The sequence below is a fragment of the Tasmannia lanceolata genome, unplaced genomic scaffold (genome assembly GCF_043159265.1).
Source record: "Tasmannia lanceolata isolate RefF3 unplaced genomic scaffold, GAP_Taslan_0.1 ptg000044l, whole genome shotgun sequence".
Taxonomy (NCBI): Eukaryota; Viridiplantae; Streptophyta; class Magnoliopsida; order Canellales; family Winteraceae; genus Tasmannia; species Tasmannia lanceolata.
The window spans coordinates 12,079,035-12,223,213 of record NW_027518721.1 but is presented as its reverse complement, the minus strand read 5'-3'; positions in this window follow the sequence as shown (position 1 = coordinate 12,223,213).

Here is a 144,179-nt window from a genome sequence, read left to right as displayed (position 1 = left end):
TGGAGTTTTTCATCTCCGTTTCTTTCGTTTTAAACTACACTTCGATTCATTTGAAATGAAATTAATTTCAATGACTTAAGAGTTAAATTGAGAGAGTTATGGTCAATCAATCGTAGGTAGGTCAGTAAATTGCTAAACCAAAGCGCGAGTCTAACTATTTCCATCATAACTCTCAAAATACTTGGAGTTTTTCATCTCCGTTTCTTTCGTTTTAAACTACACTTCGATTCATTCGAAATGAAACGAATTTAAATGAATTACGAGTTAAATTGAGTGAGTTATGGTCAATCAATCGTAGGGAGGTCAGTAAATTGCTAAACCAAAGCGCGAGTCTAACTATTTCCATCATAACTCTCAAAATACTTGGAGTTTTTCATCTCTGTTTCTTTCGTTTTAAACTACACTTCGATTCCTTCGAAATGAAACTAATTTAAATGAATTACGAGTTAAATTGACAGAGTTATTGTCAATCAATCGGAGGTAGGTCAGTAAATTGCTAAACCAAAGCGCGAGCCTAACTATTTCCATCATAATTCTCAAAATACTTGGAGTTTTTCATCTCCGTTTCTTTCGTTTTAAACTACACTTTGATTCCTTCGAAATGAAACTAATTTCAATGACTTAAGAGTTAAATTGGGAGAGTTATGGTCAATCAATCGGAGGTAGGTCAGTAAATTGCTAAACCAAAGCGCGAGTCTAACTATTTCCATCATAACTCTCAAAATACTTGGAGTTTTTCATCTCCGTTTCTTTCGTTATAAACTACACTTCGATTCCTTCGAAATGAAACTAATTTCAATGAATTACGAGTTAAATTGAGTGAGTTATGGTCAATCAATCGTAGGGAGGTCAGTAAATTGCTAAACCAAAGCGCGAGTCTAACTATTTCCATCATAACTCCCAAAATACTTGGAGTTTTTAATCTCCGTTTCCTTCGTTTTAAACTACACTTCGATTCCTTCAAAATGAAACTAATTTAAATGAATTACGAGTTAAATTGACAGAGTTATGGTCAATCAATCGGAGGTAGGTCAGTAAATTGCTAAACCAAAGCGCGAGTCTAACTATTTCCATCATAACTCTCAAAATACTTGGAGTTTTTCATCTCCGTTTCTTTCGTTATAAACTACACTTCGATTCCTTCGAAATGAAACTAATTTCAATGAATTACGAGTTAAATTGAGTGAGTTATGGTCAATCAATCGTAGGGAGGTCAGTAAATTGCTAAACCAAAGCGCGAGTCTAACTATTTCCATCATAACTCTCAAAATACTTGGAGTTTTTCATCTCCGTTTCTTTCGTTTTAAACTACACTTCGATTCCTTCGAAATGAAACTAATTTAAATGAATTACGAGTTAAATTGACAGAGTTATTGTCAATCAATCGGAGGTAGGTCAGTAAATTGCTAAACCAAAGCGCGAGTCTAACTATTTCCATCATAACTCTCAAAATACTTGGAGTTTTTCATCTCCGTTTCTTTCGTTTTAAACAACACTTCGATTCATTCGAAATTAAACGAATTTAAATGAATTACGAGTTAAATTGAGAGAGTTATGTTCAATCAATCGGAGGTAGGTCAGTAAATTGCTAAACCAAAGCGCGAGTCTAACTATTTCCATCATAACTCTCAAAATACTTGGAGTTTTTCATCTCCGTTTCTTTCGTTTTAAACTTTACTTCGATTCCTTCGAAATGAAACTAATTTAAATGAATTACGAGTTAAATTGAGTGAGTTATGGTCAATCAATCGGAGGTAGGTCAGTAAATTGCTAAACCAAAGCGCGAGTCTAACTATTTCCATCATAACTCTCAAAATACTTGGAGTTTTTCATCTCCGTTTATTTCGTTATAAACTACACTTCGATTCCTTCGAAATGAAACTAATTTCAATGAATTACGAGTTAAATTGAGTGAGTTATGGTCAATCAATCGTAGGGAGGTCATTAAATTGCTAAACCAAAGCGCGAGTCTAACTACCGTTTATTTCGTTATAAACTACACTTCGATTCCTTCGAAATGAAACTAATTTCAATGAATTACGAGTTAAATTGAGTGAGTTATGGTCAATCAATCGTAGGGAGGTCATTAAATTGCTAAACCAAAGCGCGAGTCTAACTATTTCCATCATAACTCCCAAAATACTTGGAGTTTTTAATCTCCGTTTCTTTCGTTTTAAACTACACTTCGATTCCTTCGAAATGAAACTAATTTAAATGAATTACGAGTTAAATTGACAGAGTTATGGTCAATCAATCGGAGGTAGGTCAGTAAATTGCTAAACCAAAGCGCGAGTCTAACTATTTCCATCATAACTCTCAAAATACTTGGAGTTTTTCATCTCCGTTTCTTTCGTTTTAAACTACACTTCGATTCATTTCAAATGAAATTAATTTCAATGACTTAAGAGTTAAATTGAGAGAGTTATAGTCAATCAATCGTAGGTAGGTCAGTAAATTGCTAAACCAAAGCGCGAGTCTAACTATTTCCATCATAACTCTCAAAATACTTGGAGTTTTTCATCTCTGTTTCTTTCGTTTTAAACTACACTTCGATTCCTTCGAAATAAAACTAATTTAAATGAATTACGAGTTAAATTGACAGAGTTATTGTCAATCAATCGGAGGTAGGTCAGTAAATTGCTAAACCAAAGCGCGAGTCTAACTATTTCCATCATAATTCTCAAAATACTTGGAGTTTTTCATCTCCGTTTCTTTCGTTTTAAACTACACTTTGATTCCTTCGAAATGAAACTAATTTCAATGACTTAAGAGTTAAATTGGGAGAGTTATGGTCAATCAATCGGAGGTAGGTCAGTAAATTGCTAAACCAAAGCGCGAGTCTAACTATTTCCATCATAACTCTCAAAATACTTGGAGTTTTTCATCTCCGTTTCTTTCGTTATAAACTACACTTCGATTCCTTCGAAATGAAACTAATTTCAATGAATTACGAGTTAAATTGAGTGAGTTATGGTCAATCAATCGTAGGGAGGTCAGTAAATTGCTAAACCAAAGCGCGAGTCTAACTATTTCCATCATAACTCCCAAAATACTTGGAGTTTTTAATCTCCGTTTCTTTCGTTTTAAACTACACTTCGATTCATTCGAAATGAAACTAATTTAAATGAATTACGAGTTAAATTGACAGAGTTATGGTCAATCAATCGGAGGTAGGTCAGTAAATTGCTAAACCAAAGCGCGAGTCTAACTATTTCCATCATAACTCTCAAAATACTTGGAGTTTTTCATCTCCGTTTCTTTCGTTATAAACTACACTTCGATTCCTTCGAAATGAAACTAATTTCAATGAATTACGAGTTAAATTGAGTGAGTTATGGTCAATCAATCGTAGGGAGGTCAGTAAATTGCTAAACCAAAGCGCGAGTCTAACTATTTCCATCATAACTCCCAAAATACTTGGAGTTTTTAATCTCCGTTTCTTTCGTTTTAAACTACACTTCGATTCCTTCGAAATGAAACTAATTTAAATGAATTACGAGTTAAATTGACAGAGTTATGGTCAATCAACCGGAGGTAGGTCAGTAAATTGCTAAACCAAAGAGCGAGTCTAACTATTTCCATCATAACTCTCAAAATACTTAGAGTTTTTCATCTCCGTTTCTTTCGTTTTAAACTACACTTCGATTCATTCGAAATGAAACGAATTTAAATGAATTACGAGTTAAATTGAGTGAGTTATGGTCAATCAATCGGAGGTAGGTCAGTAAATTGCTAAACCAAAGCGCGAGTCTAACTATTTCCATCATAACTCTCAAAATACTTGGAGTTTTTCATCTCCGTTTCTTTCGTTTTAAACTACACTTCGATTCCTTCGAAATGAAACTAATTTAAATGAATTACGAGTTAAATTGACAGAGTTATGGTCAATCAATCGGAGGTAGGTCAGTAAATTGCTAAACCAAAGCGCGAGTCTAACTATTTCCATCATAACTCTCAAAATACTTGGAGTTTTTCATCTCCGTTTCTTTCGTTATAAACTACACTTCGATTCCTTCGAAATGAAACTAATTTCAATGAATTACGAGTTAAATTGAGTGAGTTATGGTCAATCAATCGTAGGGAGGTCAGTAAATTGCTAAACCAAAGCGCGAGTCTAACTATTTCCATCATAACTCCCAAAATACTTGGAGTTTTTAATCTCCGTTTCTTTCGTTTTAAACTACACTTCGATTCCTTCGAAATGAAACTAATTTAAATAAATTACGAGTTAAATTGACAGAGTTATGGTCAATCAATCGGAGGTAGGCCAGTAAATTGCTAAACCAAAGAGCGAGTCTAACTATTTCCATCATAACTCTCAAAATACTTGGAGTTTTTCATCTCCGTTTCTTTCGTTTTAAACTATACTTCGATTCATTCGAAATGAAACGAATTTAAATGAATTACGAGTTAAATTGAGTGAGTTATGGTCAATCAATCGGAGGTAGGTCAGTAAATTGCTAAACCAAAGTGCGAGTCTAACTATTTCCATCATAACTCTCAAAATACTTGGAGTTTTTCATATCCGTGTCTTTCGTTTTAAACTACACATCGATTCCTTCGAAATGAAACTAATTTAAATGAATTACGAGTTAAATTGACAGAGTTATTGTCAATCAATCGGAGGTAGGTCAGTAAATTGCTAAACCAAAGCGCGAGTCTAACTATTTCCATCATAACTCTCAAAATACTTGGAGTTTTTCATCTCCGTTTCTTTCGTTTTAAACTACACTTTGATTCCTTCGAAATGAAACTAATTTCAATGAATTACGAGTTAAATTGAGTGAGTTATGGTCAATCAATCGTAGGGAGGTCATTAAATTGCTAAACCAAAGCGCGAGTCTAACTACCGTTTATTTCGTTATAAACTACACTTCGATTCCTTCGAAATGAAACTAATTTCAATGAATTACGAGTTAAATTGAGTGAGTTATGGTCAATCAATCGTAGGGAGGTCATTAAATTGCTAAACCAAAGCGCGAGTCTAACTATTTCCATCATAACTCCCAAAATACTTGGAGTTTTTAATCTCCGTTTCTTTCGTTTTAAACTACACTTCGATTCCTTCGAAATGAAACTAATTTAAATGAATTACGAGTTAAATTGACAGAGTTATGGTCAATCAATCGGAGGTAGGTCAGTAAATTGCTAAACCAAAGCGCGAGTCTAACTATTTCCATCATAACTCTCAAAATACTTGGAGTTTTTCATCTCCGTTTCTTTCGTTTTAAACTACACTTCGATTCATTTCAAATGAAATTAATTTCAATGACTTAAGAGTTAAATTGAGAGAGTTATGGTCAATCAATCGTAGGTAGGTCAGTAAATTGCTAAACCAAAGCGCGAGTCTAACTATTTCCATCATAACTCTCAAAATACTTGGAGTTTTTCATCTCTGTTTCTTTCGTTTTAAACTACACTTCGATTCCTTCGAAATAAAACTAATTTAAATGAATTACGAGTTAAATTGACAGAGTTATTGTCAATCAATCGGAGGTAGGTCAGTAAATTGCTAAACCAAAGCGCGAGTCTAACTATTTCCATCATAATTCTCAAAATACTTGGAGTTTTTCATCTCCGTTTCTTTCGTTTTAAACTACACTTTGATTCCTTCGAAATGAAACTAATTTCAATGACTTAAGAGTTAAATTGGGAGAGTTATGGTCAATCAATCGGAGGTAGGTCAGTAAATTGCTAAACCAAAGCGCGAGTCTAACTATTTCCATCATAACTCTCAAAATACTTGGAGTTTTTCATCTCCGTTTCTTTCGTTATAAACTACACTTCGATTCCTTCGAAATGAAACTAATTTCAATGAATTACGAGTTAAATTGAGTGAGTTATGGTCAATCAATCGTAGGGAGGTCAGTAAATTGCTAAACCAAAGCGCGAGTCTAACTATTTCCATCATAACTCCCAAAATACTTGGAGTTTTTAATCTCCGTTTCTTTCGTTTTAAACTACACTTCGATTCATTCGAAATGAAACTAATTTAAATGAATTACGAGTTAAATTGACAGAGTTATGGTCAATCAATCGGAGGTAGGTCAGTAAATTGCTAAACCAAAGCGCGAGTCTAACTATTTCCATCATAACTCTCAAAATACTTGGAGTTTTTCATCTCCGTTTCTTTCGTTATAAACTACACTTCGATTCCTTCGAAATGAAACTAATTTCAATGAATTACGAGTTAAATTGAGTGAGTTATGGTCAATCAATCGTAGGGAGGTCAGTAAATTGCTAAACCAAAGCGCGAGTCTAACTATTTCCATCATAACTCCCAAAATACTTGGAGTTTTTAATCTCCGTTTCTTTCGTTTTAAACTACACTTCGATTCCTTCGAAATGAAACTAATTTAAATGAATTACGAGTTAAATTGACAGAGTTATGGTCAATCAACCGGAGGTAGGTCAGTAAATTGCTAAACCAAAGAGCGAGTCTAACTATTTCCATCATAACTCTCAAAATACTTAGAGTTTTTCATCTCCGTTTCTTTCGTTTTAAACTACACTTCGATTCATTCGAAATGAAACGAATTTAAATGAATTACGAGTTAAATTGAGTGAGTTATGGTCAATCAATCGGAGGTAGGTCAGTAAATTGCTAAACCAAAGCGCGAGTCTAACTATTTCCATCATAACTCTCAAAATACTTGGAGTTTTTCATCTCCGTTTCTTTCGTTTTAAACTACACTTCGATTCCTTCGAAATGAAACTAATTTAAATGAATTACGAGTTAAATTGACAGAGTTATGGTCAATCAATCGGAGGTAGGTCAGTAAATTGCTAAACCAAAGCGCGAGTCTAACTATTTCCATCATAACTCTCAAAATACTTGGAGTTTTTCATCTCCGTTTCTTTCGTTATAAACTACACTTCGATTCCTTCGAAATGAAACTAATTTCAATGAATTACGAGTTAAATTGAGTGAGTTATGGTCAATCAATCGTAGGGAGGTCAGTAAATTGCTAAACCAAAGCGCGAGTCTAACTATTTCCATCATAACTCCCAAAATACTTGGAGTTTTTAATCTCCGTTTCTTTCGTTTTAAACTACACTTCGATTCCTTCGAAATGAAACTAATTTAAATAAATTACGAGTTAAATTGACAGAGTTATGGTCAATCAATCGGAGGTAGGTCAGTAAATTGCTAAACCAAAGAGCGAGTCTAACTATTTCCATCATAACTCTCAAAATACTTGGAGTTTTTCATCTCCGTTTCTTTCGTTTTAAACTATACTTCGATTCATTCGAAATGAAACGAATTTAAATGAATTACGAGTTAAATTGAGTGAGTTATGGTCAATCAATCGGAGGTAGGTCAGTAAATTGCTAAACCAAAGTGCGAGTCTAACTATTTCCATCATAACTCTCAAAATACTTGGAGTTTTTCATATCCGTTTCTTTCGTTTTAAACTACACATCGATTCCTTCGAAATGAAACTAATTTAAATGAATTACGAGTTAAATTGACAGAGTTATTGTCAATCAATCGGAGGTAGGTCAGTAAATTGCTAAACCAAAGCGCGAGTCTAACTATTTCCATCATAACTCTCAAAATACTTGGAGTTTTTCATCTCCGTTTCTTTCGTTTTAAACTACACTTTGATTCCTTCGAAATGAAACTAATTTCAATGACTTAAGAGTTAAATTGGGAGAGTTATGGTCAATCAATCGGAGATAGGTCAGTAAATTGCTAAACCAAAGCGCGAGTCTAACTATTTCCATCATAACTCTCAAAATACTTGGAGTTTTTCATCTCCGTTTCTTTCGTTATAAACTACACTTCGATTCCTTCGAAATGAAACTAATTTCAATGAATTACGAGTTAAATTGAGTGAGTTATGGTCAATCAATCGTAGGGAGGTTAGTAAATTGCTAAACCAAAGCGCGAGTCTAACTATTTCCATCATAACTCCCAAAATACTTGGAGTTTTTAATCTCCGTTTCTTTCGTTTTAAACTACACTTCGATTCCTTCGAAATGAAACTAATTTAAATGAATTACGAGTTAAATTGACAGAGTTATGGTCAATCAATCGGAGGTAGGTCAGTAAATTGCTAAACCAAAGCGCGAGTCTAACTATTTCCATCATAACTCTCAAAATACTTGGAGTTTTTCATCTCCGTTTCTTTCGTTTTAAACTACACTTCGATTCATTTGAAATGAAATTAATTTCAATGACTTAAGAGTTAAATTGAGAGAGTTATGGTCAATCAATCGTAGGTAGGTCAGTAAATTGCTAAACCAAAGCGCGAGTCTAACTATTTCCATCATAACTCTCAAAATACTTGGAGTTTTTCATCTCCGTTTCTTTCGTTTTAAACTACACTTCGATTCATTCGAAATGAAACGAATTTAAATGAATTACGAGTTAAATTGAGTGAGTTATGGTCAATCAATCGTAGGGAGGTCAGTAAATTGCTAAACCAAAGCGCGAGTCTAACTATTTCCATCATAACTCTCAAAATACTTGGAGTTTTTCATCTCTGTTTCTTTCGTTTTAAACTACACTTCGATTCCTTCGAAATGAAACTAATTTAAATGAATTACGAGTTAAATTGACAGAGTTATTGTCAATCAATCGGAGGTAGGTCAGTAAATTGCTAAACCAAAGCGCGAGCCTAACTATTTCCATCATAATTCTCAAAATACTTGGAGTTTTTCATCTCCGTTTCTTTCGTTTTAAACTACACTTCGATTCCTTCGAAATGAAACTAATTTAAATGAATTACGAGTTAAATTGACAGAGTTATGGTCAATCAACCGGAGGTAGGTCAGTAAATTGCTAAACCAAAGAGCGAGTCTAACTATTTCCATCATAACTCTCAAAATACTTAGAGTTTTTCATCTCCGTTTCTTTCGTTTTAAACTACACTTCGATTCATTCGAAATGAAACGAATTTAAATGAATTACGAGTTAAATTGAGTGAGTTATGGTCAATCAATCGGAGGTAGGTCAGTAAATTGCTAAACCAAAGCGCGAGTCTAACTATTTCCATCATAACTCTCAAAATACTTGGAGTTTTTCATCTCCGTTTCTTTCGTTTTAAACTACACTTCGATTCCTTCGAAATGAAACTAATTTAAATGAATTACGAGTTAAATTGACAGAGTTATGGTCAATCAATCGGAGGTAGGTCAGTAAATTGCTAAACCAAAGCGCGAGTCTAACTATTTCCATCATAACTCTCAAAATACTTGGAGTTTTTCATCTCCGTTTCTTTCGTTATAAACTACACTTCGATTCCTTCGAAATGAAACTAATTTCAATGAATTACGAGTTAAATTGAGTGAGTTATGGTCAATCAATCGTAGGGAGGTCAGTAAATTGCTAAACCAAAGCGCGAGTCTAACTATTTCCATCATAACTCCCAAAATACTTGGAGTTTTTAATCTCCGTTTCTTTCGTTTTAAACTACACTTCGATTCCTTCGAAATGAAACTAATTTAAATAAATTACGAGTTAAATTGACAGAGTTATGGTCAATCAATCGGAGGTAGGTCAGTAAATTGCTAAACCAAAGAGCGAGTCTAACTATTTCCATCATAACTCTCAAAATACTTGGAGTTTTTCATCTCCGTTTCTTTCGTTTTAAACTATACTTCGATTCATTCGAAATGAAACGAATTTAAATGAATTACGAGTTAAATTGAGTGAGTTATGGTCAATCAATCGGAGGTAGGTCAGTAAATTGCTAAACCAAAGTGCGAGTCTAACTATTTCCATCATAACTCTCAAAATACTTGGAGTTTTTCATATCCGTTTCTTTCGTTTTAAACTACACATCGATTCCTTCGAAATGAAACTAATTTAAATGAATTACGAGTTAAATTGACAGAGTTATTGTCAATCAATCGGAGGTAGGTCAGTAAATTGCTAAACCAAAGCGCGAGTCTAACTATTTCCATCATAACTCTCAAAATACTTGGAGTTTTTCATCTCCGTTTCTTTCGTTTTAAACTACACTTTGATTCCTTCGAAATGAAACTAATTTCAATGACTTAAGAGTTAAATTGGGAGAGTTATGGTCAATCAATCGGAGATAGGTCAGTAAATTGCTAAACCAAAGCGCGAGTCTAACTATTTCCATCATAACTCTCAAAATACTTGGAGTTTTTCATCTCCGTTTCTTTCGTTATAAACTACACTTCGATTCCTTCGAAATGAAACTAATTTCAATGAATTACGAGTTAAATTGAGTGAGTTATGGTCAATCAATCGTAGGGAGGTTAGTAAATTGCTAAACCAAAGCGCGAGTCTAACTATTTCCATCATAACTCCCAAAATACTTGGAGTTTTTAATCTCCGTTTCTTTCGTTTTAAACTACACTTCGATTCCTTCGAAATGAAACTAATTTAAATGAATTACGAGTTAAATTGACAGAGTTATGGTCAATCAATCGGAGGTAGGTCAGTAAATTGCTAAACCAAAGCGCGAGTCTAACTATTTCCATCATAACTCTCAAAATACTTGGAGTTTTTCATCTCCGTTTCTTTCGTTTTAAACTACACTTCGATTCATTTGAAATGAAATTAATTTCAATGACTTAAGAGTTAAATTGAGAGAGTTATGGTCAATCAATCGTAGGTAGGTCAGTAAATTGCTAAACCAAAGCGCGAGTCTAACTATTTCCATCATAACTCTCAAAATACTTGGAGTTTTTCATCTCCGTTTCTTTCGTTTTAAACTACACTTCGATTCATTCGAAATGAAACGAATTTAAATGAATTACGAGTTAAATTGAGTGAGTTATGGTCAATCAATCGTAGGGAGGTCAGTAAATTGCTAAACCAAAGCGCGAGTCTAACTATTTCCATCATAACTCTCAAAATACTTGGAGTTTTTCATCTCTGTTTCTTTCGTTTTAAACTACACTTCGATTCCTTCGAAATGAAACTAATTTAAATGAATTACGAGTTAAATTGACAGAGTTATTGTCAATCAATCGGAGGTAGGTCAGTAAATTGCTAAACCAAAGCGCGAGCCTAACTATTTCCATCATAATTCTCAAAATACTTGGAGTTTTTCATCTCCGTTTCTTTCGTTTTAAAATACACTTTGATTCCTTCGAAATGAAACTAATTTCAATGACTTAAGAGTTAAATTGGGAGAGTTATGGTCAATCAATCGGAGGTAGGTCAGTAAATTGCTAAACCAAAGCGCGAGTCTAACTATTTCCATCATAACTCTCAAAATACTTGGAGTTTTTCATCTCCGTTTCTTTCGTTATAAACTACACTTCGATTCCTTCGAAATGAAACTAATTTCAATGAATTACGAGTTAAATTGAGTGAGTTATGGTCAATCAATCGTAGGGAGGTCAGTAAATTGCTAAACCAAAGCGCGAGTCTAACTATTTCCATCATAACTCCCAAAATACTTGGAGTTTTTAATCTCCGTTTCCTTCGTTTTAAACTACACTTCGATTCCTTCGAAATGAAAATATTTAAATGAATTACGAGTTAAATTGACAGAGTTATGGTCAATCAATCGGAGGTAGGTCAGTAAATTGCTAAACCAAAGCGCGAGTCTAACTATTTCCATCATAACTCTCAAAATACTTGGAGTTTTTCATCTCCGTTTCTTTCGTTATAAACTACACTTCGATTCCTTCGAAATGAAACTAATTTCAATGAATTACGAGTTAAATTGAGTGAGTTATGGTCAATCAATCGTAGGGAGGTCAGTAAATTGCTAAACCAAAGCGCGAGTCTAACTATTTCCATCATAACTCCCAAAATACTTGGAGTTTTTAATCTCCGTTTCTTTCGTTTTAAACTACACTTCGATTCCTTCGAAATGAAACTAATTTAAATGAATTACGAGTTAAATTGACAGAGTTATGGTCAATCAACCGGAGGTAGGTCAGTAAATTGCTAAACCAAAGAGCGAGTCTAACTATTTCCATCATAACTCTCAAAATACTTAGAGTTTTTCATCTCCGTTTCTTTCGTTTTAAACTACACTTCGATTCATTCGAAATGAAACGAATTTAAATGAATTACGAGTTAAATTGAGTGAGTTATGGTCAATCAATCGGAGGTAGGTCAGTAAATTGCTAAACCAAAGCGCGAGTCTAACTATTTCCATCATAACTCTCAAAATACTTGGAGTTTTTCATCTCCGTTTCTTTCGTTTTAAACTACACTTCGATTCCTTCGAAATGAAACTAATTTAAATGAATTACGAGTTAAATTGACAGAGTTATTGTCAATCAATCGGAGGTAGGTCAGTAAATTGCTAAACCAAAGCGCGAGTCTAACTATTTCCATCATAACTCTCAAAATACTTGGAGTTTTTCATCTCCGTTTCTTTCGTTTTAAACAACACTTCGATTCATTCGAAATTAAACGAATTTAAATGAATTACGAGTTAAATTGAGAGAGTTATGTTCAATCAATCGGAGGTAGGTCAGTAAATTGCTAAACCAAAGCGCGAGTCTAACTATTTCCATCATAACTCTCAAAATACTTGGAGTTTTTCATCTCCGTTTCTTTCGTTTTAAACTTTACTTCGATTCCTTCGAAATGAAACTAATTTAAATGAATTACGAGTTAAATTGAGTGAGTTATGGTCAATCAATCGGAGGTAGGTCAGTAAATTGCTAAACCAAAGCGCGAGTCTAACAATTTCCATCATAACTCTCAAAATACTTGGAGTTTTTCATCTCCGTTTCTTTCGTTTTAAACTACACTTTGATTCCTTCGAAATGAAACTAATTTCAATGACTTAAGAGTTAAATTGAGTGAGTTATGGTCAATCAATCGGAGGTAGGTCAGTAAATTGCTAAACCAAAGCGCGAGTCTAACTATTTCCATCATAACTCTCAAAATACTTGGAGTTTTTAATCTCCGTTTCTTTCGTTTTAAACTACACTTCGATTCCTTCGAAATGAAACTAATTTAAATGAATTACGAGTTAAATTGACAGAGTTATTGTCAATCAATCGGAGGTAGGTCAGTAAATTGCTAAACTAAAGCGCGAGTCTAACTATTTCCATCATAACTCTCAAAATACTTGGAGTTTCTCATCTCCGTTTCTTTCGTTTTAAACTACACTTTGATTCCTTCGAAATGAAACTAATTTCAATGACTTAAGAGTTAAATTGGGAGAGTTATGGTCAATCAATCGGAGGTAGGTCAGTAAATTGCTAAACCAAAGCGCGAGTCTAACTATTTCCATCATAACTCTCAAAATACTTGGAGTTTTTCATCTCCGTTTCTTTCGTTTTAAACTACACTTTGATTCATTTGAAATGAAATTAATTTCAATGACTTAAGAGTTAAATTGAGAGAGTTATGGTCAATCAATCGTAGGTAAGTCAGTAAATTGCTAAACCAAAGCGCGAGTCTAACTATTTCCATCATAACTCTCAAAATACTTGGAGTTTTTCATCTCCGTTTCTTTCGTTTTAAACTACACTTCGATTCATTCGAAATGAAACGAATTTAAATGAATTACGAGTTAAATTGAGTGAGTTATGGTCAATCAATCGTAGGGAGGTCAGTAAATTGCTAAACCAAAGCGCGAGTCTAACTATTTCCATCATAACTCTCAAAATACTTGGATTTTTTCATCTCCGTTTCTTTCGTTTTAAACTACACTTCGATTCATTCGAAATGAAACGAATTTAAATGAATTACGAGTTAAATTGAGTGAGTTATGGTCAATCAATCGGAGGTAGGTCAGTAAATTGCTAAACCAAAGCGCGAGTCTAACTATTTCCATCATAACTCTCAAAATACTTGGAGTTTTTCATCTCCGTTTCTTTCGTTTTAAACTACACTTCGATTCCTTCGAAATGAAACTAATTTAAATGAATTACGAGTTAAATTGACAGAGTTATTGTCAATCAATCGGAGGTAGGTCAGTAAATTGCTAAACTAAAGCGCGAGTCTAACTATTTCCATCATAACTCTCAAAATACTTGGAGTTTTTCATCTCCGTTTCTTTCGTTTTAAACTACACTTTGACTCCTTCGAAATGAAACTAATTTCAATGACTTAAGAGTTAAATTGGGAGAGTTATGGTCAATCAATCGGAGGTAGGTCAGTAAATTGCTAAACCAAAGCGCGAGTCTAACTATTTCCATCATAACTCTCAAAATACTTGGAGTTTTTCATCTCCGTTTCTTTCGTTATAAACTACACTTTGATTCCTTCGAAATGAAACTAATTTCAATGAATTACGAGTTAAATTGAGTGAGTTATGGTCAATCAATCGTAGGGAGGTCAGTAAATTGCTAAACCAAAGCGCGAGTCTAACTATTTCCATCATAACTCCCAAAATACTTGGAGTTTTTAATCTCCGTTTCTTTCGTATTAAACTACACTTCGATTCCTTCGAAATGAAACTAATTTAAATGAATTACGAGTTAAATTGACAGAGTTATGGTCAATCAATCGGAGGTAGGTCAGTAAATTGCTAAACCAAAGAGCGAGTCTAACTATTTCCATCATAACTCTCAAAATACTTGGAGTTTTTCATCTCCGTTTCTTTCGTTTTAAACTACACTTCGATTCATTCGAAATTAAACGAATTTAAATGAATTACGAGTTAAATTTAGTGAGTTATGGTCAATCAATCGGAGGTAGGTCAGTAAATTGCTAAACCAAAGCGCGAGTCTAACTATTTCCATCATAACTCTCAAAATACTTGGAGTTTTTCATCTCCGTTTCTTTCGTTTTAAACTACACTTCGATTCCTTCGAAATGAAACTAATTTAAATGAATTACGAGTTAAATTGACAGAGTTATTGTCAATCAATCGGAGGTAGGTCAGTAAATTGCTAAACCAAAGCGCGAGTCTAACTATTTCCAACATAACTCTCAAAATACTTGGAGTTTTTCATCTCCGTTTCTTTCGTTTTAAACTACACTTTGATTCCTTCGAAATGAAACTAATTTCAATGACTTAAGAGTTAAATTGGGAGAGTTATGGTCAATCAATCGGAGGTAGGTCAGTAAATTGCTAAACTAAAGCGCGAGTCTAACTATTTCCATCATAACTCTCAAAATACTTGGAGTTTTTCATCTCCGTTTCTTTCGTTATAAACTACACTTCGATTCCTTCGAAATGAAACTAATTTTAATGAATTACGAGTTAAATTGAGTGAGTTATGGTCAATCAATCGTAGGGAGGTCAGTAAATTGCTAAACCAAAGCGCGAGTCTAACTATTTCCATCATAACTCCCAAAATACTTGGAGTTTTTAATCTCCGTTTCTTTCGTTTTAAACTACACTTCGATTCCTTCGAAATGAAACTAATTTAAATGAATTACGAGTTAAATTGACAGAGTTATGGTCAATCAATCGGAGGTAGGTCAGTAAATTGCTAAACCAAAGCGCGAGTCTAACTATTTCCATCATAACTCTCAAAATACTTGGAGTTTTTCATCTCCGTTTCTTTCGTTTTAAACTACACTTCGATTCATTTGAAATGAAATTAATTTCAATGACTTAAGAGTTAAATTGAGAGAGTTATGGTCAATCAATCGTAGGTAGGTCAGTAAATTGCTAAACCAAAGCGCGAGTCTAACTATTTCCATCATAACTCTCAAAATACTTGGAGTTTTTCATCTCCGTTTCTTTCGTTTTAAACTACACTTCGATTCATTCGAAATGAAACGAATTTAAATGAATTACGAGTTAAATTGAGTGAGTTATGGTCAATCAATCGTAGGGAGGTCAGTAAATTGCTAAACCAAAGCGCGAGTCTAACTATTTCCATCATAACTCTCAAAATACTTGGAGTTTTTCATCTCTGTTTCTTTCGTTTTAAACTACACTTCGATTCCTTCGAAATGAAACTAATTTAAATGAATTACGAGTTAAATTAACAGAGTTATTGTCAATCAATCGGAGGTAGGTCAGTAAATTGCTAAACCAAAGCGCGAGTCTAACTATTTCCATCATAACTCTCAAAATACTTGGAGTTTTTCATCTCTGTTTCTTTCGTTTTAAACTACACTTTGATTCCTTCGAAATGAAACTAATTTCAATGACTTAAGAGTTAAATTGGGAGAGTTATGGTCAATCAATCGGAGGTAGGTCAGTAAATTGCTAAACCAAAGCGCGAGTCTAACTATTTCCATCATAACTCCCAAAATACTTGGAGTTTTTAATCTCCGTTTCCTTCGTTTTAAACTACACTTCGATTCCTTCGAAATGAAAATATTTAAATGAATTACGAGTTAAATTGACAGAGTTATGGTCAATCAATCGGAGGTAGGTCAGTAAATTGCTAAACCAAAGCGCGAGTCTAACTATTTCCATCATAACTCTCAAAATACTTGGAGTTTTTCATCTCCGTTTCTTTCGTTATAAACTACACTTCGATTCCTTCGAAATGAAACTAATTTCAATGAATTACGAGTTAAATTGAGTGAGTTATGGTCAATCAATCGTAGGGAGGTCAGTAAATTGCTAAACCAAAGCGCGAGTCTAACTATTTCCATCATAACTCCCAAAATACTTGGAGTTTTTAATCTCCGTTTCTTTCGTTTTAAACTACACTTCGATTCCTTCGAAATGAAACTAATTTAAATGAATTACGAGTTAAATTGACAGAGTTATGGTCAATCAACCGGAGGTAGGTCAGTAAATTGCTAAACCAAAGAGCGAGTCTAACTATTTCCATCATAACTCTCAAAATACTTAGAGTTTTTCATCTCCGTTTCTTTCGTTTTAAACTACACTTCGATTCATTCGAAATGAAACGAATTTAAATGAATTACGAGTTAAATTGAGTGAGTTATGGTCAATCAATCGGAGGTAGGTCAGTAAATTGCTAAACCAAAGCGCGAGTCTAACTATTTCCATCATAACTCTCAAAATACTTGGAGTTTTTCATCTCCGTTTCTTTCGTTTTAAACTACACTTCGATTCCTTCGAAATGAAACTAATTTAAATGAATTACGAGTTAAATTGACAGAGTTATTGTCAATCAATCGGAGGTAGGTCAGTAAATTGCTAAACCAAAGCGCGAGTCTAACTATTTCCATCATAACTCTCAAAATACTTGGAGTTTTTCATCTCCGTTTCTTTCGTTATAAACTACACTTCGATTCCTTCGAAATGAAACTAATTTCAATGAATTACGAGTTAAATTGAGTGAGTTATGGTCAATCAATCGTAGGGAGGTCAGTAAATTGCTAAACCAAAGCGCGAGTCTAACTATTTCCATCATAACTCCCAAAATACTTGGAGTTTTTAATCTCCGTTTCCTTCGTTTTAAACTACACTTCGATTCCTTCGAAATGAAAATATTTAAATGAATTACGAGTTAAATTGACAGAGTTATGGTCAATCAATCGGAGGTAGGTCAGTAAATTGCTAAACCAAAGCGCGAGTCTAACTATTTCCATCATAACTCTCAAAATACTTGGAGTTTTTCATCTCCGTTTCTTTCGTTATAAACTACACTTCGATTCCTTCGAAATGAAACTAATTTCAATGAATTACGAGTTAAATTGAGTGAGTTATGGTCAATCAATCGTAGGGAGGTCAGTAAATTGCTAAACCAAAGCGCGAGTCTAACTATTTCCATCATAACTCCCAAAATACTTGGAGTTTTTAATCTCCGTTTCTTTCGTTTTAAACTACACTTCGATTCCTTCGAAATGAAACTAATTTAAATGAATTACGAGTTAAATTGACAGAGTTATGGTCAATCAACCGGAGGTAGGTCAGTAAATTGCTAAACCAAAGAGCGAGTCTAACTATTTCCATCATAACTCTCAAAATACTTAGAGTTTTTCATCTCCGTTTCTTTCGTTTTAAACTACACTTCGATTCATTCGAAATGAAACGAATTTAAATGAATTACGAGTTAAATTGAGTGAGTTATGGTCAATCAATCGGAGGTAGGTCAGTAAATTGCTAAACCAAAGCGCGAGTCTAACTATTTCCATCATAACTCTCAAAATACTTGGAGTTTTTCATCTCCGTTTCTTTCGTTTTAAACTACACTTCGATTCCTTCGAAATGAAACTAATTTAAATGAATTACGAGTTAAATTGACAGAGTTATGGTCAATCAATCGGAGGTAGGTCAGTAAATTGCTAAACCAAAGCGCGAGTCTAACTATTTCCATCATAACTCTCAAAATACTTGGAGTTTTTCATCTCCGTTTCTTTCGTTATAAACTACACTTCGATTCCTTCGAAATGAAACTAATTTCAATGAATTACGAGTTAAATTGAGTGAGTTATGGTCAATCAATCGTAGGGAGGTCAGTAAATTGCTAAACCAAAGCGCGAGTCTAACTATTTCCATCATAACTCCCAAAATACTTGGAGTTTTTAATCTCCGTTTCTTTCGTTTTAAACTACACTTCGATTCCTTCGAAATGAAACTAATTTAAATAAATTACGAGTTAAATTGACAGAGTTATGGTCAATCAATCGGAGGTAGGTCAGTAAATTGCTAAACCAAAGAGCGAGTCTAACTATTTCCATCATAACTCTCAAAATACTTGGAGTTTTTCATCTCCGTTTCTTTCGTTTTAAACTATACTTCGATTCATTCGAAATGAAACGAATTTAAATGAATTACGAGTTAAATTGAGTGAGTTATGGTCAATCAATCGGAGGTAGGTCAGTAAATTGCTAAACCAAAGTGCGAGTCTAACTATTTCCATCATAACTCTCAAAATACTTGGAGTTTTTCATATCCGTTTCTTTCGTTTTAAACTACACATCGATTCCTTCGAAATGAAACTAATTTAAATGAATTACGAGTTAAATTGACAGAGTTATTGTCAATCAATCGGAGGTAGGTCAGTAAATTGCTAAACCAAAGCGCGAGTCTAACTATTTCCATCATAACTCTCAAAATACTTGGAGTTTTTCATCTCCGTTTCTTTCGTTTTAAACTACACTTTGATTCCTTCGAAATGAAACTAATTTCAATGACTTAAGAGTTAAATTGGGAGAGTTATGGTCAATCAATCGGAGATAGGTCAGTAAATTGCTAAACCAAAGCGCGAGTCTAACTATTTCCATCATAACTCTCAAAATACTTGGAGTTTTTCATCTCCGTTTCTTTCGTTATAAACTACACTTCGATTCCTTCGAAATGAAACTAATTTCAATGAATTACGAGTTAAATTGAGTGAGTTATGGTCAATCAATCGTAGGGAGGTTAGTAAATTGCTAAACCAAAGCGCGAGTCTAACTATTTCCATCATAACTCCCAAAATACTTGGAGTTTTTAATCTCCGTTTCTTTCGTTTTAAACTACACTTCGATTCCTTCGAAATGAAACTAATTTAAATGAATTACGAGTTAAATTGACAGAGTTATGGTCAATCAATCGGAGGTAGGTCAGTAAATTGCTAAACCAAAGCGCGAGTCTAACTATTTCCATCATAACTCTCAAAATACTTGGAGTTTTTCATCTCCGTTTCTTTCGTTTTAAACTACACTTCGATTCATTTGAAATGAAATTAATTTCAATGACTTAAGAGTTAAATTGAGAGAGTTATGGTCAATCAATCGTAGGTAGGTCAGTAAATTGCTAAACCAAAGCGCGAGTCTAACTATTTCCATCATAACTCTCAAAATACTTGGAGTTTTTCATCTCCGTTTCTTTCGTTTTAAACTACACTTCGATTCATTCGAAATGAAACGAATTTAAATGAATTACGAGTTAAATTGAGTGAGTTATGGTCAATCAATCGTAGGGAGGTCAGTAAATTGCTAAACCAAAGCGCGAGTCTAACTATTTCCATCATAACTCTCAAAATACTTGGAGTTTTTCATCTCTGTTTCTTTCGTTTTAAACTACACTTCGATTCCTTCGAAATGAAACTAATTTAAATGAATTACGAGTTAAATTGACAGAGTTATTGTCAATCAATCGGAGGTAGGTCAGTAAATTGCTAAACCAAAGCGCGAGCCTAACTATTTCCATCATAATTCTCAAAATACTTGGAGTTTTTCATCTCCGTTTCTTTCGTTTTAAACTACACTTCGATTCCTTCGAAATGAAACTAATTTAAATGAATTACGAGTTAAATTGACAGAGTTATGGTCAATCAACCGGAGGTAGGTCAGTAAATTGCTAAACCAAAGAGCGAGTCTAACTATTTCCATCATAACTCTCAAAATACTTAGAGTTTTTCATCTCCGTTTCTTTCGTTTTAAACTACACTTCGATTCATTCGAAATGAAACGAATTTAAATGAATTACGAGTTAAATTGAGTGAGTTATGGTCAATCAATCGGAGGTAGGTCAGTAAATTGCTAAACCAAAGCGCGAGTCTAACTATTTCCATCATAACTCTCAAAATACTTGGAGTTTTTCATCTCCGTTTCTTTCGTTTTAAACTACACTTCGATTCCTTCGAAATGAAACTAATTTAAATGAATTACGAGTTAAATTGACAGAGTTATGGTCAATCAATCGGAGGTAGGTCAGTAAATTGCTAAACCAAAGCGCGAGTCTAACTATTTCCATCATAACTCTCAAAATACTTGGAGTTTTTCATCTCCGTTTCTTTCGTTATAAACTACACTTCGATTCCTTCGAAATGAAACTAATTTCAATGAATTACGAGTTAAATTGAGTGAGTTATGGTCAATCAATCGTAGGGAGGTCAGTAAATTGCTAAACCAAAGCGCGAGTCTAACTATTTCCATCATAACTCCCAAAATACTTGGAGTTTTTAATCTCCGTTTCTTTCGTTTTAAACTACACTTCGATTCCTTCGAAATGAAACTAATTTAAATAAATTACGAGTTAAATTGACAGAGTTATGGTCAATCAATCGGAGGTAGGTCAGTAAATTGCTAAACCAAAGAGCGAGTCTAACTATTTCCATCATAACTCTCAAAATACTTGGAGTTTTTCATCTCCGTTTCTTTCGTTTTAAACTATACTTCGATTCATTCGAAATGAAACGAATTTAAATGAATTACGAGTTAAATTGAGTGAGTTATGGTCAATCAATCGGAGGTAGGTCAGTAAATTGCTAAACCAAAGTGCGAGTCTAACTATTTCCATCATAACTCTCAAAATACTTGGAGTTTTTCATATCCGTTTCTTTCGTTTTAAACTACACATCGATTCCTTCGAAATGAAACTAATTTAAATGAATTACGAGTTAAATTGACAGAGTTATTGTCAATCAATCGGAGGTAGGTCAGTAAATTGCTAAACCAAAGCGCGAGTCTAACTATTTCCATCATAACTCTCAAAATACTTGGAGTTTTTCATCTCCGTTTCTTTCGTTTTAAACTACACTTTGATTCCTTCGAAATGAAACTAATTTCAATGACTTAAGAGTTAAATTGGGAGAGTTATGGTCAATCAATCGGAGATAGGTCAGTAAATTGCTAAACCAAAGCGCGAGTCTAACTATTTCCATCATAACTCTCAAAATACTTGGAGTTTTTCATCTCCGTTTCTTTCGTTATAAACTACACTTCGATTCCTTCGAAATGAAACTAATTTCAATGAATTACGAGTTAAATTGAGTGAGTTATGGTCAATCAATCGTAGGGAGGTTAGTAAATTGCTAAACCAAAGCGCGAGTCTAACTATTTCCATCATAACTCCCAAAATACTTGGAGTTTTTAATCTCCGTTTCTTTCGTTTTAAACTACACTTCGATTCCTTCGAAATGAAACTAATTTAAATGAATTACGAGTTAAATTGACAGAGTTATGGTCAATCAATCGGAGGTAGGTCAGTAAATTGCTAAACCAAAGCGCGAGTCTAACTATTTCCATCATAACTCTCAAAATACTTGGAGTTTTTCATCTCCGTTTCTTTCGTTTTAAACTACACTTCGATTCATTTGAAATGAAATTAATTTCAATGACTTAAGAGTTAAATTGAGAGAGTTATGGTCAATCAATCGTAGGTAGGTCAGTAAATTGCTAAACCAAAGCGCGAGTCTAACTATTTCCATCATAACTCTCAAAATACTTGGAGTTTTTCATCTCCGTTTCTTTCGTTTTAAACTACACTTCGATTCATTCGAAATGAAACGAATTTAAATGAATTACGAGTTAAATTGAGTGAGTTATGGTCAATCAATCGTAGGGAGGTCAGTAAATTGCTAAACCAAAGCGCGAGTCTAACTATTTCCATCATAACTCTCAAAATACTTGGAGTTTTTCATCTCTGTTTCTTTCGTTTTAAACTACACTTCGATTCCTTCGAAATGAAACTAATTTAAATGAATTACGAGTTAAATTGACAGAGTTATTGTCAATCAATCGGAGGTAGGTCAGTAAATTGCTAAACCAAAGCGCGAGCCTAACTATTTCCATCATAATTCTCAAAATACTTGGAGTTTTTCATCTCCGTTTCTTTCGTTTTAAACTACACTTTGATTCCTTCGAAATGAAACTAATTTCAATGACTTAAGAGTTAAATTGGGAGAGTTATGGTCAATCAATCGGAGGTAGGTCAGTAAATTGCTAAACCAAAGCGCGAGTCTAACTATTTCCATCATAACTCTCAAAATACTTGGAGTTTTTCATCTCCGTTTCTTTCGTTATAAACTACACTTCGATTCCTTCGAAATGAAACTAATTTCAATGAATTACGAGTTAAATTGAGTGAGTTATGGTCAATCAATCGTAGGGAGGTCAGTAAATTGCTAAACCAAAGCGCGAGTCTAACTATTTCCATCATAACTCCCAAAATACTTGGAGTTTTTAATCTCCGTTTCCTTCGTTTTAAACTACACTTCGATTCCTTCGAAATGAAAATATTTAAATGAATTACGAGTTAAATTGACAGAGTTATGGTCAATCAATCGGAGGTAGGTCAGTAAATTGCTAAACCAAAGCGCGAGTCTAACTATTTCCATCATAACTCTCAAAATACTTGGAGTTTTTCATCTCCGTTTCTTTCGTTATAAACTACACTTCGATTCCTTCGAAATGAAACTAATTTCAATGAATTACGAGTTAAATTGAGTGAGTTATGGTCAATCAATCGTAGGGAGGTCAGTAAATTGCTAAACCAAAGCGCGAGTCTAACTATTTCCATCATAACTCCCAAAATACTTGGAGTTTTTAATCTCCGTTTCTTTCGTTTTAAACTACACTTCGATTCCTTCGAAATGAAACTAATTTAAATGAATTACGAGTTAAATTGACAGAGTTATGGTCAATCAACCGGAGGTAGGTCAGTAAATTGCTAAACCAAAGAGCGAGTCTAACTATTTCCATCATAACTCTCAAAATACTTAGAGTTTTTCATCTCCGTTTCTTTCGTTTTAAACTACACTTCGATTCATTCGAAATGAAACGAATTTAAATGAATTACGAGTTAAATTGAGTGAGTTATGGTCAATCAATCGGAGGTAGGTCAGTAAATTGCTAAACCAAAGCGCGAGTCTAACTATTTCCATCATAACTCTCAAAATACTTGGAGTTTTTCATCTCCGTTTCTTTCGTTTTAAACTACACTTCGATTCCTTCGAAATGAAACTAATTTAAATGAATTACGAGTTAAATTGACAGAGTTATTGTCAATCAATCGGAGGTAGGTCAGTAAATTGCTAAACCAAAGCGCGAGTCTAACTATTTCCATCATAACTCTCAAAATACTTGGAGTTTTTCATCTCCGTTTCTTTCGTTTTAAACAACACTTCGATTCATTCGAAATTAAACGAATTTAAATGAATTACGAGTTAAATTGAGAGAGTTATGTTCAATCAATCGGAGGAAGGTCAGTAAATTGCTAAACCAAAGCGCGAGTCTAACTATTTCCATCATAACTCTCAAAATACTTGGAGTTTTTCATCTCCGTTTCTTTCGTTTTAAACTTTACTTCGATTCCTTCGAAATGAAACTAATTTAAATGAATTACGAGTTAAATTGAGTGAGTTATGGTCAATCAATCGGAGGTAGGTCAGTAAATTGCTAAACCAAAGCGCGAGTCTAACAATTTCCATCATAACTCTCAAAATACTTGGAGTTTTTCATCTCCGTTTCTTTCGTTTTAAACTACACTTTGATTCCTTCGAAATGAAACTAATTTCAATGACTTAAGAGTTAAATTGAGTGAGTTATGGTCAATCAATCGGAGGTAGGTCAGTAAATTGCTAAACCAAAGCGCGAGTCTAACTATTTCCATCATAACTCTCAAAATACTTGGAGTTTTTAATCTCCGTTTCTTTCGTTTTAAACTACACTTCGATTCCTTCGAAATGAAACTAATTTAAATGAATTACGAGTTAAATTGACAGAGTTATTGTCAATCAATCGGAGGTAGGTCAGTAAATTGCTAAACTAAAGCGCGAGTCTAACTATTTCCATCATAACTCTCAAAATACTTGGAGTTTCTCATCTCCGTTTCTTTCGTTTTAAACTACACTTTGATTCCTTCGAAATGAAACTAATTTCAATGACTTAAGAGTTAAATTGGGAGAGTTATGGTCAATCAATCGGAGGTAGGTCAGTAAATTGCTAAACCAAAGCGCGAGTCTAACTATTTCCATCATAACTCTCAAAATACTTGGAGTTTTTCATCTCCGTTTCTTTCGTTTTAAACTACACTTTGATTCATTTGAAATGAAATTAATTTCAATGACTTAAGAGTTAAATTGAGAGAGTTATGGTCAATCAATCGTAGGTAAGTCAGTAAATTGCTAAACCAAAGCGCGAGTCTAACTATTTCCATCATAACTCTCAAAATACTTGGAGTTTTTCATCTCCGTTTCTTTCGTTTTAAACTACACTTCGATTCATTCGAAATGAAACGAATTTAAATGAATTACGAGTTAAATTGAGTGAGTTATGGTCAATCAATCGTAGGGAGGTCAGTAAATTGCTAAACCAAAGCGCGAGTCTAACTATTTCCATCATAACTCTCAAAATACTTGGATTTTTTCATCTCCGTTTCTTTCGTTTTAAACTACACTTCGATTCATTCGAAATGAAACGAATTTAAATGAATTACGAGTTAAATTGAGTGAGTTATGGTCAATCAATCGGAGGTAGGTCAGTAAATTGCTAAACCAAAGCGCGAGTCTAACTATTTCCATCATAACTCTCAAAATACTTGGAGTTTTTCATCTCCGTTTCTTTCGTTTTAAACTACACTTCGATTCCTTCGAAATGAAACTAATTTAAATGAATTACGAGTTAAATTGACAGAGTTATTGTCAATCAATCGGAGGTAGGTCAGTAAATTGCTAAACTAAAGCGCGAGTCTAACTATTTCCATCATAACTCTCAAAATACTTGGAGTTTTTCATCTCCGTTTCTTTCGTTTTAAACTACACTTTGATTCCTTCGAAATGAAACTAATTTCAATGACTTAAGAGTTAAATTGGGAGAGTTATGGTCAATCAATCGGAGGTAGGTCAGTAAATTGCTAAACCAAAGCGCGAGTCTAACTATTTCCATCATAACTCTCAAAATACTTGGAGTTTTTCATCTCCGTTTCTTTCGTTATAAACTACACTTTGATTCCTTCGAAATGAAACTAATTTCAATGAATTACGAGTTAAATTGAGTGAGTTATGGTCAATCAATCGTAGGGAGGTCAGTAAATTGCTAAACCAAAGCGCGAGTCTAACTATTTCCATCATAACTCCCAAAATACTTGGAGTTTTTAATCTCCGTTTCTTTCGTATTAAACTACACTTCGATTCCTTCGAAATGAAACTAATTTAAATGAATTACGAGTTAAATTGACAGAGTTATGGTCAATCAATCGGAGGTAGGTCAGTAAATTGCTAAACCAAAGAGCGAGTCTAACTATTTCCATCATAACTCTCAAAATACTTGGAGTTTTTCATCTCCGTTTCTTTCGTTTTAAACTACACTTCGATTCATTCGAAATTAAACGAATTTAAATGAATTACGAGTTAAATTTAGTGAGTTATGGTCAATCAATCGGAGGTAGGTCAGTAAATTGCTAAACCAAAGCGCGAGTCTAACTATTTCCATCATAACTCTCAAAATACTTGGAGTTTTTCATCTCCGTTTCTTTCGTTTTAAACTACACTTCGATTCCTTCGAAATGAAACTAATTTAAATGAATTACGAGTTAAATTGACAGACTTATTGTCAATCAATCGGAGGTAGGTCAGTAAATTGCTAAACCAAAGCGCGAGTCTAACTATTTCCAACATAACTCTCAAAATACTTGGAGTTTTTCATCTCCGTTTCTTTCGTTTTAAACTACACTTTGATTCCTTCGAAATGAAACTAATTTCAATGACTTAAGAGTTAAATTGGGAGAGTTATGGTCAATCAATCGGAGGTAGGTCAGTAAATTGCTAAACTAAAGCGCGAGTCTAACTATTTCCATCATAACTCTCAAAATACTTGGAGTTTTTCATCTCCGTTTCTTTCGTTATAAACTACACTTCGATTCCTTCGAAATGAAACTAATTTTAATGAATTACGAGTTAAATTGAGTGAGTTATGGTCAATCAATCGTAGGGAGGTCAGTAAATTGCTAAACCAAAGCGCGAGTCTAACTATTTCCATCATAACTCCCAAAATACTTGGAGTTTTTAATCTCCGTTTCTTTCGTTTTAAACTACACTTCGATTCCTTCGAAATGAAACTAATTTAAATGAATTACGAGTTAAATTGACAGAGTTATGGTCAATCAATCGGAGGTAGGTCAGTAAATTGCTAAACCAAAGCGCGAGTCTAACTATTTCCATCATAACTCTCAAAATACTTGGAGTTTTTCATCTCCGTTTCTTTCGTTTTAAACTACACTTCGATTCATTTGAAATGAAATTAATTTCAATGACTTAAGAGTTAAATTGAGAGAGTTATGGTCAATCAATCGTAGGTAGGTCAGTAAATTGCTAAACCAAAGCGCGAGTCTAACTATTTCCATCATAACTCTCAAAATACTTGGAGTTTTTCATCTCCGTTTCTTTCGTTTTAAACTACACTTCGATTCATTCGAAATGAAACGAATTTAAATGAATTACGAGTTAAATTGAGTGAGTTATGGTCAATCAATCGTAGGGAGGTCAGTAAATTGCTAAACCAAAGCGCGAGTCTAACTATTTCCATCATAACTCTCAAAATACTTGGAGTTTTTCATCTCTGTTTCTTTCGTTTTAAACTACACTTCGATTCCTTCGAAATGAAACTAATTTAAATGAATTACGAGTTAAATTAACAGAGTTATTGTCAATCAATCGGAGGTAGGTCAGTAAATTGCTAAACCAAAGCGCGAGTCTAACTATTTCCATCATAACTCTCAAAATACTTGGAGTTTTTCATCTCTGTTTCTTTCGTTTTAAACTACACTTTGATTCCTTCGAAATGAAACTAATTTCAATGACTTAAGAGTTAAATTGGGAGAGTTATGGTCAATCAATCGGAGGTAGGTCAGTAAATTGCTAAACCAAAGCGCGAGTCTAACTATTTCCATCATAACTCTCAAAATACTTGGAGTTTTTCATCTCCGTTTCTTTCGTTATAAACTACACTTCGATTCCTTCGAAATGAAACTAATTTCAATGAATTACGAGTTAAATTGAGTGAGTTATGGTCAATCAATCGTAGGGAGGTCAGTAAATTGCTAAACCAAAGCGCGAGTCTAACTATTTCCATCATAACTCCCAAAATACTTGGAGTTTTTAATCTCCGTTTCTTTCGTTTTAAACTACACTTCGATTCCTTCGAAATGAAACTAATTTAAATGAATTACGAGTTAAATTGACAGAGTTATGGTCAATCAATCGGAGGTAGGTCAGTAAATTGCTAAACCAAAGCGCGAGTCTAACTATTTCCATCATAACTCTCAAAATACTTGGAGTTTTTCATCTCCGTTTCTTTCGTTATAAACTACACTTCGATTCCTTCGAAATGAAACTAATTTCAATGAATTACGAGTTAAATTGAGTGAGTTATGGTCAATCAATCGTAGGGAGGTCAGTAAATTGCTAAACCAAAGCCCGAGTCTAACTATTTCCATCATAACTCCCAAAATACTTGGAGTTTTTAATCTCCGTTTCTTTCGTTTTAAACTACACTTTGATTCCTTCGAAATGAAACTAATTTAAATGAATTACGAGTTAAATTGACAGAGTTATGGTCAATCAATCGGAGGTAGGTCAGTAAATTGCTAAACCAAAGAGCGAGTCTAACTATTTCCATCATAACTCTCAAAATACTTGGAGTTTTTCATCTCCGTTTCTTTCGTTTTAAACTACACTTCGATTCATTCGAAATGAAACGAATTTAAATGAATTACGAGTTAAATTTAGTGAGTTATGGTCAATCAATCGGAGGTAGGTCAGTAAATTGCAAAACCAAAGTGCGAGTCTAACTATTTCCATCATAACTCTCAAAATACTTGGAGTTTTTCATCTCCGTTTCTTTCGTTTTAAACTACACTTCGATTCCTTCGAAATGAAACTAATTTAAATGAATTACGAGTTAAATTGACAGAGTTATTGTCAATCAATCGGAGGTAGGTCAGTAAATTGCTAAACCAAAGCGCGAGTCTAACTATTTCCATCATAACTCTCAAAATACTTGGAGTTTTTCATCTCCGTTTCTTTCGTTTTAAACTACACTTTGATTCCTTCGAAATGAAACTAATTTCAATGACTTAAGAGTTAAATTGGGAGAGTTATGGTCAATCAATCGGAGATAGGTCAGTAAATTGCTAAACCAAAGCGCGAGTCTAACTATTTCCATCATAACTCTCAAAATACTTGGAGTTTTTCATCTCCGTTTCTTTCGTTATAAACTACACTTCGATTCCTTCGAAATGAAACTAATTTCAATGAATTACGAGTTAAATTGAGTGAGTTATGGTCAATCAATCGTAGGGAGGTCAGTAAATTGCTAAACCAAAGCGCGAGTCTAACTATTTCCATCATAACATCAAAATACTTGGAGTTTTTAATCTCCGTTTCTTTCGTTTTAAACTACACTTCGATTCCTTCGAAATGAAACTAATTTAAATGAATTACGAGTTAAATTGACAGAGTTATGGTCAATCAATCGGAGGTAGGTCAGTAAATTGCTAAACCAAAGCGCGAGTCTAACTATTTCCATCATAACTCTCAAAATACTTGGAGTTTTTCATCTCCGTTTCTTTCGTTTTAAACTACACTTCGATTCATTTGAAATGAAATTAATTTCAATGACTTAAGAGTTAAATTGAGAGAGTTATGGTCAATCAATCGTAGGTAGGTCAGTAAATTGCTAAACCAAAGCGCGAGTCTAACTATTTCCATCATAACTCTCAAAATACCTGGAGTTTTTCATCTCCGTTTCTTTCGTTTAAAACTACACTTCGATTCCTTCGAAATGAAACTAATTCAATGAATTACGAGTTAAATTAAGTGAGTTATAGTCAATCAATCGGAGGTAGGTCAGTAAATTTCTAAACCAAAGCGCGAGTCTAACTATTTCCATCATAACTCCCAAAATACTTGGAGTTTTTCATCTCCGTTTCTTTCGTTTTAAAGTACACTTCCATTCCTTCGAAATGAAACTAATTTCAATCAATTACAAGTAAAATTGAGTGAGTTATGGTCAATTAATCGGAGGTAGGTCAGTAAATTGCTAAACCAAAGCGCGAGTCTAACTATTTCCATCATAACTCTCAAAATACTTGGAGTTTTTCATCTCCGTTTCTTTCGTTTTAAACTATACTTCGATTCCTTCGAAATGAAACTAATTTAAATGAATTACGAGTTAAATTGAGTGAGTTATGGTCAATCAATCGGAGGTAGGTCAGTAAATTGCTAAACCAAAGCGCGAGTCTAACAATTTCCATCATAACTCTCAAAATACTTGGAGTTTTTCATCTCCGTTTCTTTCGTTTTAAACTACACTTCGATTCCTTCGAAATGAAACTAATTTCAATGACTTAAGAGTTAAATTGAGAGAGTTATGGTCAATCAATCGGAGGTAGGTCAGTAAATTGCTAAACCAAAGCGCGAGTCTAACTATTTCCATCATAACTCTCAAAATACTTGGAGTTTTTCATCTCCGTTTCTTTCGTTTTAAACTACACTTTGATTCCTTCGAAATGAAACTAATTTCAATGACTTAAGAGTTAAATTGGGAGAGTTATGGTCAATCAATCGGAGGTAGGTCAGTAAATTGCTAAACCAAAGCGCGAGTCTAACTATTTCCATCATAACTCTCAAAATACTTGGAGTTTTTCATCTCCGTTTCTTTCGTTATAAACTACACTTCGATTCCTTCGAAATGAAACTAATTTCAATGAATTACGAGTTAAATTGAGTGAGTTATGGTCAATCAATCGTAGGGAGGTCAGTAAATTGCTAAACCAAAGCGCGAGTCTAACTATTTCCATCATAACTCCCAAAATACTTGGAGTTTTTAATCTCCGTTTCTTTCGTTTTAAACTACACTTCGATTCCTTCGAAATGAAACTAATTTAAATGAATTACGAGTTAAATTGACAGAGTTATGGTCAATCAATCGGAGGTAGGTCAGTAAATTGCTAAACCAAAGAGCGAGTCTAACTATTTCCATCATAACTCTCAAAATACTTAGAGTTTTTCATCTCCGTTTCTTTCGTTTTAAACTACACTTCGATTCATTCGAAATGAAACGAATTTAAATGAATTACGAGTTAAATTGAGTGAGTTATGGTCAATCAATCGGATGTAGGTCAGTAAATTGCTAAACCAAAGCGCGAGTCTAACTATTTCCATCATAACTCTCAAAATACTTGGAGTTTTTCATCTCCGTTTCTTTCGTTATAAACTACACTTCGATTCCTTCGAAATGAAACTAATTTAAATGAATTACGAGTTAAATTGACAGAGTTATTGTCAATCAATCGGAGGTAGGTCAGTAAATTGCTAAACCAAAGCGCGAGTCTAACTATTTCCATCATAACTCTCAAAATACTTGGAGTTTTTCATCTCCGTTTCTTTCGTTTTAAACTACACTTCGATTCATTCGAAATGAAACGAATTTAAATGAATTACGAGTTAAATTGAGAGAGTTATGTTCAATCAATCGGAGGTAGGTCAGTAAATTGCTAAACCAAAGCGCGAGTCTAACTATTTCCATCATAACTCTCAAAATACTTGGAGTTTTTCATCTCCGTTTCTTTCGTTTTAAACTTTACTTCGATTCCTTCGAAATGAAACTAATTTAAATGAATTACGAGTTAAATTGAGTGAGTTATGGTCAATCAATCGGAGGTAGGTCAGTAAATTGCTAAACCAAAGCGCGAGTCTAACAATTTCCATCATAACTCTCAAAATACTTGGAGTTTTTCATCTCCGTTTCTTTCGTTTTAAACTACACTTTGATTCCTTCGAAATGAAACTAATTTCAATGACTTAAGAGTTAAATTGAGAGAGTTATGGTCAATCAATCGGAGGTAATTCAGTAAATTGCTAAACCAAAGCGCGAGTCTAACAATTTCCATCATAACTCCCAAAATACTTGGAGTTTTTCATCTCCGTTTCTTTCGTTTTAAACTACACTTCGATTCCTTCGAAATGAAACTAATTTAAATGAATTACGAGTTAAATTGACAGAGTTATGGTCAATCAATCGGAGGTAGTGTAGACACCCCATTTTGTTTTGTTTTAATCAACAAATAAATTAGTGTGTTAAATCCATGTGAGAACCCCCTCTATCATTGATTTATATGTTTTAGGTCATTAATATCTTGATCTGACTTTACGGATCATCAATCGGGACAAAATAAGCTAGGGTCACTTCATAGCCCGGACCCTGATTCCATTCCGAGACCCGATTTCCGTAAATCGTTAGATCAATGGCAGATCATGACCTGGGTCTAACCATCCAAAACCACCTAACCTCTCCTCTCATCCTAACCATTCAAACCTCACCTAACCTCACCTAACCTCTCCTCCCATCATAACCATCCAAACCTCACCTAACCTCACCTAACCTCACCTAACATCACCTAACCTCACCTAACCTTACCTAACCTCACCTAACCTCACCTAACCTCCTATCCCATTCTCCTATAAATACCCTCTCATCTTACCAAAGAAAAGAAGGAAAAAAAAGAAAAGAGGAGAGAACCCCTCTCTTAGAAAATTCAAGCCCTCTCTCTAGACCAAATCCCTCTTCTCCATAAGTTTGCATGGAATATCGTCTACAAAAAGGTATGTCTTTTGGAATTTTATTTTCTTTTCTATATTTGTAGGATTGAGTGTTGTTTTGCGTATATTTTGGTTGATGTCATGTTTAATTTTGTACTAGTTTGGCCTTGGTCATGTTCTCACTTATGCTAAATATAATTAATGTGTTAGGGTCATTAGAACCTATTTGCGATGGGATGTTGAAATCATTGGCTTGTTAGGGAATTTAGATTTCTTTTGGGAAAACAATTCATTAAAAATTTTGAACATTTACAAGAAAGAAAACTTGAATTTTACATGAATTATCAAAACCCATTTAATTTGGCTTACAAAACCTCCATCTTTCAATTGATAACAACAGCCCCCACTCCAATTTGATAACAACAGCCCCCACTCAATCTCAAGAACCCAATATCCATACCCCACCTTGCCAAGTAGATAAAAACAACCCATTTTTCAAACATCCCATTTGAATCTAATCTCAGGCCCATTCAAGCCATTTTTCATATTCACCGTCTTTTAATCACTAAAAAAATAAGAACTATCAAAAGAAAACATGGGGGTGCCAATATCATTCCCGTCATAGTGCTAGCTGTTAGACTTTAAACAGATTTTTCAACCTCTAAACAACAGAATCGTGGGAAATGGTTAACTACAAAGTAGTAGATATTTTCGTGCCGTTTCCAACGAGTATTCGTGCTAGATCAGACAGCGAGCGGTTAAAAAGTTAAGTCCAAAATGGTTGCGGCACACCTTTAGGCATTTCCAGTTTAATGTTGCTGTCCTTTTGTTTGCAACACAAATTCGAACCTCTAAATCACAGATTTACAAACAATGGAGAACTACAAAGTTGTAGCCCTATAAAAGATCTTTCCAACGCATGTTTGTACGTTGAATTTGGCCAAGCGGTTAAAGAGTTACGACAGTTTTAGTGGGCTGCATTTGTCAGATCTTTTAATGGTCAATGGTTTGTCGAATTTGTGCAATTGTCAAAACTTGGTTGTGTTAACGTCATTTTCCAAACCAAAATCGAAAGACATTAATCTAAAGTACATCCAACCTAAAATTAACAAAACTAAAATTCACCCATTTAAAATCCACTGATAAAAATCCGTTAAAAGCCATTAACCAAAAGACCACTAAAAATTTCAAATGAAACTAAAACCTTCTAAATAAACAACTTTAAAAGCTACCAAACACACTAAATACCTTCAGATAATAAAAGCTTCAAGAAAACTCTAAAAGTTTCCACAAACCCAAAAGAATTCGAGATTCCCAAGAGCCGGTGGATTCAAAATTCCTTTAGGAACCCTTAGAGCCCAATTTAGGAACACTGGTGTCGTGTCGTGTCGTGTCCTAAGTTTTAGGGAGTCCTAGGTTTTAGGGAGTCCTAGAGTCAGGAGTCCAGCCTCATCACGGACGTTTGCTATGTATAGCAACCGTGCCATAGGTTTAGTTACACTAGTCACCCGATCTTTTCCATAGGACAAGCCTAGTAAACTAGGATGTAGGCTAACCTGCATTAGTCTAAGGGACAACTTGCATTTAGATAAGAATCATATAGCATCTTCGATGAAATCCTAAGATAATAAAATCCTCAACTTGAATTAAATAACTTCTCTTAAAACTGTTGAAACAGTCAATCCCGTCTAGGTCGGTGTCTTAGTTGAGTTAGGCATATGTAACTTAGCTTAGGTACACCGAACTACGTCGACTCTGATCCCAGTGAGGCTTGGGTACGTAGGCAGCTTGGATGTCTGATGGCATACCACCCGCGAGTCGGCACCACAAACAAATTGTGGTGTTTTGTATATTAATTTTCTTGTAAATGCTTAATCAAATCACTTAGGACTTTCCATGAAATTAGAATTTTATCAAGATACACATTTAGGATTCACATTGAAATTAGATGTTAGGATGCATGTCACTTAGTTCGCACTTTAACATAGAGTTGAATGAGCCATTTAAAATAAATTTAAAAGAGTTAGCTTTTGGAATCGAAGACCGATTATCGGGCAGGAATGGTGCATGTGGTGGATAACTCCCCATACCTTCCATTCTCGTAACCAGGTAGCAAGTCTAGATTTCTGGTTAATTATGGGTCCTAGATCCCATATCTAGGTGGCGACTCTGTCAGTCTCTTTCGTGTGGAATTCGGATTGCCTTAGTGATCCCAAGTTCACAGGAAAGATGAATTCAAATCAATATTAAAATGCACACGCCAATCGCGTGGGTACGAGAGACCAAGAGAGAGCGCGGCGGCTCGCGCCCCGCCCCTCTCGCAGGATCTGGGTACCACAGTCTGGCGACTCTGCTGGGGACCACCTAACTTCATTAAAATTTCAAAAGATAATTCATTTGAATTTAATTTAACTGGCTCATAAAAACTCTATACTTGTTAGATTAGTTTGTCTTGTTTTATTTTCTCATCACATTTTACTCGAACTTAACCTAACAAAACCTGAGGGCATCATAGATTGCGCAAACATATTGCACACACTTACATCACTTGCATCTAAACTCTTGCATCTCACGTGCACACACGTCCTATTTTAGGAACCCAGAGTGTTATCTAGCATGGTTGACTGGGATTTCATCACCTGGTGCCTCTGTGCTAGAGAAGCATTCCACCCTTAGCCTAGTACCTTTATGGTACGTAAACGGATCTCTTGTTCACGTACTGATACGCCGGACACTGGTACAGTATATCGAACAGGGATTCGCGCTAAGGGAACTCTTGGCCTTACCCCTAGATTAACCCACACATGCATGTAGTATACGAACACATGTGCATCATGTGTGTGAGCCTAGTTTAGGATATCCTACCCATTGGTGTCTAGATTAGGCCGTGGTCCATCTTCCAATGGTCACGATCGGTCCTTAGATACACGAACAAAGTCATGAGTCGAGATTCTCTCTCCACTCCGATAGATTAGGATTAGGGTTGATGCCTTCAGGTAACACTGATAAAATGTGAAAAAAAAAAAAAAAAATTTCCCTTTGGGTTAGGATATAAATCCCATAATTTTCAAAGATCTCATAGGATTAGTCATTCATGATCTATCCGTTGAAAGCAATCTTATGCTATCTCATCTAATCTTTTGATCGTGCGTCTTTCGTTCTTCTGTCATACGATTCGATCGTATCTTCATGCCATCCCCTAACTGGCAGATGCAGAATCTCACAATCTTTCGATTATGCGTTCTCATGATCTGATCATGCCTGGTCCAGATAATCCAATCTTGCTTGTACCCCTGGTCTGTTCCTCCTCTAGGGGCTACCTTTTTCAAGATTATTTTGCTAAGTCCTTCAGAGTTCACTCTCAGAATCATTGAGCTAGGGGCATTTCCCTATGCGAATCAGTCATCATTGTCCAAAATTGAAAGTATCAGCCATGATGATGTTCAGAACGAACCAGCCTTCGCCGAGCCTTCAACGCCAAACAGTTGCAGCAGTTAAAGTTTTAGTCACTTACTATTTTATGTTGAGTCAGTCATCATGGTCAGTATAATTGTTGAGTCCGGTCTTACAGTTAAAGGTCAATGCCTAGTCCAGGCAAGTTATCTTCTGTTTCTCTTTCTTATTTAGAGTTGTGAATCGTGAGCATGTTCAGGATAGGTCGTCTGATGTAATAGCTTTTCTTTAAATAAAATTTCAGTCAGTTCCAAAAAGTTCACTTGTGTCTGTTCTTAAGTGTGCTTCTGATCTTAAAATAAGACTCCCTCCTCAAATGAGGACAAAATTGACGAAACTCCACTTGAGTCACAGCAATTACTTGAACGAGAGGAGGAGCGCCAATCCCAACCTTTCAAAGATGAAATTGAAATGATAAACACTGGCACTGAAACTTTGATTCAGTGAATGCCGATTGAAAATACATTACCCTCTAAAGAGTGTGAAGAATTGATAAAATTATTTCAAGAATAAGAAGATTGTCTAGAAAAGCTACAACCGATACCAGGGGCAAGACATAGATGGAAAGCTCAAAGAAAATGAAGAAAGTGAGAAGATATATGCTATACAAGGGGCATAGAGTGGAAACAACTTTCATATTTCCAATCAATGACCTTGGTTCTCAAATTCATAAAGCCAACAAATTCAAGATGAAAAGTTCAAGAGCAAACAATGAAAAGTGATCATCAGATATCGAGAGTAAGAATCCATAGATGGAGGATGTCAAAGAACAAGTTTCGCTCTATGAAAGTCAAAAGCACGTATTAGAATCTTGAAAGAAGAAGATCCATTATCTCTTACCTGGAAATGCCGTCAAACTCCGTAAAAAAAAAAAAAAAAACAAAACAAAACAAAAAAGAAAAAAATAATCAGTACCAGACGGACTCTAGCCAATCTGAACATCGGAAGGCCCCCTTTGGCCGAATAAATCCCAAAATCAGAACCAATGTCAAAAGAATACCGGTTTGCAAACCCTTCGAGCCTGAATAAAATTTTCTTGAAAACCCATCAAACCAGGGGCATTTCCCCGAACTACGCGAGACCTGATCCCTATACTGGGGTACGTAGGCAACTCGGTTGAACCGAGTTCGGTCGATTCAAAAAGGAAAAGAAATTCAATCCTTTCAAAAAAAAAAAAGAGAGGGACAAGTTCCAAAAGAAGAGAAGTTAATTGTTCCAGAAAGAAAAGAAAAAAGGAAAAAAAAAATCAAACAATTTATCTTCAAACTAGGGGCATTCGCCCTGAACTACACACGACCTGATTCCTACCTTGGGATATGTAGGCGACCTGTTCACAGGTTCGGTCGAAATCTTTGTTGAGCCTTAAGCCATTCTTTGAAAAGCCCTATCCTACCTATAAAAGTCCTTCTGGTGTTCAGAACTAATGAGCTAGGTCCTGAGATACAATAAAAAAATGAAATGATGATGAATAAGAAAAATAACGGAGTTTGAAGATCTGCTAGACTGAAAACCTGAAAGGGCGGTCTAGGCAAAATTTAAGATCATTCCCCTGCTAAGTTGAAAACCCGAAAGGGCGGCTTAGGCAAAAGCTAAGGGGATAGCCTGCTGGATCGAAAACCTAGAAAGGTGGTTCAGGCAAAAGTTAAGGCTAGCGCGGTCCGCCAAGTTAAAAACCCTGAAGAGGTGACTTGGTCACGGTAAGAGAATCAGTATAAGAAGGCAACAGCCGGTATCAAGACTGAAGATCAACTGAAGTTCAAGCAAATTCAAGTGATATCCTCAAAACTGGGGGCATTGAAGCTAAGCAATCTTAGGGGTCGTAATTAAATTCTTGAGGCATTACTGTTTCGAGGAAGAAGTCCGGTGTTTACCAATTGAAAAACTATTCCTTGAAAGGATAGACCTACCAAACAAAACATTAACTAAGTCAGAAGCATCACTATGTTTGTCAGTATAGTCAGTCAATCTTTATTATTCTAAGTTCACTCCTTCAGGGCTGCTCAATCCTTTGAGTAGTGCCTTTCATCTAAGTTTTCTCTTTAGAAAGAGTCAATTGTCGTTCCTATGTCCAAATGATGTAACTGTCTTGGTGAAGGAGGCCAGGCCTAGGCAGCTCCCTGCAATTATACCTGAAAGAGCTCGAGAATTTAGTCAAACAACTTCATTTCAAAGAAGATCAGCTCAGAAAAATTCAGAAGTAGAAACATCAGAAAGCCCAGCTTCCGTAAAAAGATCATACCCCAGGAAGGCACCTTAAGCTTGGAAGAACCTCAGATGCAATGGTGGTTGAGCCAATTTCTCAGAAAGATGAACCATTCAAATTCATAATTCCCTTCCGGTTAGTTATCCTGGTCAAGAAATGTTTATCTAAACACCTGTCAAGAAGCAGATCCCGCTTTTCCATGAGAGTCGTTGTTCTAAATTACCAATCTCAAATGTCTTGTTCAAGGTTTCAGTTATCAAAATCCCCAGAAGACAAGACCAGCAGTCTCTTTGAGAAAAATCTTGTTGAAGTTTCATAAAAATGTTCCTAATCCATTCTTGCTAGTAATGGTTCTTCGTTCCAAAGGTTTGCCGTTTCATCATTCGTCAAAGTCCTAGTTTCCAACATCTTTGTCGGGCACGATCCATAATATCCCCGATTTCATTGAGTTCAAAAAAATAAAAAATTCATCAAATCCAATCTTACGTCAAATTCAAGTTCATGGAAAATCTCTAAATTCTTCGAGCCCGTTTGTGAACGGTACCTCTTTTCTCGAGCCCATTTGCAAATGGCCTCGTCTTCTCCTTGAGCCCGTTTGTGAACGGTGCCTCATCTCTCGAGTCCATTTGTGAATGGTTTCGTCTTCTCCTTGAGCCCATTTGTGAACGGTGCCTCATTTTCTGAGTTCATTTATGAATGGTCTCATGTCCTCCTTGAGCCCGTTTGTGGACGGTGCCTCATTTCTCAAAAAATCAAAAATTCATCAAATCCAATCCCCAATTCAAAAAATCCAATCCTACGTCAAATTCAAATTCATAAAAATCTCTAAATTTTTCATTGTTGAATTCATCAATCAAAGCTATCTTGTGTCGTCGAGCCCGTTTGTGAACGGTGCCTCATTTCTCGAGCCCATTTGTGAATGGTCTCGTCTTCTCCTTGAGCCCGTTTGCGGACGGTACCTCATTTTCCAAAAATAAAAATTCATCAAATCCAATCCCCGATTCAAACAAATCCAATCTTACGTCAAATTCAAGTTCATGAAAAATCTCATGTCCTCTTTGAGCCCTTCTGTGAAAGGTGCCTCATTTCTCGAGGCCGTTTGTGAATGGTCTCGTCTTCTCCTTGAGCCCGTTTGCGGACGGTACCTCATTTCCCAAAAATAAAAAATTCATCAAAACCAATCCCCGATTCAAACAAATCCAATCTTACGTCAAATTCAAGTTCATGAAAAATCTCATGCCCTCTTTGAGCCCGTTTGTGAACGGTGCCTCTTTTCTCGAGGCCATTTGGGGATGGTCTCGTCTTCTCCTTGAACCCGTTTGTGAACATGTTTCTCATTCTCTGAGTCCATTTGTGAATGGTCTCATGTCCTCTTTGAGCCCGTTTGTGAACGGTGCCTCTTTTCTCGAGGCCATTTGTGAATGGTCTCATCTTCTCCTTGAGCCCGTTTGCGGACGGTACCTCATTTTCCAAAAATAAAAAAATTTATCAAATCCAAATCCTTAATTAAAAAATAAAAATAAAAATCCATTCCTACGTCAAATTCAAGTTCATAAAAAAATCCCTAAATTCTTCGAGCCCGTTTGTGAACGGTGCCTCATTTCTCGAGTCCATTTGTGAATGGTCTCGTCTTCTCTTCGAACCCGTTTGTGAACAGGTGTCTCATTCTCTGAGTCCATTTGTGAATGGTCTCATCTTCTCCTTGAGCCCGTTTGTGAACGGTGCCTCATTTTCTGAGTCCATTTGTGAATGGTCTCGTGTCCTCTTTGAGCCCGTTTGTGAACGGTGCCTCATTTCTCGAGTCCATTTGTGAATGGTCTTGTCTTCTCCTTGAGCCCGTTTGTGAACGGTGCCTCATTTCTCGAATCCATTTGTGAATGGTCTTGTCTTCTCCTTGAGCCCGTTTGTGAACGGTGCCTCATTTCTCGAATCCATTTGTGAATGGTCTCGTCTTCTCCTTGAGCCCGTTTGTGAACGGTGCCTCATTTCTCGAGTCCATTTGTGAATGGTCTCGTCTTCTCCTTGAGCCTGTTTGTGAATGGTGCCTCATTTCTCGAGTCCATTTGTGAATGGTCTTGTCTTATCCTTGAGCCCGTTTGTGAATGGTGCCTCTTTTCTCGAATCCATTTGTGAATGGTATCGTCCTCCTTGAGCCCGTTTGTGAACGGTGCCTCATTTCTCGAGTCCATTTGTGAATGGTCTTGTCTTCTCCTTGAGCCCGTTTGTGAACGGTGCCTCTTTTCTCGAATCCATTTGTGAATGGTATCGTCCTCCTTGAGCCCGTTTGTGAACGGTGCCTCATTTCTCGAGTCCATTTGTGAATGGTCTTGTCTTCTCCTTGAGCCCGTTTGTGAACGGTGCCTCTTTTCTCGAGTCCATTTGTGAATGGTTTTCTATCCTCCTTGAGGCCGTTTGTGAACGGTGCCTCATTATCCAAGTCCATTTGGGAATGCTTCTTATCCTCGTTGAACCCGCTTGTGAGCGGCGTCTCATCTCCTTCTAAAAACTGTTTGAGAGCAATCTTTGTCCTTTCCCTTCAGAATCCATTCGAAAATGATATCTCATTCTCTAATTGCCCGTTTGTGAACGGCGCCGCATCGAGTTTTTATTATTATTCAAGTTCTAGGGTTTCATCTAAGGTTTTGCATTATGTTAAGGTGCGTTGTGTCTAGAGAGTCCTTTGTCGATTAAAACTACGCAAAATGGTTCTGTCATTTTTAACTTTGGTATTCAATGACTACGTCATCTCTACCAAAGAGGGGCATCTGTAGACACCCCATTTTGTTTTGTTTTAATCAACAAATAAATTAGTGTGTTAAATCCATGTGAGAACCCCCTCTATCATTGATTTATATGTTTTAGGTCATTAATATCTTGATCTGACTTTACGGATCATCAATCGGGACAAAATAAGCTAGGGTCACTTCATAGCCCGGACCCTGATTCCATTCCGAGACCCGATTTCCGTAAATCGTTAGATCAATGGCAGATCATGACCTGGGTCTAACCATCCAAAACCACCTAACCTCTCCTCTCATCCTAACCATTCAAACCTCACCTAACCTCACCTAACCTCTCCTCCCATCATAACCATCCAAACCTCACCTAACCTCACCTAACCTCACCTAACATCACCTAACCTCACCTAACCTTACCTAACCTCACCTAACCTCACCTAACCTCCTATCCCATTCTCCTATAAATACCCTCTCATCTTACCAAAGAAAAGAAGGAAAAAAAAAGAAAAGAGGAGAGAACCCCTCTCTTAGAAAATTCAAGCCCTCTCTCTAGACCAAATCCCTCTTCTCCATAAGTTTGCATGGAATATCGTCTACAAAAAGGTATGTCTTTTGGAATTTTATTTTCTTTTCTATATTTGTAGGATTGAGTGTTGTTTTGCGTATATTTTGGTTGATGTCATGTTTAATTTTGTACTAGTTTGGCCTTGGTCATGTTCTCACTTATGCTAAATATAATTAATGTGTTAGGGTCATTAGAACCTATTTGCGATGGGATGTTGAAATCATTGGCTTGTTAGGGAATTTAGATTTCTTTTGGGAAAACAATTCATTAAAAATTTTGAACATTTACAAGAAAGAAAACTTGAATTTTACATGAATTATCAAAACCCATTTAATTTGGCTTACAAAACCTCCATCTTTCAATTGATAACAACAGCCCCCACTCCAATTTGATAACAATAGCCCCCACTCAATCTCAAGAACCCAATATCCATACCCCACCTTGCCAAGTAGATAAAAACAACCCATTTTTCAAACATCCCATTTGAATCTAATCTCAGGCCCATTCAAGCCATTTTTCATATTCACCGTCTTTTAATCACTAAAAAAATAAGAACTATCAAAAGAAAACATGGGGGTGCCAATATCATTCCCGTCATAGTGCTAGCTGTTAGACTTTAAACAGATTTTTCAACCTCTAAACAACAGAATCGTGGGAAATGGTTAACTACAAAGTAGTAGATATTTTCGTGCCGTTTCCAACGAGTATTCGTGCTAGATCAGACAGCGAGCGGTTAAAAAGTTAAGTCCAAAATGGTTGCGGCACACCTTTAGGCATTTCCAGTTTAATGTTGCTGTCCTTTTGTTTGCAACACAAATTCGAACCTCTAAATCACAGATTTACAAACAATGGAGAACTACAAAGTTGTAGCCCTATAAAAGATCTTTCCAACGCATGTTTGTACGTTGAATTTGGCCAAGCGGTTAAAGAGTTACGACAGTTTTAGTGGGCTGCATTTGTCAGATCTTTTAATGGTCAATGGTTTGTCGAATTTGTGCAATTGTCAAAACTTGGTTGTGTTAACGTCATTTTCCAAACCAAAATCGAAAGACATTAATCTAAAGTACATCCAACCTAAAATTAACAAAACTAAAATTCACCCATTTAAAATCCACTGATAAAAATCCGTTAAAAGCCATTAACCAAAAGACCACTAAAAATTTCAAATGAAACTAAAACCTTCTAAATAAACAACTTTAAAAGCTACCAAACACACTAAATACCTTCAGATAATAAAAGCTTCAAGAAAACTCTAAAAGTTTCCACAAACCCAAAAGAATTCGAGATTCCCAAGAGCCGGTGGATTCAAAATTCCTTTAGGAACCCTTAGAGCCCAATTTAGGAACACTGGTGTCGTGTCGTGTCGTGTCCTAAGTTTTAGGGAGTCCTAGGTTTTAGGGAGTCCTAGAGTCAGGAGTCCAGCCTCATCACGGACGTTTGCTATGTATAGCAACCGTGCCATAGGTTTAGTTACACTAGTCACCCGATCTTTTCCATAGGACAAGCCTAGTAAACTAGGATGTAGGCTAACCTGCATTAGTCTAAGGGACAACTTGCATTTAGATAAGAATCATATAGCATCTTCGATGAAATCCTAAGATAATAAAATCCTCAACTTGAATTAAATAACTTCTCTTAAAACTGTTGAAACAGTCAATCCCGTCTAGGTCGGTGTCTTAGTTGAGTTAGGCATATGTAACTTAGCTTAGGTACACCGAACTACGTCGACTCTGATCCCAGTGAGGCTTGGGTACGTAGGCAGCTTGGATGTCTGATGGCATACCACCCGCGAGTCGGCACCACAAACAAATTGTGGTGTTTTGTATATTAATTTTCTTGTAAATGCTTAATCAAATCACTTAGGACTTTCCATGAAATTAGAATTTTATCAAGATACACATTTAGGATTCACATTGAAATTAGATGTTAGGATGCATGTCACTTAGTTCGCACTTTAACATAGAGTTGAATGAGCCATTTAAAATAAATTTAAAAGAGTTAGCTTTTGGAATCGAAGACCGATTATCGGGCAGGAATGGTGCATGTGGTGGATAACTCCCCATACCTTCCATTCTCGTAACCAGGTAGCAAGTCTAGATTTCTGGTTAATTATGGGTCCTAGATCCCATATCTAGGTGGCGACTCTGTCAGTCTCTTTCGTGTGGAATTCGGATTGCCTTAGTGATCCCAAGTTCACAGGAAAGATGAATTCAAATCAATATTAAAATGCACACGCCAATCGCGTGGGTACGAGAGACCAAGAGAGAGCGCGGCGGCTCGCGCCCCGCCCCTCTCGCAGGATCTGTGTCCCACAGGTAGGTCAGTAAATTGCTAAACCAAAGCGCGAGTCTAACTATTTCCATCATAACTCTCAAAATACTTGGAGTTTTTCATCTCCGTTTCTTTCGTTTTAAACTACACTTCGATTCCTTCGAAATGAAACTAATTTAAATGAATTACGAGTTAAATTGACAGAGTTATGGTCAATCAATCGGAGGTAGGTCAGTAAATTGTTAAACCAAAGCGCGAGTCTAACTATTTCCATCATAACTCTCAAAATACTTGGAGTTTTTCATCTCCGTTTCTTTCGTTATAAACTACACTTCGATTCCTTCGAAATGAAACTAATTTCAATGAATTACGAGTTAAATTGAGTGAGTTATGGTCAATCAATCGTAGGGAGGTCAGTAAATTGCTAAACCAAAGCGCGAGTCTAACTATTTCCATCATAACTCCCAAAATACTTGGAGTTTTTAATCTCCGTTTCTTTCGTTTTAAACTACACTTCGATTCCTTCGAAATGAAACTAATTTAAATGAATTACGAGTTAAATTGACAGAGTTATGGTCAATCAATCGGAGGTAGGTCAGTAAATTGCTAAACCAAAGAGCGAGTCTAACTATTTCCATCATAACTCTCAAAATACTTGGAGTTTTTCATCTCCGTTTCTTTCGTTTTAAACTATACTTCGATTCATTCGAAATGAAACGAATTTAAATGAATTACGAGTTAAATTGAGTGAGTTATGGTCAATCAATCGGAGGTAGGTCAGTAAATTGCTAAACCAAAGTGCGAGTCTAACTATTTCCATCATAACTCTCAAAATACTTGGAGTTTTTCATATCCGTTTCTTTCGTTTTAAACTACACTTCGATTCCTTCGAAATGAAACTAATTTAAATGAATTACGAGTTAAATTTACAGAGTTATTGTCAATCAATCGGAGGTAGGTCAGTAAATTGCTAAACCAAAGCGCGAGTCTAACTATTTCCATCATAACTCTCAAAATACTTGGAGTTTTTCATCTCCGTTTCTTTCGTTTTAAACTACACTTTGATTCCTTCGAAATGAAACTAATTTCAATGACTTAAGAGTTAAATTGGGAGAGTTATGGTCAATCAATCGGAGATAGGTCAGTAAATTGCTAAACCAAAGCGCGAGTCTAACTATTTCCATCATAACTCTCAAAATACTTGGAGTTTTTCATCTCCGTTTATTTCGTTATAAACTACACTTCGATTCCTTCGAAATGAAACTAGTTTCAATGAATTACGAGTTAAATTGAGTGAGTTATGGTCAATCAATCGTAGGGAGGTCAGTAAATTGCTAAACCAAAGCGCGAGTCTAACTATTTCCATCATGACTCCCAAAATACTTGGAGTTTTTAATCTCCGTTTCTTTCGTTTTAAACTACACTTCGATTCCTTCGAAATGAAACTAATTTAAATGAATTACGAGTTAAATTGACAGAGTTATGGTCAATCAATCGGAGGTAGGTCAGTAAATTGCTAAACCAAAGCGCGAGTCTAACTATTTCCATCATAACTCTCAAAATACTTGGAGTTTTTCATCTCCGTTTCTTTCGTTTTAAACTACACTTCGATTCATTTGAAATGAAATTAATTTCAATGACTTAAGAGTTAAATTGAGAGAGTTATGGTCAATCAATCGTAGGTAGGTCAGTAAATTGCTAAACCAAAGCGCGAGTCTAACTATTTCCATCATAACTCTCAAAATACTTGGAGTTTTTCATCTCCGTTTCTTTCGTTTTAAACTACACTTCGATTTATTCGAAATGAAACGAATTTAAATGAATTACGAGTTAAATTGAGTGAGTTATGGTCAATCAATCGTAGGGAGGTCAGTAAATTGCTAAACCAAAGCGCGAGTCTAACTATTTCCATCATAACTCTCAAAATACTTGGAGTTTTTCATCTCCGTTTATTTCGTTATAAACTACACTTCGATTCCTTCGAAATGAAACTAATTTCAATGAATTACGAGTTAAATTGAGTGAGTTATGGTCAATCAATCGTAGGGAGGTCAGTAAATTGCTAAACCAAAGCGCGAGTCTAACTATTTCCATCATGACTCCCAAAATACTTGGAGTTTTTAATCTCCGTTTCTTTCGTTTTAAACTACACTTCGATTCCTTCGAAATGAAACTAATTTAAATGAATTACGAGTTAAATTGACAGAGTTATGGTCAATCAATCGGAGGTAGGTCAGTAAATTGCTAAACCAAAGCGCGAGTCTAACTATTTCCATCATAACTCTCAAAATACTTGGAGTTTTTCATCTCCGTTTCTTTCGTTTTAAACTACACTTCGATTCATTTGAAATGAAATTAATTTCAATGACTTAAGAGTTAAATTGAGAGAGTTATGGTCAATCAATCGTAGGTAGGTCAGTAAATTGCTAAACCAAAGCGCGAGTCTAACTATTTCCATCATAACTCTCAAAATACTTGGAGTTTTTCATCTCCGTTTCTTTCGTTTTAAACTACACTTCGATTTATTCGAAATGAAACGAATTTAAATGAATTACGAGTTAAATTGAGTGAGTTATGGTCAATCAATCGTAGGGAGGTCAGTAAATTGCTAAACCAAAGCGCGAGTCTAACTATTTCCATCATAACTCTCAAAATACTTGGAGTTTTTCATCTCTGTTTCTTTCGTTTTAAACTACACTTCGATTCCTTCGAAATGAAACTAATTTAAATGAATTACGAGTTAAATTGACAGAGTTATTGTCAATCAATCGGAGGTAGGTCAGTAAATTGCTAAACCAAAGCGCGAGTCTAACTATTTCCATCATAATTCTCAAAATACTTGGAGTTTTTCATCTCCGTTTCTTTCGTTTTAAACTACACTTTGATTCCTTCGAAATGAAACTAATTTCAATGACTTAAGAGTTAAATTGGGAGAGTTATGGTCAATCAATCGGAGGTAGGTCAGTAAATTGCTAAACCAAAGCGCGAGTCTAACTATTTCCATCATAACTCTCAAAATACTTGGAGTTTTTCATCTCCGTTTCTTTCGTTATAAACTACACTTCGATTCCTTCGAAATGAAACTAATTTCAATGAATTACGAGTTAAATTGAGTGAGTTATGGTCAATCAATCGTAGGGAGGTCAGTAAATTGCTAAACCAAAGCGCGAGTCTAACTATTTCCATCATAACTCCCAAAATACTTGGAGTTTTTAATCTCCGTTTCTTTCGTTTTAAACTACACTTCGATTCCTTCGAAATGAAACTAATTTAAATGAATTACGAGTTAAATTGACAGAGTTATGGTCAATCAATCGGAGGTAGGTCAGTAAATTGCTAAACCAAAGAGCGAGTCTAACTATTTCCATCATAACTCTCAAAATACTTGGAGTTTTTCATCTCCGTTTCTTTCGTTTTAAACTATACTTCGATTCATTCGAAATGAAACGAATTTAAATGAATTACGAGTTAAATTGAGTGAGTTATGGTCAATCAATCGGAGGTAGGTCAGTAAATTGCTAAACCAAAGTGCGAGTCTAACTATTTCCATCATAACTCTCAAAATACTTGGAGTTTTTCATATCCGTTTCTTTCGTTTTAAACTACACATCGATTCCTTCGAAATGAAACTAATTTAAATGAATTACGAGTTAAATTGACAGAGTTATTGTCAATCAATCGGAGGTAGGTCAGTAAATTGCTAAACCAAAGCGCGAGTCTAACTATTTCCATCATAACTCTCAAAATACTTGGAGTTTGTCATCTCCGTTTCTTTCGTTTTAAACTACACTTTGATTCCTTCGAAATGAAACTAATTTCAATGACTTAAGAGTTAAATTGGGAGAGTTATGGTCAATCAATCGGAGATAGGTCAGTAAATTGCTAAACCAAAGCGCGAGTCTAACTATTTCCATCATAACTCTCAAAATACTTGGAGTTTTTCATCTCCGTTTATTTCGTTATAAACTACACTTCGATTCCTTCGAAATGAAACTAATTTCAAAGAATTACGAGTTAAATTGAGTGAGTTATGGTCAATCAATCGTAGGGAGGTCATTAAATTGCTAAACCAAAGCGCGAGTCTAACTACCGTTTATTTCTTTATAAACTACACTTCGATTCCTTCGAAATGAAACTAATTTCAATGAATTACGAGTTAAATTGAGTGAGTTATGGTCAATCAATCGTAGGGAGGTCATTAAATTGCTAAACCAAAGCGCGAGTCTAACTATTTCCATCATAACTCCCAAAATACTTGGAGTTTTTAATCTCCGTTTCTTTCGTTTTAAACTACACTTCGATTCCTTCGAAATGAAACTAATTTAAATGAATTACGAGTTAAATTGACAGAGTTATGGTCAATCAATCGGAGGTAGGTCAGCAAATTGCTAAACCAAAGCGCGAGTCTAACTATTTCCATCATAACTCTCAAAATACTTGGAGTTTTTCATCTCCGTTTCTTTCGTTTTAAACTACACTTCGATTCATTTCAAATGAAATTAATTTCAATGACTTAAGAGTTAAATTGAGAGAGTTATGGTCAATCAATCGTAGGTAGGTCAGTAAATTGCTAAACCAAAGCGCGAGTCTAACTATTTCCATCATAACTCTCAAAATACTTGGAGTTTTTCATCTCTGTTTCTTTCGTTTTAAACTACACTTCGATTCCTTCGAAATAAAACTAATTTAAATGAATTACGAGTTAAATTGACAGAGTTATTGTCAATCAATCGGAGGTAGGTCAGTAAATTGCTAAACCAAAGCGCGAGTCTAACTATTTCCATCATAATTCTCAAAATACTTGGAGTTTTTCATCTCCGTTTCTTTCGTTTTAAACTACACTTTGATTCCTTCGAAATGAAACTAATTTCAATGACTTAAGAGTTAAATTGGGAGAGTTATGGTCAATCAATCGGAGGTAGGTCAGTAAATTGCTAAACCAAAGCGCGAGTCTAACTATTTCCATCATAACTCTCAAAATACTTGGAGTTTTTCATCTCCGTTTCTTTCGTTATAAACTACACTTCGATTCCTTCGAAATGAAACTAATTTCAATGAATTACGAGTTAAATTGAGTGAGTTATGGTCAATCAATCGTAGGGAGGTCAGTAAATTGCTAAACCAAAGCGCGAGTCTAACTATTTCCATCATAACTCCCAAAATACTTGGAGTTTTTAATCTCCGTTTCTTTCGTTTTAAACTACACTTCGATTCATTCGAAATGAAACTAATTTAAATGAATTACGAGTTAAATTGACAGAGTTATGGTCAATCAATCGGAGGTAGGTCAGTAAATTGCTAAACCAAAGCGCGAGTCTAACTATTTCCATCATAACTCTCAAAATACTTGGAGTTTTTCATCTCCGTTTCTTTCGTTATAAACTACACTTCGATTCCTTCGAAATGAAACTAATTTCAATGAATTACGAGTTAAATTGAGTGAGTTATGGTCAATCAATCGTAGGGAGGTCAGTAAATTGCTAAACCAAAGCGCGAGTCTAACTATTTCCATCATAACTCCCAAAATACTTGGAGTTTTTAATCTCCGTTTCTTTCGTTTTAAACTACCCTTCGATTCCTTCGAAATGAAACTAATTTAAATGAATTACGAGTTAAATTGACAGAGTTATGGTCAATCAACCGGAGGTAGGTCAGTAAATTGCTAAACCAAAGAGCGAGTCTAACTATTTCCATCATAACTCTCAAAATACTTAGAGTTTTTCATCTCCGTTTCTTTCGTTTTAAACTACACTTCGATTCATTCGAAATGAAACGAATTTAAATGAATTACGAGTTAAATTGAGTGAGTTATGGTCAATCAATCGGAGGTAGGTCAGTAAATTGCTAAACCAAAGCGCGAGTCTAACTATTTCCATCATAACTCTCAAAATACTTGGAGTTTTTCATCTCCGTTTCTTTCGTTTTAAACTACACTTCGATTCCTTCGAAATGAAACTAATTTAAATGAATTACGAGTTAAATTGACAGAGTTATGGTCAATCAATCGGAGGTAGGTCAGTAAATTGCTAAACCAAAGCGCGAGTCTAACTATTTCCATCATAACTCTCAAAATACTTGGAGTTTTTCATCTCCGTTTCTTTCGTTATAAACTACACTTCGATTCCTTCGAAATGAAACTAATTTCAATGAATTACGAGTTAAATTGAGTGAGTTATGGTCAATCAATCGTAGGGAGGTCAGTAAATTGCTAAACCAAAGCGCGAGTCTAACTATTTCCATCATAACTCCCAAAATACTTGGAGTTTTTAATCTCCGTTTCTTTCGTTTTAAACTACACTTCGATTCCTTCGAAATGAAACTTATTTAAATAAATTACGAGTTAAATTGACAGAGTTATGGTCAATCAATCGGAGGTAGGTCAGTAAATTGCTAAACCAAAGAGCGAGTCTAACTATTTCCATCATAACTCTCAAAATACTTGGAGTTTTTCATCTCCGTTTCTTTCGTTTTAAACTATACTTCGATTCATTCGAAATGAAACGAATTTAAATGAATTACGAGTTAAATTGAGTGAGTTATGGTCAATCAATCGGAGGTAGGTCAGTAAATTGCTAAACCAAAGTGCGAGTCTAACTATTTCCATCATAACTCTCAAAATACTTGGAGTTTTTCATATCCGTTTCTTTCGTTTTAAACTACACATCGATTCCTTCGAAATGAAACTAATTTAAATGAATTACGAGTTAAATTGACAGAGTTATTGTCAATCAATCGGAGGTAGGTCAGTAAATTGCTAAACCAAAGCGCGAGTCTAACTATTTCCATCATAACTCTCAAAATACTTGGAGTTTTTCATCTCCGTTTCTTTCGTTTTAAACTACACTTTGATTCCTTCGAAATGAAACTAATTTCAATGACTTAAGAGTTAAATTGGGAGAGTTATGGTCAATCAATCGGAGATAGGTCAGTAAATTGCTAAACCAAAGCGCGAGTCTAACTATTTCCATCATAACTCTCAAAATACTTGGAGTTTTTCATCTCCGTTTCTTTCGTTATAAACTACACTTCGATTCCTTCGAAATGAAACTAATTTCAATGAATTACGAGTTAAATTGAGTGAGTTATGGTCAATCAATCGTAGGGAGGTCAGTAAATTGCTAAACCAAAGCGCGAGTCTAACTATTTCCATCATAACTCCCAAAATACTTGGAGTTTTTAATCTCCGTTTCTTTCGTTTTAAACTACACTTCGATTCCTTCGAAATGAAACTAATTTAAATGAATTACGAGTTAAATTGACAGAGTTATGGTCAATCAACCGGAGGTAGGTCAGTAAATTGCTAAACCAAAGAGCGAGTCTAACTATTTCCATCATAACTCTCAAAATACTTAGAGTTTTTCATCTCCGTTTCTTTCGTTTTAAACTACACTTCGATTCATTCGAAATGAAACGAATTTAAATGAATTACGAGTTAAATTGAGTGAGTTATGGTCAATCAATCGGAGGTAGGTCAGTAAATTGCTAAACCAAAGCGCGAGTCTAACTATTTCCATCATAACTCTCAAAATACTTGGAGTTTTTCATCTCCGTTTCTTTCGTTTTAAACTACACTTCGATTCCTTCGAAATGAAACTAATTTAAATGAATTACGAGTTAAATTGACAGAGTTATTGTCAATCAATCGGAGGTAGGTCAGTAAATTGCTAAACCAAAGCGCGAGTCTAACTATTTCCATCATAACTCTCAAAATACTTGGAGTTTTTCATCTCCGTTTCTTTCGTTTTAAACTACACTTCGATTCCTTCGAAATTAAACGAATTTAAATGAATTACGAGTTAAATTGAGAGAGTTATGTTCAATCAATCGGAGGTAGGTCAGTAAATTGCTAAACCAAAGCGCGAGTCTAACTATTTCCATCATAACTCTCAAAATACTTGGAGTTTTTCATCTCCGTTTCTTTCGTTTTAAACTTTACTTCGATTCCTTCGAAATGAAACTAATTTAAATGAATTACGAGTTAAATTGAGTGAGTTATGGTCAATCAATCGGAGGTAGGTCAGTAAATTGCTAAACCAAAGCGCGAGTCTAACAATTTCCATCATAACTCTCAAAATACTTGGAGTTTTTCATCTCCGTTTCTTTCGTTTTAAACTACACTTTGATTCCTTCGAAATGAAACTAATTTCAATGACTTAAGAGTTAAATTGAGAGAGTTATGGTCAATCAATCGGAGGTAGGTCAGTAAATTGCTAAACCAAAGCGCGAGTCTAACTATTTCCATCATAACTCTCAAAATACTTGGAGTTTTTCATCTCCGTTTCTTTCGTTTTAAACTACACTTCGATTCATTTGAAATGAAACGAATTTAAATGAATTACGAGTTAAATTGAGAGAGTTATGTTCAATCAATCGGAGGTAGGTCAGTAAATTGCTAAACCAAAGCGCGAGTCTAACTATTTCCATCATAACTCTCAAAATACTTGGAGTTTTTCATCTCCGTTTCTTTCGTTTTAAACTTTACTTCGATTCCTTCGAAATGAAACTAATTTAAATGAATTACGAGTTAAATTGAGTGAGTTATGGTCAATCAATCGGAGGTAGGTCAGTAAATTGCTAAACCAAAGCGCGAGTCTAACAATTTCCATCATAACTCTCAAAATACTTGGAGTTTTTCATCTCCGTTTCTTTCGTTTTAAACTACACTTTGATTCCTTCGAAATGAAACTAATTTCAATGACTTAAGAGTTAAATTGAGATAGTTATGGACAATCAATCGTAGGTAGGTCAGTAAATTGCTAAACCAAAGCGCGAGTCTAACTATTTCCATCATAACTCTCAAAATACTTGGAGTTTTTCATCTCCGTTTCTTTCGTTTTAAACTTTACTTCGATTCCTTCGAAATGAAACTAATTTAAATGAATTACGAGTTAAATTGAGTGAGTTATGGTCAATCAATCGGAGGTAGGTCAGTAAATTGCTAAACCAAAGCGCGAGTCTAACAATTTCCATCATAACTCTCAAAATACTTGGAGTTTTTTTATCTCCGTTTCTTTCGTTTTAAACTACACTTCGATTCCTTCGAAATGAAACTAATTTCAATGAATTACGAGTTAAATTGAGTGAGTTATGGTCAATCAATCGGAGGTAGGTCAGTAAATTGCTAAACCAAAGCGCGAGTCTAACAATTTCCATCATAACTCTCAAAATACTTGGAGTTTTTCATCTCCGTTTCTTTCGTTTTAAACTACACTTTGATTCCTTCGAAATGAAACTAATTTCAATGACTTAAGAGTTAAATTGAGAGAGTTATGGTCAATCAATCGAAGGTAGGTCAGTAAATTGCTAAACCAAAGCGCGAGTCTAACTATTTCCATCATAACTCTCAAAATACTTGGAGTTTTTCATCTCCGTTTCTTTTGTTTTAAACTACACTTCGATTCCTTCGAAATGAAACTAATTTAAATGAATTACGAGTTAAATTGACACAGTTATGGTCAATCAATCGTAGGTAGGTCAGTAAATTGCTAAACCAAAGCGCGAGTCTAACTATTTCCATCATAACTCTCAAAATACTTGGAGTTTTTCATCTCCGTTTCTTTCGTTTTAAACTACACTTCGATTCATTCGAAATTAAACGAATTTAAATGAATTACGAGTTAAATTGAGAGAGTTATGTTCAATCAATCGGAGGTAGGTCAGTAAATTGCTAAACCAAAGCGCGAGTCTAACTATTTCCATCATAACTCTCAAAATACTTGGAGTTTTTCATCTCCGTTTCTTTCGTTTTAAACTTTACTTCGATTCCTTCGAAATGAAACTAATTTAAATGAATTACGAGTTAAATTGAGTGAGTTATGGTCAATCAATCGGAGGTAGGTCAGTAAATTGCTAAACCAAAGCGCGAGTCTAACAATTTCCATCATAACTCTCAAAATACTTGGAGTTTTTCATCTCCGTTTCTTTCGTTTTAAACTACACTTCGATTCATTTGAAATGAAACGAATTTAAATGAATTACGAGTTAAATTGAGAGAGTTATGTTCAATCAATCGGAGGTAGGTCAGTAAATTGCTAAACCAAAGCGCGAGTCTAACTATTTCCATCATAACTCTCAAAATACTTGGAGTTTTTCATCTCCGTTTCTTTCGTTTTAAACTTTACTTCGATTCCTTCGAAATGAAACTAATTTAAATGAATTACGAGTTAAATTGAGTGAGTTATGGTCAATCAATCGGAGGTAGGTCAGTAAATTGCTAAACCAAAGCGCGAGTCTAACAATTTCCATCATAACTCTCAAAATACTTGGAGTTTTTCATCTCCGTTTCTTTCGTTTTAAACTACACTTTGATTCCTTCGAAATGAAACTAATTTCAATGACTTAAGAGTTAAATTGAGATAGTTATGGACAATCAATCGGAGGTAGGTCAGTAAATTGCTAAACCAAAGCGCGAGTCTAACTATTTCCATCATAACTCTCAAAATACTTGGAGTTTTTCATCTCCGTTTCTTTCGTTTTAAACTTTACTTCGATTCCTTCGAAATGAAACTAATTTAAATGAATTACGAGTTAAATTGAGTGAGTTATGGTCAATCAATCGGAGGTAGGTCAGTAAATTGCTAAACCAAAGCGCGAGTCTAACAATTTCCATCATAACTCTCAAAATACTTGGAGTTTTTTATCTCCGTTTCTTTCGTTTTAAACTACACTTCGATTCCTTCGAAATGAAACTAATTTCAATGAATTACGAGTTAAATTGAGTGAGTTATGGTCAATCAATCGGAGGTAGGTCAGTAAATTGCTAAACCAAAGCGCGAGTCTAACTATTTCCATCATAACTCTCAAAATACTTCGAGTTTTTCATCTCCGTTTCTTTCGTTTTAAACTACACTTCGATTCATTCGAAATGAAACGAATTTAAATGAATTACGAGTTAAATTGAGTGAGTTATGGTCAATCAATCGGAGGTAGGTCAGTAAATTGCTAAACCAAAGCGCGAGTCTAACTATTTCCATCATAACTCACAAAATACTTGGAGTTTTTCATCTCCGTTTCTTTCGTTATAAACTACACTTCGATTCCTTCGAAATGAAAGTAATTTAAATGAATTACGAGTTAAATTGAGAGAGTTATTGTCAATCAATCGGAGGTAGGTCAGTAAATTGCTAAACCAAAGCGCGAGTCTAACTATTTCCATCATAACTCTCAAAATACTTGTAGTTTTTCATTTCCGTTTCTTTCGTTTTAAACTACACTTTGATTCTTTCGAAATGAAACTAATTTCAATGAATTACGAGTTAAATTGAGTGAGTTATGGTCAATAAATCGTAGGGAGGTCAGTAAATTGCTAAACCAAAGCGCGAGTCTAACTATTTCCATCATAACTCTCAAAATACTTGGAGTTTTTCATCTCCGTTTCTTTTGTTTTAAACTACACTTCGATTCCTTCGAAATGAAACTAATTTAAATGAATTACGAGTTAAATTGACACAGTTATGGTCAATCAATCGTAGGTAGGTCAGTAAATTGCTAAACCAAAGCGCGAGTCTAACTATTTCCATCATAACTCTCAAAATACTTGGAGTTTTTCATCTCCGTTTCTTTCGTTTTAAACTACACTTCGATTCATTCGAAATGAAATGAATTTAAATGAATTACGAGTTAAATTGAGAGAGTTATGTTCAATAAATCGGAGGTAGGTCAGTAAATTGCTAAACCAAAGCGCGAGTCTAACTATTTCCATCATAACTCTCAAAATACTTGGAGTTTTTCATCTCCGTTTCTTTCGTTTTAAACTACACTTTGATTCCTTCGAAATGAAACTAATTTCAATGAATTACGAGTTAAATTGAGTGAGTTATGGTCAATCAATCGGAGGTAGGTCAGTAAATTGCTAAACCAAAGCGCGAGTCTAACTATTTCCATCATAACTCTCAAAATACTTCGAGTTTTTCATCTCCGTTTCTTTCGTTTTAAACTACACTTCGATTCATTCGAAATGAAACGAATTTAAATGAATTACGAGTTAAATTGAGTGAGTTATGGTCAATCAATCGGAGGTAGGTCAGTAAATTGCTAAACCAAAGCGCGAGTCTAACTATTTCCATCATAACTCTCAAAATACTTGGAGTTTTTCATCTCCGTTTCTTTCGTTATAAACTACACTTCGATTCCTTCGAAATGAAACTAATTTCAATGAATTACGAGTTAAATTGAGTGAGTTATGGTCAATCAATCGTAGGGAGGTCAGTAAATTGCTAAACCAAAGCGCGAGTCTAACAATTTCCATCATAACTCTCAAAATACTTGGAGTTTTTCATCTCCGTTTCTTTCATTATAAACTACACTTCGATTACTTCGAAATGAAACAAATTTCAATGAATTACGAGTTAAATTGAGTGAGTTATGGTCAATCAATCGTAGGGAGGTCAGTAAATTGCTAAACCAAAGCGCGAGTCTAACTATTTCCATCATAACTCCCAAAATACTTGGAGTTTTTAATCTCCGTTTCTTTCGTTTTAAACTACACTTCGATTCCTTCGAAATGAAACTAATTTAAATGAATTACGAGTTAAATTGACAGAGTTATGGTCAATCAATCGGAGGTAGGTCAGTAAATTGCTAAACCAAGGCGCGAGTCTAACTATTTCCATCATAACTCTCAAAATACTTGGAGTTTTTCATCTCCGTTTCTTTCGTTTTAAACTACACTTCGATTCATTTGAAATGAAATTAATTTCAATTACTTAAGAGTTAAATTGAGAGAGTTATGGTCAATCAATCGTAGGTAGGTCAGTAAATTGCTAAACCAAAGCGCGAGTCTAACTATTTCCATCATAACTCTCAAAATACTTGGAGTTTTTCATCTCCGTTTCTTTCGTTTTAAACTACACTTCGATTCCTTCGAAATGAAACTAATTCAATGAATTACGAGTAAAATTGAGTGAGTTATGGTCAATCAATCGGAGGTAGGTCAGTAAATTTCTAAACCAAAGCGCGAGTCTAACTATTTCCATCATAACTCCCAAAATACTTGGAGTTTTTCATCTCCGTTTCTTTCATTTTAAACTACACTTCGATTCCTTCGAAATGAAACTAATTTCAATCAATTACAAGTAAAATTGAGTGAGTTATGGTCAATTAATCGGAGGTAGGTCAGTAAATTGCTAAACCAAAGCGCGAGTCTAACTATTTCCATCATAACTCTCAAAATACTTGGAGTTTTTCATCTCCGTTTCTTTCGTTTTAAACTATACTTCGATTCCTTCGAAATGAAACTAATTTAAATGAATTACGAGTTAAATTGAGTGAGTTATGGTCAATCAATCGGAGGTAGGTCAGTAAATTGCTAAACCAAAGCGCGAGTCTAACAATTTCCATCATAACTCTCAAAATACTTGGAGTTTTTCATCTCCGTTTCTTTCGTTTTAAACTACACTTCGATTCCTTCGAAATGAAACTAATTTCAATGACTTAAGAGTTAAATTGAGAGAGTTATGGTCAATCAATCGGAGGTAGGTCAGTAAATTGCTAAACCAAAGCGCGAGTCTAACTATTTCCATCATAACTCTCAAAATACTTGGAGTTTTTAATCTCCGTTTCTTTCGTTTTAAACTACACTTTGATTCCTTCGAAATGAAACTAATTTCAATGACTTAAGAGTTAAATTGGGAGAGTTATGGTCAATTAATCGGAGGTAGGTCAGTAAATTGCTAAACCAAAGCGCGAGTCTAACTATTTCCATCATAACTCTCAAAATACTTGGAGTTTTTCATCTCCGTTTCTTTCGTTATAAACTACACTTCGATTCCTTCGAAATGAAACTAATTTCAATGAATTACGAGTTAAATTGAGTGAGTTATGGTCAATCAATCGTAGGGAGGTCAGTAAATTGCTAAACCAAAGCGCGAGTCTAACTATTTCCATCATAACTCCCAAAATACTTGGAGTTTTTAATCTCCGTTTCTTTCGTTTTAAACTACACTTCGATTCCTTCGAAATGAAACTAATTTAAGTGAATTACGAGTTAAATTGACAGAGTTATGGTCAATCAATCGGAGGTAGGTCAGTAAATTGCTAAACCAAAGAGCGAGTCTAACTATTTCCATCATAACTCTCAAAATACTTGGAGTTTTTCATCTCCGTTTCTTTCGTTTTAAACTACACTTCGATTCATTCGAAATTAAACGAATTTAAATGAATTACGAGTTAAATTGAGTGAGTTATGGTCAATCAATCGGAGGTAGGTCAGTAAATTGCTAAACCAAAGTGCGAGTCTAACTATTTCCATCATAACTCTCAAAATACTTGGAGTTTTTCATCTCCGTTTCTTTCGTTTTAAACTACACTTCAATTCCTTCGAAATGAAACTAATTTAAATGAATTACGAGTTAAATTGACAGAGTTATTGTCAATCAATCGGAGGTAGGTCAGTAAATTGCTAAACCAAAGCGCGAGTCTAACTATTTCCATCATAACTCTCAAAATACTTGGAGTTTTTCATCTCCGTTTCTTTCGTTTTAAACTACACTTCGATTCATTCGAAATGAAACGAATTTAAATGAATTACGAGTTAAATTGAGAGAGTTATATTCAATCAATCGGAGGTAGGTCAGTAAATTGCTAAACCAAAGCGCGAGTCTAACAATTTCCATCATAACTCTCAAAATACTTGAAGTTTTTCATCTCCGTTTCTTTCGTTTTAAACTTTACTTCGATTCCTTCGAAATGAAACTAATTTAAATGAATTACGAGTTAAATTGAGTGAGTTATGGTCAATCAATCGGAGGTAGGTCAGTAAATTGCTAAACCAAAGAGTCTAACAATTTCCATCATAACTCCCAAAATACTTGGAGTTTTTCATCTCCGTTTCTTTCGTTTTAAACTACACTTTGATTCCTTCGAAATGAAACTAATTTCAATGACTTAAGAGTTAAATTGAGAGAGTTATGGTCAATCAATCGGAGGTAGGTCAGTAAATTGCTAAACCAAAGCGCGAGTCTAACTATTTCCATCATAACTCTCAAAATACTTGGAGCTTTTCATCTCCGTTTCTTTCGTTTTAAACTACACTTCGATTCATTTGAAATGAAATGAATTTAAATGAATTACGAGTTAAATTGAGAGAGTTATGTTCAATCAATCGGAGGTAGGTCAGTAAATTGCTAAACCAAAGCGCGAGTCTAACTATTTCCATCATAACTCTCAAAATACTTGGAGTTTTTCATCTCCGTTTCTTTCGTTTTAAACTTTACTTCGATTCCTTCGAAATGAAACTAATTTAAATGAATTACGAGTTAAATTGAGTGAGTTATGGTCAATCAATCGGAGGTAGGTCAGTAAATTGCTAAACCAAAGCGCGAGTCTAACAATTTCCATCATAACTCTCAAAATACTTGGAGTTTTTCATCTCCGTTTCTTTCGTTTTAAACTACACTTTGATTCCTTCGAAATGAAACTAATTTCAATGACTTAAGAGTTAAATTGAGAGAGTTATGGTCAATCAATCGGAGGTAGGTCAGTAAATTGCTAAACCAAAGCGCGAGTCTAACTATTTCCATCATAACTCTCAAAATACTTGGAGTTTTTCATCTCCGTTTCTTTCGTTTTAAACTTTACTTCGATTCCTTCGAAATGAAACTAATTTAAATGAATTACGAGTTAAATTGAGTGAGTTATGGTCAATCAATCGGAGGTAGGTCAGTAAATTGCTAAACCAAAGCGCGAGTCTAACAATTTCCATCATAACTCTCAAAATACTTGGAGTTTTTTATCTCCGTTTCTTTCGTTTTAAACTACACTTCGATTCCTTCGAAATGAAACTAATTTCAATGAATTACGAGTTAAATTGAGTGAGTTATGGTAAATCAATCGGAGAGAGGTCAGTAAATTGCTAAACCAAAGAGCGAGTTTAACTATTTCCATCATAACTCTCAAAATACTTGGAGTTATTCATCTCCGTTTCTTTCGTTTTAAACTACACTTCGATTCCTTCGAAATGAAACTAATTTAAAAGAATTACGAGTTAAATTGACAGAGTTATGGTCAATCAATCGGAGGTAGGTCAGTAAATTGCTAAACCAAAGCGCGAGTCTAACTATTTCCATCATAACTCTCAAAATACTTGGAGTTTTTCATCTCCGTTTCTTTCGTTTTAAACTACACTTCGATTCCTTCGAAATGAAACTAATTTAAGTGAATTACGAGTTAAATTGACAGAGTTATGGTCAATCAATCGGAGGTAGGTCAGTAAATTGCTAAACCAAAGAGCGAGTCTAACTATTTCCATCATAACTCTCAAAATACTTGGAGTTTTTCATCTCCGTTTCTTTCGTTTTAAACTACACTTCGATTCATTCGAAATTAAACGAATTTAAATGAATTACGAGTTAAATTGAGAGAGTTATATTCAATCAATCGGAGGTAGGTCAGTAAATTGCTAAACCAAAGCGCGAGTCTAACTATTTCCATCATAACTCTCAAAATACTTGAAGTTTTTCATCTCCGTTTCTTTCGTTTTAAACTTTACTTCGATTCCTTCGAAATGAAACTAATTTAAATGAATTACGAGTTAAATTGAGTGAGTTATGGTCAATCAATCGGAGGTAGGTCAGTAAATTGCTAAACCAAAGCGCGAGTCTAACAATTTCCATCATAACTCTCAAAATACTTGGAGTTTTTCATCTCCGTTTCTTTCGTTTTAAACTACACTTTGATTCCTTCGAAATGAAACTAATTTCAATGACTTAAGAGTTAAATTGAGAGAGTTATGGTCAATCAATCGGAGGTAGGTCAGTAAATTGCTAAACCAAAGCGCGAGTCTAACTATTTCCATCATAACTCTCAAAATACTTGGAGTTTTTCATCTCCGTTTCTTTCGTTTTAAACTACACTTCGATTCATTTGAAATGAAATGAATTTAAATGAATTACGAGTTAAATTGAGAGAGTTATGTTCAATCAATCGGAGGTAGGTCAGTAAATTGCTAAACCAAAGTGCGAGTCTAACTATTTCCATCATAACTCTCAAAATACTTGGAGTTTTTCATCTCCGTTTCTTTCGTTTTAAACTACACTTCAATTCCTTCGAAATGAAACTAATTTAAATGAATTACGAGTTAAATTGACAGAGTTATTGTCAATCAATCGGAGGTAGGTCAGTAAATTGCTAAACCAAAGCGCGAGTCTAACTATTTCCATCATAACTCTCAAAATACTTGGAGTTTTTCATCTCCGTTTCTTTCGTTTTAAACTACACTTCGATTCATTCGAAATGAAACGAATTTAAATGAATTACGAGTTAAATTGAGAGAGTTATATTCAATCAATCGGAGGTAGGTCAGTAAATTGCTAAACCAAAGCGCGAGTCTAACTATTTCCATCATAACTCTCAAAATACTTGAGGTTTTTCATCTCCGTTTCTTTCGTTTTAAACTTTACTTCGATTCCTTCGAAATGAAACTAATTTAAATGAATTACGAGTTAAATTGAGTGAGTTATGGTCAATCAATCGGAGGTAGGTCAGTAAATTGCTAAACCAAAGCGCGAGTCTAACAATTTCCATCATAACTCTCAAAATACTTGGAGTTTTTCATCTCCGTTTCTTTCGTTTTAAACTACACTTTGATTCCTTCGAAATGAAACTAATTTCAATGACTTAAGAGTTAAATTGAGAGAGTTATGGTCAATCAATCGGAGGTAGGTCAGTAAATTGCTAAACCAAAGCGCGAGTCTAACTATTTCCATCATAACTCTCAAAATACTTGGAGTTTTTCATCTCCGTTTCTTTCGTTTTAAACTACACTTCGATTCATTTGAAATGAAATGAATTTAAATGAATTACGAGTTAAATTGAGAGAGTTATGTTCAATCAATCGGAGGTAGGTCAGTAAATTGCTAAACCAAAGCGCGAGTCTAACTATTTCCATCATAACTCTCAAAATACTTGGAGTTTTTCATCTCCGTTTCTTTCGTTTTAAACTTTACTTCGATTCCTTCGAAATGAAACTAATTTAAATGAATTACGAGTTAAATTGAGAGAGTTATATTCAATCAATCGGAGGTAGGTCAGTAAATTGCTAAACCAAAGCGCGAGTCTAACAATTTCCATCATAACTCTCAAAATACTTGGAGTTTTTCATCTCCGTTTCTTTCGTTTTAAACTACACTTTGATTCCTTCGAAATGAAACTAATTTCAATGACTTAAGAGTTAAATTGAGAGAGTTATGGTCAATCAATCGGAGGTAGGTCAGTAAATTGCTAAACCAAAGCGCGAGTCTAACTATTTCCATCATAACTCTCAAAATACTTGGAGTTTTTCATCTCCGTTTCTTTCGTTTTAAACTTTACTTCGATTCCTTCGAAATGAAACTAATTTAAATGAATTACGAGTTAAATTGAGTGAGTTATGGTCAATCAATCGGAGGTAGGTCAGTAAATTGCTAAACCAAAGCGCGAGTCTAACAATTTCCATCATAACTCTCAAAATACTTGGAGTTTTTCATCTCCGTTTCTTTCGTTTTAAACTACACTTTGATTCCTTCGAAATGAAACTAATTTCAATGACTTAAGAGTTAAATTGAGAGAGTTATGGTCAATCAATCGGAGGTAGGTCAGTAAATTGCTAAACCAAAGCGCGAGTCTAACTATTTCCATCATAACTCTCAAAATACTTGGAGTTTTTCATCTCCGTTTCTTTCGTTTTAAACTACACTTTGATTCATTTGAAATGAAATGAATTTAAATGAATTACGAGTTAAATTGAGAGAGTTATGTTCAATCAATCGGAGGTAGGTCAGTAAATTGCTAAACCAAAGCGCGAGTCTAACTATTTCCATCATAACTCTCAAAATACTTGGAGTTTTTCATCTCCGTTTCTTTCGTTTTAAACTTTACTTCGATTCCTTCGAAATGAAACTAATTTAAATGAATTACGAGTTAAATTGAGTGAGTTATGGTCAATCAATCGGAGGTAGGTCAGTAAATTGCTAAACCAAAGCGCGAGTCTAACAATTTCCATCATAACTCTCAAAATACTTGGAGTTTTTCATCTCCGTTTCTTTCGTTTTAAACTACACTTTGATTCCTTCGAAATGAAACTAATTTCAATGACTTAAGAGTTAAATTGAGAGAGTTATGGTCAATCAATCGGAGGTAGGTCAGTAAATTGCTAAACCAAAGCGCGAGTCTAACTATTTCCATCATAACTCTCAAAATACTTGGAGTTTTTCATCTCCGTTTCTTTCGTTTTAAACTTTACTTCGATTCCTTCGAAATGAAACTAATTTAAATGAATTACGAGTTAAATTGAGTGAGTTATGGTCAATCAATCGGAGGTAGGTCAGTAAATTGCTAAACCAAAGTGCGAGTCTAACTATTTCCATCATAACTCTCAAAATACTTGGAGTTTTTCATCTCCGTTTCTTTCGTTTTAAACTACACTTCAATTCCTTCGAAATGAAACTAATTTAAATGAATTACGAGTTAAATTGACAGAGTTATTGTCAATCAATCGGAGGTAGGTCAGTAAATTGCTAAACCAAAGCGCGAGTCTAACTATTTCCATCATAACTCTCAAAATACTTGGAGTTTTTCATCTCCGTTTCTTTCGTTTTAAACTACACTTCGATTCATTCGAAATGAAACGAATTTAAATGAATTACGAGTTAAATTGAGAGAGTTATATTCAATCAATCGGAGGTAGGTCAGTAAATTGCTAAACCAAAGCGCGAGTCTAACTATTTCCATCATAACTCTCAAAATACTTGAAGTTTTTCATCTCCGTTTCTTTCGTTTTAAACTTTACTTCGATTCCTTCGAAATGAAACTAATTTAAATGAATTACGAGTTAAATTGAGTGAGTTATGGTCAATCAATCGGAGGTAGGTCAGTAAATTGCTAAACCAAAGCGCGAGTCTAACAATTTCCAACATAACTCTCAAAATACTTGGAGTTTTTCATCTCCGTTTCTTTCGTTTTAAACTACACTTTGATTCCTTCGAAATGAAACTAATTTCAATGACTTAAGAGTTAAATTGAGAGAGTTATGGTCAATCAATCGGAGGTAGGTCAGTAAATTGCTAAACCAAAGCGCGAGTCTAACTATTTCCATCATAACTCTCAAAATACTTGGAGTTTTTCATCTCCGTTTCTTTCGTTTTAAACTACACTTCGATTCATTTGAAATGAAATGAATTTAAATGAATTACGAGTTAAATTGAGAGAGTTATGTTCAATCAATCGGAGGTAGGTCAGTAAATTGCTAAACCAAAGCGCGAGTCTAACTATTTCCATCATAACTCTCAAAATACTTGGAGTTTTTCATCTCCGTTTCTTTCGTTTTAAACTTTACTTCGATTCCTTCGAAATGAAACTAATTTAAATGAATTACGAGTTAAATTGAGTGAGTTATGGTCAATCAATCGGAGGTAGGTCAGTAAATTGCTAAACCAAAGCGCGAGTCTAACAATTTCCATCATAACTCTCAAAATACTTGGAGTTTTTCATCTCCGTTTCTTTCGTTTTAAACTACACTTTGATTCCTTCGAAATGAAACTAATTTCAATGACTTAAGAGTTAAATTGAGAGAGTTATGGTCAATCAATCGGAGGTAGGTCAGTAAATTGCTAAACCAAAGCGCGAGTCTAACTATTTCCATCATAACTCTCAAAATACTTGGCGTTTTTCATCTCCGTTTCTTTCGTTTTAAACTTTACTTCGATTCCTTCGAAATGAAACTAATTTAAATGAATTACGAGTTAAATTGAGTGAGTTATGGTCAATCAATCGGAGGTAGGTCAGTAAATTGCTAAACCAAAGCGCGAGTCTAACAATTTCCATCATAACTCTCAAAATACTTGGAGTTTTTTATCTCCGTTTCTTTCGTTTTAAACTACACTTCGATTCCTTCGAAATGAAACTAATTTCAATGAATTACGAGTTAAATTGAGTGAGTTATGGTAAATCAATCGGAGAGAGGTCAGTAAATTGCTAAACCAAAGAGCGAGTTTAACTATTTCCATCATAACTCTCAAAATACTTGGAGTTATTCATCTCCGTTTCTTTCGTTTTAAACTACACTTCGATTCCTTCGAAATGAAACTAATTTAAAAGAATTACGAGTTAAATTGACAGAGTTATGGTCAATCAATCGGAGGTAGGTCAGTAAATTGCTAAACCAAAGCGCGAGTCTAACTATTTCCATCATAACTCTCAAAATACTTGGAGTTTTTCATCTCCGTTTCTTTCGTTTTAAACTACACTTCGATTCCTTCGAAATGAAACTAATTTAAGTGAATTACGAGTTAAATTGACAGAGTTATGGTCAATCAATCGGAGGTAGGTCAGTAAATTGCTAAACCAAAGAGCGAGTCTAACTATTTCCATCATAACTCTCAAAATACTTGGAGTTTTTCATCTCCGTTTCTTTCGTTTTAAACTACACTTCGATTCATTCGAAATTAAACGAATTTAAATGAATTACGAGTTAAATTGAGAGAGTTATATTCAATCAATCGGAGGTAGGTCAGTAAATTGCTAAACCAAAGCGCGAGTCTAACTATTTCCATCATAACTCTCAAAATACTTGAAGTTTTTCATCTCCGTTTCTTTCGTTTTAAACTTTACTTCGATTCCTTCGAAATGAAACTAATTTAAATGAATTACGAGTTAAATTGAGTGAGTTATTTCAATCAATCGGAGGTAGGTCAGTAAATTGCTAAACCAAAGTGCGAGTCTAACTATTTCCATCATAACTCTCAAAATACTTGGAGTTTTTCATCTCCGTTTCTTTCGTTTTAAACTACACTTCAATTCCTTCGAAATGAAACTAATTTAAATGAATTACGAGTTAAATTGACAGAGTTATTGTCAATCAATCGGAGGTAGGTCAGTAAATTGCTAAACCAAAGCGCGAGTCTAACTATTTCCATCATAACTCTCAAAATACTTGGAGTTTTTCATCTCCGTTTCTTTCGTTTTAAACTACACTTCGATTCATTCGAAATGAAACGAATTTAAATGAATTACGAGTTAAATTGAGAGAGTTATATTCAATCAATCGGAGGTAGGTCAGTAAATTGCTAAACCAAAGCGCGAGTCTAACTATTTCCATCATAACTCTCAAAATACTTGAAGTTTTTCATCTCCGTTTCTTTCGTTTTAAACTTTACTTCGATTCCTTCGAAATGAAACTAATTTAAATGAATTACGAGTTAAATTGAGTGAGTTATGGTCAATCAATCGGAGGTAGGTCAGTAAATTGCTAAACCAAAGCGCGAGTCTAACAATTTCCAACATAACTCTCAAAATACTTGGAGTTTTTCATCTCCGTTTCTTTCGTTTTAAACTACACTTTGATTCCTTCGAAATGAAACTAATTTCAATGACTTAAGAGTTAAATTGAGAGAGTTATGGTCAATCAATCGGAGGTAGGTCAGTAAATTGCTAAACCAAAGCGCGAGTCTAACTATTTCCATCATAACTCTCAAAATACTTGGAGTTTTTCATCTCCGTTTCTTTCGTTTTAAACTACACTTCGATTCATTTGAAATGAAATGAATTTAAATGAATTACGAGTTAAATTGAGAGAGTTATGTTCAATCAATCGGAGGTAGGTCAGTAAATTGCTAAACCAAAGCGCGAGTCTAACTATTTCCATCATAACTCTCAAAATACTTGGAGTTTTTCATCTCCGTTTCTTTCGTTTTAAACTTTACTTCGATTCCTTCGAAATGAAACTAATTTAAATGAATTACGAGTTAAATTGAGTGAGTTATGGTCAATCAATCGGAGGTAGGTCAGTAAATTGCTAAACCAAAGCGCGAGTCTAACAATTTCCATCATAACTCTCAAAATACTTGGAGTTTTTCATCTCCGTTTCTTTCGTTTTAAACTACACTTTGATTCCTTCGAAATGAAACTAATTTCAATGACTTAAGAGTTAAATTGAGAGAGTTATGGTCAATCAATCGGAGGTAGGTCAGTAAATTGCTAAACCAAAGCGCGAGTCTAACTATTTCCATCATAACTCTCAAAATACTTGGCGTTTTTCATCTCCGTTTCTTTCGTTTTAAACTTTACTTCGATTCCTTCGAAATGAAACTAATTTAAATGAATTACGAGTTAAATTGAGTGAGTTATGGTCAATCAATCGGAGGTAGGTCAGTAAATTGCTAAACCAAAGCGCGAGTCTAACAATTTCCATCATAACTCTCAAAATACTTGGAGTTTTTTATCTCCGTTTCTTTCGTTTTAAACTACACTTCGATTCCTTCGAAATGAAACTAATTTCAATGAATTACGAGTTAAATTGAGTGAGTTATGGTAAATCAATCGGAGAGAGGTCAGTAAATTGCTAAACCAAAGAGCGAGTTTAACTATTTCCATCATAACTCTCAAAATACTTGGAGTTATTCATCTCCGTTTCTTTCGTTTTAAACTACACTTCGATTCCTTCGAAATGAAACTAATTTAAAAGAATTACGAGTTAAATTGACAGAGTTATGGTCAATCAATCGGAGGTAGGTCAGTAAATTGCTAAACCAAAGCGCGAGTCTAACTATTTCCATCATAACTCGCAAAATACTTGGAGTTTTTCATCTCCGTTTCTTTCGTTTTAAACTACACTTCGATTCCTTCGAAATGAAACTAATTTAAGTGAATTACGAGTTAAATTGACAGAGTTATGGTCAATCAATCGGAGGTAGGTCAGTAAATTGCTAAACCAAAGAGCGAGTCTAACTATTTCCATCATAACTCTCAAAATACTTGGAGTTTTTCATCTCCGTTTCTTTCGTTTTAAACTACACTTCGATTCATTCGAAATTAAACGAATTTAAATGAATTACGAGTTAAATTGAGAGAGTTATATTCAATCAATCGGAGGTAGGTCAGTAAATTGCTAAACCAAAGCGCGAGTCTAACTATTTCCATCATAACTCTCAAAATACTTGAAGTTTTTCATCTCCGTTTCTTTCGTTTTAAACTTTACTTCGATTCCTTCGAAATGAAACTAATTTAAATGAATTACGAGTTAAATTGAGTGAGTTATGGTCAATCAATCGGAGGTAGGTCAGTAAATTGCTAAACCAAAGCGCGAGTCTAACAATTTCCATCATAACTCTCAAAATACTTGGAGTTTTTCATCTCCGTTTCTTTCGTTTTAAACTACACTTTGATTCCTTCGAAATGAAACTAATTTCAATGACTTAAGAGTTAAATTGAGAGAGTTATGGTCAATCAATCGGAGGTAGGTCAGTAAATTGCTAAACCAAAGCGCGAGTCTAACTATTTCCATCATAACTCTCAAAATACTTGGAGTTTTTCATCTCCGTTTCTTTCGTTTTAAACTACACTTCGATTCATTTGAAATGAAATGAATTTAAATGAATTACGAGTTAAATTGAGAGAGTTATGTTCAATCAATCGGAGGTAGGTCAGTAAATTGCTAAACCAAAGCGCGAGTCTAACTATTTCCATCATAACTCTCAAAATACTTGGAGTTTTTCATCTCCGTTTCTTTCGTTTTAAACTACACTTCAATTCCTTCGAAATGAAACTAATTTAAATGAATTACGAGTTAAATTGACAGAGTTATTGTCAATCAATCGGAGGTAGGTTAGTAAATTGCTAAACCAAAGCGCGAGTCTAACTATTTCCATCATAACTCTCAAAATACTTGGAGTTTTTCATCTCCGTTTCTTTCGTTTTAAACTACACTTCGATTCATTCGAAATGAAACGAATTTAAATGAATTACGAGTTAAATTGAGAGAGTTATATTCAATCAATCGGAGGTAGGTCAGTAAATTGCTAAACCAAAGCGCGAGTCTAACTATTTCCATCATAACTCTCAAAATACTTGAAGTTTTTCATCTCCGTTTCTTTCGTTTTAAACTTTACTTCGATTCCTTCGAAATGAAACTAATTTAAATGAATTACGAGTTAAATTGAGTGAGTTATGGTCAATCAATCGGAGGTAGGTCAGTAAATTGCTAAACCAAAGCGCGAGTCTAACAATTTCCATCATAACTCTCAAAATACTTGGAGTTTTTCATCTCCGTTTCTTTCGTTTTAAACTACACTTTGATTCCTTCGAAATGAAACTAATTTCAATGACTTAAGAGTTAAATTGAGAGAGTTATGGTCAATCAATCGGAGGTAGGTCAGTAAATTGCTAAACCAAAGCGCGAGTCTAACTATTTCCATCATAACTCTCAAAATACTTGGAGTTTTTCATCTCTGTTTCTTTCGTTTTAAACTACACTTCGATTCATTTGAAATGAAATGAATTTAAATGAATTACGAGTTAAATTGAGAGAGTTATGTTCAATCAATCGGAGGTAGGTCAGTAAATTGCTAAACCAAAGCGCGAGTCTAACTATTTCCATCATAACTCTCAAAATACTTGGAGTTTTTCATCTCCGTTTCTTTCGTTTTAAACTTTACTTCGATTCCTTCGAAATGAAACTAATTTAAATGAATTACGAGTTAAATTGAGTGAGTTATGGTCAATCCATCGGAGGTAGGTCAGTAAATTGCTAAACCAAAGCGCGAGTCTAACAATTTCCATCATAACTCTCAAAATACTTGGAGTTTTTCATCTCCGTTTCTTTCGTTTTAAACTACACTTTGATTCCTTCGAAATGAAACTAATTTCAATGACTTAAGAGTTAAATTGAGAGAGTTATGGTCAATCAATCGGAGGTAGGTCAGTAAATTGCTAAACCAAAGCGCGAGTCTAACTATTTCCATCATAACTCTCAAAATACTTGGAGTTTTTCATCTCCGTTTCTTTCGTTTTAAACTTTACTTCGATTCCTTCGAAATGAAACTAATTTAAATGAATTACGAGTTAAATTGAGTGAGTTATGGTCAATCAATCGGAGGTAGGTCAGTAAATTGCTAAACCAAAGTGCGAGTCTAACTATTTCCATCATAACTCTCAAAATACTTGGAGTTTTTCATCTCCGTTTCTTTCGTTTTAAACTACACTTCAATTCCTTCGAAATGAAACTAATTTAAATGAATTACGAGTTAAATTGACAGAGTTATTGTCAATCAATCGGAGGTAGGTCAGTAAATTGCTAAACCAAAGCGCGAGTCTAACTATTTCCATCATAACTCTCAAAATACTTGGAGTTTTTCATCTCCGTTTCTTTCGTTTTAAACTACACTTCGATTCATTCGAAATGAAACGAATTTAAATGAATTACGAGTTAAATTGAGAGAGTTATATTCAATCAATCGGAGGTAGGTCAGTAAATTGCTAAACCAAAGCGCGAGTCTAACTATTTCCATCATAACTCTCAAAATACTTGAAGTTTTTCATCTCCGTTTCTTTCGTTTTAAACTTTACTTCGATTCCTTCGAAATGAAACTAATTTAAATGAATTACGAGTTAAATTGAGTGAGTTATGGTCAATCAATCGGAGGTAGGTCAGTAAATTGCTAAACCAAAGCGCGAGTCTAACAATTTCCAACATAACTCTCAAAATACTTGGAGTTTTTCATCTCCGTTTCTTTCGTTTTAAACTACACTTTCATTCCTTCGAAATGAAACTAATTTCAATGACTTAAGAGTTAAATTGAGAGAGTTATGGTCAATCAATCGGAGGTAGGTCAGTAAATTGCTAAACCAAAGCGCGAGTCTAACTATTTCCATCATAACTCTCAAAATACTTGGAGTTTTTCATCTCCGTTTCTTTCGTTTTAAACTACACTTCGATTCATTTGAAATGAAATGAATTTAAATGAATTACGAGTTAAATTGAGAGAGTTATGTTCAATCAATCGGAGGTAGGTCAGTAAATTGCTAAACCAAAGCGCGAGTCTAACTATTTCCATCATAACTCTCAAAATACTTGGAGTTTTTCATCTCCGTTTCTTTCGTTTTAAACTTTACTTCGATTCCTTCGAAATGAAACTAATTTAAATGAATTACGAGTTAAATTGAGTGAGTTATGGTCAATCAATCGGAGGTAGGTCAGTAAATTGCTAAACCAAAGCGCGAGTCTAACAATTTCCATCATAACTCTCAAAATACTTGGAGTTTTTCATCTCCGTTTCTTTCGTTTTAAACTACACTTTGATTCCTTCGAAATGAAACTAATTTCAATGACTTAAGAGTTAAATTGAGAGAGTTATGGTCAATCAATCGGAGGTAGGTCAGTAAATTGCTAAACCAAAGCGCGAGTCTAACTATTTCCATCATAACTCTCAAAATACTTGGCGTTTTTCATCTCCGTTTCTTTCGTTTTAAACTTTACTTCGATTCCTTCGAAATGAAACTAATTTAAATGAATTACGAGTTAAATTGAGTGAGTTATGGTCAATCAATCGGAGGTAGGTCAGTAAATTGCTAAACCAAAGCGCGAGTCTAACAATTTCCATCATAACTCTCAAAATACTTGGAGTTTTTTATCTCCGTTTCTTTCGTTTTAAACTACACTTCGATTCCTTCGAAATGAAACTAATTTCAATGAATTACGAGTTAAATTGAGTGAGTTATGGTAAATCAATCGGAGAGAGGTCAGTAAATTGCTAAACCAAAGAGCGAGTTTAACTATTTCCATCATAACTCTCAAAATACTTGGAGTTATTCATCTCCGTTTCTTTCGTTTTAAACTACACTTCGATTCCTTCGAAATGAAACTAATTTAAAAGAATTACGAGTTAAATTGACAGAGTTATGGTCAATCAATCGGAGGTAGGTCAGTAAATTGCTAAACCAAAGCGCGAGTCTAACTATTTCCATCATAACTCTCAAAATACTTGGAGTTTTTTATCTCCGTTTCTTTCGTTTTAAACTACACTTCGATTCCTTCGAAATGAAACTAATTTCAATGAATTACGAGTTAAATTGAGTGAGTTATGGTAAATCAATCGGAGAGAGGTCAGTAAATTGCTAAACCAAAGAGCGAGTTTAACTATTTCCATCATCACTCTCAAAATACTTGGAGTTATTCATCTCCGTTTCTTTCGTTTTAAACTACACTTTGATTCCTTCGAAATGAAACTAATTTAAAAGAATTACGAGTTAAATTGACAGAGTTATGGTCAATCAATCGGAGGTAGGTCAGTAAATTGCTAAACCAAAGCGCGAGTCTAACAATTTCCATCATAACTCTCAAAATACTTGGAGTTTTTCATCTCCGTTTCTTTCGTTTTAAACTACACTTTGATTCCTTCGAAATGAAACTAATTTCAATGACTTAAGAGTTAAATTGAGAGAGTTATGGTCAATCAATCGGAGGTAGGTCAGTAAATTGCTAAACCAAAGCGCGAGTCTAACTATTTCCATCATAACTCTCAAAATACTTGGCGTTTTTCATCTCCGTTTCTTTCGTTTTAAACTTTACTTCGATTCCTTCGAAATGAAACTAATTTAAATGAATTACGAGTTAAATTGAGTGAGTTATGGTCAATCAATCGGAGGTAGGTCAGTAAATTGCTAAACCAAAGCGCGAGTCTAACAATTTCCATCATAACTCTCAAAATACTTGGAGTTTTTTATCTCCGTTTCTTTCGTTTTAAACTACACTTCGATTCCTTCGAAATGAAACTAATTTCAATGAATTACGAGTTAAATTGAGTGAGTTATGGTAAATCAATCGGAGAGAGGTCAGTAAATTGCTAAACCAAAGAGCGAGTTTAACTATTTCCATCATAACTCTCAAAATACTTGGAGTTATTCATCTCCGTTTCTTTCGTTTTAAACTACACTTCGATTCCTTCGAAATGAAACTAATTTAAAAGAATTACGAGTTAAATTGACAGAGTTATGGTCAATCAATCGGAGGTAGGTCAGTAAATTGCTAAACCAAAGCGCGAGTCTAACTATTTCCATCATAACTCTCAAAATACTTGGAGTTTTTTATCTCCGTTTCTTTCGTTTTAAACTACACTTCGATTCCTTCGAAATGAAACTAATTTCAATGAATTACGAGTTAAATTGAGTGAGTTATGGTAAATCAATCGGAGAGAGGTCAGTAAATTGCTAAACCAAAGAGCGAGTTTAACTATTTCCATCATCACTCTCAAAATACTTGGAGTTATTCATCTCCGTTTCTTTCGTTTTAAACTACACTTTGATTCCTTCGAAATGAAACTAATTTAAAAGAATTACGAGTTAAATTGACAGAGTTATGGTCAATCAATCGGAGGTAGGTCAGTAAATTGCTAAACCAAAGCGCGAGTCTAACTATTTCCATCATAACTCTCAAAATACTTGGAGTTTTTCATCTCCGTTTCTTTCGTTTTAAACTTTACTTCGATTCCTTCGAAATGAAACTAATTTAAATGAATTACGAGTTAAATTGAGTGAGTTATGGTCAATCAATCGGAGGTAGGTCAGTAAATTGCTAAACCAAAGCGCGAGTCTAACAATTTCCATCATAACTCTCAAAATACTTGGAGTTTTTCATCTCCGTTTCTTTCGTTTTAAACTACACTTTGATTCCTTCGAAATGAAACTAATTTCAATGACTTAAGAGTTAAATTGAGAGAGTTATGGTCAATCAATCGGAGGTAGGTCAGTAAATTGCTAAACCAAAGCGCGAGTCTAACTATTTCCATCATAACTCTCAAAATACTTGGAGTTTTTCATCTCCGTTTCTTTCGTTTTAAACTACACTTCAATTCCTTCGAAATGAAACTAATTTAAATGAATTACGAGTTAAATTGACAGAGTTATTGTCAATCAATCGGAGGTAGGTCAGTAAATTGCTAAACCAAAGCGCGAGTCTAACTATTTCCATCATAACTCTCAAAATACTTGGAGTTTTTTATCTCCGTTTCTTTCGTTTTAAACTACACTTCGATTCCTTCGAAATGAAACTAATTTCAATGAATTACGAGTTAAATTGAGTGAGTTATGGTAAATCAATCGGAGAGAGGTCAGTAAATTGCTAAACCAAAGAGCGAGTTTAACTATTTCCATCATCACTCTCAAAATACTTGGAGTTATTCATCTCCGTTTCTTTCGTTTTAAACTACACTTTGATTCCTTCGAAATGAAACTAATTTAAAAGAATTACGAGTTAAATTGACAGAGTTATGGTCAATCAATCGGAGGTAGGTCAGTAAATTGCTAAACCAAAGCGCGAGTCTAACTATTTCCATCATAACTCTCAAAATACTTGGAGTTTTTCATCTCCGTTTCTTTCGTTTTAAACTTTACTTCGATTCCTTCGAAATGAAACTAATTTAAATGAATTACGAGTTAAATTGAGTGAGTTATGGTCAATCAATCGGAGGTAGGTCAGTAAATTGCTAAACCAAAGCGCGAGTCTAACAATTTCCATCATAACTCTCAAAATACTTGGAGTTTTTCATCTCCGTTTCTTTCGTTTTAAACTACACTTTGATTCCTTCGAAATGAAACTAATTTCAATGACTTAAGAGTTAAATTGAGAGAGTTATGGTCAATCAATCGGAGGTAGGTCAGTAAATTGCTAAACCAAAGCGCGAGTCTAACTATTTCCATCATAACTCTCAAAATACTTGGAGTTTTTCATCTCTGTTTCTTTCGTTTTAAACTACACTTCGATTCATTTGAAATGAAATGAATTTAAATGAATTACGAGTTAAATTGAGAGAGTTATGTTCAATCAATCGGAGGTAGGTCAGTAAATTGCTAAACCAAAGCGCGAGTCTAACTATTTCCATCATAACTCTCAAAATACTTGGAGTTTTTCATCTCCGTTTCTTTCGTTTTAAACTTTACTTCGATTCCTTCGAAATGAAACTAATTTAAATGAATTACGAGTTAAATTGAGTGAGTTATGGTCAATCAATCGGAGGTAGGTCAGTAAATTGCTAAACCAAAGCGCGAGTCTAACAATTTCCATCATAACTCTCAAAATACTTGGAGTTTTTCATCTCCGTTTCTTTCGTTTTAAACTACACTTTGATTCCTTCGAAATGAAACTAATTTCAATGACTTAAGAGTTAAATTGAGAGAGTTATGGTCAATCAATCGGAGGTAGGTCAGTACATTGCTAAACCAAAGCGCGAGTCTAACTATTTCCATCATAACTCTCAAAATACTTGGAGTTTTTCATCTCCGTTTCTTTCGTTTTAAACTTTACTTCGATTCCTTCGAAATGAAACTAATTTAAATGAATTACGAGTTAAATTGAGTGAGTTATGGTCAATCAATCAGAGGTAGGTCAGTAAATTGCTAAACCAAAGTGCGAGTCTAACTATTTCCATCATAACTCTCAAAATACTTGGAGTTTTTCATCTCCGTTTCTTTCGTTTTAAACTACACTTCAATTCCTTCGAAATGAAACTAATTTAAATGAATTACGAGTTAAATTGACAGAGTTATTGTCAATCAATCGGAGGTAGGTCAGTAAATTGCTAAACCAAAGCGCGAGTCTAACTATTTCCATCATAACTCTCAAAATACTTGGAGTTTTTCATCTCCGTTTCTTTCGTTTTAAACTACACTTCGATTCATTCGAAATGAAACGAATTTAAATGAATTACGAGTTAAATTGAGAGAGTTATATTCAATCAATCGGAGGTAGGTCAGTAAATTGCTAAACCAAAGCGCGAGTCTAACTATTTCCATCATAACTCTCAAAATACTTGAAGTTTTTCATCTCCGTTTCTTTCGTTTTAAACTTTACTTCGATTCCTTCGAAATGAAACTAATTTAAATGAATTACGAGTTAAATTGAGTGAGTTATGGTCAATCAATCGGAGGTAGGTCAGTAAATTGCTAAACCAAAGCGCGAGTCTAACAATTTCCATCATAACTCTCAAAATACTTGGAGTTTTTCATCTCCGTTTCTTTCGTTTTAAACTACACTTTGATTCCTTCGAAATGAAACTAATTTCAATGACTTAAGAGTTAAATTGAGAGAGTTATGGTCAATCAATCGGAGGTAGGTCAGTAAATTGCTAAACCAAAGCGCGAGTCTAACTATTTCCATCATAACTCTCAAAATACTTGGAGTTTTTCATCTCCGTTTCTTTCGTTTTAAACTACACTTCGATTCATTTGAAATGAAATGAATTTAAATGAATTACGAGTTAAATTGAGAGAGTTATGTTCAATCAATCGGAGGTAGGTCAGTAAATTGCTAAACCAAAGCGCGAGTCTAACTATTTCCATCATAACTCTCAAAATACTTGGAGTTTTTCATCTCCGTTTCTTTCGTTTTAAACTTTACTTCGATTCCTTCGAAATGAAACTAATTTAAATGAATTACGAGTTAAATTGAGTGAGTTATGGTCAATCAATCGGAGGTAGGTCAGTAAATTGCTAAACCAAAGCGCGAGTCTAACAATTTCCATCATAACTCTCAAAATACTTGGAGTTTTTCATCTCCGTTTCTTTCGTTTTAAACTACACTTTGATTCCTTCGAAATGAAACTAATTTTAATGACTTAAGAGTTAAATTGAGAGAGTTATGGTCAATCAATCGGAGGTAGGTCAGTAAATTGCTAAACCAAAGCGCGAGTCTAACTATTTCCATCATAACTCTCAAAATACTTGGCGTTTTTCATCTCCGTTTCTTTCGTTTTAAACTTTACTTCGAATCCTTCGAAATGAAACTAATTTAAATGAATTACGAGTTAAATTGAGTGAGTTATGGTCAATCAATCGGAGGTAGGTCAGTAAATTGCTAAACCAAAGCGCGAGTCTAACAATTTCCATCATAACTCTCAAAATACTTGGAGTTTTTTATCTCCGTTTCTTTCGTTTTAAACTACACTTCGATTCCTTCGAAATGAAACTAATTTCAATGAATTACGAGTTAAATTGAGTGAGTTATGGTAAATCAATCGGAGAGAGGTCAGTAAATTGCTAAACCAAAGAGCGAGTTTAACTATTTCCATCATCACTCTCAAAATACTTGGAGTTATTCATCTCCGTTTCTTTCGTTTTAAACTACACTTTGATTCCTTCGAAATGAAACTAATTTAAAAGAATTACGAGTTAAATTGACAGAGTTATGGTCAATCAATCGGAGGTAGGTCAGTAAATTGCTAAACCAAAGCGCGAGTCTAACTATTTCCATCATAACTCTCAAAATACTTGGAGTTTTTCATCTCCGTTTCTTTCGTTTTAAACTTTACTTCGATTCCTTCGAAATGAAACTAATTTAAATGAATTACGAGTTAAATTGAGTGAGTTATGGTCAATCAATCGGAGGTAGGTCAGTAAATTGCTAAACCAAAGCGCGAGTCTAACAATTTCCATCATAACTCTCAAAATACTTGGAGTTTTTCATCTCCGTTTCTTTCGTTTTAAACTACACTTTGATTCCTTCGAAATGAAACTAATTTCAATGACTTAAGAGTTAAATTGAGAGAGTTATGGTCAATCAATCGGAGGTAGGTCAGTAAATTGCTAAACCAAAGCGCGAGTCTAACTATTTCCATCATAACTCTCAAAATACTTGGAGTTTTTCATCTCCGTTTCTTTCGTTTTAAACTACACTTCAATTCCTTCGAAATGAAACTAATTTAAATGAATTACGAGTTAAATTGACAGAGTTATTGTCAATCAATCGGAGGTAGGTCAGTAAATTGCTAAACCAAAGCGCGAGTCTAACTATTTCCATCATAACTCTCAAAATACTTGGAGTTTTTTATCTCCGTTTCTTTCGTTTTAAACTACACTTCGATTCCTTCGAAATGAAACTAATTTCAATGAATTACGAGTTAAATTGAGTGAGTTATGGTAAATCAATCGGAGAGAGGTCAGTAAATTGCTAAACCAAAGAGCGAGTTTAACTATTTCCATCATCACTCTCAAAATACTTGGAGTTATTCATCTCCGTTTCTTTCGTTTTAAACTACACTTTGATTCCTTCGAAATGAAACTAATTTAAAAGAATTACGAGTTAAATTGACAGAGTTATGGTCAATCAATCGGAGGTAGGTCAGTAAATTGCTAAACCAAAGCGCGAGTCTAACTATTTCCATCATAACTCTCAAAATACTTGGAGTTTTTCATCTCCGTTTCTTTCGTTTTAAACTTTACTTCGATTCCTTCGAAATGAAACTAATTTAAATGAATTACGAGTTAAATTGAGTGAGTTATGGTCAATCAATCGGAGGTAGGTCAGTAAATTGCTAAACCAAAGCGCGAGTCTAACAATTTCCATCATAACTCTCAAAATACTTGGAGTTTTTCATCTCCGTTTCTTTCGTTTTAAACTACACTTTGATTCCTTCGAAATGAAACTAATTTCAATGACTTAAGAGTTAAATTGAGAGAGTTATGGTCAATCAATCGGAGGTAGGTCAGTAAATTGCTAAACCAAAGCGCGAGTCTAACTATTTCCATCATAACTCTCAAAATACTTGGAGTTTTTCATCTCTGTTTCTTTCGTTTTAAACTACACTTCGATTCATTTGAAATGAAATGAATTTAAATGAATTACGAGTTAAATTGAGAGAGTTATGTTCAATCAATCGGAGGTAGGTCAGTAAATTGCTAAACCAAAGCGCGAGTCTAACTATTTCCATCATAACTCTCAAAATACTTGGAGTTTTTCATCTCCGTTTCTTTCGTTTTAAACTTTACTTCGATTCCTTCGAAATGAAACTAATTTAAATGAATTACGAGTTAAATTGAGTGAGTTATGGTCAATCAATCGGAGGTAGGTCAGTAAATTGCTAAACCAAAGCGCGAGTCTAACAATTTCCATCATAACTCTCAAAATACTTGGAGTTTTTCATCTCCGTTTCTTTCGTTTTAAACTACACTTTGATTCCTTCGAAATGAAACTAATTTCAATGACTTAAGAGTTAAATTGAGAGAGTTATGGTCAATCAATCGGAGGTAGGTCAGTACATTGCTAAACCAAAGCGCGAGTCTAACTATTTCCATCATAACTCTCAAAATACTTGGAGTTTTTCATCTCCGTTTCTTTCGTTTTAAACTTTACTTCGATTCCTTCGAAATGAAACTAATTTAAATGAATTACGAGTTAAATTGAGTGAGTTATGGTCAATCAATCAGAGGTAGGTCAGTAAATTGCTAAACCAAAGTGCGAGTCTAACTATTTCCATCATAACTCTCAAAATACTTGGAGTTTTTCATCTCCGTTTCTTTCGTTTTAAACTACACTTCAATTCCTTCGAAATGAAACTAATTTAAATGAATTACGAGTTAAATTGACAGAGTTATTGTCAATCAATCGGAGGTAGGTCAGTAAATTGCTAAACCAAAGCGCGAGTCTAACTATTTCCATCATAACTCTCAAAATACTTGGAGTTTTTCATCTCCGTTTCTTTCGTTTTAAACTACACTTCGATTCATTCGAAATGAAACGAATTTAAATGAATTACGAGTTAAATTGAGAGAGTTATATTCAATCAATCGGAGGTAGGTCAGTAAATTGCTAAACCAAAGCGCGAGTCTAACTATTTCCATCATAACTCTCAAAATACTTGAAGTTTTTCATCTCCGTTTCTTTCGTTTTAAACTTTACTTCGATTCCTTCGAAATGAAACTAATTTAAATGAATTACGAGTTAAATTGAGTGAGTTATGGTCAATCAATCGGAGGTAGGTCAGTAAATTGCTAAACCAAAGCGCGAGTCTAACAATTTCCATCATAACTCTCAAAATACTTGGAGTTTTTCATCTCCGTTTCTTTCGTTTTAAACTACACTTTGATTCCTTCGAAATGAAACTAATTTCAATGACTTAAGAGTTAAATTGAGAGAGTTATGGTCAATCAATCGGAGGTAGGTCAGTAAATTGCTAAACCAAAGCGCGAGTCTAACTATTTCCATCATAACTCTCAAAATACTTGGAGTTTTTCATCTCCGTTTCTTTCGTTTTAAACTACACTTCGATTCATTTGAAATGAAATGAATTTAAATGAATTACGAGTTAAATTGAGAGAGTTATGTTCAATCAATCGGAGGTAGGTCAGTAAATTGCTAAACCAAAGCGCGAGTCTAACTATTTCCATCATAACTCTCAAAATACTTGGAGTTTTTCATCTCCGTTTCTTTCGTTTTAAACTTTACTTCGATTCCTTCGAAATGAAACTAATTTAAATGAATTACGAGTTAAATTGAGTGAGTTATGGTCAATCAATCGGAGGTAGGTCAGTAAATTGCTAAACCAAAGCGCGAGTCTAACAATTTCCATCATAACTCTCAAAATACTTGGAGTTTTTCATCTCCGTTTCTTTCGTTTTAAACTACACTTTGATTCCTTCGAAATGAAACTAATTTTAATGACTTAAGAGTTAAATTGAGAGAGTTATGGTCAATCAATCGGAGGTAGGTCAGTAAATTGCTAAACCAAAGCGCGAGTCTAACTATTTCCATCATAACTCTCAAAATACTTGGCGTTTTTCATCTCCGTTTCTTTCGTTTTAAACTTTACTTCGAATCCTTCGAAATGAAACTAATTTAAATGAATTACGAGTTAAATTGAGTGAGTTATGGTCAATCAATCGGAGGTAGGTCAGTAAATTGCTAAACCAAAGCGCGAGTCTAACAATTTCCATCATAACTCTCAAAATACTTGGAGTTTTTTATCTCCGTTTCTTTCGTTTTAAACTACACTTCGATTCCTTCGAAATGAAACTAATTTCAATGAATTACGAGTTAAATTGAGTGAGTTATGGTAAATCAATCGGAGAGAGGTCAGTAAATTGCTAAACCAAAGAGCGAGTTTAACTATTTCCATCATAACTCTCAAAATACTTGGAGTTATTCATCTCCGTTTCTTTCGTTTTAAACTACACTTCGATTCCTTCGAAATGAAACTAATTTAAAAGAATTACGAGTTAAATTGACAGAGTTATGGTCAATCAATCGGAGGTAGGTCAGTAAATTGCTAAACCAAAGCGCGAGTCTAACTATTTCCATCATAACTCTCAAAATACTTGGAGTTTTTCATCTCCGTTTCTTTCGTTTTAAACTACACTTCGATTCCTTCGAAATGAAACTAATTTAAGTGAATTACGAGTTAAATTGACAGAGTTATGGTCAATCAATCGGAGGTAGGTCAGTAAATTGCTAAACCAAAGAGCGAGTCTAACTATTTCCATCATAACTCTCAAAATACTTGGAGTTTTTCATCTCCGTTTCTTTCGTTTTAAACTACACTTCAATTCCTTCGAAATGAAACTAATTTAAATGAATTACGAGTTAAATTGACAGAGTTATTGTCAATCAATCGGAGGTAGGTCAGTAAATTGCTAAACCAAAGCGCGAGTCTAACTATTTCCATCATAACTCTCAAAATACTTGGAGTTTTTTATCTCCGTTTCTTTCGTTTTAAACTACACTTCGATTCCTTCGAAATGAAACTAATTTCAATGAATTACGAGTTAAATTGAGTGAGTTATGGTAAATCAATCGGAGAGAGGTCAGTAAATTGCTAAACCAAAGAGCGAGTTTAACTATTTCCATCATCACTCTCAAAATACTTGGAGTTATTCATCTCCGTTTCTTTCGTTTTAAACTACACTTTGATTCCTTCGAAATGAAACTAATTTAAAAGAATTACGAGTTAAATTGACAGAGTTATGGTCAATCAATCGGAGGTAGGTCAGTAAATTGCTAAACCAAAGCGCGAGTCTAACTATTTCCATCATAACTCTCAAAATACTTGGAGTTTTTCATCTCCGTTTCTTTCGTTTTAAACTTTACTTCGATTCCTTCGAAATGAAACTAATTTAAATGAATTACGAGTTAAATTGAGTGAGTTATGGTCAATCAATCGGAGGTAGGTCAGTAAATTGCTAAACCAAAGCGCGAGTCTAACAATTTCCATCATAACTCTCAAAATACTTGGAGTTTTTCATCTCCGTTTCTTTCGTTTTAAACTACACTTTGATTCCTTCGAAATGAAACTAATTTCAATGACTTAAGAGTTAAATTGAGAGAGTTATGGTCAATCAATCGGAGGTAGGTCAGTAAATTGCTAAACCAAAGCGCGAGTCTAACTATTTCCATCATAACTCTCAAAATACTTGGAGTTTTTCATCTCTGTTTCTTTCGTTTTAAACTACACTTCGATTCATTTGAAATGAAATGAATTTAAATGAATTACGAGTTAAATTGAGAGAGTTATGTTCAATCAATCGGAGGTAGGTCAGTAAATTGCTAAACCAAAGCGCGAGTCTAACTATTTCCATCATAACTCTCAAAATACTTGGAGTTTTTCATCTCCGTTTCTTTCGTTTTAAACTTTACTTCGATTCCTTCGAAATGAAACTAATTTAAATGAATTACGAGTTAAATTGAGTGAGTTATGGTCAATCAATCGGAGGTAGGTCAGTAAATTGCTAAACCAAAGCGCGAGTCTAACAATTTCCATCATAACTCTCAAAATACTTGGAGTTTTTCATCTCCGTTTCTTTCGTTTTAAACTACACTTTGATTCCTTCGAAATGAAACTAATTTCAATGACTTAAGAGTTAAATTGAGAGAGTTATGGTCAATCAATCGGAGGTAGGTCAGTACATTGCTAAACCAAAGCGCGAGTCTAACTATTTCCATCATAACTCTCAAAATACTTGGAGTTTTTCATCTCCGTTTCTTTCGTTTTAAACTTTACTTCGATTCCTTCGAAATGAAACTAATTTAAATGAATTACGAGTTAAATTGAGTGAGTTATGGTCAATCAATCAGAGGTAGGTCAGTAAATTGCTAAACCAAAGTGCGAGTCTAACTATTTCCATCATAACTCTCAAAATACTTGGAGTTTTTCATCTCCGTTTCTTTCGTTTTAAACTACACTTCAATTCCTTCGAAATGAAACTAATTTAAATGAATTACGAGTTAAATTGACAGAGTTATTGTCAATCAATCGGAGGTAGGTCAGTAAATTGCTAAACCAAAGCGCGAGTCTAACTATTTCCATCATAACTCTCAAAATACTTGGAGTTTTTCATCTCCGTTTCTTTCGTTTTAAACTACACTTCGATTCATTCGAAATGAAACGAATTTAAATGAATTACGAGTTAAATTGAGAGAGTTATATTCAATCAATCGGAGGTAGGTCAGTAAATTGCTAAACCAAAGCGCGAGTCTAACTATTTCCATCATAACTCTCAAAATACTTGAAGTTTTTCATCTCCGTTTCTTTCGTTTTAAACTTTACTTCGATTCCTTCGAAATGAAACTAATTTAAATGAATTACGAGTTAAATTGAGTGAGTTATGGTCAATCAATCGGAGGTAGGTCAGTAAATTGCTAAACCAAAGCGCGAGTCTAACAATTTCCATCATAACTCTCAAAATACTTGGAGTTTTTCATCTCCGTTTCTTTCGTTTTAAACTACACTTTGATTCCTTCGAAATGAAACTAATTTCAATGACTTAAGAGTTAAATTGAGAGAGTTATGGTCAATCAATCGGAGGTAGGTCAGTAAATTGCTAAACCAAAGCGCGAGTCTAACTATTTCCATCATAACTCTCAAAATACTTGGAGTTTTTCATCTCCGTTTCTTTCGTTTTAAACTACACTTCGATTCATTTGAAATGAAATGAATTTAAATGAATTACGAGTTAAATTGAGAGAGTTATGTTCAATCAATCGGAGGTAGGTCAGTAAATTGCTAAACCAAAGCGCGAGTCTAACTATTTCCATCATAACTCTCAAAATACTTGGAGTTTTTCATCTCCGTTTCTTTCGTTTTAAACTTTACTTCGATTCCTTCGAAATGAAACTAATTTAAATGAATTACGAGTTAAATTGAGTGAGTTATGGTCAATCAATCGGAGGTAGGTCAGTAAATTGCTAAACCAAAGCGCGAGTCTAACAATTTCCATCATAACTCTCAAAATACTTGGAGTTTTTCATCTCCGTTTCTTTCATTTTAAACTACACTTTGATTCCTTCGAAATGAAACTAATTTTAATGACTTAAGAGTTAAATTGAGAGAGTTATGGTCAATCAATCGGAGGTAGGTCAGTAAATTGCTAAACCAAAGCGCGAGTCTAACTATTTCCATCATAACTCTCAAAATACTTGGCGTTTTTCATCTCCGTTTCTTTCGTTTTAAACTTTACTTCGATTCCTTCGAAATGAAACTAATTTAAATGAATTACGAGTTAAATTGAGTGAGTTATGGTCAATCAATCGGAGGTAGGTCAGTAAATTGCTAAACCAAAGCGCGAGTCTAACAATTTCCATCATAACTCTCAAAATACTTGGAGTTTTTTATCTCCGTTTCTTTCGTTTTAAACTACACTTCGATTCCTTCGAAATGAAACTAATTTCAATGAATTACGAGTTAAATTGAGTGAGTTATGGTAAATCAATCGGAGAGAGGTCAGTAAATTGCTAAACCAAAGAGCGAGTTTAACTATTTCCATCATAACTCTCAAAATACTTGGAGTTATTCATCTCCGTTTCTTTCGTTTTAAACTACACTTCGATTCCTTCGAAATGAAACTAATTTAAAAGAATTACGAGTTAAATTGACAGAGTTATGGTCAATCAATCGGAGGTAGGTCAGTAAATTGCTAAACCAAAGCGCGAGTCTAACTATTTCCATCATAACTCTCAAAATACTTGGAGTTTTTCATCTCCGTTTCTTTCGTTTTAAACTACACTTCGATTCCTTCGAAATGAAACTAATTTAAGTGAATTACGAGTTAAATTGACAGAGTTATGGTCAATCAATCGGAGGTAGGTCAGTAAATTGCTAAACCAAAGAGCGAGTCTAACTATTTCCATCATAACTCTCAAAATACTTGGAGTTTTTCATCTCCGTTTCTTTCGTTTTAAACTACACTTCGATTCATTCGAAATTAAACGAATTTAAATGAATTACGAGTTAAATTGAGAGAGTTATATTCAATCAATCGGAGGTAGGTCAGTAAATTGCTAAACCAAAGCGCGAGTCTAACTATTTCCATCATAACTCTCAAAATACTTGAAGTTTTTCATCTCCGTTTCTTTCGTTTTAAACTTTACTTCGATTCCTTCGAAATGAAACTAATTTAAATGAATTACGAGTTAAATTGAGTGAGTTATGGTCAATCAATCGGAGGTAGGTCAGTAAATTGCTAAACCAAAGCGCGAGTCTAACAATTTCCATCATAACTCTCAAAATACTTGGAGTTTTTCATCTCCGTTTCTTTCGTTTTAAACTACACTTTGATTCCTTCGAAATGAAACTAATTTCAATGACTTAAGAGTTAAATTGAGAGAGTTATGGTCAATCAATCGGAGGTAGGTCAGTAAATTGCTAAACCAAAGCGCGAGTCTAACTATTTCCATCATAACTCTCAAAATACTTGGAGTTTTTCATCTCCGTTTCTTTCGTTTTAAACTACACTTCGATTCATTTGAAATGAAATGAATTTAAATGAATTACGAGTTAAATTGAGAGAGTTATGTTCAATCAATCGGAGGTAGGTCAGTAAATTGCTAAACCAAAGCGCGAGTCTAACTATTTCCATCATAACTCTCAAAATACTTGGAGTTTTTCATCTCCGTTTCTTTCGTTTTAAACTACACTTCAATTCCTTCGAAATGAAACTAATTTAAATGAATTACGAGTTAAATTGACAGAGTTATTGTCAATCAATCGGAGGTAGGTCAGTAAATTGCTAAACCAAAGCGCGAGTCTAACTATTTCCATCATAACTCTCAAAATACTTGGAGTTTTTCATCTCCGTTTCTTTCGTTTTAAACTACACTTCGATTCATTCGAAATGAAACGAATTTAAATGAATTACGAGTTAAATTGAGAGAGTTATATTCAATCAATCGGAGGTAGGTCAGTAAATTGCTAAACCAAAGCGCGAGTCTAACTATTTCCATCATAACTCTCAAAATACTTGAAGTTTTTCATCTCCGTTTCTTTCGTTTTAAACTTTACTTCGATTCCTTCGAAATGAAACTAATTTAAATGAATTACGAGTTAAATTGAGTGAGTTATGGTCAATCAATCGGAGGTAGGTCAGTAAATTGCTAAACCAAAGCGCGAGTCTAACAATTTCCATCATAACTCTCAAAATACTTGGAGTTTTTCATCTCCGTTTCTTTCGTTTTAAACTACACTTTGATTCCTTCGAAATGAAACTAATTTCAATGACTTAAGAGTTAAATTGAGAGAGTTATGGTCAATCAATCGGAGGTAGGTCAGTAAATTGCTAAACCAAAGCGCGAGTCTAACTATTTCCATCATAACTCTCAAAATACTTGGAGTTTTTCATCTCTGTTTCTTTCGTTTTAAACTACACTTCGATTCATTTGAAATGAAATGAATTTAAATGAATTACGAGTTAAATTGAGAGAGTTATGTTCAATCAATCGGAGGTAGGTCAGTAAATTGCTAAACCAAAGCGCGAGTGTAACTATTTTTATCATAACTCTCAAAATACTTGGAGTTTTTCATCTCCGTTTCTTTCGTTTTAAACTTTACTTCGATTCCTTCGAAATGAAACTAATTTAAATGAATTACGAGTTAAATTGAGTGAGTTATGGTCAATCAATCGGAGGTAGGTCAGTAAATTGCTAAACCAAAGCGCGAGTGTAACAATTTCCATCATAACTCTCAAAATACTTGGAGTTTTTCATCTCCGTTTCTTTCGTTTTAAACTACACTTTGATTCCTTCGAAATGAAACTAATTTCAATGACTTAAGAGTTAAATTGAGAGAGTTATGGTCAATCAATCGGAGGTAGGTCAGTAAATTGCTAAACCAAAGCGCGAGTCTAACTATTTCCATCATAACTCTCAAAATACTTGGAGTTTTTCATCTCCGTTTCTTTCGTTTTAAACTTTACTTCGATTCCTTCGAAATGAAACTAATTTAAATGAATTACGAGTTAAATTGAGTGAGTTATGGTCAATCAATCGGAGGTAGGTCAGTAAATTGCTAAACCAAAGCGCGAGTCTAACAATTTCCATCATAACTCTCAAAATACTTGGAGTTTTTCATCTCCGTTTCTTTCGTTTTAAACTACACTTTGATTCCTTCGAAATGAAACTAATTTCAATGACTTAAGAGTTAAATTGAGAGAGTTATGGTCAATCAATCGGAGGTAGGTCAGTAAATTGCTAAACCAAAGCGCGAGTCTAACTATTTCCATCATAACTCTCAAAATACTTGGAGTTTTTCATCTCCGTTTCTTTCGTTTTAAACTACACTTCGATTCATTCGAAATGAAACGAATTTAAATGAATTACGAGTTAAATTGAGAGAGTTATATTCAATCAATCGGAGGTAGGTCAGTAAATTGCTAAACCAAAGCGCGAGTCTAACTATTTCCATCATAACTCTCAAAATACTTGAAGTTTTTCATCTCCGTTTCTTTCGTTTTAAACTTTACTTCGATTCCTTCGAAATGAAACTAATTTAAATGAATTACGAGTTAAATTGAGTGAGTTATGGTCAATCAATCGGAGGTAGGTCAGTAAATTGCTAAACCAAAGCGCGAGTCTAACAATTTCCATCATAACTCTCAAAATACTTGGAGTTTTTCATCTCCGTTTCTTTCGTTTTAAACTACACTTTGATTCCTTCGAAATGAAACTAATTTCAATGACTTAAGAGTTAAATTGAGAGAGTTATGGTCAATCAATCGGAGGTAGGTCAGTAAATTGCTAAACCAAATCGCGAGTCTAACTATTTCCATCATAACTCTCAAAATACTTGGAGTTTTTCATCTCCGTTTCTTTCGTTTTAAACTACACTTCGATTCATTTGAAATGAAATGAATTTAAATGAATTACGAGTTAAATTGAGAGAGTTATGTTCAATCAATCGGAGGTAGGTCAGTAAATTGCTAAACCAAAGCGCGAGTCTAACTATTTCCATCATAACTCTCAAAATACTTGGAGTTTTTCATCTCCGTTTCGTTCGTTTTAAACTTTACTTCGATTCCTTCGAAATGAAACTAATTTAAATGAATTACGAGTTAAATTGAGTGAGTTATGGTCAATCAATCGGAGGTAGGTCAGTAAATTGCTAAACCAAAGCGCGAGTCTAACAATTTCCATCATAACTCTCAAAATACTTGGAGTTTTTCATCTCCGTTTCTTTCGTTTTAAACTACACTTTGATTCCTTCGAAATGAAACTAATTTCAATGACTTAAGAGTTAAATTGAGAGAGTTATGGTCAATCAATCGGAGGTAGGTCAGTAAATTGCTAAACCAAAGCGCGAGTCTAACTATTTCCATCATAACTCTCAAAATACTTGGAGTTTTTCATCTCCGTTTCTTTCGTTTTAAACTTTACTTCGATTCCTTCGAAATGAAACTAATTTAAATGAATTACGAGTTAAATTGAGTGAGTTATGGTCAATCAATCGGAGGTAGGTCAGTAAATTGCTAAACCAAAGCGCGAGTCTAACAATTTCCATCATAACTCTCAAAATACTTGGAGTTTTTTATCTCCGTTTCTTTCGTTTTAAACTACACTTCGATTCCTTCGAAATGAAACTAATTTCAATGAATTACGAGTTAAATTGAGTGAGTTATGGTAAATCAATCGGAGAGAGGTCAGTAAATTGCTAAACCAAAGAGCGAGTTTAACTATTTCCATCATAACTCTCAAAATACTTGGAGTTATTCATCTCCGTTTCTTTCGTTTTAAACTACACTTCGATTCCTTCGAAATGAAACTAATTTAAAAGAATTACGAGTTAAATTTACAGAGTTATGGTCAATCAATCGGAGGTAGGTCAGTAAATTGCTAAACCAAAGCGCGAGTCTAACTATTTCCATCATAACTCTCAAAATACTTGGAGTTTTTCATCTCCGTTTCTTTCGTTTTAAACTACACTTCGATTCCTTCGAAATGAAACTAATTTAAGTGAATTACGAGTTAAATTGACAGAGTTATGGTCAATCAATCGGAGGTAGGTCAGTAAATTGCTAAACCAAAGAGCGAATCTAACTATTTCCATCATAACTCTCAAAATACTTGGAGTTTTTCATCTCCGTTTCTTTCGTTTTAAACTACACTTCGATTCATTCGAAATTAAACGAATTTAAATGAATTACGAGTTAAATTGAGAGAGTTATATTCAATCAATCGGAGGTAGGTCAGTAAATTGCTAAACCAAAGCGCGAGTCTAACTATTTCCATCATAACTCTCAAAATACTTGAAGTTTTTCATCTCCGTTTCTTTCGTTTTAAACTTTACTTCGATTCCTTCGAAATGAAACTAATTTAAATGAATTACGAGTTAAATTTAGTGAGTTATGGTCAATCAATCGGAGGTAGGTCAGTAAATTGCTAAACCAAAGCGCGAGTCTAACAATTTCCATCATAACTCTCAAAATACTTGGAGTTTTTCATCTCCGTTTCTTTCGTTTTAAACTACACTTTGATTCCTTCGAAATGAAACTAATTTCAATGACTTAAGAGTTAAATTGAGAGAGTTATGGTCAATCAATCGGAGGTAGGTCAGTAAATTGCTAAACCAAAGCGCGAGTCTAACTATTTCCATAATAACTCTCAAAATACTTGGAGTTTTTCATCTCCGTTTCTTTCGTTTTAAACTACACTTCGATTCATTTGAAATGAAATGAATTTAAATGAATTACGAGTTAAATTGAGAGAGTTATGTTCAATCAATCGGAGGTAGGTCAGTAAATTGCTAAACCAAAGCGCGAGTCTAACTATTTCCATCATAACTCTCAAAATACTTGGAGTTTTTCATCTCCGTTTCTTTCGTTTTAAACTACACTTCAATTCCTTCGAAATGAAACTAATTTAAATGAATTACGAGTTAAATTGACAGAGTTATTGTCAATCAATCGGAGGTAGGTCAGTAAATTGCTAAACCAAAGCGCGAGTCTAACTATTTCCATCATAACTCTCAAAATACTTGGAGTTTTTCATCTCCGTTTCTTTCGTTTTAAACTACACTTCGATTCATTCGAAATTAAACGAATTTAAATGAATTACGAGTTAAATTGAGAGAGTTATATTCAATCAATCGGAGGTAGGTCAGTAAATTGCTAAACCAAAGCGCGAGTCTAACTATTTCCATCATAACTCTCAAAATACTTGAAGTTTTTCATCTCCGTTTCTTTCGTTTTAAACTTTACTTCGATTCCTTCGAAATGAAACTAATTTAAATGAATTACGAGTTAAATTGACTGAGTTATGGTCAATCAATCGGAGGTAGGTCAGTAAATTGCTAAACCAAAGCGCGAGTCTAACAATTTCCATCATAACTCTCAAAATACTTGGAGTTTTTCATCTCCGTTTCTTTCGTTTTAAACTACACTTTGATTCCTTCGAAATGAAACTAATTTCAATGACTTAAGAGTTAAATTGAGAGAGTTATGGTCAATCAATCGGAGGTAGGTCAGTAAATTGCTAAACCAAATCGCGAGTCTAACTATTTCCATCATAACTCTCAAAATACTTGGAGTTTTTCATCTCCGTTTCTTTCGTTTTAAACTACACTTCGATTCATTTGAAATGAAATGAATTTAAATGAATTACGAGTTAAATTGAGAGAGTTATGTTCAATCAATCGGAGGTAGGTCAGTAAATTGCTAAACCAAAGCGCGAGTCTAACTATTTCCATCATAACTCTCAAAATACTTGGAGTTTTTCATCTCCGTTTCTTTCGTTTTAAACTTTACTTCGATTCCTTCGAAATGAAACTAATTTAAATGAATTACGAGTTAAATTGAGTGAGTTATGGTCAATCAATCGGAGGTAGGTCAGTAAATTACTAAACCAAAGCGCGAGTCTAACAATTTCCATCATAACTCTCAAAATACTTGGAGTTTTTCATCTCCGTTTCTTTCGTTTTAAACTACACTTTGATTCCTTCGAAATGAAACTAATTTCAATGACTTAAGAGTTAAATTGAGAGAGTTATGGTCAATCAATCGGAGGTAGGTCAGTAAATTGCTAAACCAAAGCGCGAGTCTAACTATTTCCATCATAACTCTCAAAATACTTGGAGTTTTTCATCTCCGTTTCTTTCGTTTTAAACTTTACTTCGATTCCTTCGAAATGAAACTAATTTAAATGAATTACGAGTTAAATTGAGTGAGTTATGGTCAATCAATCGGAGGTAGGTCAGTAAATTGCTAAACCAAAGCGCGAGTCTAACAATTTCCATCATAACTCTCAAAATACTTGGAGTTTTTTATCTCCGTTTCTTTCGTTTTAAACTACACTTCGATTCCTTCGAAATGAAACTAATTTCAATGAATTACGAGTTAAATTGAGTGAGTTATGGTAAATCAATCGGAGAGAGGTCAGTAAATTGCTAAACCAAAGAGCGAGTTTAACTATTTCCATCATAACTCTCAAAATACTTGGAGTTATTCATCTCCGTTTCTTTCGTTTTAAACTACACTTCGATTCCTTCGAAATGAAACTAATTTAAAAGAATTACGAGTTAAATTGACAGAGTTATGGTCAATCAATCGGAGGTAGGTCAGTAAATTGCTAAACCAAAGCGCGAGTCTAACTATTTCCATCATAACTCTCAAAATACTTGGAGTTTTTCATCTCCGTTTCTTTCGTTTTAAACTACACTTCGATTCCTTCGAAATGAAACTAATTTAAGTGAATTACGAGTTAAATTGACAGAGTTATGGTCAATCAATCGGAGGTAGGTCAGTAAATTGCTAAACCGAAGAGCGAGTCTAACTATTTCCATCATAACTCTCAAAATACTTGGAGTTTTTCATCTCCGTTTCTTTCGTTTTAAACTACACTTCGATTCATTCGAAATTAAACGAATTTAAATGAATTACGAGTTAAATTGAGAGAGTTATATTCAATCAATCGGAGGTAGGTCAGTAAATTGCTAAACCAAAGCGCGAGTCTAACTATTTCCATCATAACTCTCAAAATACTTGAAGTTTTTCATCTCCGTTTCTTTCGTTTTAAACTTTACTTCGATTCCTTCGAAATGAAACTAATTTAAATGAATTACGAGTTAAATTGAGTGAGTTATGGTCAATCAATCGGAGGTAGGTCAGTAAATTGATAAACCAAAGCGCGAGTCTAACAATTTCCATCATAACTCTCAAAATACTTGGAGTTTTTCATCTCCGTTTCTTTCGTTTTAAACTACACTTTGATTCCTTCGAAATGAAACTAATTTCAGTGACTTAAGAGTTAAATTGAGAGAGTTATGGTCAATCAATCGGAGGTAGGTCAGTAAATTGCTAAACCAAAGCGCGAGTCTAACTATTTCCATCATAACTCTCAAAATACTTGGAGTTTTTCATCTCCGTTTCTTTCGTTTTAAACTACACTTCGATTCATTTGAAATGAAATGAATTTAAATGAATTACGAGTTAAATTGAGAGAGTTATGTTCAATCAATCGGAGGTAGGTCAGTAAATTGCTAAACCAAAGCGCGAGTCTAACTATTTCCATCATAACTCTTAAAATACTTGGAGTTTTTCATCTCCGTTTCTTTCGTTTTAAACTTTACTTCGATTCCTTCGAAATGAAACTAATTTAAATGAATTACGAGTTAAATTGAGTGAGTTATGGTCAATCAATCGGAGGTAGGTCAGTAAATTGCTAAACCAAAGCGCGAGTCTAACAATTTCCATCATAACTCTCAAAATACTTGGAGTTTTTCATCTCCGTTTCTTTCGTTTTAAACTACACTTTGATTCCTTCGAAATGAAACTAATTTCAATGACTTAAGAGTTAAATTGAGAGAGTTATGGTCAATCAATCGGAGGTAGGTCAGTAAATTGCTAAACCAAAGCGCGAGTCTAACTATTTCCATCATAACTCTCAAAATACTTGGAGTTTTTCATCTCCGTTTCTTTCGTTTTAAACTACACTTCGATTCATTCGAAATGAAATGAATTTAAATGAATTACGAGTTAAATTGAGAGAGTTATATTCAATCAATCGGAGGTAGGTCAGTAAATTGCTAAACCAAAGCGCGAGTCTAACTATTTCCATCATAACTCTCAAAATACTTGAAGTTTTTCATCTTCGTTTCTTTCGTTTTAAACTTTACTTCGATTCCTTCGAAATTAAACTAATTTAAATGAATTACGAGTTAAATTGACTGAGTTATGGTCAATCAATCGGAGGTAGGTCAGTAAATTGCTAAACCAAAGCGCGAGTCTAACAATTTCCATCATAACTCTCAAAATACTTGGAGTTTTTCATCTCCGTTTCTTTCGTTTTAAACTACACTTTGATTCCTTCGAAATGAAACTAATTTCAATGACTTAAGAGTTAAATTGAGAGAGTTATGGTCAATCAATCGGAGGTAGGTCAGTAAATTGCTAAACCAAATCGCGAGTCTAACTATTTCCATCATAACTCTCAAAATACTTGGAGTTTTTCATCTCCGTTTCTTTCGTTTTAAACTACACTTCGATTCATTTGAAATGAAATGAATTTAAATGAATTACGAGTTAAATTGAGAGAGTTATGTTCAATCAATCGGAGGTAGGTCAGTAAATTGCTAAACCAAAGCGCGAGTCTAACTATTTCCATCATAACTCTCAAAATACTTGAAGTTTTTCATCTCCGTTTCTTTCGTTTTAAACTTTACTTCGATTCCTTCGAAATGAAACTAATTTAAATGAATTACGAGTTAAATTGAGTGAGTTATGGTCAATCAATCGGAGGTAGGTCAGTAAATTGCTAAACCAAAGCGCGAGTGTAACAATTTCCATCATAACTCTCAAAATACTTGGAGTTTTTCATCTCCGTTTCTTTCGTTTTAAACTACACTTTGATTCCTTCGAAATGAAACTAATTTCAATGACTTAAGAGTTAAATTGAGAGAGTTATGGTCAATCAATCGGAGGTAGGTCAGTAAATTGCTAAACCAAAGCGCGAGTCTAACTATTTCCATCATAACTCTCAAAATACTTGGAGTTTTTCATCTCCGTTTCTTTCGTTTTAAACTTTACTTCGATTCCTTCGAAATGAAACTAATTTAAATGAATTACGAGTTAAATTGAGTGAGTTATGGTCAATCAATCGGAGGTAGGTCAGTAAATTGCTAAACCAAAGCGCGAGTCTAACAATTTCCATCATAACTCTCAAAATACTTGGAGTTTTTTATCTCCGTTTCTTTCGTTTTAAACTACACTTCGATTCCTTCGAAATGAAACTAATTTCAATGAATTACGAGTTAAATTCAGTGAGTTATGGTAAATCAATCGGAGAGAGGTCAGTAAATTGCTAAACCAAAGAGCGAGTTTAACTATTTCCATCATAACTCTCAAAATACTTGGAGTTATTCATCTCCGTTTCTTTCGTTTTAAACTACACTTCGATTCCTTCGAAATGAAACTAATTTAAAAGAATTACGAGTTAAATTGACAGAGTTATGGTCAATCAATCGGAGGTAGGTCAGTAAATTGCTAAACCAAAGCGCGAGTCTAACTATTTCCATCATAACTCTCAAAATACTTGGAGTTTTTCATCTCCGTTTCTTTCGTTTTAAACTACACTTCGATTCCTTCGAAATGAAACTAATTTAAGTGAATTACGAGTTAAATTGACAGAGTTATGGTCAATCAATCGGAGGTAGGTCAGTAAATTGCTAAACCAAAGAGCGAGTCTAACTATTTCCATCATAACTCTCAAAATACTTGGAGTTTTTCATCTCCGTTTCTTTCGTTTTAAACTACACTTCGATTCATTCGAAATTAAACGAATTTAAATGAATTACGAGTTAAATTGAGAGAGTTATATTCAATCAATCGGAGGTAGGTCAGTAAATTGCTAAACCAAAGCGCGAGTCTAACTATTTCCATCATAACTCTCAAAATACTTGAAGTTTTTCATCTCCGTTTCTTTCGTTTTAAACTTTACTTCGATTCCTTCGAAATGAAACTAATTTAAATGAATTACGAGTTAAATTGAGTGAGTTATGGTCAATCAATCGGAGGTAGGTCAGTAAATTGCTAAACCAAAGCGCGAGTCTAACAATTTCCATCATAACTCTCAAAATACTTGGAGTTTTTCATCTCCGTTTCTTTCGTTTTAAACTACACTTTGATTCCTTCGAAATGAAACTAATTTCAATGACTTAAGAGTTAAATTGAGAGAGTTATGGTCAATCAATCGGAGGTAGGTCAGTAAATTGCTAAACCAAAGCGCGAGTCTAACTATTTCCATCATAACTCTCAAAATACTTGGAGTTTTTCATCTCCGTTTCTTTCGTTTTAAACTACACTTCGATTCATTTGAAATGAAATGAATTTAAATGAATTACGAGTTAAATTGAGAGAGTTATGTTCAATCAATCGGAGGTAGGTCAGTAAATTGCTAAACCAAAGCGCGAGTCTAACTATTTCCATCATAACTCTCAAAATACTTGGAGTTTTTCATCTCCGTTTCTTTCGTTTTAAACTACACTTCAATTCCTTCGAAATGAAACTAATTTAAATGAATTACGAGTTAAATTGACAGAGTTATTGTCAATCAATCGGAGGTAGGTCAGTAAATTGCTAAACCAAAGCGCGAGTCTAACTATTTCCATCATAACTCTCAAAATACTTGGAGTTTTTCATCTCCGTTTCTTTCGTTTTAAACTACACTTCGATTCATTCGAAATTAAACGAATTTAAATGAATTACGAGTTAAATTGAGAGAGTTATATTCAATCAATCGGAGGTAGGTCAGTAAATTGCTAAACCAAAGCGCGAGTCTAACTATTTCCATCATAACTCTCAAAATACTTGAAGTTTTTCATCTCCGTTTCTTTCGTTTTAAACTTTACTTCGATTCCTTCGAAATGAAACTAATTTAAATGAATTACGAGTTAAATTGAGTGAGTTATGGTCAATCAATCGGAGGTAGGTCAGTAAATTGCTAAACCAAAGCGCGAGTCTAACAATTTCCATCATAACTCTCAAAATACTTGGAGTTTTTCATCTCCGTTTCTTTCGTTTTAAACTACACTTTGATTCCTTCGAAATGAAACTAATTTCAATGACTTAAGAGTTAAATTGAGAGAGTTATGGTCAATCAATCGGAGGTAGGTCAGTAAATTGCTAAACCAAAGCGCGAGTCTAACTATTTCCATCATAACTCTCAAAATACTTGGAGTTTTTCATCTCCGTTTCTTTCGTTTTAAACTACACTTCGATTCATTTGAAATGAAATGAATTTAAATGAATTACGAGTTAAATTGAGAGAGTTATGTTCAATCAATCGGAGGTAGGTCAGTAAATTGCTAAACCAAAGCGCGAGTCTAACTATTTCCATCATAACTCTCAAAATACTTGGAGTTTTTCATCTCCGTTTCTTTCGTTTTAAACTTTACTTCGATTCCTTCGAAATGAAACTAATTTAAATGAATTACGAGTTAAATTGAGTGAGTTATGGTCAATTAATCGGAGGTAGGTCAGTAAATTGCTAAACCAAAGCGCGAGTGTAACAATTTCCATCATAACTCTCAAAATACTTGGAGTTTTTCATCTCCGTTTCTTTCGTTTTAAACTACACTTTGATTCCTTCGAAATGAAACTAATTTCAATGACTTAAGAGTTAAATTAAGAGAGTTATGGTCAATCAATCGGAGGTAGGTCAGTAAATTGCTAAACCAAAGCGCGAGTCTAACTATTTCCATCATAACTCTCAAAATACTTGGAGTTTTTCATCTCCGTTTCTTTCGTTTTAAACTTTACTTCGATTCCTTCGAAATGAAACTAATTTAAATGAATTACGAGTTAAATTGAGTGAGTTATGGTCATTCAATCGGAGGTAGGTCAGTAAATTGCTAAACCAAAGCGCGAGTCTAACAATTTCCATCATAACTCTCAAAATACTTGGAGTTTTTTATCTCCGTTTCTTTCGTTTTAAACTAAACTTCGATTCCTTCGAAATGAAACTAATTTCAATGAATTACGAGTTAAATTGAGTGAGTTATGGTAAATCAATCGGAGAGAGGTCAGTAAATTGCTAAACCAAAGAGCGAGTTTAACTATTTCCATCATAACTCTCAAAATACTTGGAGTTATTCATCTCCGTTTCTTTCGTTTTAAACTACACTTCGATTCCTTCGAAATGAAACTAATTTAAAAGAATTACGAGTTAAATTGACAGAGTTATGGTCAATCAATCGGAGGTAGGTCAGTAAATTGCTAAACCAAAGCGCGAGTCTAACTATTTCCATCATAACTCTCAAAATACTTGGAGTTTTTCATCTCCGTTTCTTTCGTTTTAAACTACACTTCGATTCCTTCGAAATGAAACTAATTTAAATGAATTACGAGTTAAATTGAGAGAGTTATTGTCAATCAATCGGAGGTAGGTCAGTAAATTGCTAAACCAAAGCGCGAGTCTAACTATTTCCATCATAACTCTCAAAATACTTGGAGTTTTTCATCTCCGTTTCTTTCGTTTTAAACTACACTTGGATTCTTTCGAAATGAAACTAATTTCAATGACTTAAGAGTTAAATTGAGAGAGTTATGGTCAATCAATCGGAGGTAGGTCAGTAAATTGCTAAACCAAAGCGCGAGTCTAACTATTTCCATCATAACTCTCAAAATACTTGGAGTTTTTCATCTCCGTTTCTTTCGTTTTAAACTACACTTCGATTCTTTCGAAATTAAACTAATTTCAATGAATTACGAGTTAAATTGAGTGAGTTATGGTCAATAAATCGTAGGGAGGTCAGTAAATTGCTAAACCAAAGCGCGAGTCTAACTATTTCCATCATAACTCTCAAAATACTTGGAGTTTTTCATCTCCGTTTCTTTCGTTTTAAACTACACTTCGATTCATTCGAAATGAAACGAATTTAAATGAATTACGAGTTAAATTGAGTGAGTTATGGTCAATCAATCGGAGGTAGGTCAGTAAATTGCTAAACCAAAGCGCGAGTCTAACTATTTCCATCATAACTCTCAAAATACTTGGAGTTTTTCATCTCCGTTTCTTTCGTTATAAACTACACTTCGATTCCTTCGAAATTAAACTAATTTCAATGAATTACGAGTTAAATTGAGAGAGTTATGGTCAATCAATCGTAGGTACGTCAGTAAATTGCTAAACCAAAGCGCGAGTCTAACTATTTCCATCATAACTCTCAAAATACTTGGAGTTTTTCATCTCCGTTTCTTTCGTATTAAACTACACTTCGATTCCTTCGAAATGAAACTAATTTAAATGAATTACGAGTTAAATTGAGAGAGTTATTGTCAATCAATCGGAGGTAGGTCACTAAATTGCTAAACCAAAGCGCGAGTCTAACTATTTCCATCATAACTCTCAAAATACTTGGAGTTTTTCATCTCCGTTTCTTTCGTTTTAAACTACACTTTGATTCTTTCGAAATGAAACTAATTTCAATGACTTAAGAGTTAAATTGAGAGAGTTATGGTCAATCAATCGGAGGTAGGTCAGTAAATTGCTAAACCAAAGCGCGAGTCTAACTATTTCCATCATAACTCTCAAAATACTTGGAGTTTTTCATCTCCGTTTCTTTCGTTTTAAACTACACTTCGATTCTTTCGAAATGAAACTAATTTCAATGAATTACGAGTTAGATTGAGTGAGTTATGGTCAATAAATCGTAGGGAGGTCAGTAAATTGCTAAACCAAAGCGCGAGTCTAACTATTTCCATCATAACTCTCAAAATACTTGGAGTTTTTCATCTCCGTTTCTTTCGTTTTAAACTACACTTCGATTCCTTCGAAATGAAACTAATTTAAATGAATTACGAGTTAAATTGACAGAGTTATGTTCAATCAATCGGAGGTAGGTCAGTAAATTGCTAAACCAAAGCGCGAGTCTAACTATTTCCATCATAACTCTCAAAATACTTGGAGTTTTTCATCTCCGTTTCTTTCGTTTTAAACTACACTTCGATTCATTCGAAATGAAACGAATTTAAATGAATTACGAGTTAAATTGAGAGAGTTAATGTCAATAAATCGGAGGTAGGTCAGTAAACTGCTAAACCAAAGCGCGAGTCTAACTATTTCCATCATAACTCTCAAAATACTTGGAGTTTTTTCATCTCCGTTTCTTTCGTTTTAAACTACACTTTGATTCCTTCGAAATGAAACTAATTTCAATGAATTACGAGTTAAATTGAGTGAGTTATGGTCAATCAATCGGAGGTAGGTCAGTAAATTGCTAAACCAAAGCGCGAGTCTAACTATTTCCATCATAACTCTCAAAATACTTCGAGTTTTTCATCTCCGTTTCTTTCGTTTTAAACTACACTTCGATTCATTCGAAATGAAACGAATTTAAATGAATTACGAGTTAAATTGAGTGAGTTATGGTCAATCAATCGGAGGTAGGTCAGTAAATTGCTAAACCAAAGCGCGAGTCTAACTATTTCCATCATAACTCTCAAAATACTTGGAGTTTTTCATCTCCGTTTCTTTCGTTATAAACTACACTTCGATTCCTTCGAAATGAAACTAATTTCAATGAATTACGAGTTAAATTGAGTGAGTTATGGTCAATCAATCGTAGGGAGGTCAGTAAATTGCTAAACCAAAGCGCGAGTCTAACTATTTCCATCATAACTCTCAAAATACTTGGAGTTTTTCATCTCCGTTTCTTTCGTTATAAACTACACTTCGATTCCTTCGAAATGAAACTAATTTAAATGAATTACGAGTTAAATTGAGAGAGTTATTGTCAATCAATCGGAGGTAGGTCAGTAAATTGCTAAACCAAAGCGCGAGTCTAACTATTTCCATCATAACTCTCAAAATACTTGAAGTTTTTCATCTCCGTTTCTTTCGTTTTAAACTACACTTTGATTCCTTCGAAATGAAACTAATTTCAATGACTTAAGAGTTAAATTGAGAGAGTTATGGTCAATCAATCGGAGGTAGGTCAGTAAATTGCTAAACCAAAGCGCGAGTCTAACTATTTTCATCATAACTCTCAAAATACTTGTAGTTTTTCAGCTCCGTTTCTTTCGTTTTAAACTACACTTCGATTCCTTCGAAATGAAACTAATTTCAATCAATTACGAGTTAAATTGAGTGAGTTATGGTCAATCAATCGGAGGGAGGTCAGTAAATTGCTAAACCAAAGCGCGAGTCTAACTATTTCCATCATAACTCTCAAAATACTTGGAGTTTTTCATCTCCGTTTCTTTCGTTTTAAACTACACTTTGATTCCTTCGAAATGAAACTAATTTCAATGACTTAAGAGTTAAATTGAGAGAGTTATGGTCAATCAATCGGAGGTAGGTCAGTAAATTGCTAAACCAAAGCGCGAGTCTAACTATTTCCATCATAACTCTAAAAATACTTGGAGTTTTTCATCTCCGTTTCTTTCGTTTTAAACTACACTTCGATTCCTTCGAAATGAAACTAATTTAAATGAATTACGAGTTAAATTGACAGAGTTATTGTCAATCAATCGGAGGTAGGTCAGTAAATTGCTAAACCAAAGCGCGAGTCTAACTATTTCCATCATAACTCTCAAAATACTTGGAGTTTTTCATCTCCGTTTCTTTCGTTTTAAACTACACTTTGATTCCTTCGAAATGAAACTAATTTCAATGACTTAAGAGTTAAATTTGGAGAGTTATGGTCAATCAATCGGAGATAGGTCAGTAAATTGCTAAACCAACGCGCGAGTCTAACTATTTCCATCATAACTCTCAAAATACTTGGAGTTTTTCATCTCCGTTTCTTTCGTTATAAACTACACTTCGATTCCTTCGAAATGAAACTAATTTCAATGAATTAAGAGTTAAATTGAGAGAGTTATGGTCAATCAATCGGAGGTAGGTCAGTAAATTGCTAAACCAAAGCGCGAGTCTAACTATTTCCATCATAACTCTCAAAATACTTGGAGTTTTTCATCTCCGTTTCTTTCGTTTTAAACTACACTTTGATTCCTTCGAAATGAAACTAATTTAAATGAATTACGAGTTAAATTGACAGAGTTATGGTCAATCAATCGGAGGTAGGTCAGTAAATTGCTAAACCAAAGCGCGAGTCTAACTATTTCCATCATAACTCTCAAAATACTTGGAGTTTTTCATCTCCGTTTCTTTCGTTTTAAACTACACTTCGATTCTTTCGAAATGAAACTAATTTCAATGAATTAGGAGTTAAATTGAGTGAGTTATGGTCAATCAATCGTAGGGAGGTCAGTAAATTGCTAAACCAAAGCGCGAGTCTAACAATTTCCGTCATAACTCTCAAAATACTTGGAGTTTTCCATCTCCGTTTCTTTCGTTTTAAACTACACTTCGATTCCTTCGAAATGAAACTAATTTAAATGAATTACGAGTTAAATTGACAGAGTTATGGTCAATCAATCGGAGGTAGGTCAGTAAATTGCTAAACCAAAGTGCGAGTCTAACTATTTCCATCATAACTCTCAAAATACTTAGAGTTTTTCATCTCCGTTTCTTTCGTTTTAAACTACACTTCGATTCATTCGAAATGAAACAAATTTAAATGAATTACGAGTTAAATTGAGAGAGTTATGTTCAATAAATCGGAGGTAGGTCAGTAAATTGCTAAACCAAAGCGCGAGTCTAACTATTTCCATCATAACTCTCAAAATACTTGGAGTTTTTCATCTCCGTTTCTTTCGTTTTAAACTACACTTCGATTCCTTCGAAATTAAACTAATTTCAATCAATTACAAGTAAAATTGACAGAGTTATGGTCAATCAAGCGGAGGTAGGTCAGTAAATTGCTAAACCAAAGCGCGAGTCTAACTATTTCCATCATAACTCTCAAAATACTTGGAGTTTTTCATCTCCGTTTCTTTCGATTTAAACTACACTTTGATTCCTTCGAAATGAAACTAATTTCAATGACTTAAGAGTTAAATTGGGAGAGTTATGGTCAATCAATCGGAGGTAGGTCACTAAATTGCTAAACCAAAGCGCGAGTCTAACTATTTCCATCATAACTCTCAAAATACTTGGAGTTTTTCATCTCCGTTTCTTTCGTTTTAAACTACACTTTGATTCTTTCGAAATGAAACTAATTTCAATGACTTAAGAGTTAAATTGAGAGAGTTATGGTCAATCAATCGGAGGTAGGTCAGTAAATTGCTAAACCAAAGCGCGAGTCTAACTATTTCCATCATAACTCTCAAAATACTTGGAGTTTTTCATCTCCGTTTCTTTCGTTTTAAACTACACTTCGATTCTTTCGAAATGAAACTAATTTCAATGAATTACGAGTTAGATTGAGTGAGTTATGGTCAATAAATCGTAGGGAGGTCAGTAAATTGCTAAACCAAAGCGCGAGTCTAACTATTTCCATCATAACTCTCAAAATACTTGGAGTTTTTCATCTCCGTTTCTTTCGTTTTAAACTACACTTCGATTCCTTCGAAATGAAACTAATTTAAATGAATTACGAGTTAAATTGACAGAGTTATGTTCAATCAATCGGAGGTAGGTCAGTAAATTGCTAAACCAAAGCGCGAGTCTAACTATTTCCATCATAACTCTCAAAATACTTGGAGTTTTTCATCTCCGTTTCTTTCGTTTTAAACTACACTTCGATTCATTCGAAATGAAACGAATTTAAATGAATTACGAGTTAAATTGAGAGAGTTAATGTCAATAAATCGGAGGTAGGTCAGTAAACTGCTAAACCAAAGCGCGAGTCTAACTATTTCCATCATAACTCTCAAAATACTTGGAGTTTTTTCATCTCCGTTTCTTTCGTTTTAAACTACACTTTGATTCCTTCGAAATGAAACTAATTTCAATGAATTACGAGTTAAATTGAGTGAGTTATGGTCAATCAATCGGAGGTAGGTCAGTAAATTGCTAAACCAAAGCGCGAGTCTAACTATTTCCATCATAACTCTCAAAATACTTCGAGTTTTTCATCTCCGTTTCTTTCGTTTTAAACTACACTTCGATTCATTCGAAATGAAACGAATTTAAATGAATTACGAGTTAAATTGAGTGAGTTATGGTCAATCAATCGGAGGTAGGTCAGTAAATTGCTAAACCAAAGCGCGAGTCTAACTATTTCCATCATAACTCTCAAAATACTTGGAGTTTTTCATCTCCGTTTCTTTCGTTATAAACTACACTTCGATTCCTTCGAAATGAAACTAATTTCAATGAATTACGAGTTAAATTGAGTGAGTTATGGTCAATCAATCGTAGGGAGGTCAGTAAATTGCTAAACCAAAGCGCGAGTCTAACTATTTCCATCATAACTCTCAAAATACTTGGAGTTTTTCATCTCCGTTTCTTTCGTTATAAACTACACTTCGATTCCTTCGAAATGAAACTAATTTAAATGAATTACGAGTTAAATTGAGAGAGTTATTGTCAATCAATCGGAGGTAGGTCAGTAAATTGCTAAACCAAAGCGCGAGTCTAACTATTTCCATCATAACTCTCAAAATACTTGAAGTTTTTCATCTCCGTTTCTTTCGTTTTAAACTACACTTTGATTCCTTCGAAATGAAACTAATTTCAATGACTTAAGAGTTAAATTGAGAGAGTTATGGTCAATCAATCGGAGGTAGGTCAGTAAATTGCTAAACCAAAGCGCGAGTCTAACTATTTTCATCATAACTCTCAAAATACTTGTAGTTTTTCATCTCCGTTTCTTTCGTTTTAAACTACACTTCGATTCCTTCGAAATGAAACTAATTTCAATCAATTACGAGTTAAATTGAGTGAGTTATGGTCAATCAATCGGAGGGAGGTCAGTAAATTGCTAAACCAAAGCGCGAGTCTAACTATTTCCATCATAACTCTCAAAATACTTGGAGTTTTTCATCTCCGTTTCTTTCGTTTTAAACTACACTTTGATTCCTTCGAAATGAAACTAATTTCAATGACTTAAGAGTTAAATTGAGAGAGTTATGGTCAATCAATCGGAGGTAGGTCAGTAAATTGCTAAACCAAAGCGCGAGTCTAACTATTTCCATCATAACTCTAAAAATACTTGGAGTTTTTCATCTCCGTTTCTTTCGTTTTAAACTACACTTCGATTCCTTCGAAATGAAACTAATTTAAATGAATTACGAGTTAAATTGACAGAGTTATTGTCAATCAATCGGAGGTAGGTCAGTAAATTGCTAAACCAAAGCGCGAGTCTAACTATTTCCATCATAACTCTCAAAATACTTGGAGTTTTTCATCTCCGTTTCTTTCGTTTTAAACTACACTTTGATTCCTTCGAAATGAAACTAATTTCAATGACTTAAGAGTTAAATTTGGAGAGTTATGGTCAATCAATCGGAGATAGGTCAGTAAATTGCTAAACCAACGCGCGAGTCTAACTATTTCCATCATAACTCTCAAAATACTTGGAGTTTTTCATCTCCGTTTCTTTCGTTATAAACTACACTTCGATTCCTTCGAAATGAAACTAATTTCAATGAATTAAGAGTTAAATTGAGAGAGTTATGGTCAATCAATCGGAGGTAGGTCAGTAAATTGCTAAACCAAAGCGCGAGTCTAACTATTTCCATCATAACTCTCAAAATACTTGGAGTTTTTCATCTCCGTTTCTTTCGTTTTAAACTACACTTTGATTCCTTCGAAATGAAACTAATTTAAATGAATTACGAGTTAAATTGACAGAGTTATGGTCAATCAATCGGAGGTAGGTCAGTAAATTGCTAAACCAAAGCGCGAGTCTAACTATTTCCATCATAACTCTCAAAATACTTGGAGTTTTTCATCTCCGTTTCTTTCGTTTTAAACTACACTTCGATTCTTTCGAAATGAAACTAATTTCAATGAATTAGGAGTTAAATTGAGTGAGTTATGGTCAATCAATCGTAGGGAGGTCAGTAAATTGCTAAACCAAAGCGCGAGTCTAACAATTTCCGTCATAACTCTCAAAATACTTGGAGTTTTCCATCTCCGTTTCTTTCGTTTTAAACTACACTTCGATTCCTTCGAAATGAAACTAATTTAAATGAATTACGAGTTAAATTGACAGAGTTATGGTCAATCAATCGGAGGTAGGTCAGTAAATTGCTAAACCAAAGTGCGAGTCTAACTATTTCCATCATAACTCTCAAAATACTTAGAGTTTTTCATCTCCGTTTCTTTCGTTTTAAACTACACTTCGATTCATTCGAAATGAAACGAATTTAAATGAATTACGAGTTAAATTGAGAGAGTTATGTTCAATAAATCGGAGGTAGGTCAGTAAATTGCTAAACCAAAGCGCGAGTCTAACTATTTCCATCATAACTCTCAAAATACTTGGAGTTTTTCATCTCCGTTTCTTTCGTTTTAAACTACACTTCGATTCCTTCGAAATTAAACTAATTTCAATCAATTACAAGTAAAATTGACAGAGTTATGGTCAATCAAGCGGAGGTAGGTCAGTAAATTGCTAAACCAAAGCGCGAGTCTAACTATTTCCATCATAACTCTCAAAATACTTGGAGTTTTTCATCTCCGTTTCTTTCGATTTAAACTACACTTTGATTCCTTCGAAATGAAACTAATTTCAATGACTTAAGAGTTAAATTGGGAGAGTTATGGTCAATCAATCGGAGGTAGGTCAGTAAATTGCTAAACCAAAGCGCGAGTCTAACTATTTCCATCATAACTCTCAAAATACTTGGAGTTTTTCATCTCCGTTTCTTTCGTTATAAACTACACTTCGATTCCTTCGAAATGAAACTAATTTCAATGAATTACGAGTTAAATTGAGTGAGTTATGGTCAATCAATCGTAGGGAGGTCAGTAAATTGCTAAACCAAAGCGCGAGTCTAACTATTTCCATCATAACTCCCAAAATACTTGGAGTTTTTAATCTCCGTTTCTTTCGTTTTAAACTACACTTCGATTCCTTCGAAATGAAACTAATTTAAATGAATTACGAGTTAAATTTACAGAGTTATGGTCAATCAATCGGAGGTAGGTCAGTAAATTGCTAAACCAAAGAGCGAGTCTAACTATTTCCATCATAACTCTCAAAATACTTGGAGTTTTTCATCTCCGTTTCTTTCGTTTTAAACTACACTTCGATTCATTCGAAATGAAACGAATTTAAATGAATTACGAGTTAAATTGAGTGAGTTATGGTCAATCAATCGGAGGTAGGTCAGTAAATTGCTAAACCAAAGCGCGAGTCTAACTATTTCCATCATAACTCTCAAAATACTTGGAGTTTTTCATCTCCGTTTCTTTCGTTTTAAACTACACTTCGATTCCTTCGAAATGAAACTAATTTAAATGAATTACGAGTTAAATTGACAGAGTTATTGTCAATCAATCGGAGGTAGGTCAGTAAATTGCTAAACCAAAGCGCGAGTCTAATTATTTCCATCATAACTCTCAAAATACTTGGAGTTTTTCATCTCCGTTTCTTTCGTTTTAAACTACACTTTGATTCCTTCGAAATGAAACTAATTTCAATGACTTAAGAGTTAAATTGGGAGAGTTATGGTCAATCAATCGGAGGTAGGTCAGTAAATTGCTAAACCAAAGCGCGAGTCTAACTATTTCCATCATAACTCTCAAAATACTTGGAGTTTTTCATCTCCGTTTCTTTCGTTATAAACTACACTTCGATTCCTTCGAAATGAAACTAATTTTAATGAATTACGAGTTAAATTGAGTGAGTTATGGTCAATCAATCGTAGGGAGGTCAGTAAATTGCTAAACCAAAGCGCGAGTCTAACTATTTCCATCATAACTCCCAAAATACTTGGAGTTTTTAATCTCCGTTTCTTTCGTTTTAAACTACACTTCGATTCCTTCGAAATGAAACTAATTTAAATGAATTACGAGTTAAATTGACAGAGTTATGGTCAATCAATCGGAGGTAGGTCAGTAAATTGCTAAACCAAAGAGCGAGTCTAACTATTTCCATCATAACTCTCAAAATACTTGGAGTTTTTCATCTCCGTTTCTTTCGTTTTAAACTACACTTCGATTCATTCGAAATGAAACGAATTTAAATGAATTACGAGTTAAATTGAGTGAGTTATGGTCAATCAATCGGAGGTAGGTCAGTAAATTGCTAAACCAAAGCGCGAGTCTAACTATTTCCATCATAACTCTCAAAATACTTGGAGTTTTTCATCTCTGTTTCTTTCGTTTTAAACTACACTTCGATTCCTTCGAAATGAAACTAATTTAAATGAATTACGAGTTAAATTGACAGAGTTATTATCAATCAATCGGAGGTAGGTCAGTAAATTGCTAAACCAAAGCGCGAGTCTAACTATTTCCATCATAACTCTCAAAATACTTGGAGTTTTTCATCTCCGTTTCTTTCGTTTTAAACTACACTTTGATTCCTTCGAAATGAAACTAATTTCAATGACTTAAGAGTTAAATTGGGAGAGTTATGGTCAATCAATCGGAGGTAGGTCGTTAAATTGCTAAACCAAAGCGTGAGTCTAACTATTTCCATCATAACTCTCAAAATACTTGGAGTTTTTCATCTCCGTTTCTTTCGTTATAAACTACACTTCGATTCCTTCGAAATGAAACTAATTTCAATGAATTACGAGTTAAATTGAGTGAGTTATGGTCAATCAATCGTAGGGAGGTCAGTAAATTGCTAAACCAAAGTGCGAGTCTAACTATTTCCATCATAACTCCCAAAATACTTGGAGTTTTTAATCTCCGTTTCTTTCGTTTTAAACTACACTTCGATTCCTACGAAATGAAACTAATTTAAATGAATTACGAGTTAAATTGACAGAGTTATGGTCAATCAATCGGAGGTAGGTCAGTAAATTGCTAAACCAAAGCGCGAGTCTAACTATTTCCATCATAACTCTCAAAATACTTGGAGTTTTTCATCTCCGTTTCTTTCGTTTTAAACTACACTTCGATTCATTTGAAATGAAATTAATTTCAATGACTTAAGAGTTAAATTGAGAGAGTTATGGTCAATCAATTGTAGGTAGGTCAGTAAATTGCTAAACCAAAGCGCGAGTCTAACCATTTCCATCATAACTCTCAAAATACTTGGAGTTTTTCATCTCCGTTTCTTTCGTTTTAAACTACACTTCGATTCCTTCGAAATGAAACTAATTCAATGAATTACGAGTTAAATTGAGTGAGTTATGGTCAATCAATCGGAGGTAGGTCAGTAAATTCCTAAACCAAAGCGCGAGTCTAACTATTTCCATCATAACTCCCAAAATACTTGGAGTTTTTCATCTCCGTTTCTTTCGTTTTAAACTTTACTTCGATTCCTTCGAAATGAAACTAATTTCAATCAATTACAAGTAAAATTGAGTGAGTTATGGTCAATTAATCGGAGGTAGGTCAGTAAATTGCTAAACCAAAGCGCGAGTCTAACTATTTCCATCATAACTCTCAAAATACTTGGAGTTTTTCATCTCCGTTTCTTTCGTTTTAAACTATACTTCGATTCCTTCGAAATGAAACTAATTTAAATGAATTACGAGTTAAATTGAGTGAGTTATGGTCAATCAATCGGAGGTAAGTCAGTAAATTGCTAAACCAAAGCGCGAGTCTAACAATTTCCATCATAACTCTCAAAATACTTGGAGTTTTTCATCTCCGTTTCTTTCGTTTTAAACTACACTTCGATTCATTCAAAATGAAACGAATTTAAATGAATTACGAGTTAAATTGAGTGAGTTATGGTCAATCAATCGGAGGTAGGTCAGTAAATTGCTAAACCAAAGCGCGAGTCTAACTATTTCCATCAGAACTCTCAAAATACTTGGAGTTTTTCATCTCCGTTTCTTTCGTTTTAAACTACACTTCGATTCCTTCGAAATGAAACTAATTTAAATGAATTACGAGTTAAATTGAGTGAGTTATGGTCAATCAATCGGAGGTAGGTCAGTAAATTGCTAAACCAAAGCGCGAGTCTAACAATTTCCATCATAACTCTCAAAATACTTGGAGTTTTTCATCTCCGTTTCTTTCGTTTTAAACTACACTTTGATTCCTTCGAAATGAAACTAATTTCAATGACTTAAGAGTTAAATTGAGAGAGTTATGATCAATCAATCGGAGGTAGGTCAGTAAATTGCTAAACCAAAGCGCGAGTCTAACTATTTCCATCATAACTCTCAAAATACTTGGAGTTTTTCATCTCCGTTTCTTTCGTTTTAAACTACACTTCGATTCATTTGAAATGAAATGAATTTAAATGAATTACGAGTTAAATTGAGAGAGTTATGTTCAATCAATCGGAGGTAGGTCAGTAAATTGCTAAACCAAAGCGCGAGTCTAACTATTTCCATCATAACTCTCAAAATACTTGGAGTTTTTCATCTCCGTTTCTTTCGTTTTAAACTTTACTTCGATTCCTTCGAAATGAAACTAATTTAAATGAATTACGAGTTAAATTGAGTGAGTTATGGTCAATCAATCGGAGGTAGGTCAGTAAATTGCTAAACCAAAGCGCGAGTCTAACAATTTCCATCATAACTCTCAAAATACTTGGAGTTTTTCATCTCCGTTTCTTTCGTTTTAAACTACACTTTGATTCCTTCGAAATGAAACTAATTTCAATGACTTAAGAGTTAAATTGAGAGAGTTATGGTCAATCAATCGGAGGTAGGTCAGTAAATTGCTAAACCAAAGCGCGAGTCTAACTATTTCCATCATAACTCTCAAAATACTTGGAGTTTTTCATCTCCGTTTCTTTCGTTTTAAACTTTACTTCGATTCCTTCGAAATGAAACTAATTTAAATGAATTACGAGTTAAATTGAGTGAGTTATGGTCAATCAATCGGAGGTAGGTCAGTAAATTGCTAAACCAAAGTGCGAGTCTAACTATTTCCATCATAACTCTCAAAATACTTGGAGTTTTTCATCTCCGTTTCTTTCGTTTTAAACTACACTTCGATTCATTCGAAATGAAACGAATTTAAATGAATTACGAGTTAAATTGAGAGAGTTATATTCAATCAATCGGAGGTAGGTCAGTAAATTGCTAAACCAAAGCGCGAGTCTAACTATTTCCATCATAACTCTCAAAATACTTGAAGTTTTTCATCTCCGTTTCTTTCGTTTTAAACTTTACTTCGATTCCTTCGAAATGAAACTAATTTAAATGAATTACGAGTTAAATTGAGTGAGTTATGGTCAATCAATCGGAGGTAGGTCAGTAAATTGCTAAACCAAAGCGCGAGTCTAACAATTTCCAACATAACTCTCAAAATACTTGGAGTTTTTCATCTCCGTTTCTTTCGTTTTAAACTACACTTTGATTCCTTCGAAATGAAACTAATTTCAATGACTTAAGAGTTAAATTGAGAGAGTTATGGTCAATCAATCGGAGGTAGGTCAGTAAATTGCTAAACCAAAGCGCGAGTCTAACTATTTCCATCATAACTCTCAAAATACTTGGAGTTTTTCATCTCCGTTTCTTTCGTTTTAAACTACACTTCGATTCATTTGAAATGAAATGAATTTAAATGAATTACGAGTTAAATTGAGAGAGTTATGTTCAATCAATCGGAGGTAGGTCAGTAAATTGCTAAACCAAAGCGCGAGTCTAACTATTTCCATCATAACTCTCAAAATACTTGGAGTTTTTCATCTCCGTTTCTTTCGTTTTAAACTTTACTTCGATTCCTTCGAAATGAAACTAATTTAAATGAATTACGAGTTAAATTGAGTGAGTTATGGTCAATCAATCGGAGGTAGGTCAGTAAATTGCTAAACCAAAGCGCGAGTCTAACAATTTCCATCATAACTCTCAAAATACTTGGAGTTTTTCATCTCCGTTTCTTTCGTTTTAAACTACACTTTGATTCCTTCGAAATGAAACTAATTTCAATGACTTAAGAGTTAAATTGAGAGAGTTATGGTCAATCAATCGGAGGTAGGTCAGTAAATTGCTAAACCAAAGCGCGAGTCTAACTATTTCCATCATAACTCTCAAAATACTTGGCGTTTTTCATCTCCGTTTCTTTCGTTTTAAACTTTACTTCGATTCCTTCGAAATGAAACTAATTTAAATGAATTACGAGTTAAATTGAGTGAGTTATGGTCAATCAATCGGAGGTAGGTCAGTAAATTGCTAAACCAAAGCGCGAGTCTAACAATTTCCATCATAACTCTCAAAATACTTGGAGTTTTTTATCTCCGTTTCTTTCGTTTTAAACTACACTTCGATTCCTTCGAAATGAAACTAATTTCAATGAATTACGAGTTAAATTGAGTGAGTTATGGTAAATCAATCGGAGAGAGGTCAGTAAATTGCTAAACCAAAGAGCGAGTTTAACTATTTCCATCATAACTCTCAAAATACTTGGAGTTATTCATCTCCGTTTCTTTCGTTTTAAACTACACTTCGATTCCTTCGAAATGAAACTAATTTAAAAGAATTACGAGTTAAATTGACAGAGTTATGGTCAATCAATCGGAGGTAGGTCAGTAAATTGCTAAACCAAAGCGCGAGTCTAACTATTTCCATCATAACTCTCAAAATACTTGGAGTTTTTCATCTCCGTTTCTTTCGTTTTAAACTACACTTCGATTCCTTCGAAATGAAACTAATTTAAAAGAATTACGAGTTAAATTGACAGAGTTATGGTCAATCAATCGGAGGTAGGTCAGTAAATTGCTAAACCAAAGCGCGAGTCTAACTATTTCCATCATAACTCTCAAAATACTTGGAGTTTTTCATCTCCGTTTCTTTCGTTTTAAACTACACTTCGATTCATTTGAAATGAAATGAATTTAAATGAATTACGAGTTAAATTGAGAGAGTTATGTTCAATCAATCGGAGGTAGGTCAGTAAATTGCTAAACCAAAGCGCGAGTCTAACTATTTCCATCATAACTCTCAAAATACTTGGAGTTTTTCATCTCCGTTTCTTTCGTTTTAAACTACACTTCAATTCCTTCGAAATGAAACTAATTTAAATGAATTACGAGTTAAATTGACAGAGTTATTGTCCATCAATCGGAGGTAGGTCAGTAAATTGCTAAACCAAAGCGCGAGTCTAACTATTTCCATCATAACTCTCAAAATACTTGGAGTTTTTCATCTCCGTTTCTTTCGTTTTAAACTACACTTCGATTCATTCGAAATTAAACGAATTTAAATGAATTACGAGTTAAATTGAGAGAGTTATATTCAATCAATCGGAGGTAGGTCAGTAAATTGCTAAACCAAAGCGCGAGTCTAACTATTTCCATCATAACTCTCAAAATACTTGAAGTTTTTCATCTCCGTTTCTTTCGTTTTAAACTTTACTTCGATTCCTTCGAAATGAAACTAATTTAAATGAATTACGAGTTAAATTGAGTGAGTTATGGTCAATCAATCGGAGGTAGGTCAGTAAATTGCTAAACCAAAGCGCGAGTCTAACAATTTCCATCATAACTCTCAAAATACTTGGAGTTTTTCATCTCCGTTTCTTTCGTTTTAAACTACACTTTGATTCCTTCGAAATGAAACTAATTTCAATGACTTAAGAGTTAAATTGAGAGAGTTATGGTCAATCAATCGGAGGTAGGTCAGTAAATTGCTAAACCAAAGCGCGAGTCTAACTATTTCCATCATAACTCTCAAAATACTTGGAGTTTTTCATCTCCGTTTCTTTCGTTTTAAACTTTACTTCGATTCCTTCGAAATGAAACTAATTTAAATGAATTACGAGTTAAATTGAGTGAGTTATGGTCAATCAATCGGAGGTAGGTCAGTAAATTGCTAAACCAAAGTGCGAGTCTAACTATTTCCATCATAACTCTCAAAATACTTGGAGTTTTTCATCTCCGTTTCTTTCGTTTTAAACTACACTTCAATTCCTTCGAAATGAAACTAATTTAAATGAATTACGAGTTAAATTGACAGAGTTATTGTCAATCAATCGGAGGTAGGTCAGTAAATTGCTAAACCAAAGCGCGAGTCTAACTATTTCCATCATAACTCTCAAAATACTTGGAGTTTTTCATCTCCGTTTCTTTCGTTTTAAACTACACTTCGATTCATTCGAAATGAAACGAATTTAAATGAATTACGAGTTAAATTGAGAGAGTTATATTCAATCAATCGGAGGTAGGTCAGTAATTTGCTAAACCAAAGCGCGAGTCTAACTATTTCCATCATAACTCTCAAAATACTTGAAGTTTTTCATCTCCGTTTCTTTCGTTTTAAACTTAACTTCGATTCCTTCGAAATGAAACTAATTTAAATGAATTACGAGTTAAATTGAGTGAGTTATGGTCAATCAATCGGAGGTAGGTCAGTAAATTGCTAAACCAAAGCGCGAGTCTAACAATTTCCAACATAACTCTCAAAATACTAGGAGTTTTTCATCTCCGTTTCTTTCGTTTTAAACTACACTTTGATTCCTTCGAAATGAAACTAATTTCAATGACTTAAGAGTTAAATTGAGAGAGTTATGGTCAATCAATCGGAGGTAGGTCAGTAAATTGCTAAACCAAAGCGCGAGTCTAACTATTTCCATCATAACTCTCAAAATACTTGGAGTTTTTCATCTCCGTTTCTTTCGTTTTAAACTACACTTCGATTCATTTGAAATGAAATGAATTTAAATGAATTACGAGTTAAATTGAGAGAGTTATGTTCAATCAATCGGAGGTAGGTCAGTAAATTGCTAAACCAAAGCGCGAGTCTAACTATTTCCATCATAACTCTCAAAATACTTGGAGTTTTTCATCTCCGTTTCTTTCGTTTTAAACTTTACTTCGATTCCTTCGAAATGAAACTAATTTAAATGAATTACGAGTTAAATTGAGTGAGTTATGGTCAATCAATCGGAGGTAGGTCAGTAAATTGCTAAACCAAAGCGCGAGTCTAACAATTTCCATCATAACTCTCAAAATACTTGGAGTTTTTCATCTCCGTTTCTTTCGTTTTAAACTACACTTTGATTCCTTCGAAATGAAACTAATTTCAATGACTTAAGAGTTAAATTGAGAGAGTTATGGTCAATCAATCGGAGGTAGGTCAGTAAATTGCTAAACCAAAGCGCGAGTCTAACTATTTCCATCATAACTCTCAAAATACTTGGCGTTTTTCATCTCCGTTTCTTTCGTTTTAAACTTTACTTCGATTCCTTCGAAATGAAACTAATTTAAATGAATTACGAGTTAAATTGAGTGAGTTATGGTCAATCAATCGGAGGTAGGTCAGTAAATTGCTAAACCAAAGCGCGAGTCTAACAATTTCCATCATAACTCTCAAAATACTTGGAGTTTTTTATCTCCGTTTCTTTCGTTTTAAACTACACTTCGATTCCTTCGAAATGAAACTAATTTCAATGAATTACGAGTTAAATTGAGTGAGTTATGGTAAATCAATCGGAGAGAGGTCAGTAAATTGCTAAACCAAAGAGCGAGTTTAACTATTTCCATCATAACTCTCAAAATACTTGGAGTTATTCATCTCCGTTTCTTTCGTTTTAAACTACACTTCGATTCCTTCGAAATGAAACTAATTTAAAAGAATTACGAGTTAAATTGACAGAGTTATGGTCAATCAATCGGAGGTAGGTCAGTAAATTGCTAAACCAAAGCGCGAGTCTAACTATTTCCATCATAACTCTCAAAATACTTGGAGTTTTTCATCTCCGTTTCTTTCGTTTTAAACTACACTTCGATTCCTTCGAAATGAAACTAATTTAAGTGAATTACGAGTTAAATTGACAGAGTTATGGTCAATCAATCGGAGGTAGGTCAGTAAATTGCTAAACCAAAGAGCGAGTCTAACTATTTCCATCATAACTCTCAAAATACTTGGAGTTTTTCATCTCCGTTTCTTTCGTTTTAAACTACACTTCGATTCATTCGAAATTAAACGAATTTAAATGAATTACGAGTTAAATTGAGAGAGTTATATTCAATCAATCGGAGGTAGGTCAGTAAATTGCTAAACCAAAGCGCGAGTCTAACTATTTCCATCATAACTCTCAAAATACTTGAAGTTTTTCATCTCCGTTTCTTTCGTTTTAAACTTTACTTCGATTCCTTCGAAATGAAACTAATTTAAATGAATTACGAGTTAAATTGAGTGAGTTATGGTCAATCAATCGGAGGTAGGTCAGTAAATTGCTAAATCAAAGCGCGAGTCTAACAATTTCCATCATAACTCTCAAAATACTTGGAGTTTTTCATCTCCGTTTCTTTCGTTTTAAACTACACTTTGATTCCTTCGAAATGAAACTAATTTCAATGACTTAAGAGTTAAATTTAGAGAGTTATGGTCAATCAATCGGAGGTAGGTCAGTAAATTGCTAAACCAAAGCGCGAGTCTAACTATTTCCATCATAACTCTCAAAATACTTGGAGTTTTTCATCTCCGTTTCTTTCGTTTTAAACTACACTTCGATTCATTTGAAATGAAATGAATTTAAATGAATTACGAGTTAAATTGAGAGAGTTATGTTCAATCAATCGGAGGTAGGTCAGTAAATTGCTAAACCAAAGCGCGAGTCTAACTATTTCCATCATAACTCTCAAAATACTTGGAGTTTTTCATCTCCGTTTCTTTCTTTTTAAACTACACTTCAATTCCTTCGAAATGAAACTAATTTAAATGAATTACGAGTTAAATTGACAGAGTTATTGTCAATCAATCGGAGGTAGGTCAGTAAATTGCTAAACCAAAGCGCGAGTCTAACTATTTCCATCATAACTCTCAAAATACTTGGAGTTTTTCATCTCCGTTTCTTTCGTTTTAAACTACACTTCGATTCATTCGAAATTAAACGAATTTAAATGAATTACGAGTTAAATTGAGAGAGTTATATTCAATCAATCGGAGGTAGGTCAGTAAATTGCTAAACCAAAGCGCGAGTCTAACTATTTCCATCATAACTCTCAAAATACTTGAAGTTTTTCATCTCCGTTTCTTTCGTTTTAAACTTTACTTCGATTCCTTCGAAATGAAACTAATTTAAATGAATTACGAGTTAAATTGAGTGAGTTATGGTCAATCAATCGGAGGTAGGTCAGTAAATTGCTAAATCAAAGCGCGAGTCTAACAATTTCCATCATAACTCTCAAAATACTTGGAGTTTTTCATCTCCGTTTCTTTCGTTTTAAACTACACTTTGATTCCTTCGAAATGAAACTAATTTCAATGACTTAAGAGTTAAATTGAGAGAGTTATGGTCAATCAATCGGAGGTAGGTCAGTAAATTGCTAAACCAAAGCGCGAGTCTAACTATTTCCATCATAACTCTCAAAATACTTGGAGTTTTTCATCTCCGTTTCTTTCGTTTTAAACTACACTTCGATTCATTTGAAATGAAATGAATTTAAATGAATTACGAGTTAAATTGAGAGAGTTATGTTCAATCAATCGGAGGTAGGTCAGTAAATTGCTAAACCAAAGCGCGAGTCTAACTATTTCCATCATAACTCTCAAAATACTTGGAGTTTTTCATCTCCGTTTCTTTCTTTTTAAACTACACTTCAATTCCTTCGAAATGAAACTAATTTAAATGAATTACGAGTTAAATTGACAGAGTTATTGTCAATCAATCGGAGGTAGGTCAGTAAATTGCTAAACCAAAGCGCGAGTCTAACTATTTCCATCATAACTCTCAAAATACTTGGAGTTTTTCATCTCCGTTTCTTTCGTTTTAAACTACACTTCGATTCATTCGAAATTAAACGAATTTAAATGAATTACGAGTTAAATTGAGAGAGTTATATTCAATCAATCGGAGGTAGGTCAGTAAATTGCTAAACCAAAGCGCGAGTCTAACTATTTCCATCATAACTCTCAAAATACTTGAAGTTTTTCATCTCCGTTTCTTTCGTTTTAAACTTTACTTCGATTCCTTCGAAATGAAACTAATTTAAATGAATTACGAGTTAAATTGAGTGAGTTATGGTCAATCAATCGGAGGTAGGTCAGTAAATTGCTAAATCAAAGCGCGAGTCTAACAATTTCCATCATAACTCTCAAAATACTTGGAGTTTTTCATCTCCGTTTCTTTCGTTTTAAACTACACTTTGATTCCTTCGAAATGAAACTAATTTCAATGACTTAAGAGTTAAATTGAGAGAGTTATGGTCAATCAATCGGAGGTAGGTCAGTAAATTGCTAAACCAAAGCGCGAGTCTAACTATTTCCATCATAACTCTCAAAATACTTGGAGTTTTTCATCTCCGTTTCTTTCGTTTTAAACTACACTTCGATTCATTTGAAATGAAATGAATTTAAATGAATTACGAGTTAAATTGAGAGAGTTATGTTCAATCAATCGGAGGTAGGTCAGTAAATTGCTAAACCAAAGCGCGAGTCTAACTATTTCCATCATAACTCTCAAAATACTTGGAGTTTTTCATCTCCGTTTCTTTCTTTTTAAACTACACTTCAATTCCTTCGAAATGAAACTAATTTAAATGAATTACGAGTTAAATTGACAGAGTTATTGTCAATCAATCGGAGGTAGGTCAGTAAATTGCTAAACCAAAGCGCGAGTCTAACTATTTCCATCATAACTCTCAAAATACTTGGAGTTTTTCATCTCCGTTTCTTTCGTTTTAAACTACACTTCGATTCATTCGAAATTAAACGAATTTAAATGAATTACGAGTTAAATTGAGAGAGTTATATTCAATCAATCGGAGGTAGGTCAGTAAATTGCTAAACCAAAGCGCGAGTCTAACTATTTCCATCATAACTCTCAAAATACTTGAAGTTTTTCATCTCCGTTTCTTTCGTTTTAAACTTTACTTCGATTCCTTCGAAATGAAACTAATTTAAATGAATTACGAGTTAAATTGAGTGAGTTATGGTCAATCAATCGGAGGTAGGTCAGTAAATTGCTAAACCAAAGCGCGAGTCTAACAATTTCCAACATAACTCTCAAAATACTTGGAGTTTTTCATCTCCGTTTCTTTCGTTTTAAACTACACTTTGATTCCTTCGAAATGAAACTAATTTCAATGACTTAAGAGTTAAATTGAGAGAGTTATGGTCAATCAATCGGAGGTAGGTCAGTAAATTGCTAAACCAAAGCGCGAGTCTAACTATTTCCATCATAACTCTCAAAATACTTGGAGTTTTTCATCTCCGTTTCTTTCGTTTTAAACTACACTTCGATTCATTTGAAATGAAATGAATTTAAATGAATTACGAGTTAAATTGAGAGAGTTATGTTCAATCAATCGGAGGTAGGTCAGTAAATTGCTAAACCAAAGCGCGAGTCTAACTATTTCCATCATAACTCTCAAAATACTTGGAGTTTTTCATCTCCGTTTCTTTCGTTTTAAACTTTACTTCGATTCCTTCGAAATGAAACTAATTTAAATGAATTACGAGTTAAATTGAGTGAGTTATGGTCAATCAATCGGAGGTAGGTCAGTAAATTGCTAAACCAAAGCGCGAGTCTAACAATTTCCATCATAACTCTCAAAATACTTGGAGTTTTTCATCTCCGTTTCTTTCGTTTTAAACTACACTTTGATTCCTTCGAAATGAAACTAATTTCAATGACTTAAGAGTTAAATTGAGAGAGTTATGGTCAATCAATCGGAGGTAGGTCAGTAAATTGCTAAACCAAAGCGCGAGTCTAACTATTTCCATCATAACTCTCAAAATACTTGGCGTTTTTCATCTCCGTTTCTTTCGTTTTAAACTTTACTTCGATTCCTTCGAAATGAAACTAATTTAAATGAATTACGAGTTAAATTGAGTGAGTTATGGTCAATCAATCGGAGGTAGGTCAGTAAATTGCTAAACCAAAGCGCGAGTCTAACAATTTCCATCATAACTCTCAAAATACTTGGAGTTTTTTATCTCCGTTTCTTTCGTTTTAAACTACACTTCGATTCCTTCGAAATGAAACTAATTTCAATGAATTACGAGTTAAATTGAGTGAGTTATGGTAAATCAATCGGAGAGAGGTCAGTAAATTGCTAAACCAAAGAGCGAGTTTAACTATTTCCATCATAACTCTCAAAATACTTGGAGTTATTCATCTCCGTTTCTTTCGTTTTAAACTACACTTCGATTCCTTCGAAATGAAACTAATTTAAAAGAATTACGAGTTAAATTGACAGAGTTATGGTCAATCAATCGGAGGTAGGTCAGTAAATTGCTAAACCAAAGCGCGAGTCTAACTATTTCCATCATAACTCTCAAAATACTTGGAGTTTTTCATCTCCGTTTCTTTCGTTTTAAACTACACTTCGATTCCTTCGAAATGAAACTAATTTAAAAGAATTACGAGTTAAATTGACAGAGTTATGGTCAATCAATCGGAGGTAGGTCAGTAAATTGCTAAACCAAAGCGCGAGTCTAACTATTTCCATCATAACTCTCAAAATACTTGGAGTTTTTCATCTCCGTTTCTTTCGTTTTAAACTACACTTCGATTCATTTGAAATGAAATGAATTTAAATGAATTACGAGTTAAATTGAGAGAGTTATGTTCAATCAATCGGAGGTAGGTCAGTAAATTGCTAAACCAAAGCGCGAGTCTAACTATTTCCATCATAACTCTCAAAATACTTGGAGTTTTTCATCTCCGTTTCTTTCGTTTTAAACTACACTTCAATTCCTTCGAAATGAAACTAATTTAAATGAATTACGAGTTAAATTGACAGAGTTATTGTCAATCAATCGGAGGTAGGTCAGTAAATTGCTAAACCAAAGCGCGAGTCTAACTATTTCCATCATAACTCTCAAAATACTTGGAGTTTTTCATCTCCGTTTCTTTCGTTTTAAACTACACTTCGATTCATTCGAAATTAAACGAATTTAAATGAATTACGAGTTAAATTGAGAGAGTTATATTCAATCAATCGGAGGTAGGTCAGTAAATTGCTAAACCAAAGCGCGAGTCTAACTATTTCCATCATAACTCTCAAAATACTTGAAGTTTTTCATCTCCGTTTCTTTCGTTTTAAACTTTACTTCGATTCCTTCGAAATGAAACTAATTTAAATGAATTACGAGTTAAATTGAGTGAGTTATGGTCAATCAATCGGAGGTAGGTCAGTAAATTGCTAAACCAAAGCGCGAGTCTAACAATTTCCATCATAACTCTCAAAATACTTGGAGTTTTTCATCTCCGTTTCTTTCGTTTTAAACTACACTTTGATTCCTTCGAAATGAAACTAATTTCAATGACTTAAGAGTTAAATTGAGAGAGTTATGGTCAATCAATCGGAGGTAGGTCAGTAAATTGCTAAACCAAAGCGCGAGTCTAACTATTTCCATCATAACTCTCAAAATACTTGGAGTTTTTCATCTCCGTTTCTTTCGTTTTAAACTTTACTTCGATTCCTTCGAAATGAAACTAATTTAAATGAATTACGAGTTAAATTGAGTGAGTTATGGTCAATCAATCGGAGGTAGGTCAGTAAATTGCTAAACCAAAGTGCGAGTCTAACTATTTCCATCATAACTCTCAAAATACTTGGAGTTTTTCATCTCCGTTTCTTTCGTTTTAAACTACACTTCAATTCCTTCGAAATGAAACTAATTTAAATGAATTACGAGTTAAATTGACAGAGTTATTGTCAATCAATCGGAGGTAGGTCAGTAAATTGCTAAACCAAAGCGCGAGTCTAACTATTTCCATCATAACTCTCAAAATACTTGGAGTTTTTCATCTCCGTTTCTTTCGTTTTAAACTACACTTCGATTCATTCGAAATGAAACGAATTTAAATGAATTACGAGTTAAATTGAGAGAGTTATATTCAATCAATCGGAGGTAGGTCAGTAAATTGCTAAACCAAAGCGCGAGTCTAACTATTTCCATCATAACTCTCAAAATACTTGAAGTTTTTCATCTCCGTTTCTTTCGTTTTAAACTTAACTTCGATTCCTTCGAAATGAAACTAATTTAAATGAATTACGAGTTAAATTGAGTGAGTTATGGTCAATCAATCGGAGGTAGGTCAGTAAATTGCTAAACCAAAGCGCGAGTCTAACAATTTCCAACATAACTCTCAAAATACTAGGAGTTTTTCATCTCCGTTTCTTTCGTTTTAAACTACACTTTGATTCCTTCGAAATGAAACTAATTTCAATGACTTAAGAGTTAAATTGAGAGAGTTATGGTCAATCAATCGGAGGTAGGTCAGTAAATTGCTAAACCAAAGCGCGAGTCTAACTATTTCCATCATAACTCTCAAAATACTTGGAGTTTTTCATCTCCGTTTCTTTCGTTTTAAACTACACTTCGATTCATTTGAAATGAAATGAATTTAAATGAATTACGAGTTAAATTGAGAGAGTTATGTTCAATCAATCGGAGGTAGGTCAGTAAATTGCTAAACCAAAGCGCGAGTCTAACTATTTCCATCATAACTCTCAAAATACTTGGAGTTTTTCATCTCCGTTTCTTTCGTTTTAAACTTTACTTCGATTCCTTCGAAATGAAACTAATTTAAATGAATTACGAGTTAAATTGAGTGAGTTATGGTCAATCAATCGGAGGTAGGTCAGTAAATTGCTAAACCAAAGCGCGAGTCTAACAATTTCCATCATAACTCTCAAAATACTTGGAGTTTTTCATCTCCGTTTCTTTCGTTTTAAACTACACTTTGATTCCTTCGAAATGAAACTAATTTCAATGACTTAAGAGTTAAATTGAGAGAGTTATGGTCAATCAATCGGAGGTAGGTCAGTAAATTGCTAAACCAAAGCGCGAGTCTAACTATTTCCATCATAACTCTCAAAATACTTGGCGTTTTTCATCTCCGTTTCTTTCGTTTTAAACTTTACTTCGATTCCTTCGAAATGAAACTAATTTAAATGAATTACGAGTTAAATTGAGTGAGTTATGGTCAATCAATCGGAGGTAGGTCAGTAAATTGCTAAACCAAAGCGCGAGTCTAACAATTTCCATCATAACTCTCAAAATACTTGGAGTTTTTTATCTCCGTTTCTTTCGTTTTAAACTACACTTCGATTCCTTCGAAATGAAACTAATTTCAATGAATTACGAGTTAAATTGAGTGAGTTATGGTAAATCAATCGGAGAGAGGTCAGTAAATTGCTAAACCAAAGAGCGAGTTTAACTATTTCCATCATAACTCTCAAAATACTTGGAGTTATTCATCTCCGTTTCTTTCGTTTTAAACTACACTTCGATTCCTTCGAAATGAAACTAATTTAAAAGAATTACGAGTTAAATTGACAGAGTTATGGTCAATCAATCGGAGGTAGGTCAGTAAATTGCTAAACCAAAGCGCGAGTCTAACTATTTCCATCATAACTCTCAAAATACTTGGAGTTTTTCATCTCCGTTTCTTTCGTTTTAAACTACACTTCGATTCCTTCGAAATGAAACTAATTTAAGTGAATTACGAGTTAAATTGACAGAGTTATGGTCAATCAATCGGAGGTAGGTCAGTAAATTGCTAAACCAAAGAGCGAGTCTAACTATTTCCATCATAACTCTCAAAATACTTGGAGTTTTTCATCTCCGTTTCTTTCGTTTTAAACTACACTTCGATTCCTTCGAAATTAAACGAATTTAAATGAATTACGAGTTAAATTGAGAGAGTTATATTCAATCAATCGGAGGTAGGTCAGTAAATTGCTAAACCAAAGCGCGAGTCTAACTATTTCCATCATAACTCTCAAAATACTTGAAGTTTTTCATCTCCGTTTCTTTCGTTTTAAACTTTACTTCGATTCCTTCGAAATGAAACTAATTTAAATGAATTACGAGTTAAATTGAGTGAGTTATGGTCAATCAATCGGAGGTAGGTCAGTAAATTGCTAAATCAAAGCGCGAGTCTAACAATTTCCATCATAACTCTCAAAATACTTGGAGTTTTTCATCTCCGTTTCTTTCGTTTTAAACTACACTTTGATTCCTTCGAAATGAAACTAATTTCAATGACTTAAGAGTTAAATTGAGAGAGTTATGGTCAATCAATCGGAGGTAGGTCAGTAAATTGCTAAACCAAAGCGCGAGTCTAACTATTTCCATCATAACTCTCAAAATACTTGGAGTTTTTCATCTCCGTTTCTTTCGTTTTAAACTACACTTCGATTCATTTGAAATGAAATGAATTTAAATGAATTACGAGTTAAATTGAGAGAGTTATGTTCAATCAATCGGAGGTAGGTCAGTAAATTGCTAAACCAAAGCGCGAGTCTAACTATTTCCATCATAACTCTCAAAATACTTGGAGTTTTTCATCTCCGTTTCTTTCTTTTTAAACTACACTTCAATTCCTTCGAAATGAAACTAATTTAAATGAATTACGAGTTAAATTGACAGAGTTATTGTCAATCAATCGGAGGTAGGTCAGTAAATTGCTAAACCAAAGCGCGAGTCTAACTATTTCCATCATAACTCTCAAAATACTTGGAGTTTTTCATCTCCGTTTCTTTCGTTTTAAACTACACTTCGATTCATTCGAAATTAAACGAATTTAAATGAATTACGAGTTAAATTGAGAGAGTTATATTCAATCAATCGGAGGTAGGTCAGTAAATTGCTAAACCAAAGCGCGAGTCTAACTATTTCCATCATAACTCTCAAAATACTTGAAGTTTTTCATCTCCGTTTCTTTCGTTTTAAACTTTACTTCGATTCCTTCGAAATGAAACTAATTTAAATGAATTACGAGTTAAATTGAGTGAGTTATGGTCAATCAATCGGAGGTAGGTCAGTAAATTGCTAAATCAAAGCGCGAGTCTAACAATTTCCATCATAACTCTCAAAATACTTGGAGTTTTTCATCTCCGTTTCTTTCGTTTTAAACTACACTTTGATTCCTTCGAAATGAAACTAATTTCAATGACTTAAGAGTTAAATTGAGAGAGTTATGGTCAATCAATCGGAGGTAGGTCAGTAAATTGCTAAACCAAAGCGCGAGTCTAACTATTTCCATCATAACTCTCAAAATACTTGGAGTTTTTCATCTCCGTTTCTTTCGTTTTAAACTACACTTCGATTCATTTGAAATGAAATGAATTTAAATGAATTACGAGTTAAATTGAGAGAGTTATGTTCAATCAATCGGAGGTAGGTCAGTAAATTGCTAAACCAAAGCGCGAGTCTAACTATTTCCATCATAACTCTCAAAATACTTGGAGTTTTTCATCTCCGTTTCTTTCTTTTTAAACTACACTTCAATTCCTTCGAAATGAAACTAATTTAAATGAATTACGAGTTAAATTGACAGAGTTATTGTCAATCAATCGGAGGTAGGTCAGTAAATTGCTAAACCAAAGCGCGAGTCTAACTATTTCCATCATAACTCTCAAAATACTTGGAGTTTTTCATCTCCGTTTCTTTCGTTTTAAACTACACTTCGATTCATTCGAAATTAAACGAATTTAAATGAATTACGAGTTAAATTGAGAGAGTTATATTCAATCAATCGGAGGTAGGTCAGTAAATTGCTAAACCAAAGCGCGAGTCTAACTATTTCCATCATAACTCTCAAAATACTTGAAGTTTTTCATCTCCGTTTCTTTCGTTTTAAACTTTACTTCGATTCCTTCGAAATGAAACTAATTTAAATGAATTACGAGTTAAATTGAGTGAGTTATGGTCAATCAATCGGAGGTAGGTCAGTAAATTGCTAAACCAAAGTGCGAGTCTAACTATTTCCATCATAACTCTCAAAATACTTGGAGTTTTTCATCTCCGTTTCTTTCGTTTTAAACTACACTTCAATTCCTTCGAAATGAAACTAATTTAAATGAATTACGAGTTAAATTGACAGAGTTATTGTCAATCAATCGGAGGTAGGTCAGTAAATTGCTAAACCAAAGCGCGAGTCTAACTATTTCCATCATAACTCTCAAAATACTTGGAGTTTTTCATCTCCGTTTCTTTCGTTTTAAACTACACTTCGATTCATTCGAAATGAAACGAATTTAAATGAATTACGAGTTAAATTGAGAGAGTTATATTCAATCAATCGGAGGTAGGTCAGTAAATTGCTAAACCAAAGCGCGAGTCTAACTATTTCCATCATAACTCTCAAAATACTTGAAGTTTTTCATCTCCGTTTCTTTCGTTTTAAACTTAACTTCGATTCCTTCGAAATGAAACTAATTTAAATGAATTACGAGTTAAATTGAGTGAGTTATGGTCAATCAATCGGAGGTAGGTCAGTAAATTGCTAAACCAAAGCGCGAGTCTAACAATTTCCAACATAACTCTCAAAATACTAGGAGTTTTTCATCTCCGTTTCTTTCGTTTTAAACTACACTTTGATTCCTTCGAAATGAAACTAATTTCAATGACTTAAGAGTTAAATTGAGAGAGTTATGGTCAATCAATCGGAGGTAGGTCAGTAAATTGCTAAACCAAAGCGCGAGTCTAACTATTTCCATCATAACTCTCAAAATACTTGGAGTTTTTCATCTCCGTTTCTTTCGTTTTAAACTACACTTCGATTCATTTGAAATGAAATGAATTTAAATGAATTACGAGTTAAATTGAGAGAGTTATGTTCAATCAATCGGAGGTAGGTCAGTAAATTGCTAAACCAAAGCGCGAGTCTAACTATTTCCATCATAACTCTCAAAATACTTGGAGTTTTTCATCTCCGTTTCTTTCGTTTTAAACTTTACTTCGATTCCTTCGAAATGAAACTAATTTAAATGAATTACGAGTTAAATTGAGTGAGTTATGGTCAATCAATCGGAGGTAGGTCAGTAAATTGCTAAACCAAAGCGCGAGTCTAACAATTTCCATCATAACTCTCAAAATACTTGGAGTTTTTCATCTCCGTTTCTTTCGTTTTAAACTACACTTTGATTCCTTCGAAATGAAACTAATTTCAATGACTTAAGAGTTAAATTGAGAGAGTTATGATCAATCAATCGGAGGTAGGTCAGTAAATTGCTAAACCAAAGCGCGAGTCTAACTATTTCCATCATAACTCTCAAAATACTTGGCGTTTTTCATCTCCGTTTCTTTCGTTTTAAACTTTACTTCGATTCCTTCGAAATGAAACTAATTTAAATGAATTACGAGTTAAATTGAGTGAGTTATGGTCAATCAATCGGAGGTAGGTCAGTAAATTGCTAAACCAAAGCGCGAGTCTAACAATTTCCATCATAACTCTCAAAATACTTGGAGTTTTTTATCTCCGTTTCTTTCGTTTTAAACTACACTTCGATTCCTTCGAAATGAAACTAATTTCAATGAATTACGAGTTAAATTGAGTGAGTTATGGTAAATCAATCGGAGAGAGGTCAGTAAATTGCTAAACCAAAGAGCGAGTTTAACTATTTCCATCATAACTCTCAAAATACTTGGAGTTATTCATCTCCGTTTCTTTCGTTTTAAACTACACTTCGATTCCTTCGAAATGAAACTAATTTAAAAGAATTACGAGTTAAATTGACAGAGTTATGGTCAATCAATCGGAGGTAGGTCAGTAAATTGCTAAACCAAAGCGCGAGTCTAACTATTTCCATCATAACTCTCAAAATACTTGGAGTTTTTCATCTCCGTTTCTTTCGTTTTAAACTACACTTCGATTCCTTCGAAATGAAACTAATTTAAGTGAATTACGAGTTAAATTGACAGAGTTATGGTCAATCAATCGGAGGTAGGTCAGTAAATTGCTAAACCAAAGAGCGAGTCTAACTATTTCCATCATAACTCTCAAAATACTTGGAGTTTTTCATCTCCGTTTCTTTCGTTTTAAACTACACTTCGATTCATTCGAAATTAAACGAATTTAAATGAATTACGAGTTAAATTGAGAGAGTTATATTCAATCAATCGGAGGTAGGTCAGTAAATTGCTAAACCAAAGCGCGAGTCTAACTATTTCCATCATAACTCTCAAAATACTTGAAGTTTTTCATCTCCGTTTCTTTCGTTTTAAACTTTACTTCGATTCCTTCGAAATGAAACTAATTTAAATGAATTACGAGTTAAATTGAGTGAGTTATGGTCAATCAATCGGAGGTAGGTCAGTAAATTGCTAAATCAAAGCGCGAGTCTAACAATTTCCATCATAACTCTCAAAATACTTGGAGTTTTTCATCTCCGTTTCTTTCGTTTTAAACTACACTTTGATTCCTTCGAAATGAAACTAATTTCAATGACTTAAGAGTTAAATTGAGAGAGTTATGGTCAATCAATCGGAGGTAGGTCAGTAAATTGCTAAACCAAAGCGCGAGTCTAACTATTTCCATCATAACTCTCAAAATACTTGGAGTTTTTCATCTCCGTTTCTTTCGTTTTAAACTACACTTCGATTCATTTGAAATGAAATGAATTTAAATGAATTACGAGTTAAATTGAGAGAGTTATGTTCAATCAATCGGAGGTAGGTCAGTAAATTGCTAAACCAAAGCGCGAGTCTAACTATTTCCATCATAACTCTCAAAATACTTGGAGTTTTTCATCTCCGTTTCTTTCTTTTTAAACTACACTTCAATTCCTTCGAAATGAAACTAATTTAAATGAATTACGAGTTAAATTGACAGAGTTATTGTCAATCAATCGGAGGTAGGTCAGTAAATTGCTAAACCAAAGCGCGAGTCTAACTATTTCCATCATAACTCTCAAAATACTTGGAGTTTTTCATCTCCGTTTCTTTCGTTTTAAACTACACTTCGATTCATTCGAAATTAAACGAATTTAAATGAATTACGAGTTAAATTGAGAGAGTTATATTCAATCAATCGGAGGTAGGTCAGTAAATTGCTAAACCAAAGCGCGAGTCTAACTATTTCCATCATAACTCTCAAAATACTTGAAGTTTTTCATCTCCGTTTCTTTCGTTTTAAACTTTACTTCGATTCCTTCGAAATGAAACTAATTTAAATGAATTACGAGTTAAATTGAGTGAGTTATGGTCAATCAATCGGAGGTAGGTCAGTAAATTGCTAAATCAAAGCGCGAGTCTAACAATTTCCATCATAACTCTCAAAATACTTGGAGTTTTTCATCTCCGTTTCTTTCGTTTTAAACTACACTTTGATTCCTTCGAAATGAAACTAATTTCAATGACTTAAGAGTTAAATTGAGAGAGTTATGGTCAATCAATCGGAGGTAGGTCAGTAAATTGCTAAACCAAAGCGCGAGTCTAACTATTTCCATCATAACTCTCAAAATACTTGGAGTTTTTCATCTCCGTTTCTTTCGTTTTAAACTACACTTCGATTCATTTGAAATGAAATGAATTTAAATGAATTACGAGTTAAATTGAGAGAGTTATGTTCAATCAATCGGAGGTAGGTCAGTAAATTGCTAAACCAAAGCGCGAGTCTAACTATTTCCATCATAACTCTCAAAATACTTGGAGTTTTTCATCTCCGTTTCTTTCTTTTTAAACTACACTTCAATTCCTTCGAAATGAAACTAATTTAAATGAATTACGAGTTAAATTGACAGAGTTATTGTCAATCAATCGGAGGTAGGTCAGTAAATTGCTAAACCAAAGCGCGAGTCTAACTATTTCCATCATAACTCTCAAAATACTTGGAGTTTTTCATCTCCGTTTCTTTCGTTTTAAACTACACTTCGATTCATTCGAAATTAAACGAATTTAAATGAATTACGAGTTAAATTGAGAGAGTTATATTCAATCAATCGGAGGTAGGTCAGTAAATTGCTAAACCAAAGCGCGAGTCTAACTATTTCCATCATAACTCTCAAAATACTTGAAGTTTTTCATCTCCGTTTCTTTCGTTTTAAACTTTACTTCGATTCCTTCGAAATGAAACTAATTTAAATGAATTACGAGTTAAATTGAGTGAGTTATGGTCAATCAATCGGAGGTAGGTCAGTAAATTGCTAAATCAAAGCGCGAGTCTAACAATTTCCATCATAACTCTCAAAATACTTGGAGTTTTTCATCTCCGTTTCTTTCGTTTTAAACTACACTTTGATTCCTTCGAAATGAAACTAATTTCAATGACTTAAGAGTTAAATTGAGAGAGTTATGGTCAATCAATCGGAGGTAGGTCAGTAAATTGCTAAACCAAAGCGCGAGTCTAACTATTTCCATCATAACTCTCAAAATACTTGGAGTTTTTCATCTCCGTTTCTTTCGTTTTAAACTACACTTCGATTCATTTGAAATGAAATGAATTTAAATGAATTACGAGTTAAATTGAGAGAGTTATGTTCAATCAATCGGAGGTAGGTCAGTAAATTGCTAAACCAAAGCGCGAGTCTAACTATTTCCATCATAACTCTCAAAATACTTGGAGTTTTTCATCTCCGTTTCTTTCTTTTTAAACTACACTTCAATTCCTTCGAAATGAAACTAATTTAAATGAATTACGAGTTAAATTGACAGAGTTATTGTCAATCAATCGGAGGTAGGTCAGTAAATTGCTAAACCAAAGCGCGAGTCTAACTATTTCCATCATAACTCTCAAAATACTTGGAGTTTTTCATCTCCGTTTCTTTCGTTTTAAACTACACTTCGATTCATTCGAAATTAAACGAATTTAAATGAATTACGAGTTAAATTGAGAGAGTTATATTCAATCAATCGGAGGTAGGTCAGTAAATTGCTAAACCAAAGCGCGAGTCTAACTATTTCCATCATAACTCTCAAAATACTTGAAGTTTTTCATCTCCGTTTCTTTCGTTTTAAACTTTACTTCGATTCCTTCGAAATGAAACTAATTTAAATGAATTACGAGTTAAATTGAGTGAGTTATGGTCAATCAATCGGAGGTAGGTCAGTAAATTGCTAAACCAAAGCGCGAGTCTAACAATTTCCATCATAACTCTCAAAATACTTGGAGTTTTTCATCTCCGTTTCTTTCGTTTTAAACTACACTTTGATTCCTTCGAAATGAAACTAATTTCAATGACTTAAGAGTTAAATTGAGAGAGTTATGGTCAATCAATCGGAGGTAGGTCAGTAAATTGCTAAACCAAAGCGCGAGTCTAACTATTTCCATCATAACTCTCAAAATACTTGGAGTTTTTCATCTCCGTTTCTTTCGTTTTAAACTTTACTTCGATTCCTTCGAAATGAAACTAATTTAAATGAATTACGAGTTAAATTGAGTGAGTTATGGTCAATCAATCGGAGGTAGGTCAGTAAATTGCTAAACCAAAGTGCGAGTCTAACTATTTCCATCATAACTCTCAAAATACTTGGAGTTTTTCATCTCCGTTTCTTTCGTTTTAAACTACACTTCAATTCCTTCGAAATGAAACTAATTTAAATGAATTACGAGTTAAATTGACAGAGTTATTGTCAATCAATCGGAGGTAGGTCAGTAAATTGCTAAACCAAAGCGCGAGTCTAACTATTTCCATCATAACTCTCAAAATACTTGGAGTTTTTCATCTCCGTTTCTTTCGTTTTAAACTACACTTCAATTCCTTCGAAATGAAACTAATTTAAATGAATTACGAGTTAAATTGACAGAGTTATATTCAATCAATCGGAGGTAGGTCAGTAAATTGCTAAACCAAAGCGCGAGTCTAACTATTTCCATCATAACTCTCAAAATACTTGAAGTTTTTCATCTCCGTTTCTTTCGTTTTAAACTTTACTTCGATTCCTTCGAAATGAAACTAATTTAAATGAATTACGAGTTAAATTGAGTGAGTTATGGTCAATCAATCGGAGGTAGGTCAGTAAATTGCTAAACCAAAGCGCGAGTCTAACAATTTCCATCATAACTCTCAAAATACTTGGAGTTTTTCATCTCCGTTTCTTTCGTTTTAAACTACACTTTGATTCCTTCGAAATGAAACTAATTTCAATGACTTAAGAGTTAAATTGAGAGAGTTATGGTCAATCAATCGGAGGTAGGTCAGTAAATTGCTAAACCAAAGCGCGAGTCTAACTATTTCCATCATAACTCTCAAAATACTTGGAGTTTTTCATCTCCGTTTCTTTCGTTTTAAACTTTACTTCGATTCCTTCGAAATGAAACTAATTTAAATGAATTACGAGTTAAATTGAGTGAGTTATGGTCAATCAATCGGAGGTAGGTCAGTAAATTGCTAAACCAAAGTGCGAGTCTAACTATTTCCATCATAACTCTCAAAATACTTGGAGTTTTTCATCTCCGTTTCTTTCGTTTTAAACTACACTTCAATTCCTTCGAAATGAAACTAATTTAAATGAATTACGAGTTAAATTGACAGAGTTATTGTCAATCAATCGGAGGTAGGTCAGTAAATTGCTAAACCAAAGCGCGAGTCTAACTATTTCCATCATAACTCTCAAAATACTTGGAGTTTTTCATCTCCGTTTCTTTCGTTTTAAACTACACTTCGATTCATTCGAAATGAAACGAATTTAAATGAATTACGAGTTAAATTGAGAGAGTTATATTCAATCAATCGGAGGTAGGTCAGTAAATTGCTAAACCAAAGCGCGAGTCTAACTATTTCCATCATAACTCTCAAAATACTTGAAGTTTTTCATCTCCGTTTCTTTCGTTTTAAACTTTACTTCGATTCCTTCGAAATGAAACTAATTTAAATGAATTACGAGTTAAATTGAGTGAGTTATGGTCAATCAATCGGAGGTAGGTCAGTAAATTGCTAAACCAAAGCGCGAGTCTAACAATTTCCAACATAACTCTCAAAATACTAGGAGTTTTTCATCTCCGTTTCTTTCGTTTTAAACTACACTTTGATTCCTTCGAAATGAAACTAATTTCAATGACTTAAGAGTTAAATTGAGAGAGTTATGGTCAATCAATCGGAGGTAGGTCAGTAAATTGCTAAACCAAAGCGCGAGTCTAACTATTTCCATCATAACTCTCAAAATACTTGGAGTTTTTCATCTCCGTTTCTTTCGTTTTAAACTACACTTCGATTCATTTGAAATGAAATGAATTTAAATGAATTACGAGTTAAATTGAGAGAGTTATGTTCAATCAATCGGAGGTAGGTCAGTAAATTGCTAAACCAAAGCGCGAGTCTAACTATTTCCATCATAACTCTCAAAATACTTGGAGTTTTTCATCTCCGTTTCTTTCGTTTTAAACTTTACTTCGATTCCTTCGAAATGAAACTAATTTAAATGAATTACGAGTTAAATTGAGTGAGTTATGGTCAATCAATCGGAGGTAGGTCAGTAAATTGCTAAACCAAAGCGCGAGTCTAACAATTTCCATCATAACTCTCAAAATACTTGGAGTTTTTCATCTCCGTTTCTTTCGTTTTAAACTACACTTTGATTCCTTCGAAATGAAACTAATTTCAATGACTTAAGAGTTAAATTGAGAGAGTTATGGTCAATCAATCGGAGGTAGGTCAGTAAATTGCTAAACCAAAGCGCGAGTCTAACTATTTCCATCATAACTCTCAAAATACTTGGCGTTTTTCATCTCCGTTTCTTTCGTTTTAAACTTTACTTCGATTCCTTCGAAATGAAACTAATTTAAATGAATTACGAGTTAAATTGAGTGAGTTATGGTCAATCAATCGGAGGTAGGTCAGTAAATTGCTAAACCAAAGCGCGAGTCTAACAATTTCCATCATAACTCTCAAAATACTTGGAGTTTTTTATCTCCGTTTCTTTCGTTTTAAACTACACTTCGATTCCTTCGAAATGAAACTAATTTCAATGAATTACGAGTTAAATTGAGTGAGTTATGGTAAATCAATCGGAGAGAGGTCAGTAAATTGCTAAACCAAAGAGCGAGTTTAACTATTTCCATCATAACTCTCAAAATACTTGGAGTTATTCATCTCCGTTTCTTTCGTTTTAAACTACACTTCGATTCCTTCGAAATGAAACTAATTTAAAAGAATTACGAGTTAAATTGACAGAGTTATGGTCAATCAATCGGAGGTAGGTCAGTAAATTGCTAAACCAAAGCGCGAGTCTAACTATTTCCATCATAACTCTCAAAATACTTGGAGTTTTTCATCTCCGTTTCTTTCGTTTTAAACTACACTTCGATTCCTTCGAAATGAAACTAATTTAAGTGAATTACGAGTTAAATTGACAGAGTTATGGTCAATCAATCGGAGGTAGGTCAGTAAATTGCTAAACCAAAGAGCGAGTCTAACTATTTCCATCATAACTCTCAAAATACTTGGAGTTTTTCATCTCCGTTTCTTTCGTTTTAAACTACACTTCGATTCATTCGAAATTAAACGAATTTAAATGAATTACGAGTTAAATTGAGAGAGTTATATTCAATCAATCGGAGGTAGGTCAGTAAATTGCTAAACCAAAGCGCGAGTCTAACTATTTCCATCATAACTCTCAAAATACTTGAAGTTTTTCATCTCCGTTTCTTTCGTTTTAAACTTTACTTCGATTCCTTCGAAATGAAACTAATTTAAATGAATTACGAGTTAAATTGAGTGAGTTATGGTCAATCAATCGGAGGTAGGTCAGTAAATTGCTAAATCAAAGCGCGAGTCTAACAATTTCCATCATAACTCTCAAAATACTTGGAGTTTTTCATCTCCGTTTCTTTCGTTTTAAACTACACTTTGATTCCTTCGAAATGAAACTAATTTCAATGACTTAAGAGTTAAATTGAGAGAGTTATGGTCAATCAATCGGAGGTAGGTCAGTAAATTGCTAAACCAAAGCGCGAGTCTAACTATTTCCATCATAACTCTCAAAATACTTGGAGTTTTTCATCTCCGTTTCTTTCGTTTTAAACTACACTTCGATTCATTTGAAATGAAATGAATTTAAATGAATTACGAGTTAAATTGAGAGAGTTATGTTCAATCAATCGGAGGTAGGTCAGTAAATTGCTAAACCAAAGCGCGAGTCTAACTATTTCCATCATAACTCTCAAAATACTTGGAGTTTTTCATCTCCGTTTCTTTCTTTTTAAACTACACTTCAATTCCTTCGAAATGAAACTAATTTAAATGAATTACGAGTTAAATTGACAGAGTTATTGTCAATCAATCGGAGGTAGGTCAGTAAATTGCTAAACCAAAGCGCGAGTCTAACTATTTCCATCATAACTCTCAAAATACTTGGAGTTTTTCATCTCCGTTTCTTTCGTTTTAAACTACACTTCGATTCATTCGAAATTAAACGAATTTAAATGAATTACGAGTTAAATTGAGAGAGTTATATTCAATCAATCGGAGGTAGGTCAGTAAATTGCTAAACCAAAGCGCGAGTCTAACTATTTCCATCATAACTCTCAAAATACTTGAAGTTTTTCATCTCCGTTTCTTTCGTTTTAAACTTTACTTCGATTCCTTCGAAATGAAACTAATTTAAATGAATTACGAGTTAAATTGAGTGAGTTATGGTCAATCAATCGGAGGTAGGTCAGTAAATTGCTAAACCAAAGCGCGAGTCTAACAATTTCCATCATAACTCTCAAAATACTTGGAGTTTTTCATCTCCGTTTCTTTCGTTTTAAACTACACTTTGATTCCTTCGAAATGAAACTAATTTCAATGACTTAAGAGTTAAATTGAGAGAGTTATGGTCAATCAATCGGAGGTAGGTCAGTAAATTGCTAAACCAAAGCGCGAGTCTAACTATTTCCATCATAACTCTCAAAATACTTGGAGTTTTTCATCTCCGTTTCTTTCGTTTTAAACTTTACTTCGATTCCTTCGAAATGAAACTAATTTAAATGAATTACGAGTTAAATTGAGTGAGTTATGGTCAATCAATCGGAGGTAGGTCAGTAAATTGCTAAACCAAAGTGCGAGTCTAACTATTTCCATCATAACTCTCAAAATACTTGGAGTTTTTCATCTCCGTTTCTTTCGTTTTAAACTACACTTCAATTCCTTCGAAATGAAACTAATTTAAATGAATTACGAGTTAAATTGACAGAGTTATTGTCAATCAATCGGAGGTAGGTCAGTAAATTGCTAAACCAAAGCGCGAGTCTAACTATTTCCATCATAACTCTCAAAATACTTGGAGTTTTTCATCTCCGTTTCTTTCGTTTTAAACTACACTTCGATTCATTCGAAATGAAACGAATTTAAATGAATTACGAGTTAAATTGAGAGAGTTATATTCAATCAATCGGAGGTAGGTCAGTAAATTGCTAAACCAAAGCGCGAGTCTAACTATTTCCATCATAACTCTCAAAATACTTGAAGTTTTTCATCTCCGTTTCTTTCGTTTTAAACTTTACTTCGATTCCTTCGAAATGAAACTAATTTAAATGAATTACGAGTTAAATTGAGTGAGTTATGGTCAATCAATCGGAGGTAGGTCAGTAAATTGCTAAACCAAAGCGCGAGTCTAACAATTTCCAACATAACTCTCAAAATACTTGGAGTTTTTCATCTCCGTTTCTTTCGTTTTAAACTACACTTTGATTCCTTCGAAATGAAACTAATTTCAATGACTTAAGAGTTAAATTGAGAGAGTTATGGTCAATCAATCGGAGGTAGGTCAGTAAATTGCTAAACCAAAGCGCGAGTCTAACTATTTCCATCATAACTCTCAAAATACTTGGAGTTTTTCATCTCCGTTTCTTTCGTTTTAAACTACACTTCGATTCATTTGAAATGAAATGAATTTAAATGAATTACGAGTTAAATTGAGAGAGTTATGTTCAATCAATCGGAGGTAGGTCAGTAAATTGCTAAACCAAAGCGCGAGTCTAACTATTTCCATCATAACTCTCAAAATACTTGGAGTTTTTCATCTCCGTTTCTTTCGTTTTAAACTTTACTTCGATTCCTTCGAAATGAAACTAATTTAAATGAATTACGAGTTAAATTGAGTGAGTTATGGTCAATCAATCGGAGGTAGGTCAGTAAATTGCTAAACCAAAGCGCGAGTCTAACAATTTCCATCATAACTCTCAAAATACTTGGAGTTTTTTATCTCCGTTTCTTTCGTTTTAAACTACACTTCGATTCCTTCGAAATGAAACTAATTTCAATGAATTACGAGTTAAATTGAGTGAGTTATGGTAAATCAATCGGAGAGAGGTCAGTAAATTGCTAAACCAAAGAGCGAGTTTAACTATTTCCATCATAACTCTCAAAATACTTGGAGTTATTCATCTCCGTTTCTTTCGTTTTAAACTACACTTCGATTCCTTCGAAATGAAACTAATTTAAAAGAATTACGAGTTAAATTGACAGAGTTATGGTCAATCAATCGGAGGTAGGTCAGTAAATTGCTAAACCAAAGCGCGAGTCTAACTATTTCCATCATAACTCTCAAAATACTTGGAGTTTTTCATCTCCGTTTCTTTCGTTTTAAACTACACTTCGATTCCTTCGAAATGAAACTAATTTAAGTGAATTACGAGTTAAATTGACAGAGTTATGGTCAATCAATCGGAGGTAGGTCAGTAAATTGCTAAACCAAAGAGCGAGTCTAACTATTTCCATCATAACTCTCAAAATACTTGGAGTTTTTCATCTCCGTTTCTTTCGTTTTAAACTACACTTCGATTCATTCGAAATTAAACGAATTTAAATGAATTACGAGTTAAATTGAGAGAGTTATATTCAATCAATCGGAGGTAGGTCAGTAAATTGCTAAACCAAAGCGCGAGTCTAACTATTTCCATCATAACTCTCAAAATACTTGAAGTTTTTCATCTCCGTTTCTTTCGTTTTAAACTTTACTTCGATTCCTTCGAAATGAAACTAATTTAAATGAATTACGAGTTAAATTGAGTGAGTTATGGTCAATCAATCGGAGGTAGGTCAGTAAATTGCTAAATCAAAGCGCGAGTCTAACAATTTCCATCATAACTCTCAAAATACTTGGAGTTTTTCATCTCCGTTTCTTTCGTTTTAAACTACACTTTGATTCCTTCGAAATGAAACTAATTTCAATGACTTAAGAGTTAAATTGAGAGAGTTATGGTCAATCAATCGGAGGTAGGTCAGTAAATTGCTAAACCAAAGCGCGAGTCTAACTATTTCCATCATAACTCTCAAAATACTTGGAGTTTTTCATCTCCGTTTCTTTCGTTTTAAACTACACTTCGATTCATTTGAAATGAAATGAATTTAAATGAATTACGAGTTAAATTGAGAGAGTTATGTTCAATCAATCGGAGGTAGGTCAGTAAATTGCTAAACCAAAGCGCGAGTCTAACTATTTCCATCATAACTCTCAAAATACTTGGAGTTTTTCATCTCCGTTTCTTTCTTTTTAAACTACACTTCAATTCCTTCGAAATGAAACTAATTTAAATGAATTACGAGTTAAATTGACAGAGTTATTGTCAATCAATCGGAGGTAGGTCAGTAAATTGCTAAACCAAAGCGCGAGTCTAACTATTTCCATCATAACTCTCAAAATACTTGGAGTTTTTCATCTCCGTTTCTTTCGTTTTAAACTACACTTCGATTCATTCGAAATTAAACGAATTTAAATGAATTACGAGTTAAATTGAGAGAGTTATATTCAATCAATCGGAGGTAGGTCAGTAAATTGCTAAACCAAAGCGCGAGTCTAACTATTTCCATCATAACTCTCAAAATACTTGAAGTTTTTCATCTCCGTTTCTTTCGTTTTAAACTTTACTTCGATTCCTTCGAAATGAAACTAATTTAAATGAATTACGAGTTAAATTGAGTGAGTTATGGTCAATCAATCGGAGGTAGGTCAGTAAATTGCTAAATCAAAGCGCGAGTCTAACAATTTCCATCATAACTCTCAAAATACTTGGAGTTTTTCATCTCCGTTTCTTTCGTTTTAAACTACACTTTGATTCCTTCGAAATGAAACTAATTTCAATGACTTAAGAGTTAAATTGAGAGAGTTATGGTCAATCAATCGGAGGTAGGTCAGTAAATTGCTAAACCAAAGCGCGAGTCTAACTATTTCCATCATAACTCTCAAAATACTTGGAGTTTTTCATCTCCGTTTCTTTCGTTTTAAACTACACTTCGATTCATTTGAAATGAAATGAATTTAAATGAATTACGAGTTAAATTGAGAGAGTTATGTTCAATCAATCGGAGGTAGGTCAGTAAATTGCTAAACCAAAGCGCGAGTCTAACTATTTCCATCATAACTCTCAAAATACTTGGAGTTTTTCATCTCCGTTTCTTTCTTTTTAAACTACACTTCAATTCCTTCGAAATGAAACTAATTTAAATGAATTACGAGTTAAATTGACAGAGTTATTGTCAATCAATCGGAGGTAGGTCAGTAAATTGCTAAACCAAAGCGCGAGTCTAACTATTTCCATCATAACTCTCAAAATACTTGGAGTTTTTCATCTCCGTTTCTTTCGTTTTAAACTACACTTCGATTCATTCGAAATTAAACGAATTTAAATGAATTACGAGTTAAATTGAGAGAGTTATATTCAATCAATCGGAGGTAGGTCAGTAAATTGCTAAACCAAAGCGCGAGTCTAACTATTTCCATCATAACTCTCAAAATACTTGAAGTTTTTCATCTCCGTTTCTTTCGTTTTAAACTTTACTTCGATTCCTTCGAAATGAAACTAATTTAAATGAATTACGAGTTAAATTGAGTGAGTTATGGTCAATCAATCGGAGGTAGGTCAGTAAATTGCTAAACCAAAGTGCGAGTCTAACTATTTCCATCATAACTCTCAAAATACTTGGAGTTTTTCATCTCCGTTTCTTTCGTTTTAAACTACACTTCAATTCCTTCGAAATGAAACTAATTTAAATGAATTACGAGTTAAATTGACAGAGTTATTGTCAATCAATCGGAGGTAGGTCAGTAAATTGCTAAACCAAAGCGCGAGTCTAACTATTTCCATCATAACTCTCAAAATACTTGGAGTTTTTCATCTCCGTTTCTTTCGTTTTAAACTACACTTCGATTCATTCGAAATGAAACGAATTTAAATGAATTACGAGTTAAATTGAGAGAGTTATATTCAATCAATCGGAGGTAGGTCAGTAAATTGCTAAACCAAAGCGCGAGTCTAACTATTTCCATCATAACTCTCAAAATACTTGAAGTTTTTCATCTCCGTTTCTTTCGTTTTAAACTTAACTTCGATTCCTTCGAAATGAAACTAATTTAAATGAATTACGAGTTAAATTGAGTGAGTTATGGTCAATCAATCGGAGGTAGGTCAGTAAATTGCTAAACCAAAGCGCGAGTCTAACAATTTCCAACATAACTCTCAAAATACTAGGAGTTTTTCATCTCCGTTTCTTTCGTTTTAAACTACACTTTGATTCCTTCGAAATGAAACTAATTTCAATGACTTAAGAGTTAAATTGAGAGAGTTATGGTCAATCAATCGGAGGTAGGTCAGTAAATTGCTAAACCAAAGCGCGAGTCTAACTATTTCCATCATAACTCTCAAAATACTTGGAGTTTTTCATCTCCGTTTCTTTCGTTTTAAACTACACTTCGATTCATTTGAAATGAAATGAATTTAAATGAATTACGAGTTAAATTGAGAGAGTTATGTTCAATCAATCGGAGGTAGGTCAGTAAATTGCTAAACCAAAGCGCGAGTCTAACTATTTCCATCATAACTCTCAAAATACTTGGAGTTTTTCATCTCCGTTTCTTTCGTTTTAAACTTTACTTCGATTCCTTCGAAATGAAACTAATTTAAATGAATTACGAGTTAAATTGAGTGAGTTATGGTCAATCAATCGGAGGTAGGTCAGTAAATTGCTAAACCAAAGCGCGAGTCTAACAATTTCCATCATAACTCTCAAAATACTTGGAGTTTTTCATCTCCGTTTCTTTCGTTTTAAACTACACTTTGATTCCTTCGAAATGAAACTAATTTCAATGACTTAAGAGTTAAATTGAGAGAGTTATGATCAATCAATCGGAGGTAGGTCAGTAAATTGCTAAACCAAAGCGCGAGTCTAACTATTTCCATCATAACTCTCAAAATACTTGGCGTTTTTCATCTCCGTTTCTTTCGTTTTAAACTTTACTTCGATTCCTTCGAAATGAAACTAATTTAAATGAATTACGAGTTAAATTGAGTGAGTTATGGTCAATCAATCGGAGGTAGGTCAGTAAATTGCTAAACCAAAGCGCGAGTCTAACAATTTCCATCATAACTCTCAAAATACTTGGAGTTTTTTATCTCCGTTTCTTTCGTTTTAAACTACACTTCGATTCCTTCGAAATGAAACTAATTTCAATGAATTACGAGTTAAATTGAGTGAGTTATGGTAAATCAATCGGAGAGAGGTCAGTAAATTGCTAAACCAAAGAGCGAGTTTAACTATTTCCATCATAACTCTCAAAATACTTGGAGTTATTCATCTCCGTTTCTTTCGTTTTAAACTACACTTCGATTCCTTCGAAATGAAACTAATTTAAAAGAATTACGAGTTAAATTGACAGAGTTATGGTCAATCAATCGGAGGTAGGTCAGTAAATTGCTAAACCAAAGCGCGAGTCTAACTATTTCCATCATAACTCTCAAAATACTTGGAGTTTTTCATCTCCGTTTCTTTCGTTTTAAACTACACTTCGATTCCTTCGAAATGAAACTAATTTAAGTGAATTACGAGTTAAATTGACAGAGTTATGGTCAATCAATCGGAGGTAGGTCAGTAAATTGCTAAACCAAAGAGCGAGTCTAACTATTTCCATCATAACTCTCAAAATACTTGGAGTTTTTCATCTCCGTTTCTTTCGTTTTAAACTACACTTCGATTCATTCGAAATTAAACGAATTTAAATGAATTACGAGTTAAATTGAGAGAGTTATATTCAATCAATCGGAGGTAGGTCAGTAAATTGCTAAACCAAAGCGCGAGTCTAACTATTTCCATCATAACTCTCAAAATACTTGAAGTTTTTCATCTCCGTTTCTTTCGTTTTAAACTTTACTTCGATTCCTTCGAAATGAAACTAATTTAAATGAATTACGAGTTAAATTGAGTGAGTTATGGTCAATCAATCGGAGGTAGGTCAGTAAATTGCTAAATCAAAGCGCGAGTCTAACAATTTCCATCATAACTCTCAAAATACTTGGAGTTTTTCATCTCCGTTTCTTTCGTTTTAAACTACACTTTGATTCCTTCGAAATGAAACTAATTTCAATGACTTAAGAGTTAAATTGAGAGAGTTATGGTCAATCAATCGGAGGTAGGTCAGTAAATTGCTAAACCAAAGCGCGAGTCTAACTATTTCCATCATAACTCTCAAAATACTTGGAGTTTTTCATCTCCGTTTCTTTCGTTTTAAACTACACTTCGATTCATTTGAAATGAAATGAATTTAAATGAATTACGAGTTAAATTGAGAGAGTTATGTTCAATCAATCGGAGGTAGGTCAGTAAATTGCTAAACCAAAGCGCGAGTCTAACTATTTCCATCATAACTCTCAAAATACTTGGAGTTTTTCATCTCCGTTTCTTTCTTTTTAAACTACACTTCAATTCCTTCGAAATGAAACTAATTTAAATGAATTACGAGTTAAATTGACAGAGTTATTGTCAATCAATCGGAGGTAGGTCAGTAAATTGCTAAACCAAAGCGCGAGTCTAACTATTTCCATCATAACTCTCAAAATACTTGGAGTTTTTCATCTCCGTTTCTTTCGTTTTAAACTACACTTCGATTCATTCGAAATTAAACGAATTTAAATGAATTACGAGTTAAATTGAGAGAGTTATATTCAATCAATCGGAGGTAGGTCAGTAAATTGCTAAACCAAAGCGCGAGTCTAACTATTTCCATCATAACTCTCAAAATACTTGAAGTTTTTCATCTCCGTTTCTTTCGTTTTAAACTTTACTTCGATTCCTTCGAAATGAAACTAATTTAAATGAATTACGAGTTAAATTGAGTGAGTTATGGTCAATCAATCGGAGGTAGGTCAGTAAATTGCTAAATCAAAGCGCGAGTCTAACAATTTCCATCATAACTCTCAAAATACTTGGAGTTTTTCATCTCCGTTTCTTTCGTTTTAAACTACACTTTGATTCCTTCGAAATGAAACTAATTTCAATGACTTAAGAGTTAAATTGAGAGAGTTATGGTCAATCAATCGGAGGTAGGTCAGTAAATTGCTAAACCAAAGCGCGAGTCTAACTATTTCCATCATAACTCTCAAAATACTTGGAGTTTTTCATCTCCGTTTCTTTCGTTTTAAACTACACTTCGATTCATTTGAAATGAAATGAATTTAAATGAATTACGAGTTAAATTGAGAGAGTTATGTTCAATCAATCGGAGGTAGGTCAGTAAATTGCTAAACCAAAGCGCGAGTCTAACTATTTCCATCATAACTCTCAAAATACTTGGAGTTTTTCATCTCCGTTTCTTTCTTTTTAAACTACACTTCAATTCCTTCGAAATGAAACTAATTTAAATGAATTACGAGTTAAATTGACAGAGTTATTGTCAATCAATCGGAGGTAGGTCAGTAAATTGCTAAACCAAAGCGCGAGTCTAACTATTTCCATCATAACTCTCAAAATACTTGGAGTTTTTCATCTCCGTTTCTTTCGTTTTAAACTACACTTCGATTCATTCGAAATTAAACGAATTTAAATGAATTACGAGTTAAATTGAGAGAGTTATATTCAATCAATCGGAGGTAGGTCAGTAAATTGCTAAACCAAAGCGCGAGTCTAACTATTTCCATCATAACTCTCAAAATACTTGAAGTTTTTCATCTCCGTTTCTTTCGTTTTAAACTTTACTTCGATTCCTTCGAAATGAAACTAATTTAAATGAATTACGAGTTAAATTGAGTGAGTTATGGTCAATCAATCGGAGGTAGGTCAGTAAATTGCTAAATCAAAGCGCGAGTCTAACAATTTCCATCATAACTCTCAAAATACTTGGAGTTTTTCATCTCCGTTTCTTTCGTTTTAAACTACACTTTGATTCCTTCGAAATGAAACTAATTTCAATGACTTAAGAGTTAAATTGAGAGAGTTATGGTCAATCAATCGGAGGTAGGTCAGTAAATTGCTAAACCAAAGCGCGAGTCTAACTATTTCCATCATAACTCTCAAAATACTTGGAGTTTTTCATCTCCGTTTCTTTCGTTTTAAACTACACTTCGATTCATTTGAAATGAAATGAATTTAAATGAATTACGAGTTAAATTGAGAGAGTTATGTTCAATCAATCGGAGGTAGGTCAGTAAATTGCTAAACCAAAGCGCGAGTCTAACTATTTCCATCATAACTCTCAAAATACTTGGAGTTTTTCATCTCCGTTTCTTTCTTTTTAAACTACACTTCAATTCCTTCGAAATGAAACTAATTTAAATGAATTACGAGTTAAATTGACAGAGTTATTGTCAATCAATCGGAGGTAGGTCAGTAAATTGCTAAACCAAAGCGCGAGTCTAACTATTTCCATCATAACTCTCAAAATACTTGGAGTTTTTCATCTCCGTTTCTTTCGTTTTAAACTACACTTCGATTCATTCGAAATTAAACGAATTTAAATGAATTACGAGTTAAATTGAGAGAGTTATATTCAATCAATCGGAGGTAGGTCAGTAAATTGCTAAACCAAAGCGCGAGTCTAACTATTTCCATCATAACTCTCAAAATACTTGAAGTTTTTCATCTCCGTTTCTTTCGTTTTAAACTTTACTTCGATTCCTTCGAAATGAAACTAATTTAAATGAATTACGAGTTAAATTGAGTGAGTTATGGTCAATCAATCGGAGGTAGGTCAGTAAATTGCTAAACCAAAGCGCGAGTCTAACAATTTCCATCATAACTCTCAAAATACTTGGAGTTTTTCATCTCCGTTTCTTTCGTTTTAAACTACACTTTGATTCCTTCGAAATGAAACTAATTTCAATGACTTAAGAGTTAAATTGAGAGAGTTATGGTCAATCAATCGGAGGTAGGTCAGTAAATTGCTAAACCAAAGCGCGAGTCTAACTATTTCCATCATAACTCTCAAAATACTTGGAGTTTTTCATCTCCGTTTCTTTCGTTTTAAACTTTACTTCGATTCCTTCGAAATGAAACTAATTTAAATGAATTACGAGTTAAATTGAGTGAGTTATGGTCAATCAATCGGAGGTAGGTCAGTAAATTGCTAAACCAAAGTGCGAGTCTAACTATTTCCATCATAACTCTCAAAATACTTGGAGTTTTTCATCTCCGTTTCTTTCGTTTTAAACTACACTTCAATTCCTTCGAAATGAAACTAATTTAAATGAATTACGAGTTAAATTGACAGAGTTATTGTCAATCAATCGGAGGTAGGTCAGTAAATTGCTAAACCAAAGCGCGAGTCTAACTATTTCCATCATAACTCTCAAAATACTTGGAGTTTTTCATCTCCGTTTCTTTCGTTTTAAACTACACTTCAATTCCTTCGAAATGAAACTAATTTAAATGAATTACGAGTTAAATTGACAGAGTTATATTCAATCAATCGGAGGTAGGTCAGTAAATTGCTAAACCAAAGCGCGAGTCTAACTATTTCCATCATAACTCTCAAAATACTTGAAGTTTTTCATCTCCGTTTCTTTCGTTTTAAACTTTACTTCGATTCCTTCGAAATGAAACTAATTTAAATGAATTACGAGTTAAATTGAGTGAGTTATGGTCAATCAATCGGAGGTAGGTCAGTAAATTGCTAAACCAAAGCGCGAGTCTAACAATTTCCATCATAACTCTCAAAATACTTGGAGTTTTTCATCTCCGTTTCTTTCGTTTTAAACTACACTTTGATTCCTTCGAAATGAAACTAATTTCAATGACTTAAGAGTTAAATTGAGAGAGTTATGGTCAATCAATCGGAGGTAGGTCAGTAAATTGCTAAACCAAAGCGCGAGTCTAACTATTTCCATCATAACTCTCAAAATACTTGGAGTTTTTCATCTCCGTTTCTTTCGTTTTAAACTTTACTTCGATTCCTTCGAAATGAAACTAATTTAAATGAATTACGAGTTAAATTGAGTGAGTTATGGTCAATCAATCGGAGGTAGGTCAGTAAATTGCTAAACCAAAGTGCGAGTCTAACTATTTCCATCATAACTCTCAAAATACTTGGAGTTTTTCATCTCCGTTTCTTTCGTTTTAAACTACACTTCAATTCCTTCGAAATGAAACTAATTTAAATGAATTACGAGTTAAATTGACAGAGTTATTGTCAATCAATCGGAGGTAGGTCAGTAAATTGCTAAACCAAAGCGCGAGTCTAACTATTTCCATCATAACTCTCAAAATACTTGGAGTTTTTCATCTCCGTTTCTTTCGTTTTAAACTACACTTCGATTCATTCGAAATGAAACGAATTTAAATGAATTACGAGTTAAATTGAGAGAGTTATATTCAATCAATCGGAGGTAGGTCAGTAAATTGCTAAACCAAAGCGCGAGTCTAACTATTTCCATCATAACTCTCAAAATACTTGAAGTTTTTCATCTCCGTTTCTT